This window comes from Sceloporus occidentalis, unplaced genomic scaffold (assembly GCF_023333645.1).
Source record: "Sceloporus occidentalis isolate IW3139 unplaced genomic scaffold, rSceOcc1.0.p SCAF_44, whole genome shotgun sequence".
In the NCBI taxonomy this organism is placed as follows: Eukaryota; Metazoa; Chordata; class Lepidosauria; order Squamata; family Phrynosomatidae; genus Sceloporus; species Sceloporus occidentalis.
In genome coordinates, this window is record NW_028317024.1 from 4,584,065 (window position 1) to 4,728,243 (window position 144,179).

Here is a 144,179-nt window from a genome sequence, read left to right on the forward strand (position 1 = left end):
ACTCCCAAACAAGAAGTGACTTGCATGTTAGAGAGACGTGGAGCTAAGAGATAAAATACTATACTGCAAATGTTAGTGGGTGGGATAACTTTTCTGCACCGCTGTGACTTATCATTTTAAAACTTGCTACTATGCAGGGGCTAAGGAGTGGATGAGAAACATGGATACACAGATAAGGGAAATACCATAGTTAACAAGCAGACCCTTATTCTTACCAGATATGTAGCAAGAGAAGGGTACTGTTGTTAGTGTAGGAAGGAACCGATACCATCACACAACCATTTTCACCCATTTTCAACCATCTCCCTGTAGAACTTAGAGTAACGTTAGCTCATCATATCTGGCAAAGTTGCTTTTCCTGGTAAATGTATTGTTTTATATACATGAGCAGAAGTGGTCATGCAGTTGTGAGTTACAAGTTACCTTTTCTTTTTCATGACTAATCATATAAACATTATAATGTTTGTAAAATGTCTAAGGTACAACGGTGTAGGCAGAAATATTTGCTACAGTATTGCATCACCATACATAATATCCCAGGTGTCCAGAACCTGCATTCCTTTTGGCTATAGTCACCAAAACTTATCAAGAAGTCCAAACTTTCACTTAAATTCTCCTTCTGTGTGTTACTTTTAAAGAGTATCTGTCACTTAACTTAACTGTTATCTGTTGATAACTAAGTGATTTTATTAAAGTAACCTATGACCACTAGGGGCTGCCTATAACTTGTATTTTTCATTTGTAATCACTGCATGTCTCCCGTTGTTGTGGGCAGTGGGGAGCATGGGCTGTTTCAGGAAATCCTCTGACCCTAATCCTTCTCTGACCAACCCAGGAAGGTAAAAAAATAAAATAATGTGCTATTGCAACTCCCACTGCCAATTTGGTGGCTATTTGGATAAGGTGGGTGACTTTGTAACTTATGGATAGGTATTTTAGTAGCTAAGACATTTTTTAAGAAGAAAAATCTATTTACACAATTTGTTTATTACTTTCTTGTGACTGTAGAATTTTTTTTACACATCCAGCAAAGGGACATTAGATGAGGAAAGAGGGACAGTCCCTCCTAAAAAGAGACACGTTTTGTTGTATATAAAGCTGATTTTCACATTTTAATGATCCGTCAATGTGTATGTTTGTTCCTCAAGGTCCTCACAACGGTTTTCATGCTACAAGAATGTTAAGATTTACAAACGATGTGTTAAATATTTACAGATAATAAACCTCTCTATACGTCACTTTCATAATGGTCTATGAGATGCAGGTAAACCATTTAAAGAATAAAGGGCACTATACCATAGGTCATCAGTAGTTTTGTTATGTATTTGTGTTATTTAATCTCTGTGTTTTAATCTTGATTCTAAGTTCCTGTGACGTGTTTGTGATTAATGCTGATTCATAGCCCTACAGTATTTGTCTGACTTTCAGGTATGTTTGATAGCCACACCTGTACTTTTTATTTAATTATTTTTTTTTATTATTTGAATGAGTAATATTCTTGCGCACATACATCAGATGAATGTAAACGAGACATTCTTTCTTGTTTCTTTCTCCAAACAAGTCAAAAAAGCGAGGTGTGGTCATGTGACTTATAGGTCTCGATAGTGTGCCCCAAATAAATATCCTATTCAATACATAAAGCAGGGTAGATGTTTTTCATATCATATTTTCTATGGTAATGGTCTGGCAGCTTGCCATTTAACTGGATTCATGAGGGAGACACACTTTCTAGCATGCGTGTACAAAGGAGTGGCCATTACTAAATCAACTAAATTCATTAGGCAGCGCATGTTGTTTTCTGAATTTCTACAGCTGTGTTAGTCGTGGCAGAGTTCATGCACTATGAGTGTTCCAAAGACCTCCTTTCTAAGTAAATAAAAGGTTTGTTAAAGATAACAAAAAAGAATTATCTAGTTTATGTCCAAACATACCATGCAAAGCCACCCAGAGTCAGCCCCCCATTATTGTACTTAATTGCAAATAATTTTGTATGTTACGAGGTGCTGTTAGCCTATTAGCTTGGAGAATAAAATGTTATAGTGGATAACAAAAGTTTGGCATGCGAATTCCACCGTATTAGGTGTGTTGCTTTATCCGGTGTTTTAGATAATCCTTAATTACCTTAATTTTGTCTGGAAGGCTATTGCATGTATCCAGGATTATTTTTATCAAACTACAGTTTGTTATATTAACATGACAATCTAGTTTTATTTATTATAACATGTTCTAGAACCTCCCCTGTACTTTCTAAGCCCTTTATGCATCTGTGTGTTTCTGACGAATGCCCTTTCTTTTGGTTTTCCTTCAAGCTCTACACTGTTGTGACGTGAGAGTCCTGATTTTTACTGTTACTTACTATATAGTTTAAACAATTTAAGCATATATTACTAAATGTTTGTTCAAGTTTCCAGATATGTTTTTCTACTAATCCTCTAGTGTCACTTTCCATCAATTTGTACACTACATATTCACTAGAGGGAGCACAAGTCTTGTTTGCTTTGCAGGGCACTTATTCTAAAGATTGCCGAAACCTTTATCGCCCACTAATAAAAGTGATTGTTATGGGATATCAATAACAAAAAGTTGTATGGTTTCCTTTATACAATTGAACTGAAAATGTAAAGATCCCTGTTCCGGACAAACCGGTCAATGTGTGGTTTCAATGAAGAGCCTCTGGCTGAAAGTGTGTTGGATGTGCACCATCCATTGTATATGACAGATATCAGCCATTGGGCTAATGAACAAGCAGCATTTATAGCAGAACAGTTTCATTTGCTTATCCCCCAGAAAAAAAGGATGTGTTATTGCCCCTTTTTATAGCAGGAACAAATAAATGGGTTAAATGTTCTTCTGTCCTTCAGAATCTGTGTTCTTTATGTGAGTCAACTATGTTTCCCATAGTAATTTGGTGTTATGCCTGTTCACATATAAAATGTCAAAAGGTTCACTTGTATACAGAACCTGCAGTGTTTAAATGGACATTTTTCCAGGAAAATACATACTAGTAGCTGTTGTTAGCATGTTAACTCATTTTTTTTTACGATCCCACAATTTAAGTACTATGTTGCATATTTACAAGTTGTGAATAGATTGTTGAATAGTGTAACTAGCATTGTGCCTTTTCATTTTGTACTTTTGGTAATTACTTGCATCTATGGTATGCTTTTACCAGGCATTTTTATGGTATTGAAAACAAGGTAATTTAAGGTAGATTGTATATATATATATATTTATATATATATATATATATATATATATATATATTCATAACTCTGGCAAACCTCATACAGAGACTGCTTAGCATCAGTGCTGTTTTTTTAAGCTTGAACATTCAATATCGACTTCAGCTTTCTAAAATTCAGTATTAAGTCCTCATTTTCAGTTTTGTATAGCCAGTCCTTGGAGAACACGATTATTATACTAATGTACAAAAGAAAATAGTTGAGGTGACTGAGGAACAGACTTACATACAAAAATGTATCTTAAAAATAATTATTCTATGTAGACCATGGGCAAAGCTGCAAAAAATATTTAAGCATAACTTTCAACATAAAAATGTATGTTTTACCTACCAAGCAGTAGAAAAGCCCCCCCCTTCACGTCTGTTTTCTCTGAAACCGAGCTTCCATATAATTCTGTCCGTCAAGTAGGACAGATCTCTTATGTTTCCCCAGGAAATGCAGTGCCAGGGGTTCAGGGACATTGGACCTCTCATTCCAACATTTAAAAGAATCATCTGCATTACATTTGTTAATAGAAACTATGCCATACTGCCATAGTCTAGAAGAGATGTAAAAATATAAAGAAGAGAACTTCATGTGGCATTGTACGTAGAAAGCATTACCTAGTCATCATAATATGTCTATGTCATAAAGTATGTCACGGAAGACTACTCATACTAGGAATATTAAATATATTAAATTATTAATGTATATCTATGATGTAGTAAATAGACTTCTGATGTAAACATCCAATGTGCATGTACTATCCATAGGAGAGATATACTAATGGTATATTTACCAAGAGGACCACATATGCTACGTTATGCATATATGTAGCATATGCTACGAGTATGCATTACTCGTGGTATATAGTATCAGAGCCAGAGTGTAAAATAGGAGTTTTGTGGCTTGTACTATATATATGCAGTGTGTCACCTTGTCCCTATTCATTTACCCTTACATTACAATATAATGCTAGGCACTGTGACTTTAATTTATCCAGAAGTTATTATTAACAACTCTGCAAACAAAAATGCTGTATGAAACCCTTGGGCATTAATGATTTACATAAGATTGATAGTCTTTCTAGCACACTTATGTGTTAATTTACCGATGCAATCAACAAAACCATATGTACGACCTTCTTTTAATTTTCATGATCCACTACTTTATACATTTCTGTAACTATGTCATTGCATTTTCAGAGCAAGTGAAAGTTTAATTTCACCTGTCTTCATTGTAAAATCTCCTCTTAACCATTCTCAATAAGCATACTTGAATCAGAAGGTTTCACTCCTCCATGTTCTTTTGACAGATGCTCTTTCTTTTTGAAGAATACAGGGAGATTTCCTCCAATTTCCAAAAAGCCTGATGAATAATTTCAGGATGATACTTAATGTAGATATGTCCTTTTTTCGAAAGTATGACCTATACATTCTAAGCCTTTCCATCTTTTTTCAAAGAGAATCACATAAGATACTTTTTTTTTCTGAAACATAACAGGGAGAAATATTTCATCTTTCCAGATATAAAGGTCTCCATCTAGTTCATTTTTTCACCTGTCACAAAGGACATTCAGCTTGCAGTGTACAGGTCAGGCACCAATGTATACGTATATACAAAGTTGTACGTTTCCTATAGTATTATGCCTTTCCACTTACATAAACAATCTTTTTTATGTATATGTATAACTTATACCCGGTTTATAATAAGGCTGTTAGGATATATCCCCTAAGCACACCATTGAAGAGGCACACCAGTCTAAAAGATAGAAACTCATTGATGGCCTTGTTCTCATGTGAGAAGATCCAGAGGGCAGGTTGAGAAACTGTAGCCTATAGATTCACACCAGACCTCTTCTCACACTTGCAGCTGCATATAGATTTGTAACCATACGCTTAATGGCCTAAAGTAACTGAACCATACATAGATAGTCTAAAAAAGAATGACAGGTTAGCTATAGCTTCTAAAACACATATATACAACATATTTATAATGGTTCCTTATTTCATTTGGATTAAAAAATAGAACAATATCTCTGTTGTCTGGTATCCTTACAGTTAGAAAACCTTCCTTGCCACTCCACAGACCCCAAAGAGATATAAACAATCTCTAGCACTAGAAGCTCATACCTAGTTCACTAAAAGAATGAGGATGAGCGCATGAATGGTGTGACAACGTCCTACAGGGGATAATGGAGTGATTACAAAGCAAAGTCTGCCTATAGATTGAGAGAAATAATGTGAACTGCCCTTAAAGTACATTTAGTGGTGGAATAATATGAAAAACTTGAAATAAGAACAAAAACTTGAATAAAACAAAAAAATAGATACATGGGTTTCAGTGTTTGATTAAATAATGATTCTTTAAAGCTCCTCTTCAAACTTACCATCTGGTATCCTTTTGGATGCTGGCTTAAAACAAGTATCGTTCTTTTTGTAATCTTTCCTTGAAACGATTAACCGCTTTTTGAACAGCACCGCTGTATCCCAACAACTCCAATGTATTAAAGACATGCCTAAAGCTTACAAAAAGCAGCAATCCTGTGGGTGGTGTGAAGCACTGAATACTTCACTGATTTTCCTGTTTTTAAAAGCTAACATCTTGATTGGAAGCTGGCAGTCAATCAAATGCTCAGTAGACTTTTACAAACAGGTCTGTTTTTGGATAGAGTTTTATATAACCCAGGGTTAAGCCCAAACGATTCTGAAACAACCGTTCAAACACAAATGTCCTCAATGTTTTTTGTTCATTTTATAGTTCCTCTGTAATTGATTTTAGATATAATTATTTATAATTTATTTTAAATATAATTATTTACATTTAAATATTTTGTTTGTTGAACTAATAAAGAAATTAAGTAAAAATACGTAAAGAAATGAACAGAGTAAATTGGCCAAATGGTTCTTATCTACCATCAAATTCTGTTTCTGAAAATTCATTATTGTCTCTTTCTCAATTCAGCCCACTCCTATATATATATATATATATATATATATATATATAAACATGTTTTTTGTATCGAATGAATCTGCCAATACATTTTAGTTTGGCAATGAAGGATATTTACTAAGAAGTCGAGTCCCTGCAACTTTAACTTTCACAAGTTACAGATGAGGGCATACAAATGCATATGGGTGTTTGAAGTCAAAACAGTCTACTATATTTTTGTATTGTTTGTTAAGGTCTTGAACAAACACAATTTCAGGACATGGAAAACATGCTTCGCAAGATCCTTAAATACATATCCTGCACCAATGCTTTGTTGATCATGTTAGTATTTTTTTTTGGCAATTGATTAAAATATTACATTAAGTACTGGAGATGAGCATACTAAACTTTTTTTGTAAATAAACAGAACTCATTTTAAACATTAAATATTGTAACAAAACAAAATGACAATGAAATCTAGATTGTTCAAAGTTAATTGAATAAATAGATCCTGGCTACTTTATTTAGGGAGAGTATGTGTATGCATATCCTAAAAAGATTATTTTACCCGTGGGCCTTTTACTTTAACTGTCATTCAAGCCTTAATTAAAGAAAGGCAGAGATGAATTCAGTAAAAATATGCAACTATATTTCATATGTAAAAATATTTAGCACATAAAATTTAATGGCAAATAAAAAAAAGCGTTCAGCCCATCTAGTCTGCCCGTTATTCTTCTCAGACCTTTGTTAGTCCTTGGTCTTTTCTTATATTTTTCTCACTGTCATAACCTCTACCACTTCTTCTGAGAGATTTTCCTACCTTATTATCACACTTAAAAAACTTCTTTACATTACATCTAAGCCTCTGACACTCTAGTTTTAGATTATGACCTCTTGTTCCAACATTTCTCCTCTCTTGAAATAATTTCCTCCTGTACTTTGTGAAATCACATGCCCTCTCTTCTCCCCTCCAAGCTATACATTGCTGCGCTTAGTCTTTCCTGATAATTTTTATCTTGGCGAAAGTTTCATTCACTTAGTAGACAGTAAACCACAATTGTAAAGCCTAATTAAAGTAAAACTAGGGCATTTATTTGTATGCAAAAAAACTAATCTATCATATTCATTTAGGTGCATACAATGGCTGGAGCGTGCCTTTATTTCCTACCGAGGCAGCAATATTTCATTCTTTAATCCCTAGATCCTACACATACCGCAGCATTCAATCCTTGGTTTCAAACTGGAACAAACCGATTTATAGTGTGTTAGGATTATCAAAAACAAATTATTGATTTGTATTTTATTATCCAACATAAGATAATGTTGAATTCTAAATCTATATATTTATATGTATACAGTATCATGTATTGCTTAACCATTTGTATGCTAGAGTGCTCTATCTAATGCACTCAGAAAGTTACTGACCCAGAGTTCACCACATATGCTGCATTAGTGAAATTGCTTATGGATGGTGATGTAGCTTGGAGCTGTCATTTTCTTGTCTATTGCTCTGAACCAAAATGTATCTATTTGTTCATTCACATTGATGCAGAAAAATATATGACATGTAGGCAATTTAAAATGGCTTTTATACATGGGGCAGGAGTGCTTTTTTTACTTCACCGGGTATCCAATGCTATTGGAAGAAGTAAGCTAATTCCAAGGAGTTTATTGTAGGTTCATACAGAGTGGGTTGAGTATTATACATGTACGGTAGTTAAACATTTGATAGGGCAGTGCAAAATTCACAATTACAAATGTGATCATAAATTAAAGAACAAAGGGGAGAAAAAATCGTATTTGTGATATAGCAAATCCCAGCAGTGAAAAAACTAGTATTTTCTGGATTACACTGTTGCTTGTTCAGAAGCATCCTGGTACCGACAAGACTGCTGGTTTTGCAATCCTTACAGCAGAGGCATAACAATGCTACCCATTATATCAGAGAACTGTTCAAACAGGATCAATCCGGCACTTTCTCTTGGTTATGTGCCCACCTACATCTTATCAGACCACAGTACAATGCCTGTGGTCAGGAGCAAAAGTACAAAAGGTCATGAACGCTCTTAGTTTTTAATACTATATCTGTAACCTTGCATGAGTACAACCAAGTGACTTCTCCCACATTGTTTCTTTTGCCAAATGTCTTTAATGAGCATGCCTCTAATTTTACAATCACGTTTTGATGTACTCACAAAAAAACACTGATTAATTTAATGTTGAGGCATGTGTTAAATATTTTATATTCAGGTTTTTGCATGACAATCCCTCTAGGAGCTCAGAATGTGTCACTGGTGTGAGTGTATTACTCGCCTGGGGTCTATTCGGTAAAAGCAGAGTTGTCAGGAGAGCTGTGGTTTGTAATCATTGCTTTTAGTATACTGTAAGAAGGTCCAACCCCATGGAACGTCTGCTGCATGTAGAGCTTAGCTGTCCCTGTATAATTTTTAGTTAAATCAGCAAGATTTCTTTAGACATTGGATGATGCATTATATAGGAGCAGCTTAGCCCTCCAGAAGATTGCCCATGTTAGTCCAAAATAATGAATAGTGAGGTGAGTTAAACGCACAATTTTCCATTCAACTGTCCCTTTAGTGAATAAACACAATAACATTTTTAAAAATAAAATACAAATTCCTTATCCAATTACATGAATAGCATGGTAAAGAGCTTACACACTTGTGTTGCTGGCCACGTAATATGACCCATGGTAGATGGTCCAGCTACTGCTATGTGGCTGGTGGCTATAGGTCAGTCTATTAGAAAGCTAATGTGTCTAGTGGATAATCTGCCACTAATAAGACCACTTTTTAAACTTTTGCATCAGAATCATAAACCCATAAACTGCTTGCCATATTGGGTCATAGGAATGGTTTTTTTCCCTAAAGAGAGAGAAAGAAGAGGAGGAATTCCAGGGCCTGCTTATGAATGCAGTGATTGTTTTTGAGGTTTCTTAAACCGATGATCTCTGTGGCTCAAGTTACCAAAACACCTTATTTAAAAAAAAATAGGTTGCAATCTATATAATTTCATTGAATGAACTGAAAGCCGTAATATGATTGCTAATTTTGCTGCACTTTATGACATTAGCATATCTTTAAATGTAAAATTGCCGCAACCTTTCATGCATTGTAGTGTTATTTGTGCAATTATCTGAGTATAGCAATCTCCAGTGTGAGTATAGTTTAGTGTGATAATCTGAGATATACACATCATTTAGGTTGCTAGATGGTGTTTTTACGTTCATCATCAGTCTGTACACTTTCTGCTTTTCCCAGAAAAAATTATATCGCTGTTCTATGACCTGTTATTACATTCCTAGAACAGGGTAATTATCAGCAAGGAGAAATGTCAGTGACACTCATGCTTGATACTTCCAGAGACCTGCCTAGGAAACTTTACAACCTTGTCTGAGTAATCTATGGCTCAGTTGCTAAGTAATAAAACTCTTTTCATTTGAAATAGCTTCTTTCCTGTACAATAAAGTACCGCAAAGGGCAACAATCTGTTAGTCTTTTTATCTTTTTAGCTATAAGTAATAATGTTAATATGCTAACTTAAATACGTACTAGCCTCTTTATTTGTATTAAGTATTTATAAGTAATGATATCCTAAAAAATAACATAAAAAAATAGCAAGAGACATGTGAACCAAGGATGCTTTCCTTGAACCTTCTAATGGAGATATTGTACACAAACTTAAGTGCCCCTTTGTCCTCACCGGATGTCCCTCTTTTATAGGAGCTTAGGATGCTTGCTGGGTATGAGTCTACTTCAGCCCTACAAATCACAGGATTGTGTACAAAGTCCATAAAATGTCTTGACAAAACAGATACCCATAATCACACCCTGAAACAGGAATACACCTAATACAACTATTTCAAAATGTTCCCTAAGCAGTTTTGCTTAAAACCGCTTCTCCAGTTCTTCAGGTCAACACTGGAATCCTCCAGGTTGCGGGGTCTTGACATGCACTAGTCCCCGCCCATTTCTCTCTTAAATGGGGAGGTGCCCTACGATGTCCGCAGGAACGCTCACTGACATCAGCGAGAACGCCCACTGACATCAGCAGGAACACCTTTAACATAAGTGGGAACGCCACCCAACGTCAACGGGACAGAAGGATACTCTCAAACCCACCAAATTACCAAACCAAGAAAAGTGGGCCATCGGGGAGGAATGAGGAATTTGTGTCCTAAAGAGGGATATTTATATCCTGAAGTCAGTTATTCAGGCCTATCATCCCTGTCTTCTGGTATAAGTTGTATGTGATAAGATGGATGTCTCATGTGCACTAAAGTATGATAGACACTAAAGGGCCCACACAGACCTTCAGTGCATGGTGACAAACAAACACACAAAATGTAGCCTCAGTCATTAATTGTCCACATTACGCATCTAAAGGCTACGACTAGTGACAGAGAAAAATAAAACAGCACCAAACTTTAAGGGTGTAGACCGTGCGGCCTATATTCAGGTGCGGCCTATATTCGAGCCAATACAGTACCTGAATTCACTTTTTCATCACATAAAATGCTTGAAGGTGAAGGCGTGCATGGTGTGACATATACATGACCAAGTGTCACACAGTATCTGCCACAACATAATGTTCTTTTTGTGGCAGATTGGACTACTGTGAAAATGTCATTGAAGATCATAGCAGAACATAATGTCGCATGACATTATGCAAAGTTTGTTGTATTTTGCAAATTTTGTTTATATCTAGATGTTTTTTGACATACAGGTCTAAATGATTTTCTGCCAGTGAATGAGTAGCATGTCTGTGCACACAGAGTGTATTATCACCAGCCCTAAAACACTAAAGGGATGTACAGCTAGAGAAGGAAACTTTTGATTGACAGTATATGTTTACTGGCAGCTTGGTTGACATTGAAGAAAAACATACTTTAGAAACTTACTTGAGGAATGTCCATTACTGTCCCTACTTCAACATTTTGCTATAGCGTGTTAAGTTTTATAATAGTGAACATTAATTATTTTTCTCTGTTGTGGTAGCAAACACTGGCTGGTACAACAGCTTGTCCTGCACAGAAGAATAGCTTTTCTGAAAAAGATATTGTGTAGAAACCCATCGATCACTGCTGCTTTTATATACAGTTTGTCACCATTGTTCCTCGTGTAGGATTGAACCACATTCACAGTGAAACATTGCAAGTATTCATGGAAAAGACAACGGCTTAAAGTAAACCATTGTTACATAAGAATGTACTTATATACTATGCTGATATCATTTGCTATTTGTTCAGCGTTGTATTCTTCAATTCAGAAGCTGCAGGCTTGGATGCTGTTACGCTGATGCCTGTTGGTTTCATTTTTGTGGCACCTGTTCATAGGTTCTTCTATCCAGTGGGCAATAAAGAGTGTTTGACCAATACTCCATTAGAGTAGAGAAATGGGTGGAGGCCATGGGCAACTATAAGTATTTTTTTTTATATAAGTAGGCCTTAATGAAGCCATAGAACTGTACTCCTGGAAAGATCTCAGGTAGATGTTTCATAGGTGTCTAATTTCTAATAAAATTTTATTTATCATTAGTGTTCCATATTTTTCTGGAAAGCTGATATATTTATATTAGTATGGTTCCACGTGTGCATTTTGCTGTTTGCAGATGAATTCTTCTCTGCAATATGTGTTCCGGAATACTTTAGTTTCTTGACACATCTCATTTAGGTTTCCGTTACTACGATATGTCCTTGTTCTCTGGTGTAAGGACAATTCATCAAAACATGCAAGTTACGTAAAATGCGCTCTAGTTAGTTAAGCTGGGACTCCTTGGGGTCATTTCTTACCAAGCCCCATATCATTCTATGATTTGAAAAGTGCAGTTTTATGTTTCGTACAATATTATGCTTTTAATGTGTTTGTGGTTCTATTAGCGATGAAACAAAAAGGCAGAATATGTTTTATGCTGTCACAATCACCCATTAAGCAGAATAATTATGTGCTAATCCACAATATCTGCTTTCATGCCTAATATACATAAGAGAGGCGTAAAAAGAAATGCATTACAGGTTGTGTATAAAAATAAAAGAGGTTAAAAGGGGTCTATTGATTAGAACATATATTGTTTTTGCTCGGCGACCCTGATTATAAGACAACCCCCCCAAAATCTGAATATTAATTTAGGAAAAAAGAAAAAGCCTGAATATAAGACGACCCTATAGGAAAAAAAGTTTTACTAGTAAATATTAATTCATGTAAACTATTTTTTCATTTTTTAATAAAAGCTATGATTGAGAAAAATAATCTTTGTGTTTTTATTTCCTTTTATTTGCCAACCTTCCCCCCCCCGTTATGCGCATCTGCCCCCAGACTTGCTACTCCCCAGAAATGCCTTATAGAAAACCCCCCTATATGCTGCTTTGCCTCCCTGATATGCCTTATACCTTGCTATATGCCACTCTGCCCCATGACATGCATTTTAACCCCCTATATGCCACTCTGTCTCCAGAAATCCCTTATACCCCTATGGGGGCTACTAATGTCAATGTTAGATCTTTAAGTAGTAAAATACTAAAACAGGTTCTGGATCTAAAAGCCATTTCAAGCAATGCATGCTTGTATGTTAAGGCTTTCTATTTTCTGGAAGTGCTAGTATTAAAACGAATGGGTTGAAAATAAGGTTAAGATCTTATTTATATTGCGTCCATTTCAGTTAAAAGAAGCACATTAGCACCTGTGTCCGCACAGACCATTCTAAGTGGTTGCCTTGATTGTGTGCCCTTATGTCACCTTTCACGGTCCAGGTACTTATTTAATTTAAACCCTCTATGGATGAACTCTAATAGAGGACAAACTCTGATCTGGTGCTTCTGGGAGTTGTTTTTTTTTTAAAGAAAAAAGTTTCTAGCTTTGCTGCCATGGTTTTTGAGTATGTTTTATGGGTCAGGTAATTCCAGCAATACATAACATTGACTTATATGTTCTTTGACTCTTTAAAGAGCAATAATACTTATATTGTAGCTAGAACAAGCTACATCCCTACAGGTGGACAAAGCAATTCTGGAAAATTATTTGTTTTGCCTGTAATTCATGCCACTCTGCTTTGGACAAAATGAAAGTCTATAGATCAAACATATGTCTAGTACAATCTACTTCATATTTCATGATTGTGTTCATATACAGAATTATGTCAATTATGTTCATATAGAGATTTTTCTATACATAGTATTCACTCCAAAGAATAACAATTACTTGCAAGCTGTTGTACATGCTTTCAGATGCAAATGTAGATAAATATATCTGATCGAAAAAGCTATTATCTGGTTCTAACACAAAATATTGTTATTGATGAAACCGAGATGGGGTATTGTGTATCTTGCATACAATATCAGCAAATAACTAGGACTGCAGGTTTATCTGGTATGCTTTTTATGTTTTGTGATTTTTTTCCTTAAAAATAAAGGTGTTTCAAGAATAGACGGGATGCAAAAATTACAGTTTTATTCATGGGGCAATTAATAATAATAATAATAATAATAATAATAATCAAGGGATCACACAACCAGGAAAAGGTGAATAAAAGGCCTCTCCTCCAAGGATCCCAGCTCCATTTACTAGTCAACTTTTGTAGGCTATGGTCATATTATATACCCGATTGAGATTTAGCCTACAGAGTTAGTGGTGCAATCAATTTGGAGCTAAATTAAGAATAGTTGGCAGATGTATTGGGTTCAATTCAACATTGGGTTTTATTCAATGAGAGAAAAATGGACAAATACTAAAACCATACAATAGTATGCTATTCAACTATCACGGCAAATAGCCATGTAACATGTTCTATGTGCTCAACCACAAATACAACCACACATACATAACACCTGACCATTACACCAACCGGGACTTTTATGACATTGCATTCTAAATACATAGACATGAATATGTAGTTATGCTTTGTCCATATATTGTACATATTTACTGCATGTAACTTTGAAACTATAAAATAATTCTATTTTTTAATTTAAAATCAAGTAGGCAAAGCAAACCTCTAGACAGTCAATTGAGATTAAAGTAGTGGAACAATTAGGTTCAATTAAGCTAAATCAGTCATAAAAAATGTCCAGGCCTCTTAGATACAAACTGAAGCTGATGCAAAAACAACCTTTATATATAAACATTTGTAACTTCTACATCATATTTATGTACCTACTGTTTTTGCATGCATGCATGAGTAGCAATTATATATATGTATGTAAATAATATGTACAGTTGAATGTAATAATATACATTTTATTATAATAATAATGACTGCAAAAAAGATAAAAAGATTGTCAGAATTCAGTTGATGTGTATCCCAGATGACATAACTGATTTCCTACTTGACTTTGCAACATTGTAATAAGTTGAGCCATAAAAGTATGTGGTTTTTACTGATACAAATTGACAGAATTCTGCTGGCATGAATCCCAGAAAACAATTACAAAAACTATTACAATGTTGGTGCAGAATTAAAAAGTATTGTATTAATAACTAGTGGTTTGCAGAGAAGGTAGGGAAACATTTAGAGAGTGTGAGAGAGTGATTGAGTGTCATGGGGAGTCTGGGCTCTCATTTGTGGCTTCGTAAGAATTGTAGAATTTAACAAAATTTGGTAAATGTGCTATTCATATGAATCTGAATGCACAAGTCTAATGTTGAGTATTACTTTTATCATTTAGCAGTGTGTTAAATTAGTTTAAACCTATCTACAATTTCTAGATTTTGTTTTGATCGGCTATTTGTTCTTTCATTTGTCTGGACAGCGTGAGATGATGTGTACCCTGCAGTCCTTCACTAATAGTTATTAATATAAAGCTTATATTCAAACTAAAAGCATTCCAGAGTATTCTAAATGGTTTGCTTTGTGCCTGGGGCAAAACACTTTCTGATTGGGAGAAATGCAGGTGTAGATTGCAGCAAAGAATCAGTCTCTTGTAATACACCATGGGCCATGTAGTCCAAATGTTGCTTAGTTAGATTGAACAAAGCAACTTTAGGCAACACTATAAGTACAGCTCCTTAAAGCCTACCACTGCCCTAACCAAATTCACCCAAGACCTTAAACGTCTGTTCCCTAGTTCCGATCCTAGGTGTTTATTTGGTGCAAATCGCCAAATAAATATGGTGCAAACTTGAGAAGAGGCACTAGAGCCCTGCGGTTGAGATACTGATCTTGAATGCACTACACTTTGAAACATGAGGACAAACTTCCAGAGTAAGGAGCTGCACATATCCAGTAAGCCAAAACATAACAAATTACGTGTGATTGGGTTCACAGTACAAGGTTATATATGGTCTGCAGTTCTTGTTGGTGTTTTGCATTCCGCATTGACACTAAATCCTCACTATTATTCTTACCTCAGCTCGTTTCCAATTGGTGGATGCCAGAGGAGCTCCCTGCCGGTGACCAATAGAGTCACTCGTACGGACCTTTAACTCCTGGAGAGAGGAGGCCAATGGTCTCCCCAGGCCAAGTTCCGCGTCAGGAGTTAAAGGTCTGTACGAGTGACCAATAGAGTTGCTCATACGGACCTTTAAAATCCTGGTGCCAAAGCTGCTGTGTAGTGCGTACCGTGTTAACTCCGTATTAACCCCTTCTAAAAAAAATTGGCAAAAAACAAAGAGGAAGTCTAGTAACAGAAGTCACCCTATCTTAGAAAACCAAAAACGTTGCTTTGAGAAAATGATTTAATAAAGATGAACATAAATTGTGTCTCAGTGTGAGACTGTAATGTCATTTAAAGGTCAAGAAATTCTCAAATTCCCAGGCGCAAAACTTCATGAAGTGGTATATGTTACAACAACAAGGTCATCAAAAATCTAAAGTGTGTTTTAGAATTACAACTTAGTACATCTTGCTTTTCTGGTGGTTTTCCATTTCTGACTGACCTCCCTGTGTATTATATTTTGTGTCTCGGGAAAAATATATGCTTTTGGAACACAAAAGAGACATTATGATTGTGGCTCGGTGGGCTGATAGAATCCATTAATTTAACAATTGGGAAAAGAAGATCTGCAGGCTGTTTTGGACAAAGGCCACATTCCTTTCATAGCTTTAGAATTTTTGTCATAGCAAATCCCACCAGTTGTAAACCATAGCCCTTTATGTTTTTCTGCTTAATTCTAGGCAGATCCAAACACAGCTAGAAGTGTACTAAAAAGTAAGGGCGATTTACTTCAGGTTTTGGACCCACGCTGTTTTCATGGGGAGCTATGTGGGCTGCACCCTTGGTAAATAGCGCTGACAGCCAACCCATCCAGTGCTGAAATTTAAGTGAGTTAAAATTCTGTCAAGATCCAGAACAGGTCACTGACATTATATTATAAATATTATAAATTATAGTATCCATACCCTAAACCAAAAAGTTTTAATTAGAGACACTTCTGAGTTTGCACTTATACCCAAGTTAAACAGACACTTAAACCTATTATATATTCTGCTTACACATGATATGATACTGTTTTGTTTTGATAGATGTTGTTTAATTGGATAATGTTATGATGACATCCATTTTAACCTGTGGATGACCTGTACTTTAATATGTATCCTTTAAAAATGAAAAAAATGAAAAGAATCACAAAGAGGTCTGATCACAGAGAGGTCTCTGCACTCTCTGTGATCAGTTGATTCTAACTATTGACTGGCTGCTTCAAGCAGCCAATCAGTGACAGGAAGGCACTCCAATGGAAATGAATTGGTGCATTTGAGCACTATCCTTGCATGCGGCAAAGGGAGCTCATTAGGCCCCCTGCGCACGATATTTGCATTTTTTTTGCCTAAATTAATATATATATATAGATATACATTTACTCACAAAGTTCATTGCACACCATTCCAAATGTTCAAAAAGCAAAGCAAAATCACTGATGGTTACCAGAGTAACATTCAATGTGTTGGTAAGCCCTCTGAAATCAAGGGGTTAATAGCACATGCTTCTTAAATATCCCGGGTGGCTTTTATGTTAGTCCTACTTTTTCAAAAAAAGCTGTGGAATACATTTTCAGTTGGTTTAGTTGTAAAAGTGTTTGGAGCCATCAAAAGAAAATCACACGAGCACCAGCACTAAAGGTGCCAAAACACTTTTATTTCTGTTTCCATAATAATGGGCTTTAAAATATAGCAACCTTTTAGCAAACACATTGACATTTATACTGGAAGCTGTGACCTCTTATGAGTGTCAGGAAAAAAATGGGGGGCTGAGATGATTCAAGCCTGTCAGTGACACTATAAAAATATTTGGTAGCTGCTAAATCAGTATAGATTGTCACGGATATATATATTGCTGTTGGTTACTTTTACATGACCAAGCCAAGCTGACAGCTTTGATGGCCAGGGATATAAATGGAGCAGGGAAGAACAGCAACTAGGCAAAAAGGCCAGGGAGCAGAGACCAGTTCCAAGTCTGTAGCAACATAGGACGAGTGAGGGTAGGGGAGAATCCTGAGCTTGATCTCGGGAAGGGCTCTCACTCTAACAGACACACCCAGACAATCACACTAACACACAAGCACAGACACTTACACTAACACACACACACAGGCACTCATACTAACATACACATCCAGACACTAACACAACTATTTACACTAACACAACCAGACACACACACACAGACTCTTAAACTAGCACACCCAGGTGCACTACATAAACGCTAGCACACATGCACATACACTAACATACACACACTGATGTACTCAGACACTCACACTAACATAATTAGACATTCAAAAGTAACCCAGGCACCCCCAGACACTTACACTATCAAGCCTAGATATTCACACTAACATACACATCCAGACTCTAACACACCCAGACACACTAGTACGCAGACATTTAACTCTAAGACACATGCTCATACACTAACATACACACTTGACAAAATTAACAGCCCAATAAAATACTGCCTACTTGGCAACCCTATATCTATATATATATATATATATATATATATATATATATATATATATATATATATATAAAAGATGAGTTACTTATTCCCTGACCGAAATGCTTTTTGTAAAAATGTTACTTCTCTTTATCTTATTAATATTATGTTCCCTGGGTATATAGTAACATTCAATACTTTGAACCATTTTGCCATGATCCCCTGTTGTGCCCCAGGGGTCACTGTAACATGAGGGGGCAATTAGGTTAAATTCATCTTTGGATTTACTAGACCTCAATATGTGATAAATATCTTATCATTAACTGGGAAGTAAAACTCACATTTAGGATGACACTAAGACAGTCATTAGTGGCTCATCGTGTTGCTTATTAAAGCTGTTGCAAGTAAGAATGCATCGAAAGGGCACAGTGTGAAAGAGGAATGTTAAGAGATTTCTTTCCCTATCCGTGGGGAGCGACTCAGTCCTTCAAAGGGTAGCTGAAGACAAATTACATTAATGTGAAGGGCTCCAGCTGAGAGAATGAAGTCATTCCATTTTTCATTATTACATAACTAAACTCTAAGATAGATTCATATAGAAGTTTGTTATAATAACAAAATATGAACCATTTTCCGGTATCAGCCACAGAAAAGAATAATGCCGTTTAGGACACAAAGGCACATCGCCATTAACTACTGCATTATTAACTAAATGTATAATAGCTATAACTTACATTAGATTGGATTTATCTTAGATTTAATACACATAATGTAATGCCTTGTTTTCTTAAAGGGGGCCTGTCACTTTTCCAAGTTCCTAACTTTTACAGTTCAGCACATCAAATTTACTGATGTTATACTGTTTGCCAATATAAACAATATGTAGGTATTAGAAGTGGCTCATATTGATATACCAAGTGTCTACTTGACATTTGAGTTGCATGATTATACACTTTTATTATACACATTTTTCTCTTTGTTCGTGAAAGCTGGGTGATTCAGCAAGCTTTAGAACAGGGGTAGAGAAGAAAGAGGAAAAGACGGGAAACCCCAGCAAAGGAAAATGTTAAAGTTAGACCTGTAACCCAAAACATGTTTACACTTTGAGAAGATATTTAACCCCTTAATGACAAAGCCCGTACATGCTCAAAATGCATTGTCTTCAATGGGTTTAGGGACCGTCCATTGTCCTTAAAGGGGTTAATAGTTGAACTTAGATTTCATACTATAATAGCTTAGTTATGGAGTTGCCACCACGCTGCAATGTTATGATGCCTGGGAACTCTCTGGTTATCACCAGCAGTCCCCGGGTCTCTGAGTCACTTTTCTCTTTCTCCCTGCCCATTCCCCTTCCTAATCATTTAAAGCTGTCTGACAATAGCCTGGTTAGCCCCACGAATCGCAAAGCCAGTACCCTGGAAGCAGAACTCCAGGTAGCCTAACCTGGGAAGTTCCTAGATATGAATATTATCATATAACCTTGCTTTGGTAATGGTGTATAATGTTTATGTTTTATTATTATGTCATCACGATGTCTCATCTGCTCTGCTTGAATGCTGAAAAGACATTACTTGGACATATCAATAAACTGGAATTTACCAGAACACTGCTCAAGTTAACCAGGCACGTTGCAGGAGTGAGATAGGTAAAGGGCTTATTTATCATTATTGCTTTGCAGATCCATTTCCTGCCCACATTTACCCGTGCATATTAAATTATGCAGTTTTGTCTTGACACATCCAAACCGATTTCCTCTTATTAATTCTACATAAAAATGTTTTTCTACGGGTAGTATCATTAGAAAGGAAATGGAGTATGTCTTTTGGGTTGCCGGAAACCCTAAATTAGATCAATAACATCCTGTTAGCTGCAGTAACACCATGGGCATGTGCCTTTTACAATACTTATAAACATGCACAGAATAAAATTATCCACTTTAAATATTCAGTGTTAATGTTGGGGTCTATTTAGAGTTTGCAGGAGAGTTGCAGATTCAATTTACTAAGCTACCTAATTTTTAAGAGGCAATCCCCAATGAAGTTGCCATATAAAAAGGACTGACCTGGTCCTATCTATAGTCAAATTCGTGAACCTTCAGACATAACCTCACAGATTAGACTATAAATGGCCAGCTCACTCCATCCTGCACTAAACACATACTAACCTTTAAAACTGGCATTAAACTGAGTCTGTTAACGTACCAATAGCGTTAAATGGACATACTTCATTGAAATAAATTGGCATAGCAGAGATATGTCTTTTGGAAAAGAATCAGGGTTCGGATTTAAGCTTAATGATCTATCATTGTTCTAGGCTTCCATGAGAAAACAATACTGGAATGATCGTGCGCCACTGTCAAAACTCAAACTACAGCAAAGTTATAGAAAGATTTTAGGGCTATATCATTTTAATGTGATCGTGTTGAGACCAAGCGCTTTGTAAGAAATATTTCAGTGTGAAAGACTATCCCTTTACAGATATCAAATAAACATCTGTTGTGACATAAATATTCTTTGTGTGATAACACAAATCTATTTTTGTCCAACAAAGAAGAACTGTTGTGATATATTAGTATGCAAGATGCCACATTATGCCTAATGCAGGCAAGAAAAATACAATCCTCTAATTGTCTGTTCTGGCCAAATGTTTCTTATGGTTGTTAGTGTGAAACAGAATGCCACTACTCTGCATTACCCTTTGTGTACCAGGACATTACCATCAGTTACTAAGGGGTTAAGTAGTTAATAATGTATGTTTTGAAACCAAATCGCCAGAATTCAGACCTAACATCCTGATTGAACATGTAAATCTGATAAATACAGAAATATTTGGGATATCAAAGTATATCTCAAAATTACACGGTTTTAAGAGGTCACTTGAGAAACATTCTTTTTGTAGGGTTATTATCTGCTTTCACAAGGAAAGTTCTTTTCCAGCCAATTATCGCTTCTAATAGGATAATTGGCAACAGCCAATTTGCTTCTTGTTTCATCAGTTGTACATCATTTTGGCTGATGGATGCTGTTCCCAGTGAGCTCTTTACTAAATCGTGATGCAGCGTGTCCTTGTGTGCTCGTGCTCTCAGTTTATGTGTTTCCTCGCAGATGCCATAATGTCTACAAACTCAGTAGCAACGTATATTCTTCTTTTTACATGTTAGTTTGTTTATTTCAGTTCAAGTTTCAATTACGAATTAAGAATAAAAAAACAGCCATGGAAAAAAAAAAGAGCACCAGTCGCAAATGTCAATGCCATTGTTGTGTGGCATATATTTGTGGCATATGCTTTTTTTTTTTATGTTCAGCCCCCTCCCCTTAATAAATATCTCACCACTATCACCATGCCCCTACCACCTGAAATGCGTTGCTATTCAACATGCTTATCCCTCTATCAGTTAGCATTTTAAGGGCTCGTACCCCTTCCCAACTAGACACTTACAAATTAGATAATGGCCCTAGGAGCCTGTAATCTATTCTCTATACACACTCTGCAACAGCTGCTGTATAGCCCCCTACTTAATACATGTGGTAAAAGTTTCATAGATACTGTCAATTACTAATTTATGGGTAATTTAAGTTTTTTGTAAAGGGGTTAAATAATCACACACATGCACACCCCCTCATCTTAAAACACCTTCTCCACTCCCGCCTTCCATCCAGGGGGAGTAAAGCAGTGGTACCACAGGGCTTCCTGCTACTTCGATAGACCCCTGGAAAGTTGCTGTAATGCTCTACTTTTCAGCTTTGACCAGATCTTAGTGGTTGGAGCTACAGCTACAACCCATGAAATTATTTTCACAGAAATTATTTTTCAGGACTGTATGGATATTTGTGCCTCTGATCTCTCTTCCACTACCTCCTCTTGGTCTGTGGGTTGCCGTGACATAACCTGATGTTCCTAGACCGTACATCATGCACAGAATGGCAGATTAACACGAGAAGAGCCAGTGCAGACCTGCTCCTGTGCTACACCACCAGTGTCACCCGCATCATGCTCACACACACACACACATACAAGAAAGAAATTGATAATGGGGGATTGGATCTTTGGGACATCTTTCCCCATGCACCTTAGATACACCATTGTACTAAATCATTTTTTGTAAAAGAGGTGAACTCCACAAGTGAATACAGCCTTTTTACATCTTCTAGAAATTGTAACTGTGTTATGAATCCCAGTTTCACGTCTCTTGACTCTGTTCTGTCTAAGTTGTCAACAATAAAATCAAGATATATATTTTGCATTCTGTTTTGATGACAATAACAAGAACAATTTATCTGTTTTTATTCTCCCGGTTCCTGCAGACTTATTTGTTCTTTGTTCCCATGGTTTGTGCTCCGGTGAGACTATATTGCATACATTATTGCTTTTGTAAGAAATTTCTCATTCTATAATACATTTCCGTACAATGTTTTTCAGAACATGCAGATTATTCCCCAGGCCATGTACAAAGAGACTGCTTAATTTCTCAGTAATTTAAATTGTAATTGCCTTTATACTAGTGATGATTCAGACACCTACAGACCTTTGCCCTACAAGGAGTCTGTATTTTGTTTTACGGTTAATCTTACCAGTTTGAGGAACATGAGGTGCTTTCCAGATAGAATGTATATCAACAATAGTGGTAGTAACTTTATGATATGCGGAAAGGAATTCATGTACATAATCAAACTGTTGGAACATAACATTCATTATCTTATTATACGAATATTTTCCTTAACTGGATACCTTAATTACACATAAAAATTTTACTAAATTCACTTATATAGGAATAAAACAAATATTTTCCTAAACCTATGCTTTCCATAGAACCTCTGCTGAAATGAGCATATTCCGCACACTCTGCATAAAGTGGCTAACTGAAGATAGGGAGATGAAGGCATCATTGTTTTCTTTTCACAGCCCTGCATTCACATCTCACACTTATTATTTGCAGCAGATGTGAACCAGAACAATGGCACGTCCTCGAAGGGCACAGCGGTGACTGACTCCACAAGCACAGCAGAGCCCGAGAATGATTGGAAGAAAGCCAACCCAGCTGACTCTGCCTCTCGCCCTCACTTGGTCCGCCTTTTTTCCCGAGATGCACCAGGAAGGGAGGACAACACCTTCAAAGATCGGCCAAGTGAGTCAGATGAGCTTCAAACCATCCAGGAGGACAGTGGAACAGCTTCGGAAGACTCGGATTTGATGGCATCACAGAAACTGTCTCGTGGGCACGGATCAAAGCAAATGGCTTCAGCTAGCACCTCAGACCACTATAAGCATGGCCATGGAAGACACAGGGACTCAGGTCTTCTTGATTCACTGGGCAGGTTCTTTGGAGGTGACAGAGATGTCCGTAGAAAGGGATCAGGAAAGGTGAGCTCTGAGGAATAGGAAAGAAACTAACCACAGTGAAATGTAAAGGGGAAGCTGACAAAATATGTATATTAGGTGGTGTATCTCTGAGATGTGTTAAAACCGCAGTTGTTAAGTCTTAAGGCCTCATACATTAAACACTGGTCTCATGTCCACCATTTGAATCATTGATCAAAAAAGCAACTGCTGTTTCGTGAATAAGGCTCAGAATGTTTTGTCTTGCAGAATTAATTAGCAATGTACAGTTAGTATGTATTGTTTTAATGCAATATAAGTACAGTTAGGCCGTCTCCGCTAGATGTGGCTATGGCAATATTCGTCCTAAACTGGCATAATTATGAAAAATACGAATGTGATTTTTACTGACATGCTTTCTGCATTGTATGTTATATAAAGCATTTGACATTGCTTAATCAGAATGCTTTGATATATATATATATATATATATATATATATATATATATATATATATATAAATATATAAAAACTTTCTGTTAGTCCAGAGTCGTGCAGTGCCTTATATTATGAGGAATTACTAATTTGTGTTTAACAGGTTTGAGTCAAACAGTTCTTGTATCAAAAATATGTCTTTATATGTATAAATCGGTGAGCAAGAGAATGGCAACATTTTAACCCAAACTGGTAACCAAATTGTACTTTGAATACTTTTTTACGAACAATTGCAAGGTTTGCTATATTGTTTTACATTTTCGGTTATTTTTATATTGCCAAAAACCATAAAAAGATGGCAAAATATTAGTAACTACAGTGAATAGTACTTTCAAAGTAGGTTTGCTGTAATCTCTTCCACTGGCAAAAATGACAGAAGTGAAAATGTATTTCTCATCTAAATAAACTGTAGCAATATACTATATAGTGAACTTATAATGTGCTATATTTACAAACCTAATAAATCAGTTAACCTTTTCTGGAATACATATAACAAGAAATACTAAATACTTGAGTTTTCCAGCAGGGAGGTGGAATCAGTACATTTTGGTTTTAACCAGTTTAGTGAACAAAGTTGAACTGATATCATAATGTGTAGGTGCACAATAGGTGCATCAAAGATGGGGTAATGGATGGTCAACATTGGGAAGACTAATGCTTTTAAGAGCTTGGTTACGATAACTATGCTTATTCTACATCTCCAGCGGTTAGTACACTTTATGAAATGGTGCTGTCCATTTTTTTTAGAATTACGTGGGTATTCACGGTTTTGCAGAACTTTTTTTTTCATCTGTATATCTTTTGTAGTCTATAGACATTAAAATGTAATCTGACCTGTAACTGGACCTGTTGAGTGGACATATGGTATAAATAGGTTATGTCAATGTGTTTACATAGTACTGTAGCCAATATTAGAACCTTAGTTTGCCAAATCTGTTTTGGAGCCAGGATGAGATGTATCCGTAGACAACTGTATATGGTGGCAAAGAGTTAGGAGCCATGGCAAATCTGTCTCTGGTTATATTTCCCTAATATTGGTCACCGGCCCTACTATATTGTGGCATGTGGACCTTAATGATTCAATATTTCCAGGTTACCCAGAATTCCTATTTCCTAACTCTAGCACTTGTTCACCATACGCCTGTGTAATGCTCTCCTCAGGGCCGGCCGAAGACTTAACGCCGCCTGGGGCGAAGTTTAAAATGCCACCCCTCGCCGACGCCGGGGGGGGGCCGGCATTATTACCCCACCGGTACTTACCCTTAAACAGTCCTGCGGCGAGTCTCCCTGTGCTGCCACGGTGCCGGCTTGTAATGCTGAGCGCCGGAAATTCACGTCACTTCCGGCGCTCTGCATTACAAGCTGGCACCGAGACCGAACAGGTAAACTCGCCGCAGAGGAGAGAGAGAGGGGCGCCGAGCGGGTAAGCGAAAACCACTCGGTGCCCCTCTCTCTCTCCTCCGCTTAAAAAAAAAACGCTTGGGGCGGCAAAGTGCCGCCCCTTCTGAAGTGCCGCCTGGGGCAATTGCCCCAGTCAGCTCCATTGTAGGGCCGGCCCTGGCTCTCCTTGTCCTACAACCACCTAGTCTCCATATTACCAGTGGAGCCCTAAACATTCCAAGAGATATAATAGATTCTACTTTATATAATCCACACACCCACAGCAAAAAAAAAAAGTAAATCAAAAGCATTATGTGAACAGAGGCTTTGGGATGAATACATTGCTTATTACAAATTAGAATTGACATTCACTTACATGAATAGGTATTTATAACTCTTAAAGCTTTTTTAGTAGCTTTATCCTCAAGTGATCATCAGAGTTACACTGTGTTCTTTTTGTGTAGGAAAGAATACCATATGAGTAGTGCCTGAGAGCTTTTATATACCTAGATAATAGTATAGTTATTTCATAAAAGACAGCTCAACTTTTCTGCCCTTGACATAGTCATTAATGTAGTTGAAAAGTTTGGACCAGGAATCAAGTACTATTCAATAAAATTTCATTACATTAAAATGTTGTTTAATCGCTTAAAGCGAAAAAGATACATAGTTAGTTTTATTTTATTTCACTAAAGTGCTAAATATACAAGTGGTCAACCTTTAGGTCTATCCAATCCCCAGCATTCTCCTAATCTGAGACAAGATTGACAGAGTTTCCAATATAATTAGGTGAATGGGACTCCATTTATTCAATAATTACTGCAGGAAAACTCTTAATGGTTGTTCTATTAAATGTTTAGATAAAATCTGTTACACGGCTATCAAATGTTATTTTCATTAGACCTTTAGTATTCCAATCTGTTTTAATGAAATAAAAATACATTTTCTTTTTTCAATTAAAATTACTGCTGGATGCAACATACATATATACGGGTGCTTGTCTCGGCTAAACTCTCTGCTTTGCTAAGGACTAGATAACTGTATCTTTTGCAACTTTATTACAGTTCCTCCTGAACTATAACTTACTAAATTTAGCAGTCATATTACAGTGTTACTTTTTTATTTGTTAAATTCTACTTTAATACTTGTAAGATAAATGTCTAATGTTTTGTAGAGACAAAAAATATGGAACGTGTTTATTCTTACAGATTTATAATCTTGATGGTTCCTGTATGAATATATTAATTTACAGTGCAACACCATTTCATAACTATGATTTGCGTACATTCTATTAAAGCTAGACCTTGTATTTGTTTCATATAATTTACATGGCACGAATCTAATACACAAATATATATAGTGCTGAATATGGTTTTTTTTTCTCTTAAACATTGTCCATCTATAAAATAATAGTTTCACAGAAATAATATAGAAATCTACTCACCCAATGCCAACATGGTGTTATACATTTTTGATGTTAGGCCAATCAAGGGCCGAGTAGCTTTGCCTTTATTTTTATTTTTAAATCCACTACTAGTTAATTTTTGAATATGCTTCTCCTATACTCCACTGTAATAACTGTTCATGTTATCTTTAAGATGACTATTTGGTACAAACATGGTAAAACTTTTTTTTAAAACATAGAAAGTTATTAATAGTTAATGGGGTCGATTCACGAAAGGGATAGTTGACATCAGAGTTTGGGCAAGAGTTGTGGTTGCAACTCCCTCACTTCACTATTCATGATGAAGGTCCAATCCCAGTGAACTTCTGCTGCAGAAAGAGGTTGACTTACCCCGTATAATGCATAGTTAATTTAGTGAGATTGTTTCAATGTCTACTCACTTATTAAATTGTGTATTAAACAAGGCCTTCTTAGCCTTTCTAGCTGGAGGAACCTGCCAGAATGCTGGCCCTTCAGAATGAATAGTGATGTGAGTGACTTGAAACCACCATTCTCCTGCAAACTCTCCCCTTAGCTAATTGATCTCAGTGTCTGTCAATGCCTTCTGCTTTGTGTATGTCAAGCTGAAATGTATGAGTGATTTACTGTCACCTATTAATAACAACCTATATTTCTTAACTGGTACTTTTTAAAGTCAAATACGGTACTTTTTTAATCCTACATAAATGTCCGTGTTCCAGATGTAGTTTTTCATCAAGCATTGTTATTATTTTATTTAAGTAAATTTATAAAAGTGTGTTAATATTTTTTATCTGTAAGCCCATCATAGCCTATACTTAGTATAAGATGTATCTGAGAACAGCTGAACACAAACTGACAGTATTTACTCAGGAAATTGAAGCCTGTTTGTGATTATCTTAAAGCAATTTCTGTATTTATGTCTGATCTCAGGGCACTTAACTAAATTAATGCATGAATTTAAACAAAAGTACACTATACTGTACACATGCATAGACGAAAGAATTTACACAAGTGCCTGATGGAAAAAATATCCACAATGCCTTTTTTGTGTAGATTCTCTAGAGTCACTGTTGCATTGCTGGACTCTTTTATATGCTTGGTACCATATGTTACACTGCTATAGAATAATTGCTTATCCTTGCACAGATATATTTAGTCGTTTTTTCTCAGCAAGGGTTAATAGGTTGTTCTGTGGTGTTGCATGGTAAATACAGCTTCTTGCTTTAACAAGATGTCCAATAGTTATTTCTTTCCATTTATATCACAGTTGGAACACTCTTAAAACGTATCTTAAAATCATTAATAGGACCTTCTCATGGGGGTAGTGTATAAACTATTGTTTTTTGTAACACTTCTAAACTACCCGTTAAATATTTTTACTGTCCCATTCACATTTTGCAAGAAAGTGAATGAATGAATAAAACTCTGCATTTGTCTTCGGAATAGTATGTTCATGTTTTATTTTTCATTTGATCCCACTGGCTGTTTTACTTACCCTTAGATGGAATTTACTATTGCTAACCTAACATTATATACATTAAAATAATGACTTTATGCTAACTGCCACTCCTATATGCTTAATGTGTATAGAAATGTATGTATAAGATATGTGGTATTGTATGATTTAACAAGATTGTTTGTGTTTTATTTTTGGCTTTGTATGTATTACTACAATAAACTTTAACTGTTTAACGCTGCAAAAATATGTGTACTAATTGGATCATACCATTTCAATTAATTATACTTTTTATAATTTGAAACCCTCACTCAGCTCCGTGTGTTTGCTGTCTTTAACGAAAACTGATATTTAAAACCAAATTCTCAGTTTTTATACTATGAAAGTATGAAAAACCTCTCCATAAAAGAAAAAAAGAAATAACTGTGGGTGTATATCAAACCGAAATAGAGAATAAACATCATCCATCATGGTGCTGTCAGCGAAAATAAAGCAAAAACTTTCATGGGTGATAAAAGCATAATGCCTCTTAAAAGAAATGAATATGTTCTATATAGATAGCATTAATGTGTTCGGTGTATGACAGATTAGTTTGGGGGCTGACGAACAAATATACAAATAAATCAAAATGTCTTTGTACTTTAAATGTTGCTCACTGCGCTGTAAAGAGTAAAAGTAATCTGATTATCTATATTCCCACTGCCAGTTTGAGTTAGAAGGATTTTTTGTTTATTTTTCTTTTAACTATTCTTATAGAATACAAAATAGCCTTGATGTTCATAGATTAGCCCTGGTTTTTTTTGGGGGGGGGGCTTTTTTTTCATTTCAAAGTGTTACTAATTCTAATTTTATATTGATTGAAACAGGATTCTACCGTATTCATAAGTATGCAGATTCACAGAATTTTCTTTACTTTTGGTGCCCGCAACAGTTTATTATATACAAAGCCATATATTCGTTGCAGTTATTGATACCATGGTTACAAAGTAATTGCACTGAATTAGAACAGGTAGGGTCTGCCAAGAAAGGCATCTTGAAACAGACGTTACTCTAAAAAGAATGAGTTTACCTACATTACACTTTGTATATGGCAAAATGTGTGCAGTACTTGGATCCAGTTAATGTTGCTTATTCTTTATATCTTTGAATAATGAAATCTACAAATCTAATGTGTACAATTTTTCTGTGTTTATACTGATATACCCTAAGCTGAACAGAAAATGGTTGAATACTGTGGGGGTGAAGTCTAAGAAGATGAGTAGGTCAGTTAACCTACTAATCTACCATCCTTCGTATATACTTAATATTATACTTCAGATCATTAATATATGCCCTTCAGCTTTAAGAATTGTATTAGTACATTAGAAAAATCCTACTGCACAGCACTACTTAAGACCTTGACACAATCTAAATAAATCATAATAAGCAAGAACTTGTGACTCAGAATCACTTAGAAATACATTACATTAATAGGTTTCACCATCAATATTACTATTGCCTCCTTTATCCAAATCTTGTCCACCAACAAGTTGTATAGTTTTCAAAAAAGCCATAAAACAACTTTACTTTAAACACTTAATCATGTTTAAATATAATTTTTTTATGTTTTATGGCTCAAACTACCTTGTACTGTGAAGTAACAGATAAGAAAATGCATTTTGGCTGCTCAGTTTTTTCATCATCTTTATGGACTTCAGAAAACTGCAATTTCCTATCCCTTCCCACCCATAGAGCCATCACGGAGGCTAGTTTACAACCTACAGTCCTGTCTCAAACAGATGTTGGCAAAAGATTAATTATGTTTTTATTGGTGGATAACCAGGCCTCTCCAGTATATGAAACTCTGGCATACTTCTAAAAAAAATAGTAATTGTAGTAGTTTTATTGAGTCTTAACATCTCTTGGTAGCCATTGTGATATTTTTTATTATGTCCAGTGGTGCCGTGTCCATTCTCCATGGAGCTATGTCTTTTTTTTATATGGTGAATGGAATTCTATTTTGATGACCTGCTGCATGTTACGTCTCTTGGGTTCTAGGACTTGCCAACCCGAGTTTGTCTGAAATGTGATTGATTACTCTCGCCTTATTCTCTGATCTCCCTTGGATACTCTGTTTTTTTACTATTAGCTATTTACATCTGTTGTTTACTTTGTTAGTTGAAAAACTTTTAAAAAAATAATGAATTAATACAAAACTGCAATTTGCATTAAACCTGAACTGCTCATTTCCAAGTTCCAGATCAAAGAAGATAAATTACGGTAAGAAACTCAAAGCAAGCTTGAAGGAAATCATAGATGTCTTCTTGCATCTGAGATCCTGAAAGTGTATGTGAATATACATTTTTTTTTCTATGTTAGCCCAATAAAAGGTATCAACGTCAATAAAAAGATTATTCAGCTTATTTGTCTTGACATGACTGAAAGGGCTGATCAAGGTGTGTCAAGTAGCACTTATACCACTAAGCCTATTTGCATTCATAGTTCTGCAGTACAAGTGAGGGCATCAAGATGTGATGCATTATTATGTCATCAGACGTCTAGGAGATGTGTGCTGAATTACCGTGGCCCTTTGCAATCACTGCCTTCATGCCACCACATGCTAAACAATATTTATTTCTATGGGTCTAACTTTTTATCTTCCTTCAAGTAATGCTTGCTGCATTAAGGCAATATAACATGGTTCTTTTTTCTGGTAAATATGGTGTTTTTTTATAATGCTGCTTCCTACATTTGCAGATAGCGTAGCTTGTAGGATTTATTAATTAATATTCAGGGAAGGTAATGGCCCTTTGTGACCTTCACATTGATACGGAGACTCTATGCAATTAAGTAGAGAGCCTTTTTAACCTTTCTCACATTGTACAAGTAAATTAGAGCATAATTATTTTATTATCTTGATAAAGGCTAAATTGGTCATATACTGCACATAATAAAGCTAAATTAAAGCTTTAAACAGCTCATCTTGGAAAGAGAGATGTTATCTCACTTAATCACAGAATTATATTGTGATTATACCTTCCTGTGCCTACTGAATAGACAGTTTCAGGAGTTATTTGCACTGTTCATTTGAGCTATATTTAAATCTGAATACAAAGGTGAGTTTCCTTTCAGCAATATAGGAAAGAACTTCCACGAATATATCTGATCCCCTTCCAAAATCTGGATGCCAACATTTAAAGCATTTGCTCCAGTGGCTCATCTAAATTTGAATTTCTGCAAATGGGGGTTGAAAATCCATGGTTGCCATTTCCTTCCCTGACAAAACCCAAGATTGTAATTCTGGATCTCCGAAAACAACTAGAATACATTAGCACATATTATCGTCAACATGGTTTGACTTAATACATTTTTCTATGTACAATACAGGCCACAGAAGAGCTTTGACAAGAATTCTTATGATATGTCTATAGAAATTTAACAATGGTAGAAAGCAGAAAAAAACATGTACAGATGGTAAATAAAAAGTATACGAGTGACAGTGCCAACATATAAACAAGAAACAACTAATCTACTGATTTCTTAAGTGATATGCCACTGACTGATTAGTTACCTAGACTACTGTGTTTATTACTACACAGGTAAAATGTTCTCAAAGGAAAAATCATCATCAAACTATTTGCTACACCACATTGCTGTAATGAGCTTCTGTTGTGGCAACATAACATAGTCTCTTATGAAACTATGAGTTATATATATGTATAACATGTCATATGCAGTTTCAACAAAAGTCTAGATTTCAGACTGCTCAGTGAATTTCTTATTATTATTTCTTGCATTGGTAAAAAGCATTTATTTTATTTTTTGTCTCTTAAGCAACGTGTGAGGTTTATCCACCTAGTCCAGCCGGTCTGGAGTATAAACTACTAAAATATGATATGGCTACTACTAAGATGAACATATGTGTAGATGTAGATTAACTGGGTTTGTTGACTAGGAGGTTCTTTGCTTGTGCCATTAAATGATGAGGAATTACATAACTAAATTCATTTTAACCACTTGCACAATTCCTTGCAGGGAACAGAAAGTTTAGAGTCTCGGATGACACATATGTCTCTTCTTCCTCTCCCTGCCTGTCCAGTTTATGGTGATTCACCAGTAAGGGGCTACAGTATTTGTGCCAATAAAGGAACTTACTTGTACATCCAGTAGACCACCATGGGCTTCTGCTCCTGCATACAACCCTGAAATCCTTTTGAGATGAGATGTTCAAACTGCAGACGCACTAATTATAATTGTGTCACAATGTGTGGCAAAGCTAGGTAACATTGGCCTAGATTCGGTTTATTAAACCCACCATTAATGTTTGGGGGCAGAATACACTGACAAGAGAACAATCAGAATAATAAAAAGACATTTGTGCAATGAAAGCGCCAGTCATGTTTTTTCTTAGAATGCCATACAAAGAACATTTCCAGAATGTTTTCTTTAAATCAGTATTTAATTGGTATAGTATATCAGACCCACACATATTCATGTTAAATGGGGTACAAATTATATACTGCATCCATTAATTGAGTTTAGACACATCTACAGATTTCTAGATGTATTTTGTATTGACTGTCCAGAAAAGTGCGTTTCATTGTAGTTTTTTATTATCACTCCTTACCACAACTGAGATTTTGATTTTAGACGGGTCTTTGAATTGCATTGCATTTTTAACCTCTGTTAAAAAAAACCAATTATGGTTTACATGACAATGTATGGTACAAAAATAATTCCTTCTATTTCCAACAGAGCAATATGCCATTTTTTAAACAAATAAAATCTCAAGAAAACTTCAGCAGAATGTACATTCAGGAAACAATATGCTACTGACGGTAAAATATTCGATTTAAAAAGCAAGGAAATATGATTTATTCTTTGTTCCAGTTATATGAGCTAAGGATATTCACCTCCAGGGTGGCCTTTAAAGTAGGTGATGATAATTCTTATTAACATAGGTCTTGCTCTCTTTGAACCAGTCCAAGCCTTTTATCTCTGTAACTCACATCTCAGTTACAAAAGGTGACATTATAACAGCATTCAAAGGGCAGATCTGGCTCAGATACTTCATTCTGCCACTGCAATTTTAATGTTATATGACAATTATGTAAATGTCAGAAATCGGATGCCTTGGTTGAGTTGAAACAGAACATATTACGATACGTCTGAATTGAATTATAATCATTTTGAAATCTACATAACTTTAAACTACATAATGAAACCACATTTATTAGAAGAAAGGAACACTTGGCATACTGTGCTCCACAACCGGTTTTAGTTTCCATCTTTTTCAGCCTTAGGCTTATTTGAGTGGACACTTAATGGCCTAATAATCAGGGTTATTCACTAAAGGAGGGAGTTGTAATAAGAGTTTGCAGTTTCATCTCAATGACTTCCCTTAAGGTTGTGAAGGACCACCCTCAGTGAGCTGCTCCAAGAAAAACTTTGATGGTCCTGTATAAATCATAATTTAATTAGTGAACTCTCTCAAAGGTTACATCACTAATTGAACTATGCCTTATACAGGGTCGGCAAAGCCATTTTTGTGTAGACATTTGCAAGGGATGGCTCTTTAAAAACCATAGAGAATTCAGGGAGTTGAAACCACAGTTCTCCTGCAAACTCACAGTTTAGGCAATACATCCCAGAAAGTTACCCGACTGCATTGTTGCTAATTATTAATAATAGTAATCATCACATCCATTAAAGATATCCAGGTATTAACATCTGCTAATGTACAGCCCTAGTGGGATCAACATTCCAAACCTTGCTGGATCCCTTAAAATCCCTGGCCTTACAAAGTTTATAGGGAAGCTAACAACATTTTTGTAATTACAAGTATCAGATAAAATAAAGTACCGTTTCCTTACAGTTTTAGCTTTAAAATACATATGTTTTTAGAAAGTTGCACATTAGTCATTTCTGTGTGACTATCATTGCTGCCTGTGGTAAACAATAGAATGACTCAGTATTAATCATCCAACCTAATACTCTGACTAATCAAAGTATTTTATTGTACAATCAAGACTTCATTAGCATTGCCATAAAGCATTAGTGAGATGTTTGAGCAGGGAAACTGTTCCAAAATATCAAAGAACAGCTAACAATGACAGCATCTAGGTGTGCAGATAAAAGAAGTTTATTGAAGCAAAATTACATAAAACCACGTATTTGTAAGTGAGTTTTCAGGAAAACACCAGTTTACACACATAGAAATGAACAATTTGAAGACAGATATGATGTCTAAATAGTCTGCCCTAAAGATTCAAACTCTTGTCACTCCAATGGCTTCCTATATGCCTATCCCATGCATGTTTGAATTCCCTCACTTATTTAATAAACTCTAATCTGCATAATCACTTTCGATACTAAATTCAGGAACTACTTCCTTTTCCAATATTTTTTACATTTATTTCATGGAACAGGGCAAGAAATTTGTGATGATAAAATCTAAACTGATATCTTAAATTATAGATGTTACGACATAGTTGTTAATAATTATTCAGATATCAGACCCCATGCACTGGCTGTACAGGTGATGGATAAACATTTTCCCATTTAGTCTTTAAGAGGGTTTTTTTATTGCCAGTGGGTATCTCACAAGTATCAACAAACAACGTAGGAGTTCACCCCTTCCATAACCATAAATATATTAGCAAGTTAGCTACATGTCCCCCCCCCCAGTGAAAGCTGCACTTAACATTATTTGATCTTATTCCAGAGATATTTCAAAAAACACCAAGAACTTTTGTTCTGATTAATGCTGCTTTATGCTGCATTGAAAGAACACCTGATTGAAAGCAGATATACCAACATCACCGGGTCATAGTGATGAGCCCATTTTCAGGTGAAGCTACAATGATTTATTGAGTTATGTTACATTAAGTAACTTGCTTTACTATGTCCTTATTTGATCTTTAAGACACATTAATTCTATGAACAGTCCCACTTGTCATGCATGGAGCTTTTCTGACAGCCCCATGATTATGAATTCACAGCAAAACCATCTGGAATCAGCTTTTGTCGTGAACACAGCGCTGTAAATGTATATTGATGGCTTATAATAAAGCAAAGTGAACTGATGAATTTCTTTAAAAAAAAAAAAAAGAAAAAGAAAGGACAAAGCAGTAAAAATCATCTAGCACATTAATCTCAATGGACTACAGGGCCTACACAAGAGCATTCTGGGACTGTAGTGTAAAGCAACAGATGCATTAGACATTTTAGACTACTGACTATACTGTGATGCTGCGCAAAAACTGAGAACAAATTAATTTTACTTGAATTACTTCTTGCAGATTTGTATTTTATGTTTACAGAAATATAGTTTCACATTCACTTTTTTTCCAAAAAAATGCAAGGTAAGGTGAGGTTATGATAATTGTGCAAAAAATGCATTTAATGGAAATTTACACCTATATGATACAGATAATGTGATAATCTCTAATATGGTAATTTAAGGGTTGATGATCTGCCAATGGAGGACCACAATGACCTGAGACCATCCTCATTATTCTTGGTTCATTAATTCAACCTGGATATCATTTTTATTTAAAGCAGTCTCCAATAAGGTCCCTCAGGGAGTGGGACTATACCTACTGCAGTTAAAGATACATAGAATGTTGCCTTCAGCAACTTAATTTAGGAGAAACTCTTGGCATACTTAGCTGCAGGATGCCCACCAAGTCCAGTCTTCGTTTTGGATTCAATAGACAATATGGATTATGTTGCTGAGCAAATGCTTGCTTGCAAATCCTACTGTTTTCAGTTAATACTCACTTGTTAAACTCTTATAATGAAATATTTAGAGACAAAAACAAAAAAACAAAAGGCTATCTAGAGCAAGGAATTATATTCAACCTAAACAAGGAAAACAAGAACAACTTAACCCTGCTAAAACTTAAATTGCATCAATATATTTTAAAATGCTAACAATTGTCAGTGTCAAAAGCCTCTCAACACTATGGTGAATAAAAATAACAAAGTAGAGAGGGAAAAGCACAAATAAGTTCTACAATGACTAAAACCACATCGAGTTCAGTTGACATCATTAGCAAGCTGATAGGTGGCCTCTTACAGTATTGTCATCTGGTACCATTCCCCTTTGATTTTTGTGTTCACATGAACCTCTAAGTTCCTTCATCAGCTTATTAATATAATTTCATTATATGGTACCAATGATCAGTGTCGGACTGGCGATGGTTATGTGGCCCTGGTATTTTAATGTAGTGGCCATCTGATGACTTCAGTGCATCCGACAGCTGGACATGTGCTGACACATGCTAATTTTTTTCTACTAAAGTAGCGGGGGACAGGCATTTTCAGCTGCTGACAGCATGTTGTAGCACACGGTCTGCTGTTGGAGTGGCCGATCTGGTGAGTATTTGGTGGTGTTGGCCAGCAGCCCATCTGGCAATCGCCTACTGTGCCAAATAACCAGTTTGAGCTAGCCTAGCACACATACAATTCTTTACATCGTGGGCAAGAGCAACAATAAATGAGGTAACGTTTTTTTATAGCCTTCTACATGCAATTTTTCATTGATTTCTCTTTTCCTAGTATTCCCTAGACTTCTACTTTTTGTCGAAAAAACAGATTTTTGTCTTTTTTTTATAGGAGGTGCATGTTTCCAGAGCAGGATACTTATCATCCTCTCCTCAGAGGTCTCCCCAGCGGTCTTCTTCTTACCATGGCCATCATGGCAGATATACTGATGACAACCCAGTTGTCCACTTCTTCAAGAATATAGTAAGTTTTTAGATAAAGTGGGACCCATGGATAGGTTAACTGCCTATACCCAAACACCAATATATGTGACAAGCCCTGTAAAACTCATCAATGCAGTAAAACATATTAATGCCCACTCCTGGTGTGGCATCAATTAATATATTGCTAAATTCTTTATAGTTCATAAAATATTTTTACTTTATTTTAGGTGTCACCCAGGACACCACCTCCAGCTCAACCAAAGGTAAATATTTGTAAACAAAAACATTGATTGTGATTTTTGATGCCTGTAGATTTACACAAACACACATATACCTAGGAACTGTCCAGGGCTGGCATCCATGAGCTATCCCTCCCTTCCAGTAGGCATAGAGGAGATATGTCCTAATTAAGAAGACAGAACCAAATATCACTCTCCTACAGAAATTAGACAATTTTATGTGGAAGCTTGGTAATCAGCTTTGACTTCTAGAGCCAGAGGTTCCCAGGTATGTGTGTATGGCTAGGCAGACAGATGGACAGATATAGATGTGTCTAAATTTTTACTTTTATATGTATGTATTGTATTTTGTTAAACTACTACTGTCTGGTACACATTTCATTGCATTATAATTTCAGAATGACTCCTGTATTGATAATCATCTAATATATCATAAAGAATGAATTAAGGATCAAAGGTTGTAAACTTACCCTAGAGGGTTTAAGGGATCAAATGTGTTAATGAGACATGGCCCTCCTGGTTCATGTTTATACTGCACCTAGAAAGATTTTTCTAATTAGAATTGTATTAGAGAGTATGTGTATTTTTTGTTTTAAAGCTTGGTGCATTTGAATGGTAAGTCCAGTTCTGTAGGTTGATCAAATTAAAATGTGACCTCCTCCACCCATATCAGTGTGTTAATATTTCTGTCTTTTCCATGTGCAGAGAGGATTATCCCTCGCCAGATTTAGCTGGGTAGGTCACCTGAACTGCACCACTGTCAGTCTCTTCTGAGCTGCTGCTGATTTTTATATTCTTTATATTTTCTTCTGCATTCAACCTTTTTTTCCCCGTTTCCTTTTCTTCCTCACAGTAATTTAGTTTGCAGATGTAATTTGGATTGCTATAAAAGCTCTCACACCATTTGCTTTTTAGACTTACAGTCATTAAAGTACCTTCACTTATGCAAATAAATAATGGATAAAACAGTTACTTCTTTAGTATTTGATAATTGTCTTAAAATATATTGTTTAACATTTTGCATGGTAGGCTCTGTTTCTTCTAGGACTCAAAGGGGCCCAGAACAGAAATATATTGTGATTCCCTCTGCATGGCTTTTCTATCACTAAGCAGATGTACTTTGCATGGCTAAATCTATCCTTTAAGTTCTCGTAAAGGTTCAGCTTTTTTTCTCCTGATTTTCTTCGGCTTAAATATTGACTCTGATAATTACTAGCGTGCAGAAAATGAATTTCTTTAAATCTTGTATAGTTTTTTCTTTGCACTTGAAAAGGGAGAGTAATTATACTTTGTTTAGCAGAATAATATGCTACGGGAATATCTGCTGAGAGTTAAAGGTGATTAAGTAAAATTTCCAAACATAGATTTCATATTTTACAGCATTACTTTTGTGAAACTTGTCTATAGCTTATATACGTTTATCTGGGGTTGTATATGGCTAATGTATACCACCATCATTCATAATCACTTCTGCCCTTCCTTATGAATTGTGTCTAAACAACTATTTATGTTGTGTGCAAATGGGACCAACTGAATTGAAAATGGCACAAAATATAACAGATGCTGAATGGCAACTTCCCATTGGAGTCTTAATCTTTTTTACCCTTCTGTGTTCATCACAAAGCTAAAATCATCCCTTAACGCTTAGACTTTTCCATGGGACAAGCTATACATTTTTGAGGGTTCCAGTGAAGATGGTTTTAGATATTTTGGCAGTTTAGTGAATTATTAGGGGCTCTCCTGTAGTGTTGGAACACAAAGTTATAATTTAAGCATGACATTCTAATTGCACCTGTTGGAGAATTTCCGAGTACTTCTATACCTTAGGGTTCCAAAATATCTTTATCGAGCTGCTTGAGAGAAATCAGACACACAGACAGGCGTGTATGTATAATAGGATCGCTGATTTTATTGCATACAAGCACATATATTTATACCCACCTAAAAAGGGGTTGAGGCATAGCAAACATTCCTTAACATTCAGCAGTTTTTATGATTATATGGGCGTATTTGGCATATCCCTTACTTAAGCATAATCAGGTTAAATCATGAGTTCTGTCTTAGATCATGGGTTCCTGTTTTGCTACTTGAAACTCACACATAGACATTCATTTTTAACCCTCTGTACCCGGTGGAAGCTGTAAGGACCTAAGGTCAATAACATATGACTCATATGTAGAATACCAGTATTCTTCCACACACCTTACTCTTAAGACCCATGGAGACTGAAAGGTATTCTAGGGTTGTGGATTCTCTAGTGCTGAGGAACTTGGCCAATGTTTTTATAACTGTGCCTATGCTCTGATTTCCTGAGCTGCCCCTATGGCCAATGCAAGACTTTATTGTGTGTCTGCCTGGTACACGTCTACAAAATGTAGCAAGTGTATTTAGCAAATACATCCCTGTGATTTATCGTCACTGGCCTTAGAATGCCAAAGCTAATTTACTCATAGTCCAGTCCTAATGTTAGAACAAAAATGAAATTAACAAAGAGAATACAGCAAGTAAATGCACCGAGACCGGTCTCACCCATGCCATTCTTATAACATTTTCAGTGGCAGCATTTCACCATTGGCTTCACGCTGCGTACATATGCTGTGTCTGTTCACAGATTAATCAAGAGGAAGATGATGAAATATTTGAACAGCTTGTGCTCAATATGCTGATTATTTGCATAAACATACACGTTTCTTGTAAATATGGGTTGTTTGAAAGCATAACATTTGGAATAAGTACAGGTTTTAGTCTTCGCGCTCCCCTAAATTCAGGAGCCTGATTATCAGTGAGAAAGCAGTGTAATGCTTAACTTTTTAAAATCCATCATACATTTCTATAGAAACATAGAATTCAACCATTCAGCCCATCCAGTCTGCCATTTTTTTCCTATAGCACTAAAGAAAGCTTTCCCATCCCCTGTCATTTAGAAATTATTTTTTAAAGGTAACACTTTTTATTGTGCCAACATTGTGAAATATGTAGCCAGCTAAGCTTTAGGCACCTGTCTTTTCTTCCATTCTTCCTGAAATCTTATTTGATTTTCTACATATTTTTCTATGTTAGGCAAATAAAGGGTATCAACTTCACTTTATTCAAGACACCTTTTCTTGGACCAGTTCAGTTATATACATTTTTCTTAGCTATATGGGCTTGAATGACAAATGAGCCAAAAGAACATAATATCTGTGCAGCCCATTTTAGCCACTCTTTCTGCGAGAGGCCAAGAAACTACTTTAACCTTCACCCTCTTGAGAGGACAAATTGTAGTACATAAAACTTTGATTTTCTGCCCTTTACACATTTATATCGCAGCAATAACCCAAATCATGTTAAGTGCAACAGCGTTTTCTTGTATCACTCTTATAGCTATCCTGGTTTTATTTCCATTTCTTTTTTAGATTTTATAAATTGCAGATATAGCATTATTGAAGAGAGGGAGCCTACTACATATAAATATTTCAGGCTCCGCAGGAACTGGCTGATGCTACTAATTCTAAAATTTTTATCTTAGAGGTTTGCAGTCCTTTATTCTCTTGGTTTTATTGTTAATTTGTTTACAGGGTGCTATTATAAAATACAGATTTTTTCCCCCTTTTGGTCAGGTTTGGTAAGGCCTTTTTTGATTGCATTGATGACAATTATAACATATCTACTTAATCCCATGCAGGGAGGTGAAGGGCAGAAGCCATGTTATGGATCCGGTGCCAGGTATTTCGAGCACCACAAATCATCCTACAAGGGATACAAGGATGCTCATAGAGATGGCCAAGGAACGCTGTCCAGGATCTTTAAACTGGTAATAATATACTGCAATATAATGATTAACTCCACAACTATATACGTTATAAATAATTGAAAACAGTACAGAACAAACTCTTTGATGGTACTTATTTAGTAGACTTCAATGATATCAACAGCAGAACAAAGGCCTGGCAAGAGAAAGTGGTTAGCTTTTACTGAAAGGTCTCAGATATTGGATACATGTTTTATAGACTGAGAAGTTGTGTTGTATGTATGTTACTCTGGACATAAAAGTCTACAGTCATCAAACAAGAGAGTTTGATTAACTCCACAGCACATGGGAATGGGAAATTACCCACTACCATCTTGTACTTGTATTCTTAATTCACAGTAAAGCAAGCTGCAGTGAGAATACATGGTGCTTACTGGGAAACATAGAATTGTTTCCCTCTTGCTTCTAGTACTAGGTAATAATAAAATGACAGAGTATAAATAGTTAAATGAATGACTAATGTTTAAAACATTGACTTAACAATTAAATGTAGATTTAGTATTTATTATCACATTATCAACAAAACCACATTCCACAATGCAGACATTTAAAAAAATTACGGATTCGTCTGATAAACCCAAACAGAAAGAAACTATCTGAAACAGCAAACTGAATCTTACATTTGTTGAAATGTGTCTACATTATAGCATATAAGTAAACAAACTAAAAAACGTTACTTTACTAGTGAAACAAGCAATTGTGATTACAATTAAGTGATACTAAAATAATAAACCTCTGTTACTCTGTTACAATATAATGTTGGCTAATCAGCTATGAATTTAGCAATCTGGAAAGTGTATAAATATAATGCAGATTAAAGAGTACCATTTGGCATTTCTCTGAGCCAATTGCAATTTATTTAGTTACAATTAAAAAAATCAAATATGAGTAAAAAAGCTCCGTAGGATAGCCCTTCAATCTTTTTTTTTTTGTCCCTTGTGCTCCAAGGGGCTGGCAACTATAAATGAGTGTCTAGCATTAGGGATTAAGAGTGGATCAGCAGGGTACTTAATCTAACTCTTTCCCTAAAACTAGCCTCATCTGTGGATAATTCAGTTGCTCAGCTAGATATGCAAATCTTCAACAAAGTTCAACTTGTTCATTTTTTTTCCAAGTAATCTTCAAAGTCTAAACAGCATAGCCGAGGCAGAAGATCACCTTGTTTTTTTCTATTATTCATATTGTACTCTTCCTTGCTCTTCAGAATTTTTTTTTGTTCCTTTTAATCTTTTTTGTGCTAGCTTTTGGATGCATGCAGGGATGATGGTGGCTTTTATCCATTCTATATTGTTATCCCACATGGCTATAGGTTTGTTCTTGTACCTGTTGTTATTCTGTACAGTTGCATGTTACTCCATACAATCGGAAACAAAAAAGGGGTGTCACTAGCTTATAAACCTAAACAATATAAAAGCACAAACCTGTAACAAATACATTTGTTTATAAACCAGTTAGTGACATGCAGAATCAAATGTGTTTTTCATTGGATAACAATGCTTTAAATTCATTGTCCATGGGTGGTGATCTGGCTTCTGCACCCCTGGCCCAGGCTTTGTTTAAAAGCTGTCTAACACAGGAGATATGAGCTACAAGGGATCCATGTATAAGGTGAATTTAGAGGCAAAAATATGTGGTTTTTTTACAATGATTTGCATATACCTACACAGAATTCCTTTCACTGTCTAATCCCATGACATCAGTGCATGTGTGCTATCACACACAGCGCTATAATACACAGCCAGTAGTGTGGCATCAATGGGCATTTCTCACAGTCAAGATAAGAGCCCCTATATATGAGAGCTACAATGAAATTCTAGTGCATATTTTTTAAAGTTATATTTATTGATCATTATATTAATAATATACCGGTAATATGATCTGATGTTGTAATGTATTGTCTAGAAAGCTAGGAAACAATCCTTATCAACAGTATTGATGATAATCCCAGAAAACCTCCTTCTTTTAAGAAACACATCTCTCCTCTCCATGAGATTAGCATGTATTAGAAATACCGCTAGCTCCTAGATTTTGAAAATTGATTTACCAAGACCAATTATGTAACACTAAGGTAGGTAAAAAACCAACAATGTCTTACCAATAAGGTGTTTTTTAAGGAAACATACTTTGACATTGCTTTTGATTGACACCAAATTAATATCAGTTGGATCTTTCAGGGACAATTTACATTTGAAATGTGAAAACTAGAAATTTACTATTGTTAAGTAACTAAATATTGTTTTAAATATTTTATCAGAGTACACAGATTATGTTTTCAATATGTAACAAGTACAGACGGATATGCCATGGTCTGTTCTTGGCAGGGTCTTTAAAGTCTGTCTGTCCAAAGGAATCAGGTGGTGGTAAATCCTCTGTTTGCAGAATTTGGAACATAATAAACCAGAAAGAGGATACTTGGAAAGCAGATGTGAGAACAGCTGTAAACATCTGGAGTTAGCCAACACCAAATGGAAATGCAAATCTAAAATTAATGTAAATGTGAAATAAGCACGGTACACAAATACAATGTGGCAGTAAAAAAAACCTTTGTTTATGTAAATGTAATTTCAATTTAATTTGTAAAAAAAATTGCTTTCTCAGACATTTTTTTAAAATGTTTATTTTAATTAGCAAAATGTCCATTTATTTTTCTTTAATTTGTGTATAACTTAACACCCATACTAATTATGGTATTTTATATTACAATCACTAACAGGGTTTTTTCCCGACAAAATGAAACCTCTACCTGCAAAAACATAAATCATATTGACATTAAAGCTTTTCTGAATCTTTAGAAAAACACATTATAAAGTAGGCTATTTGTATAAACTTTTCTAGAGAGCTTCAGTCAAAACATCATCAATGGATTGAAAAAAACGTACTCTTTCCTAAGCAAATTGTGGAGCTGTGTATCTAAATGTGACATTGCTTCAAAATCGGGCAGAGGTCACTGTCGGCTGTTACAATGATAATTGTACAATTCTGCAGATAATTGATTTTCTTCTGCATCAAAGTTTAATGATGTATATTAAATTCAGGTTAAATGTATTGGAAATCTTACAAATGGGTCCAATGACCTAAAATTTGAATGCAAATTTTTTTTTTTAAATGATTACTGGAATGCATTTTTTTCCTTTATTAAATTAGATCTTACCGTATTCATGTTGATTTCATTATATTCTCCAAAAAAAAAAAAATACAGATGGATACTCTTTTTTATATATTTATATATAACTGCCCTAATAATTTAAATGGTAATATAACATTATACTGTATGTTCTTTTGAGCGCCTTATGTCTTCTGGGGTTCTCATTTTTTTTTTGTTTCTTTCTAATTAACCTTTCAATTTCTCTTGAAATCTCCATTGGCAAATTACTAGAGAGTACCGATTACCACAGTTTTCTGTATTTTATGTTTCTCTGCAACTAATGGTATATTAAAACGCTGCAACAAATAAGCTCCCCACTTGTAGCTTTCCTCTTGATGCAGACAGCCTAAGCATTGTTTTAATGTTAGTGTTTTTGTTAATTTCACACCTGCTTTTAGTATTACTTTTAGTTAACTAAAATGTTATATGTTATTTTTTAAATAATCCCTTGCAGACTCGTTATGCTCTGTGCAGTGTTTCTCGGTAATACCAAGTCTTCCCATGTGCTAGTTGGTTCCATTCCATCTTTTAAAGACATGTGTTCAGTGTAGAACCACCAACTGTGTAATGAAGGGAATACTATTGGTAGCATGTGTATTGGTAGCATGTGTATTGGTAGCATGTGTAACTATGCTTCTACTGTCTGCACACATCACCTAAAAAACTCAGCTCCTAATCATGCAAGGTGATTCAAAGAAAACCTTAACATGTTTGGACCTCAGAGGCTTCTTGAAAAACCTTGAAGACAGAATTTAACCCACATGCTAGATAATGGAGAGCTTACTTTAAAAGTTACATGTACATAAGTACATGACTTATCCTGCAATTTTCTGCAGTGCAGAAGAATGTTGATTTAATCAGCTGTGTTAATAAATGAGTGAAAAAACAAACATGAATGCAAGTAATTTTCTTGCCATTGTTCTTCATAGAGCCAAACAGCTGCCTGTATTATGAAGTTGTTTAGAACATTATTTAATACAGAAAATGCGTTATGGAAATAATTAAGCTATCTCACGCCAAACTTGATTCGTGTCCGGAAATCCTTTAGAACTTGCGATTGCCAGTAGTTCCATCTGGGATAATGTATCTTTTAATATCTGGGGGTTTTGAGAGCATAAATTACTTTCTTGGCAGCCTGAAAAGTGGCTGAATTAATTCCCACTGAGTTCGCCTCTGACATCTCACACATTTCAAGAAAAAAGTTTTGGCAGCCATCTCTGGATGAATGCAAAAGCTAGGAGTGCCACCAGAACGTAATTTAGGCCACCCAGGCAAATGGTCACTGACCACAGGGTCTGTGATACAAATTAATATACTGTATTTTATAAATCAAAGAATAATAAAAAAAACACCATTCACATTAGCTTCGACTTCCAGTACGTGAACAAAACTGTTACAGAAATGTCTGTTTCACTCTTTATCTTGAAAAGACAGACATGTCATGTAAAAATGGCAGTATCCAATGGTTTGCTGCAGTTGGTTTTTGAACATTATTAATTCCATTTGTACTGGACTTGCCCCTTTTTAGGGATGGTACACTTTATACTAAAGCAGGGGTTCACAAGGCTAGTCCTCGAGGGCCACAAACAGGAAAGACATTTTGCCTCTGCTCAAGTTGAGATATCCAAAATTTGTGGTCTGTGTGTGCACCCCCTGGACTAAAGGTAGTTTACTCAGTTCTAATTGTGGATATCTGTCATATTACTTTGTTTCTTTGTGATATTCACCAAAGCTCAATGACAAAAACTATAGTAGCCTGTAAGGGACATTCCTTTTAATGTGACATTGCATACACTTTAACTTGGAAGGCACCAAAACCATAACTGGTTGTGGTTATAGTAACTGTATATTGCAGGGCTCCAATACGAGAGCTTCCATGCAGGATATGTTCTTTTACACATCCCAATTTAAAGGAGTCATCTGATCGCCATAACTAAAGAGTTATGTTTTAGTGGGATATTAGGACTAATGACCAGTTTTTTTTTCTGTTAAAGGGTCTAATGCTTTTCTACTTTTCCCTCTGTATTAAGCATGTGCAACTCATTCTTTATTATGAAAATGTATACAAAAAGGGTCTCAGGTGTACTATGCTATTTCTGTGTAATTCTCACTTCTTGATCTTTTCCTTGCAGGGAGGAAGGGACAGCAGATCATCTTCCCCCATGGCTAGACGCTGAAGTCCTAAAGATGTCTTTACATTTGAAGGAACCCACTCTGTAACCTGAAGTGCCATTACAAATAATACTACTAGTATTTATAACAATGACCTAGATAGAAACACAATCTACTTATCTGTGCATGAGCTGTGCGTGAAAATAGGTTGTAGCAAATCCTATTGGCAGTACCAAATATAAGACTGATAAAAGGGAAGAAAGGACATGGTGGTTTAGCCTGCTGTCTATATTAAATAAAAACAATTAATCAAGATTAAACATGTTGCCATCCTCAATGTTTACTTATTCAAATATTAGCACCACTGTATTCTACAATGCATTACTATCTTATAGCATATGCAATATGTAGGATATTGAGAGCTGTAGCCAGAAAACAGCTGGTAGGCTTTTTTTTTAGCCACTCACACTGATTTTTTTATTCCCGTGGCTTTGGGTTTTATATGTTAAGCTTTTTGCAGTTTAGTTTTGATAACATCCACTCTCTCTCACATGCATGTTTTTCTTTCATATTAGTTAGAGACAGCTTTTGAATAGAGGCTTTGGGCTTTTAAGTATGTGAAAAGGGGTTCCATGTAACTATAGTCATTCTAATGCCGGACTATTGGGCACAAAGGGTTTACACACCAGAGTATATAGCACGGTCCTAACCAGACTATGGGAGGAGAGAAATAGTGAGAGAGACTGGGTATTTGAGGAAGTCTATAACCTGAATAGGTTGCACACATGCACTCCTGGGTACTCTGCACAGAGAACACGCTAACTGCATAGCTTTATACACGGGCTAGGGAGTTTGCCCATTATCCATGTCTTATTCACATTACTGAAACACATAAAAAAAAGACCAAGTGATAGATAAACGTACGATGATTAAACCATAGTAGTATTATTTAGATTTGTATTAACTTTTAACTATTATTTACAAATTGAAAAACATTAAGGTCACTGAAAAATACAGGTGCACCAAAAGGCTCCTCTGAATTGCACTGCTTATTTCTTTTCATTACCAAAAAATGTATATTATAATTCCCATTATTTAATTTTTTCCGCTCTTTATTTTTGTGATTTTAAAAGCGTTCTTCTTTGGGTGCAAGCATAGCCATGTTTCCAAATAAAGAAGATGCTATTAATAAAGCATATACTTTTTAATGTCATTTAAAATATGTATTTTATATTTAAACACTAATAACATGCAGTGAGCTTCAAAGTACATCTGAGTGCAGAACTTATATAAAATGTAGAAGCTACATTACCACATGATTAGTGGGGCAAGATATTTTCTCTGCTTAAGTCTATGCAACAGAAATAGTGAACAATATTCATTCTTTGGTGTTATTAAATGTATTCAAATAAAATAATCGAATAAATGAATGTAGTTGTTTGGTTCTTTTTTTTCTTCTAAATTGTACACACACAAATTGTGATCACTATATACAAATATAAATCAAGATGTTCCTGGATGGGAATTCTCAATGGCAGGGATGGATTGGAGATGACTAGGACAGCTGCATGGTACATTTTTATATTCTCATAGTGTGCACATGCATATATCCAGCTGCCAAAAGCCTACAGGATCCAATATGCTGCTAGAAAGGCACCATCGGTAAGTATGTAGCCCTACCAGCCCATCGGGCATCTGCCTGGGGTTGCGAGACGGCCAGTCCAGTCCTCCCCAGTGCATTTCTTCAAAACTACAAGGCAGACATTTAGTATGCATCCTATACTTCCTGCTTTTAAAACGACTATTAAAAAAAGCATGGAATACGAGTTGTATGAAGTACATTTAATGATTTATGGTGCGTAGGACCACATAAAAATGGTTTCTCCTTCAGCAGAGGAATGGTTACATTCTGTGTGGTGAAGCAATGGTCAAATATTGGGGTACATAGCTTATTTCCTAGGCTTCCCTTTATTTTTTCTGGAACAGTACTTCTGAAGAGGTCAGGTTATTCCATTAAAAATTATGGGATTTGACGGGTTCTAAACATAAAATCCAGATAAGCGAAAATACATTAATAATATACACTCAACAGCTGCTTAAGCAATGGTAAAATATACACAGGTTTATTATTCACTGATATAAAGCTGTTTTCAGATGGCGGAAACCAAAGGGAATTCCTCTTATCCCATATGTGGCAAAACTAATGTACTGGAGACCTAATCTCCATAATGCTATAAAGATTCTAGAGAGAGTTCAGATGACGGCGAGTGGTTTGCAGGATAAAAGGTATCAGGGGAGAAAGGGATTTCAACATATAAAGCTTGGAGGAGAGGAGAGAGTGGGATGTGACAGAAACATTTAAATACTCAAAATAATTTAACAAAGTACAGGAAGGAAGTTTATTTCAAAAGAAGAAAAGTTAGAATAAGAGGTCATTATCTAAAACTAGAGGATCAGAGGCTGAGATGTAATGTAAGGAAGTTTTACACTTTAAAGTGAAGGGCTGATTAAAGATTAACTCTTTATAGCAAGAATAATTGGCAGAGTAGATGGGCCCAATAGTTCTTATCTGCCTTCGAGTTCTAGATTTCTGTGTTAATTGGGTGCTTTCAGCTGACCTTTCTGGGTTAACATCATTTGCATTTGAAATGTATATAACTAAAACATATTCAGCCTTAATATGTAACCATGTTTTCTTTTCCCTGTGGAGACAAAGGCAGAAAACCAGGGATGTATAGAGTTAGTTTACTTTTTGGATCTACATGTATGTAAATGTCTTCCTTTTTACTTTGTTATTGCATAATGTCATGAAATAAAACAAAACTACCCCAAGTATGGTATTTCCCCAAGTATAAGACGCTCCCATGTATAAGACGCACCTTAATTTTGGGGGCCGAAATGTAAAAAAAAATATATTACATAAAGTTATTGTACTGGCTGCCTGGGCATGATATGAGTGTGATTGATGCTAGCTGCTAGCAAGTGTTAGCAATCGCACTCCTATCATGCTCAGGCAGCCAGTACATGCACATCACTTTCAGCCTCCCTATGCCCCCTACACATGGATCCATGCTATCACACACACAGGTAAGCAGCAGGTCCCCTTTCCAGTAAAAAAAAAATTAATTTAAAAAATTACATTTTATGTTTTATGTGCAAGTAACAAATGCAAGAAAATCAACCCCTCATTTGAATTCATTTTGTCCTTGACATAAAACAGTATTAGAAACAATTTTGTTTAATATTTATTCACATTCAGAGTTCATGCACATTCAAAATTTATAAATTGTGTCCATTTGTCAAAGTTTATTTTGTTCTAGTAACCCCAGATTATATATATTCCACTGCTTATCCATTTAGTTAAGCATTGCGTAAAGTGTGGGTGCTATATAAATAAAAGATACTAATAATTTTCTTTTTAATCTGTTATATTTGTATCATCTATTGTTTAGAGCATGTTTAGGTAGACAATTAGGTACAGCTGCCTTATTATTATTATTATTATGCATTTCTGTGTAGGGAATAGAAGCATCATCTTTGACACCCAGACAAAGCTTGACACCAGACAGGAACAGGAAAAGCCAATTATTTTCATAATGGAACAGTTTAGATGGAGCAAGCTCGATGACTGGTAATCAGGGATTCTCATACAGTGAATATAAAAAGTCTACACACCCCTGTTAAAATGGCAGGTTCTTGTGATGTTAAAGAATAAGACAAAGATAAATCATGTCAGAACTTTTTACACCTTTAATGTGACCTATAATGTGAACAATTCAATTTCAAAACAAGCTGAAATGTTGGAGGGGGAATTTGTTTAAAAAACCCCCCAAAACTCTCAATAACCTGGTTGCATAAGTGTGCACACCCTTAAACTAATATTTTGTTGAAGCACCTTTTGATTTTAGAACAACAATCAGTCTTTTTGGGTAGGAGACTATTAGCGTGGCAATATATGCCCATTCTTCTTTGCAAAAGCTCTCAAAATCTGTCAGATTGCGAGGACATCTCCTGTGCACAGCCCTCTTCAGATCACCCCACAGATGTTCAATTGGATTTAGGTCTGGGCTCTGGCTGGGCCATTCCAAAACGTTAAACTTCTTCTGGTGAAGCCATGCTTTTGTGGATTTGTATGTGTGCTTTGGGTCATTGTCGCTCTGAAAGGTGAACTTCCTCTTCATCTTCCTAACGGACATCTGAAGGTTTTGTGCCAAAATTGCCTTGTATTTGGAACTGTTCATAATTCCTTCCACCCTTACTAAGGCCGCGGTTCCAGCTGAAGAAAAACAGCCACAAAGCATGATGCTGCCACCACCATGCTTCACTGTGGGTATGGTGTTCTTTAGGTGATGGGCAGTGTTGTTTTTTCACCAAACATACCTTCTGGAATTATGGCCAAAAAGTTCAACCTTAGTTTCATCAGACCATAACACATTTTCCCACGTGCTTTTGGGGGACTTGATGTTTGTTTTTGCAAACTTCAGCCGGGCTTGGATGTTTTTCTTTGTTAGAAAAGGTTTCCGTCTTGCCACCCTACCCCATAGCCCATTCATATGAAGAACACGGGAGATTGTTGTCAGGTAAATTCTACTAGAACAGCTGAACTTTATTTGTGATTAATCAGAGTCGCTTTAAATGATGGCAGGTGTGTTATGACTTCTATTTAACATGACTTTGAATATGATTGGTTCACTCTGAACACATTCCCAGTTATAAGAGGGTGTGCACACTTATGCAACCAGGTGATTGTGAGTTTTCTTTTCCCGCTCAAAGATTTCTGCTTGTTTTGCAATTGAATTGTTCATGTTATAGGTCACATTAACAGTGGAAAAAGTTCTGACATGATTTATCTTTGACTAATTCTTTTAACAGGGGTGCGTATCCACTGTAGCTGCACAGCAACTATGTCACTGACCTAAGTTCCCTAAGTACCCGAAGGTGAATCCCATCTGGTCAGGAGCTTTATTGACCTTCAGAGCATGTAATCGCTCTTGTATTATGGCCTGTGTCAGCCATAAATATGAGGTAGGAGACACTATGGGCTTCCTTTATTTGTGCAATCCCTGACACTGATTACTCGGGGGAATAAAATGAAGAGAAAATGGAATTGAGGGCCTCTGCTTTCATCTTATCTTCCGTAGCCTATGTGCTTCCTTTGGTTTTCAGTTTTCCTACATTTTATTTCATGCTTTTGCTGTTAATACACTTGAAAAATCATTTTTTCAGTCCCCATTTTAGCTGACTTGATTGCTTTTTAAAAATTCTGACATTTTCTTTGTATTTTAGAAATGATTCCTCTTTCTTAAAGACTTTGCTTTGTTTTTACATTGTTTCTTACCGCTCTGTTAAACCACATTGGTTTATTAATTTTGTACTTATCTGTTGCCTCTTGCAATAATGTTTTAAGGATGGTCCATTTTTCTTCTGTACTTTTATCTGAAAAAACCTGATCCCGGTTATTTGAGTGGAGACCCACAGAGACTAAAATTAGCCTTATTGAAATTAAAAAATGTTCTTCCCCTAGAACACTTTAACCAAGTGCATTTCAAAACATTTGATCATGTTGTTGTGGTCGCTGTTCCTCTCACTGGACATCATTTCTACACGGTTTGTGATCACCAATGATTCATTTCTGGTAGGCTCTTCCACTAATTGAGTCAATCTGTTATCTTTCTTTATACCCAAAACTCCCTTCCCCTTGGAGGAACTACTGGTTCCATTTTTTCAACTTGTTTCTGGATAAACTCTCTCATAAGTATAGTTCTTCCTAGTTGAGAAGCATTTTGTATTTGCATTAACAACTTAATTATGTTATAACACATACAACATATACAATTAAAGTAGTTAATGTTATTATTACATATTACACATAAAAACAACTATACGTAGAAAGATATTATTCTGGTACAATATCCCCTGTTTGTGTATGTACAAGAAATGGCAGTTGCCTGGTCTTGCAGCGTGAGCCAAAAGTTAAGTGACCTAGTAATAAAGGACAAACTGAAACAGATTTGGAAGTTAGTGTAACCTCAATTATCTAAATAATCAGCAATAATTGTTATGCTTTCTGTTCCTGATTGTAAGTCTTAAAGTATAGATTATTTTGCACATTTTATAAAATGGTTGGTGAACGCAAAGTACACAGTGTCAGCCAAGCAATAAATTCTGCTATTTTTAAGCATAGTTATGTGTTAGTAATACCACTTCAGCAATAATCCATGGTCACTAGGGCTTTTAAAGCATTTGCCTCCGCTTAAGTTTTAGTAAAACCTAGAGCTGTCGGACTAAGTCGAATGTACTACTTTCTTTATATGGGATAGCTAATTAGCGGTATGTTGGCTGCAGGTATAATCTAGCAGTTAAATCCTTAGTTAATTCCACCTTGGCTATGCCCTACGGATAGTGAAGTATGTTTGATGTAATCTGAAAGAATCTCATAGCCAGCATCCTAAAACCATACTGCTTTTTCTCAACAGATTATGAAAAGAAATGAGTCTCCTCCATGCTGTCTATTTTCCCAGTAGTTTTGCACATATCCCTTCTGCCCCATAGTTTTAGTTCCAATTTTTTAAAAAAATTCTATATTCCATTATACCATTTATCTATTACCTTCTTATTCACGTTGCTCAGATCTACAGGCTGTAGCTAACAATGCAGCCAACATGGCATCTAAAAAATAAATGCTATTTTGATATGCTATCAAAAGTGGGGGGAAAAAACTAAATTAGAGAGAAGTAGCAAAATAAAAGGAATATATTTTTTACTTGAAAACATTTTTTGTTTAAAACAAACAAACAAACTTGCATTTGGTAACAGTAAGCTATGGCATTATTGATGTTTAAGCGATGTGGAGTGTGTTATGCTATATAAATCAATACATAACAATACTGAATAAAACAATATCTTAACTACCTTTTATCCTCTTGATTATGTTTTATTTTTCAGTACTGACATTAGTGTCAAGAAATAAGCTAAATGATCATCAGTTTTTATGCAAGTGGAAGAGATGAATTTAAACATCATTTATAAGAATATGAAGTTATCAAATTCTCTGATTCACTTTTGTGTAGCTTTGTCCTCAGAACAGGGTTTAAATGGAAACCTGAGATTACAGTTCTACTCTGAGCTGGAGTAACTGATATCTTACCGCCAAACTCCATCTATAGGTCTCTTTTTAATGCATTGTAATAGAATCATTGGATCTTCTATGTTTAAAACCCTTTTTGCATTTTATAAACATGACCTATGATGACTTTTAAGATGATGTTCCTTCTGGCTCCAGTGAGCTATATATTTTAAACTTTAAAGTGTTGACTATCTATTACAACATATTTAAAGACAATGTACAAAACCCAAAATCATGTAAACATACCCAAATTACTAAATCTAGAAAGTGTGAGTCCCTAGGAAAGAAACTTAAGACCCAAGACACAAAGTCATCTCATAAGGGTGGAAAGCACACAATTTTAGCACATGAAATATATTATTTCCCAAGATGGCAAAAAAGATATTGAAGAGCGAAGAAAATCGTCAGAAGCGGCAAGCTTAAAAAAGGAAGAAATATCACATAGATTGTTTTTTTAACCCTTTCATGAGACAAAGACAGTATAACATGTCTTCTCTGGGACATGGCAGTATAGGCAGTGCATGCGTTTATTGCTTACCTTAACCACGATGACTTAGGAAATTGTATAGATCAAGGCAGTTATTCATACGCAGTTTCTGCAGGACAACTGTGGATTGTCATACACTCATCATAGTGCAACTTATTTCGATCAGCCACCGCCAAGGTAGTCTTAAGAGTTATTTTGTTTTGAAATACATCTTATTTATTTGTGACCTCAACTCTTTTCAATTTCTATTTATTTCAAAAACGAAAATGCTGCCCACAGTAGGAAAATTACTAGACTTGGGAGCCAGCAAAGTCTTTGTGTTTGTCTTCTGGGGAAAAAAATCTTCGAAGTCTACGAATATTGGCCCATTCCTGTGTTCATTTTGGCCAAATATACATATACGTTCTTCGTATTTGTTTGTTCTCTGACGGTTTTCTAGCAGGGTTAATACGGGGTAAACACTGTAACAGTTAGCAGCAGCTTTGGCGCAAGGATTTAAAAGATCCTTAAGAGTGACTCTTTTGGTCGCTGGCAGGTCCTGGTGCGATCCTACAGATACTCAATAACCCCTGCTATACTACAAAGAATTAAGGCTAGAGACTTGGGGGGGGGGCAGGGAGATTAGCTAGGAGATATTTACTAAGACGAACATGAAGAAACAAAGATTCTTTTATTCGCCATATTCGTTTATTCGCTATTCGGTTTGAACAATGAAAACACAACATTCGTGTTTATTTTAATGTTTTTCTGAATACGAATACCCAAGTCTAAAAATTACTGAGGTTTCAGAAAAACTGTCACCGGGAGAAATAATTTATTAAACATGGATGTCCTATGAGTAATATATAAATGTTCTACACAGCCTATTTGACATTTGGGTTTCTGCTTCAAAGACTACTTTTATTTGATGCTCTAATTTAGAGTGTTCCAGCATTAAGTAATGAACTGTCAATAATAATAATCTTCTACTGTAAACCTGCAGCTCTTTCAATAGGATCATTGCAAAGCTATTGCCTTTTATTATTAAAAGAGCTAATTAAATACTACCACCTTCTTTGCAAAGCATCTGCAATCTAGTATTGCTTGTTTTTAATTGACATATGCTCCTGAGTGAATGTTCCCTTGAACATGTTAATGTATCAACCTTAGTTGATTTCTCTCTTCATTTAATCCTACAAAGTTTTAGGACTTCTTATTCTTCTTTATGTTGAAAACAGTTCTTAATTACCTTGACTATATGTTTGGGGTCGTTTTAACTGCATATATATATGCACCAGAATGCAGAAATCGAAGCCCCACCTCGCAACTTACAGGACTTAAAGGATCTGCTGCTAACATATTGGTGCTAGATACCACAGCACACCTTCAGAGGTCTAGTGGAGTCCATGCCTCAACAGGTCAGGGCTGTTTTGGTGGCAAACGGGGCACATATGCAATATTAGGCAGGCGGTCATAATGTTATCACTATGGCTATTTCACTAATAAAATAAATGACAAAATATATCAAATAGAAAATTACTTGATTTCTGAACCAGTTTTTGCTAAAAGTACACCTAGCCTTTTTATAGAGGTAAAGACAAATACACCTTCTTTGTGCAAACACCCAACAATTATTTTTTAAAACTGCTTAAATCCCCATGTCTAGTTGAAGGTAAAAAAAGACAGCCTTAGGTGAATATGCATGTACTGTATATCCAGTAATCACTTCATACGCATGCTTGAATACCCAAATCCCCTGCTAGTAAAGCCAGGAGGACGCAGATCAAAGATATTGTTATTACTTTGAATATGAGACTTGGTAGCATGTAATTTAATGAGGAACTGTCACCCCTGAGATTAAACCACATACAACTTGTGGTTTGCACCCAAATTAAATTCATTGGAGTACGAAGTAGCAAGCTCTGTCCAGCCTGCCAAAGATGCACATCAAATCGGACAGTGACATAGAAAGTGCCCAACCTCTGAATACTTTAGTTAGTCTCTGGCCTTATCTTGTATCTAGCTTAGCCTTATGCCTATACCATGCTTGCATAAACGCCTTGACTCTATGAACACTTCTGTTGGAAGGCTATTTAATGCATAAGTAATATTCCATGATATATATAGAATATATTCTCATGATGCGGTATTATTTCTTTATTAAAATGAGCTCCCCTTCCTTCATCAGGTTGATTCCCTTTAAGTATTTAAAAATTTCTATCATATCCCCCTGTCACGTCATCCAGTAGGGAGGAGTCTGGCAACTAAGGTATGTCTTTTTGCTGATGACACAAAGATTAGCAACAGGGTTGATGTTCCTGGAGGGATGGCAAAATGATTTCGTTAAACGGGAAAAACCGGTCAGGGCTGTGTTGCTAATCTTTGTGTCATCAGCAAAAAGACATACCTTTCCATCAAGACTTTCTGCAATTTCACTAATAAAAATATTAATGAGAATGGGTCCAAGTACAGATCCCTGAGGTACTCCACTGGTAACAAGACCTTGCTCTGAATATAATCCATTGACTACAACCCCCTGTTGTCTGTCACTCAGCCTCGGTCTAATCCATTTAACAATATTGGGATCCAAACTCAAAGATGGCAGTTTAAGTCTTCTATGTGAGTTGCAAACGCCTTACTGAAATCTAGATACGCAATGTCTACTGCACCACCTCGATCAATTATTTGAGTCACCCAATTAAAAATAATCAGTAAGATTGATGTTTTTGATCTTGATTTGATGTTCAACAATCCTATCATATAAGGCTCACAGGCCCGTAGTTGTCTCCCTACTACCCATCAACAATGATTTGTTACATAAATCCATTAACGGTTTTGCTGGTACACCATTGAGCTCTTAATAACTTGGGGTGTATAAGGCCGCATCATTAGACAGCTGAAGTAGAACATATTCCTCCATTAACTTACATGTATCAAATGACTCCCCCCCCAACTGTGGTTCCTTTCCTTCATTTTCATCTGTAAAAACAAAAAATATTAATTGAGGCAATCTGCTAGATCTTTATCCTCTTCTTCATACCTTCCTTTTTTTAATGACTGGGCACTTTTCTCTGTGTGTGATTTGGCAACTCTTATAACTTGCTTTGCATCTTTCTGCCTAATTTTATAGATCTGTCTCTCTTTCTCACTTTGGGTTTTTCTGTTTTACTAAATGCTAACGTTTTGCCAGAATAGTAAAAAACTACAGTGATTTCTTTAATTTTCTGTTGCCTTCGATAATTCCACTTTTAAATAACCCCATTTCTCTTGGACTCCATTTAAATGGCCCAGTCTTATAATGACTCCTTTACACATATTTAACATATTTTTTTATGTGGTATGACTCACTGTTTGTATATTAAACCACACAGACTAATGATCACTATATCCCAAACTTTCACAATTATATCAAATATCAAATCTCCATTTGTGAAGGCTAAATCTAATATGGCCTCCTTACAAGTTGGCTCCTCAACTACTTTAGAATATATGTACTCCTGGCACAACTAGCTACCTTGGTTTTTCCAGTTCACATCAGGAAGATTAAAGTTGCCCATGAGTATAACTTCCTGTCATTCAATGTCATTTTAGCTATTTCCTCAATTAATAGATTATGTATCTCTTTTACTTGTCCACGCTTCACTATGTAACTCTTCTACTTGTTTTTTCAGGATCTAAAAACTCAGTACTGGCTTCCCTCTTCCCTTCTCCCCTGCAACCACGTCTTACTGTCACACAACTATGCACCCCTTAGACTGATCTCCTCCCTCACTGCTAGGAGCCCCATCCAAACTCTGCTCAGTGTTTTTTCTTCTTCCATTATTTTCCACTTTATTTTCCTGACCTGATCAAATACAGGATAAAAAATCCTTGCAGACCAAAAGGGAATTCATATAAATTTTTAACAATAAAACCAAAAAACCCCAAAAACTTACCTTAGGGAGAAGCTTACACCCCGTAGGGGGTGGGAAGCTACAGAATTAGTTGCAAGGATTTGCTCCCCAATGCTGTTTGCCGAGCCAGGGCTGGAGCTGACTAGTGGTATTTCATGTGCCGGGGAATATGTTCTGCTGAACATTTCTCCTGCTGAACATTTCTCCTGCACAGAAAACAACATTTGCAAGCGGGATACCATGCAACTTCTCTCAGGAATCTCTCAGCTATCATATGCATTAAAGTGCATATGATGGTTGGAGTGTCCCTTCAATTGAACAATACTGAAACAGTGCTTGTCAAAAGGTATCACAAGACCCGTAGAGAGAAATTTCACGCTATTACAGAAATCGGTTATAGTATACAAGAAATTCTGGGTTTCCACACTCCACAGCCATGCTACAAATGGATGAGATCTTTACCACTTTGTTTTAAATAATAATGGCCTAGGTTCCATATTATTTACCTTCTTTTCCTGCATTCTTACCTACATCATAATATTCAAGTGGTTGTTTGCTGATATTTAAGTCTCACTTTAAATCCTTCCATCTGCTTCATGTATTTAAAGTTTACAAAATCAATGACTAAAACTATCAGCCTCTAGAAATACAAACTATTATTTCGGACAAATAAAGCCACTTACAGAGATCCAAAACAGTTTAGATAGTTTAGAGAAATGCTTCTAAAAATAAACAAAACACACATATATATATATATATATATGTAACTGTAGAGATTTGTTATTTACAAGAAGCCAAAAAAAAAAAATAGCTTATTTGCTGATTCTGACCATGAGTGAAAAATAATTGACAGGCTCTCTAGCATTCACACATTCACACTATATACATTCAGTAAGTTTTTATAATTTTGTCTCATTTGTGCAATCAATACAGTCATTTAGTACACTCAAAAAAGTAAAAAAAGAGACAAATAAGTAAACCACTGAATGTTTTTATATATGTTTAATAAAATAAAGACTGTTCTCCGCAATGCTGCTTACATTTACAAATGTTGCTGGTTTGTACTGTGAAAGAACAATGGATTCACATTTTGTAAACAATATATATTTACAGGATATTAGTAATCTGTTTCAAAAATTGTTGTTGTACAAGCTACTTCATATTATAACCAGGCATTATGAAAAACAATCATATAATAAAAATATCACTAGAGCTCAAGAGGAAATGTTCAATGGAAAGTACTAATTTTATTAAAATTATAGAATTGTACGACGTCTCAGACATCTATAAAGGAACTCTATGAACTTTTCACTCTACTAATTAACATAGGAAGATGGCCCAGCCACCTCTCTCCCAGCTAAGTAACATTAAGTCCTCACACCCTACCATACATTGCTCAAAACGAAAGTCAGCAGTGTTCATGTGACACCAAGTATCCCTCTATTTTTCCATTTTTGGTTTAAGACACTGTTTTCACTTTATTACATTTACAAAAAAAAAATGTTAAAAATAATCAGTCTAACAGATATAGCCTAGTTTATTGCATTAAAATAAATATTTCACTCACCACTGGAACAGGAAACAAAATTCTCGTGATTGTGTGATTAACACATTTGAGATCACTCTTCTTGACATCTTTGACACACATTCAAATGATTTGCTTTCATGATAGGTTTATCTACCCATAACTTTATAATTTAGTATGCTACAAACCTACTGCATGCTGGCACACACATCCAGCGTCATGATCCCCTATCAGCACCACTGTTCATTTGTGTGTTATGCTGAGAAGAGAAGGATGGAAAGAGAAGGTCATTAAGTAGAAATATACTTAGATCAAAATACTCAGCTGTCGTCTATGTTTTTTTGCTTTAGGAAATGGATCCAAAACATTTTGTGATGAGTTCAGTTGTCAGATTGGTGACTCCTCGGTTAGTATTTTCATTACTTTTTTTAATCAAATGCAGTAAACCTTGCTATATCTGTGACACATAAAATGCCATGAATGGTATAGTTAGGACAGCGTGCTGCACAGATTTCAAAACGTTAACAAGCTGTGAGTGGCAAATTACATTTGTCAGTGGTACCTGAGTATCTGCAGGAAAACGCAATACCGCGCTCATAAGAATTCAGTTACTGCCACTCCACTATTTTCAGATTAAATGGAATCAGAACTAGTTTCATCCAATAGCAAAAGTTGGATGAAACTTTTATATTTTAATTTTGTGCAGGTTATCAGGAATTAAGATTCTGCGTAAACTATCGGAAAACATTTGTTATTCCACATTGCCAATCTCCAGACGACTCCTGGACAACTTCTTCTAAATCTAATGCTTGGCTGATGTCTTCACCTTCACCTTCATCTGGCTGCATGGAGACTTCTTCTATAAGATCTAGAAGAGGAAACAACGCACTCAACTTTGTTTTACTAATGAAAATGTTCAACCCAGAAATCAAACACCATAATGCTTGGAGAGTTTTAAGACTCAACTAAGGAAACAGACAACTTTGGCAGTTTGTGAAAAGTTAATTATTTTTTAAAAACAAGATCACCACTGGCCCTTACGAGCTGGATTTGGATAACATTGTACTAAGAAAAAAGCAGTACCTTACTGTGAAGATGCTAAGAATAAGATTTAAGTTTTTTGAGTTGCTTTTTTATATGTATTACATATAAAGATACAGATAATTTAGTAAGTATTAGGTGACTGTATTGTGATGTTTGTGGCACTTGCTGCTAAAGACATAAACAACATTAATGAAGATTACATTGTATAACACACTAGAATCATTTAGCATTTGTTTTTCTGAAGGATTGAACAGATGTCTTTGCCTTTCTGAATTAACCAGGCAGTATTACACTGATCCATTACAATCTCTCCTGATAATTACGCTTCCAGTAGTTAAAATAAATTATCCTTAGTAATCCCCAGCACAGCTACATACGTACCAGGGTAGGCATGGGTGCGCTTCATGTGAAGCTTCATATTACATTTCTGTGAGAAGGTCATTGAGCAGTAATCACATTTGTAAGGCTTCTCCCCCGTGTGCTTCTTCATATGCACCTGTAGTGCACTCTTTTGGTTGAAAGCTTTCTCACAAAGTGTGCACTGAAATGGACGCTCTCCTGTAAGCACATCATGTACTTGCATTACAGTAACATACAAAAAACATCATATGCAGTTTTCATAGAAATATAAATTCTAAGTGATATAAAACATTTGTACTTATAACCTGTCGTAACAAAACTCAGATATTTGCAATTGCTTATTCACTTCCCGAGACGTTACTTGTTGGGAGCATATGTGAGACAGATGGTCAGTAGTTTATTTAATATGCAGAATACAATAGCAGGGTAAGGATAAGGGCACTAACAGTACCTATTTAACCATCTCACAGGAGACCGGAATGAGAGTAGTCAGAAACAAATAGAGGCCAAAAATGAGGCCAAATTCAGGAAATGGTGGTGTTAGGACCAAGCTAAAGTGGAACCAGGTAATCAAATAGCAGTCGAAAGAAACCAGAATGAAGTAGAATGAAACAATGAAAGAGAATGAACAAAGTAAAAGTTAATGGTTTCTTGATGCACATCACCAATGAACATTAGTAGATCAGTTGCCTCTGTCATCACAGGTCCAGATTTGATGGAACACCATCTACCAGTTTAAGGGTAGGGAGTAAGTCTTCGGTCTAGTAGGTATATGCAGGGTACTGCTAAACAGTACCGTATTTCCCCATGTATAAGACGCACCTTTTTTCCAAAAATTTGGAGCGTAAAAGCAGGGTACGTCTTATACAGTGGTTGTAGATTTTTTTTCCCGCTTACCTCTGTGTTGCTCAGCAGCGTCTCTTGTTCCGTCGAGGAGACACAGAAATCCAGTGGCGTCACGTGAATGTACATCACATTACATGACTCTGCTTCATTCCTGCTCCCCTGGGCAGGACAAGAGAAGTTCACTCAGAGTTTGAGCAACGCAGAGGGAAACAAAGTCTGCGAGCGGCACCGGAAGATCTGCAGTTCAGGTAAGGGTGGGGGAGGGTGTATGAGTCTGCGTTAATGAGGGAATGAATGAATGAATATGTGTGTGTTATAGCATGATGTGTAAGTAGGGGGGACAGGGCACAGGGAGGCTGAAAGTGATGTGCATGTGTTGGCTGCTTGTGCATGATAGGAGTGTGATTGCTAAGGGCAATCACATTCCTATCATGCCCAGGTATAACCAGATTCCAGCACAGCTAACATCACACTCATCCTGGAACCTGTAATTTTCGGGCCCCAAAATTACGGTGCGTCTTATACATGGGACCGTCTTATACATGGGGAATTACGGTACTTGCTGAAGAAACCAATGATAAATGGAATATACACTTATCAGCCATACCATTATAACCACTGAGAGGTGAAGTGAATAACACTGATAATCTTGTTATCATGGCACCTGTCAGTAGGTGGGATATATTAGCCAGCAAGTGAACATTTCATCCTCAAAGTTGATGTGTTAGAAGCACAAAAAGTGGGCAAGAGTAAGAATCTGAGGGACCAAGTGGTCCAAGGAAGGAAAAGCAGTGAACCAGCGACAGAGTCACTGGCGGCCAAGGCTCGATGATGCATGTGCGGGCAAAAGCTGGCTCATATGGTCAAATCCAATAGATGAGCTACTGTAGCTCAAATTGCTGAAACAGTTTATTCTGAGGCCACTGGGAGAGGTTTTTATGCTTAAACCATGTAAGTACTGACACAGGAGATTGAAAGCCTGTCAATTTCCAACTCCTGAGCATTGTTTAAAGTTTGGCCGCATGTGCCTGATGCACCCATGACCAACCACGGACTCTCCCACCTAGGTGTCATTGCAAGGTCTCCACAGAAAACTAGGGGTGACGTCCATGGTGCGTAATTCGCTTTCCAGGTACATGACACAGGTTTTAAACAATATTTTTTTGCTCAAACACAACTATCCCATGGGACATTTTGCTTTTATAAAGCTTGGCAGGTGTTTTGAAAGTTACAATGATACTAAGTTAACTACATCCAACCTAACATAGATAATGTAATAAAGAGCATCTACAATGTAAAACATGACTGAAATGAAAACAGCTGATACAGCTTTAGTTACATGGAAGAAATATTATTTCATGTTGAACTTTACTACTGAATGATATTTAATCAGCAGAAATGTTCTTAGAAGAAATAATCTTTTAGGCTACAGTATATCATTTCAATTTAAAACGAGGTCAGGTGCTAATTAATCATGAAGGCATAACTACATAGTGAGGATCTTTTTGAAGATGCTGTTCTGAAGCTTATGAACAGTGTTAACAGTTCTGCTAATTGATCTTAAACAGTATCAGAGGCAAAATCAACTAGCAATTTCCACTCACTTGTTGTAGTGCCAAGATGTAAGGTTGTGTGCACTTTTAGGAGGTCCGTGACCAAAATATCTTTTTTTATTTTTAATTAATATATTTTATCTGTGTTTTGCTGGTATTTAAGAAATGTCTGTTTGTAGGAGTTTTTCAAACACTTTTACTTTTGGGGAAAACTTATGGTTTCAGCTGTATCATTTTTAGAAAAATGAGTAAAGCAGGAGCATTGTGAACCATTTTACTTGAAAGTAGTTAACTCAGGAGCTCTGAAAACTTTACAAGAAAAATAAAAGTGGTCAAATTGTAATGTTTTTTGCTACGCATCTGCAGGAGAGTGAGAATTTTAGAAATGCCAATTCATTTTATTTGTTATTCACCTTATGCTTTTTGGTCATTGCGTAATAATACCTAATGTAATACTGTCCCAATATGGCAGTATCTCAGATTAATTGAATTTCATATACAGCTAGGCATACAGCTAAATCACTTGCTTATTTTTAAGTACGGGAGATTTCTTCTTTGGCTTCTCATATTATGTGGCAATTATGTGAGAATTATCTACATCTAACATAATACAGCATACATAAACTAGCTCTCACAGAATGCTGAAAACATTTTTGTTTTTCAGTTTAATTATATTTATTAAGAAGATGAAAGCTTGTGGGAATTGATATGATATAAAGCGTGCAGATGTACTCATATAATTAAATTATAATCAACGTTTCTTAGATGTTCTTCAAGAACAGTAGAATGCAATTCGTGTGCACTCTGGAAAATTCTCCTTTAATGAAGAAGGGAAGGTAATTTCTCCTGATTGCACAGCAAAATGGATACTTGAATTTTCCCTGAATAGCCTTTTTGTCATAAGGCCTTCTGAAATAATTGGCACATTCAGCATAATCCTGCGATGCTTTAAAAATTTTAAGACAACAGACTTTTTAAACAGGGTTTCCACGCTAGAGTCAAAGAAGACGAGCATTGATTGATATTTATACAAAACACTCTTATTAGCTAAGCACTTCAGGATCTTGCTTAAAAATGCGGCATACATATCAAGATGTAAAAGTACACGCGATCAACCAGCAGGATTCATAAACAATATGTGCACAAAAGGATGCATTGATAAACCACATTAAACAAAGCTGGTACTTTGTAACTCCACTTCTCAATCACAATGTGCGGTTAAGTGAATTGGAAACTAACAGAACCAGCACAGTCTTTGTGTCTGGGACTCAGCGGACATTACCTGTATGAATACGACTGTGTCTTTCCAGCTGGCTTGGCTTGGCAAACGCTTTATCGCATGTGTCACATTTAAATAATTTCGGCATTTGGGAACTTCGTGAAGGACCGGGCTGGTGTGTCTGCATATGCTCCTGTTGGAATTATAGACACCACATATTAATATACAATAGTTACAGTGGTTATGTTAGGCAGTGTTGAAACATAGAGGAACGTGATTCGAGCCTAATCATAGAATTGCCCCCCTCCTTGTTAAAAAAAGGGTATATGGACAGAGGTGAGTCCAAAATAGTCCTACTGAAAGACTATAAAGAACCTTTCTCTCCTACCTCTATTGCAGAATAAGTTAAAGAGCTCTTGGTATTACTCTTAATATGCATTTGGTACAATAATGTGTCTAGAGACACACCACGATAAGAAAAGTCTCTCTATTCAAACCGGATCTCCAGTAATGGGTGGGCCAGCAGGGGGTGTAGAGCTTCTCCTCGTGACACTGTCTCTTATTGCAACTATTCCCTGTAATTCCTATTTTTCATTATACTAACATAAGGCAGGCATATGGCTTGATGGTGGAAAGGCATTAAAGGTCAAGTCATTTTTCATTATTACTTTTAAGTGAGACGCTCTCTTGAACGCTTTATTGCACAGGTGGCAGACATGAATTCTTTCTTTGCCGTGAGCTTCTTTGTTGTGTTCTGCCAATATGGAGGCTGAAGGAAAGTAATGATTGCATTCAAAACACTGATGTAGTCTGCCATCTTTCTCAGCCTGACTGTTCTTTTCCATGTGGGCATCATCAGAAACCTATTATCAGAAGTAACATATCAGAAACATGTTCAACAGAGATAAAGCTCATAGGCCTAGTACTTTTTTATTTCTTATTTACTGCACTCCATGCTTTATAAAAATTATCACAATCCCGATAATGTAATAGTACTGGACATGACATCGAGCCAGAAGAGTTTTAGGTACTTTGTAGTCAACGGGCTTGATTCAATTCCCAGGGATAAATCAAAGCCATTCAATAACCATTCTCACATAGGTTTGAAACATTAGAAAAATAACAGTAATATCTTTAATTTCTATTAAAAGTAAGGTCCAATATATCTCTATTTTTATACTAAAGCTTTCCAGTGTACTCTCAGAAAAGGCTGCCATTCAAAGCGGAATCTAGCCCAATAAGGGCTTGCATTATTTAAAAGGGGTGAAAAAAGGGAGAAAGAAAACTGTTTTGTATGGAATTTCTATACTTAAATAAAATAAAAGGCTCTATCATGCTGCAAATTCTGCAACAATTGGCTACACCGTCTCTGAAAAAGAAAAAGGTAGTGATCCAAGGCATGTGTTTTGCCTCGCGCACTGTTTAATAGTAAACATTAAACACTGGATATTGGTGATAAGAAGAAAAGAAGATCATTTAAGGGCTCCATTTCTCAACAATTCACAAATAATAATAAAGACGTTTTACTTTTCTAAAATGTGGGTATATATATTATATATATATATATATATATATATATATATATATATATATATATATATATATATATATATATATATACACACACACATATATACATAGTCACTTTTCCAATATGGAAACTTCCGTTGGCCGCTATGATGCCTGTCTAACTGGAAGTGGTAACACAAAACATACAAACAATAAGTTTAACCCCTTCGTGACAAAGGCTGATTTTACTTTTTGTACCCTTCGTGACAATGGCTGTTTTATCGTTTCTGCGGTGTTTGTGTTTAGCTGTAATTTTCTCTTAACCCATTTACTAAACCCACACAAGTTATATATTGTTTTTTTCAGGACAAGAAGGGCTTTCTTCAGACACCAAAATTTTTTTCATATGATGTAATTTCCTATAATAAAAATAATAAAATATGACGAAAAATTGAAAAAAAAACACATTTTCTCACTTTTATTTGAAAAATCTTTTATTCATCATAAAAAACTACTGAAAAAACCTGCTAAATAGATTCTACTATTTGTCCCGAGTTTAGAAATACCCAATGTTTTTATGTTTTTTTGCTTTCTTCTACACGTTATGGGGCAATAAGTACAAGTAGCGTTTTGCTAATTCAAAACCATTTTTCTCTGAATCTGGTAATTCTGTCTCTATGTGGTATTTGGGGCATCTTTGAAGCCAGCAAATTAAATTTACCCCACCAAACCATATATTTTTGAAAACTAGACACCCCAGGGTATTTTAGATGCTGATAGTTTAACCCTTTCCATGCACTAATCCTACCACCAACCCTTGTCAAAGTTTGGGATAGTAATTGTTTTTGGTGTTTTTTTCACATACTTTGTACTTCAGGTGTGAAATTACAGCTCCTGGTATATGTTGCTGTCACACAACACCCAGATATGTGTCCAGCAACATCTCCTGAGTACATTGATACCCCACATGCATGGGTTTGTCAGATTGTTTGGGGGCAAAAGGGCCACATTTGGAACATGAGCAATTCAAATTCAGTAGGAATTTTACATCTGGGTAAAGAAAAATGCTTGTACCCAACTATCAGTAGGGACAGGTTACAAGAAAGCCTGGCCTATCTCCAAGAAGGGATTTGATCTAGCACCTTAAGTGGTCCCTCATGCCACGGAATGGACACAGGGGTCACTTGACAGTGCAAATAAAAACGCTTAAAAATGGTGGAGCAAATAAAAGCTAAAAAACAGTAAATGTAACAAAAAATTAAAAAAAAATACAAAAATGGAGCAGGAACAAAAAAAAAATTAAAAATGGGAAACTGTGTGATACAGCTTGAAGCAGTCACCGACACAGAGTGCAGGTTTTCCAGGGCAATCTGGACAGTAAAATGTGGTGTCCTTTCTTTGCCCCCTGCTGTAGCATACCCTGCATCTCTTTTGGGGATTCTGCTTCTTTGCTGTAGGGGGGATTTTAAAAATAAAATGGGTAGCCCCAATTCTGTTGGTTCCCATCACTACTTCGGGACCAGGTGCATCACGGTACAAGATACCTGTAATTACTTCGAGCTGAAACTGCAAAAAAGACAGCTTCAGCCCAGTGTCTGCTTTTTTGTGCAGCAAAAAAGCGTTATAGGTTGCAATTTGCATTAGATAAATTGCAACCTTCTTGTACCAGGCCTTTGTCTTCCTCATAATGAGGTAGGGCTGTAGGAGTTGATCTGACAGATCAACTCCACCCATGTGCTTGTTATAGGCCCTGATGCACACTGGCTTTGTAGTGACCCCAGCTCTGCCACGGACAGAAACCTCCACGGTTCTCTCATCGTGGATGGTGCTCAGCATGCACACCTCTTTTCTGTCCTTGAACTTCAATGCCAAAAGCTCCTCTTGGCGTAGAGCTGAGGTCTCCCCCTTTCCTAGCCGGGTTCGTACCAGGCGTTGTGGGAAACCCAAGCGGTTCTTTTTTACAGAACCGCAAGCTACCGTATCGAAACAATACAGCAGCTTGAACAAAGGGACGCTTGTATAGAAGTTATCTACATACAAGTGGTAGCCTTTGTTCATAAGGGGGAATATTAGGTCCCAAACAATCTTGGCACTGGTGCCCAGATGATCTGGGCAACCTGGAGGGTCAAGGTAGCTATCCTTACCCTCGTATACCCGGAAGGCATGAGTATATCCTGTCTCGCTCTCGCAGAGCTTATACACCTTCACTCCATACCTGGAGCGCTTGGAAGGAATATACTGCTTGAATCCCAACCTTCCTTTATATTTCATTAGGGATTCATCCACGCAGATATTTTTTCCAGGTGTATAAACCTCTGGAAACCTGGCAGCGAGATGGGTAATCAGGGGGCGGATTTTGTACAGCCTATCAAACTGGGGGTCCTCCTTAGGGGGGCACAGGCTGTTGTCGCTAAAATGCATGAAACGAAGAATCATTTCATACCTTTGCCTAGTTATAGTTTGGGCAAAAATGGGGGTACTAAAGATGGGGCTGGTGCTCCAGTAGGAGCGGATGGAGGGCTTTTTTATAATGCCCATTAACATTGTGAGTGCCCAGAATTTAAGAAATTCTGGCACGTCAATGGGAGTCCATGGCTGTTTTGCCCAAAAAGAATTAGGGCTAGCAGCACGGTGCTGCTGGGCATAAATGTTTGTTTGTGTGACAATGTCTCCCAAGACATCGTCTCCCAAAAAAACCTGCACAAATTGCAGTGGAGTGAATCCTGTAACATCAATATTGATGCCAGGAATTCCAGAAAAAGGAGGGATAGCTGGCTTGTACCTATTAGGCGCTACCCATGCCTCTGGTGCACTGCCACGACTACGTGTGGTAGGCGTCCTAACAGCCACAGATACATCACTAGATGTATCTGTGAACTGACCAACGTCAAAATCTGACGCTGTATCAGTGGCCTCAGAATCTGTGGCCAAAAAGGCATACGCCTCCTCAGCCGTATACCGCTGCATGGTAAGAATTGCAGCAAAAATAGTGGGGAAGGAAAGGGTTAATGGCTATAATAAAAAATAAAAAAAAAAACCTAAAAAAAGTAAAAAAAACTAAAAAAAGTAAAAAAACATGTAAAAAAAAAAAAAACCCAAAAACAATTGCCACTATGCAAGATCACTGTTTATGCAGTGATCAATGGCAATGAAGGGGTTAATATTATATGGGTGGCTCTTATAAGAGCCTTTGGATCAATATATATATATTTTTATTAGGGAATACCTGAAATACCAGAACACACTGATCTGTCTCTCTCCCTCACTAGAAGCAAGTGAAGGAGGGAGGCAGATCCAATACTGATCAAAGGCAATGTTTAGAAAACATTGCCTTTGATTTATCAAATCATGATCACTCTTATGAGTGATCTGACCACTAGGGGTGTTATTCACTGGATGTCCATGACATCCAGCAACACCCCCCCGATGATGTCAGCAGGCTCCGCCCCCCGGCTTGATGGGCGCCGCCATCTTGAAACACCGCGTGTGTTTCGAAGACACCGGCACCGGGAAGGTAAGTTGAGCATTTAGGAAGCGATCGCGAGTCGCTTCCTTTGCTAAACAGGTGTTGCAAAGATGCCTCGATACTGAGGCATCTTAGCAACACCAGCTAAGCAAAGGAAGCGACTCGCGATCGCTTCCTAAACCCGTTTTTCGGCGGCGGGCGCCGCCATGTTTGAAAGACGTGCAGTCTTTCAAACATGTTTTTTTTTTGCTCCTAGGAGCGATCGGGGGGGGGGGCGGGAATGTTTTTTTTGGTGTTGCTCAATGCCTCGATGTCGAGGCATTAGAGCAACACCGTTTGAGTGAAAAAATCGATCACGGATCGATTTTTTCACCCGTTTAAAGACGTGCCGGTCCTGGCACGTCAATTGTCATAATCGTCACGATTTTCAGTGACGTGCCCGGACCGGCGATTGTCACGAAGGGGTTAAAGGCACATTCAGCTTGACATTGTAAGTTGATATTCTAATTCACATGAGATGGAACCTTCATATTTTTATCCGTACGGCTCCAGTTACGCACAAGAGCACAAATCAGGAGCCAGACTAATGCTTTGTCCCTTAAAAAGAAAATTATTGGAAATTGTACTTTTTAGTTATGTAACTTTATTTCTTCCTAATACATAAGGTAGAATTTCATGGCAACCATTCGACCCATCTAGTCTGACCGTTTTTCCTGAAGTAAAGACTCAGACCTTAATTGGTCATTGGTCTCATTTTAGACTCAGGATAGCCATATGCCTATCCCATAAAATTTTTGCTGGGAGCATATTCCACTTATCCACCAGCCTCTCAGTAAAGTAAAACTTCCTTACATTACAGGTAAGCGTCTGACCCTCTAGTTTTAGATCATGACCTCTTGTGCTAACATTTCTCTTCCTTTGAAATAAGTTTCCATTGTGTAGCTTGCTAAATCCATTTACGTATTTAAATGCCACATATCTCTCCTTTTCTGCAAGCTATACATATTGAGATCCTTTAGTGTCATCTAATAATAAAATCAAAACGTTAATATCCTTCTGGAGATGGGATCTCCAGAACTTGAGAAATATGGGTTTACTAGAAAAAGTCAAAAGGTATACGTTAGCTGCACTTCTTCCTTGAGACACACACACACATACATACACACACTATAAACTGGTGTTGTACCTGGTAGCTGAGCTCACTGGTGTTGGTGGTGGGCTGAGATGCATGGCTCACCAGAATGACCTGTTGGGAACCAGTGCCATTTTGTCCAGATAAACTGCTATCTGAAAGGATGCCAGGGAACTGCTGACTCTAATTGGAAACAAACATGGCTTTAATACAGGTTATGAATAGCTAAATGACAGATAGACTACTTGTTCTATAGCCTTTCCTGAAAACAAGACTATAACATACTATTCTTTCATTTAGGTATTCTGAATAAAGCCAACTATCTAGAGTGAAATACACCATGGGTTAGCAATGTTCCAACCAGATGAAAGGGATTCAACAGCAAAAAAAAAAATACTATGTAATATTATTAGTGTTTATTTCATGTGTGGATACCAGGTGCCATTCGGTGCCTTTCTGGTATTGTGTTCTGCAGCCTCGAATTATATTTCCTAGATACAAGGCAAAATGACAGCCTGATGAAACTCTTACACCCAGAAGCCTCTTTCAATTAGAGTTAATGTCTTCAGCAGTTCAGAGACTCAGTTTTCACTTCAGTTGGGCTTCTAGAAATGAAACCTTACAAGCAGTGCCAAATAACAGCTCCTTGCTACTGTTATTTCCCGTGACACACGTAACAATTCATTTATGTCCAGTCACTCTTTTGCAAGAACATCACTTATTAGTTTAAGCCTATGCCAACAACATCCCAGCTATCACATGCACAGCAATGTCTGCATAACACGCTAAAAAAGTGTTATAACACAAGCACATTAGTCTTGTGTAGACCGTGTTTATAGTCAGCATTATGCCGGCATCTAACGATGTGTATTTTGTTTTATCCATACCTGCGAAGTGATATTTAAGGTGACGGTGTCAAGGCCTCCAGACAGCATGCTCTGAGTGTCAGCCAGGGTTAGCGTTACAGTCCCATCCCCACCTACTCCAGATGACATTACCAAATTCTGAGTGGATACAGGGGCTTGAGCTATTGAAGTGGTACAAGGAAGGCTGCCAGCAGATGTTGTCAACTCTACATAAATAAGCATATCAAAATAATGTGTTACCATCTATTGAGCCCAAGTAAGTAATCAGCGAAGATTCCCTGTCCTCTACCTGCAAGATTTTAACAAACCGATCTCCTAAGATAAAAAAATAATAATCTTCATGGTTCCTCTATATAGATTGTTTTTTTTTTTATTTGCACATAAAAATAATTAAAAAAAACTATGATTAGTAAGCTCTTTTATGTATCAGTTTGTCTTAGTCTATAAATTCTAGTTTTGCCATATCCCTTGAATATATGTAATGTAAGAAGCGCTGCATAAATAGTTGGCACTACCATATTTCCCCATGTATAAGACATCTTTTTTCGAAAAATTTGGGGTCTAAAAACTGAGTGCGTCTTATACAGTGGTTGTAGATTATAGAGGGGCGGCACATTTCAAACGCCCCCACAGCATTTACTACTTCCCAGTCCCTCCCTGCAGTCACACTGATGATTGGCCCCGCCCCTTTCGGCATCCCAGTCCCTCCCTGCAGTCACACTGATGATTGGCCCCACCCCTTTCCTTACAGCATCCACACTGCTCAGCAACTCATCTAACTAAGTATAAACTTAATATTTTCGGCTGCTGAAAGTTAGGGGAGGTGGGGGTTAATGGGGTGTTTAGGGTTAATTTAGGGGCAGTTATGGTTGATGGGGTCTTTAGGGTTAATTTTGGGGCAGTTAATGGGAGTGATGAGGATGATGAGTATGAATTTTATGATGAATAAAGCTTGAGTTCCATAACTTTATGTAATCGAAAAAAACTTTTTTTTTTTTTAATTTCGGGTGTCTTATACATGGGGAAATATGGTATATATACAAACAATAATAATAATAATTCAGCTTCTCTACGGATGTGTTCTGGTTATCATTTTGCGCTTGGTTTTAAACTGTTTTACTACAAAATATTGTGGCTATATCACATGCAACCCCCATAACAAATTTACCCATCCAGCTGAACCCATCTCCTGCCACATGATCTAGAGACCCCTGGGTGCATGAGCTGAAAATGCTCCTATTGATTTTTGCTGGTTTAATGAATGACTAATGAAGTACTTACAATGTGCTTTCTTTTTTGGTAAAAAAAAAAAAACCTAATATGAAAAAGGAAAAATAAATGGAAAGCAATGAAGAATATCCCAACCCTTTAATTCTATGCACTCTATGCCTATGAACTTAATTTGAAGCGTTTAATTAGAGAGCTTTAGTGAGCCCTTACCCTTACAAAAAAGTTTTGAAGTTACTGAAAATGTTACTAAGAATTAAAGTGCCCAGCGCATGCAGCAGTACCTGAAGTGGTAGTTAATGCCGTGCTTTGTGATAAAATGTGATCACTGCTAAGCGACAGGGTACTCTCAGTTGACTGGGTGCTAATTGTAGGTGTGTTAAGTCTCAAGTTCCCATTTAGATCGCTGCTTCCTGAAGAGCCAAGCCCCACAATATCTTGACCTAATAAAAACACAAAGAACCATAAAAGCCTAAGAGACTAAGAGAAAACAGCAGAAAACAAGCAAAAAAACAAATATCGTTTTGGAATCAGGGCAGGGAGGAGAGAACTCAAACAGGGCTATTTTTCCCCTATTATATTCTGCAAGTATTTTTTTTCTGATTTGCAGTCAAAATGCTGTGTGAAACTATTTTTGGAATTTAAAATGTGTATTAATGTAAGATATGCGAGAATGGGAAAAGTATTCACAAGGTGTTTTTGGACATCTTTTTCTCCAAGAATGGTACAGAAATAACAGTACTTAAAATTCTGCCTACTATGTTCAGAACAGATGGATAGATAGAAAGCGATCTAGACAAACAGCTAGACAGACTGAACGACAACAGGCCACGTTATTAATATAAAAGATAAAAGACAAAAGGCAATTAATTCAACTAACCAGATATGGTGAGCGTTATCTCCTGTGGTGAGCCAGTTTCTGAGGTCGGTGTGGTGCCAGTAGCATGAGCCAAGACATGGCTGAGACTAGAGTTATTAATGGTCAGTGTAATCTCATGCTGTCCGTTAGAGGACGAGACCAAACCTTGGGACGTCATCACCTGAGAAAGTTCCTGGCCAGCTAAGTAGGAAGAAATATTACTTATTTAGCACAACGGGCAAACCAAGAGATGAATGGAGAGTAATCCAAGCACTGGCATATCAACAGAAGTGGTAGAGGCTAATACAGTGATGGAATTTTAACATGAAAAAAATACTATGTCAAAAGACCATGTTCAATCTGATATTATGGCACTGTGCTATGCACTACTATAACAACAGATAAATCAAATGACAATGGCATGTGATGAAAATTCAAGGGCAAAATATTGCCCAAAAGCAAACTCTGAACAAAACGAATTAGAAAAAAAACAAGGGAGACACCAGACAGATAAGTAGCGACCCAAAATGACATTTATGGCACCTCTCTCTGTTACGTATGACTGAAACGTACATGTTGTAGTGGAGGTTAGTACGCCGTCTTGCTCGGCCATAGACCCAATGGTGAGATTAGAGGTGGATGTGGTGGTGGGCTGCAGAGACAGGCTTGCTATGGGCTGAATGACTACATTAGCGGCTACTGGACCGTCGCTTGTCTGCAGGCTGCCAGCTGTCTGGGCAGAGGTGTGATCTCCAGGGAGCTGCTGAGGGATAATGCTGCTGTGCTGCAGAGTCTGCTGCAGAAGGCTGGGATCAATCTAACAAAACAGAGGGGTTGGGAAAAAAAAATTGAAAAGTGTGCTTTTCGTCTAATCTGGTCCATCTCATTACACTTTTCGTTACCTGTAGTGTTATGTTGTTTATACTTGTAGCATCTATTCCAGAAATTTGGACATTCTGGCCAACAAGATTGGCAGCAAGCTGTAATTGGATTCCTTCCAGGGTGGCCAAGCTGCCATCAGAGAGTGAAACTGTTAAATCCCCGCCGGCTGCAAATTAGAGAGGAAAAAAATCAAAGTAAAATAAAAAGTGTACTGAGCTGTAAACATACTGAAAATATAGTAATAGAGAGCTGAAATAAGTATAACTATTTTAACTAGTTTTGAGTAAACTTTGAGCTGTCCCTTGTGGTCAGCAACAGCCCTGTCTGATTAAAAAAAAAAACATCCTACCATATCAACACGATTGTTCTCTTTGGATAGAATTCTCTTTCATATAGAACACTTTGTATTTTTGGCTCAGAAACAAAAGTAATCTGATTTGCAGACTAAGTCACAGGTTTTCAAGTCTGATGACTTTTACCTGATTTACTCACATAAACATAGGTTTTGCTTTCAGCTGTATCAGCCAAATTAGCAGAGACTCCATATCACATGTGATTACGAGGGCAGATAGTAACAGCTGCCAAAGAAGGAAGCTTGTTGCTAAAGTTTACATTAAAAAAAACAAAACTCTGCTGCCATCAGATCTGCCAGTTCCATAAAATGTTGCAAATCGGTGGTTGTTCAGATGTGTTCCCAAAATACCTAAACTTAATTTCCCAACAATCATATAAAAATGTGTGGTATTAAAAATATTAAAGCAACGTGTTCACAATTTGTCTTGTCCATTCTGCCTGATTAGCAAAAAAAAATGTCCTCGTTAAAAGTCACCTTTAAAGGGAGTAAAAAACCAAACCGCTCACCTGATACAGAAGCTGGCAGAATGGCTTGTCCCACCAGTCCCTGCGGAAGTAAGCTTTGATCAAACTGACTGGAAAGTACAGAACTGTTGGCGATGTAGACGCTTGGGTCTGTTGCAGTAGTGTTAAGCAGGTTGATTGACTGAAGCGGCTCAGCAGTGGTGGAAGTGGCACTGGAGACTGAAGCGGCAGCTTGGGAAAGATGTCTGCGTGCCACGGGTTTCCTGATCTTTTTGGAATCTGCTTTGTAATGACATTGTATGTGAGTCTTCCTGCGTCCAGATGTGCGGAAGCGCATATCGCAATGTGGGCACTTGAAGGGCTTTGCTCCCGTGTGGAGGCGCATATGTACTTTAAGGCTCCCTTTGGTTGAAAATGAATTGGTGCAAACATGACAATTAAAGAGCTTCTGACCTGCAAATAAATAAAAAGTATTTCAGTAAAAGAGGACAACAATTTCTAAACACATGTAGGTATATACTGTAGATGTCTCAGGCCAATGGTGCAGGTGGGACACTCAGGTTCAAGGAATTCCAACCTCGGACTCTGCTCATATCAATGCCTCAAAAGACATGTAGAAGAAAAAGGGGCAAAGCTGGGAAAGGGGTAAATACATATTCTGCAGATTCTTGCATGTCACTCCATCGGTCACTGGCTCTTACATAAGTTGGCAAATTCAGAATGATGTAAAATGGTTATCAACTAAGAAGAAGATAATCAGCTCTATTCCTAAATGTTATTCAGAGTTATACGACATTATAGGTCTCCAGGGAAAATTGCGCTGTTCATTTCAATATGAGAGGAAATATAATCAGCTAATGAAAACGAACCGACACACAAAATCACCAGTTCTCGGTAACACTGGTATACTTTGCATCCACAGCAATGTTCTTCTACATGGAAAATAGCCATTTGCTAGTGGTCTAGCGTTAATTATAAACAATGCGGACTTACGTGTATCGAATGTGATGACCAATTGCAAGAAGTGTAAAAAAAACAACAATACAGACAGATAAAAAAACAGCCCAGACTGCGTTGGCATATTTGTGTGTTTCAGAGCAAAAAGGCTAATGTCATTAAGTAGCAAGGAGAGTTGAAGGATGGACAATAACAGAGAGACAAGCCAACTTACTAATAGAAAGACAAGGCTTGTATAAAATAAATAAAACATTGTCTCTTTAAAAAAAAAATTATACCTTCTAAACCCAAAAAGATAGGTATGGCAATAGTTTTTTTATATTTAATTAATAATTTGATATTAAAGAAAAAATTATCTTGAAATATACCTAACATATATGTTGCTTGTCTTTTTATTATTTCTTTATATTTAAATGTGTTTAATTAATCAATAAATACATATATTTTTCCTAATTCAGTGTTTGTATTTTTTACTTTATATTATTGTTTCTTCACACATATATGTATGATATATGTATATTTATTTAGCGCTGTCCATTTTTGCTGGAATAATTTGATATTATTCCAGAATTTTCTAGGACAGTCATTAATTCTAAGACTAAGAGTGTTTTGGATTACTTAAAGCGATTAAGATATCATGTGCATACATGTGAAGTTTATATTCCATGTCTTTTTCTTCTCTCTCTAGCTAGTGGTTCAATTGTTAATACATAAAGTGGAGATACGGGACATCCCTGTCTTGTTCCATTTGAGGATTTAAACCACTCTGAGGTTACACCTGGGCCGATTCTTCGAGCCGTAGGTGAAGAATAAAGGTGTTTTTTTAATATATATATAATTATTGCCCATTACAGCACACACATATACGTGAACATACATTTTTGTTTAAAGAATGGGGTCAATTTATACGTTTCTGGATGTGTTTTTAGAAGGATTAAATAAATCGACTGAATGACGCAAAGTGCTCAAAGTGCTGATTTTAATGTACTAAATGTCATTAAAAGTATCAAGGACAGTACCCCAAGGCTCTGGTTGTTAGAATTCAGTAAACATTATGAGCTTCCCCTTTGTTCCTACGCGACAAGAAATTTGTATTGTGTAAAGTCAACAGTGGCAGACTTTTTTTATTCAAAGCTTCGCATCCTTTCAACATACGTACTGATCTTTTGAATGATTAATATTTTGGAAACAACCTGACCATGGAAGGAGAATTGAACCAAACATGATTCCTGCATTTTGAAACAGAATGATACACTTGTTCAGTAAATACAGTGTCAAGAAAAAGAAAAGGAACCGTTTGGAATTATTTGGTTTTCTGCAATAAGTGTTCATTAAATGTGATCTGATCTACATCTAAGTCATAAGTAACTATTACCGTATTTGCTCGATTATAAGATGACCCTGATTATAAGACGACCCCAAAAATCTGAATATTAATTTAGGAAAAAAGAAAAAAGCCTGAACATTAGACGACCCTATAGGAAAGAAGTTTTACCTAGTAAATATTAATTCATGTAACCTATTTTTTCATATATAACCCCTTAAGGACAATGGGCGGTCCCTAAACCCATTGAAAACAATGCATTTTGAGCCTGTACATGTACGGGCTTTGTCATTAAGGGGTTAATAAAAACTAATGATTGAGAAAAATATTTGTTTGTTTTTATTTCCTTTTATTTGCCAACCTGCCCCCCAGTTATGCACATCTGCCCACAGCTTGCCACTCTACCTCCCTGATATGCCACTCTGCCTCCAGAAATGCCTGATACCCCTATATGCCACTCTGGCTACTGATTCCACTCTAGATCAGACTCTAGGCACTTTGTGTTGCACAGAGATTCCATAAAGTTAACTTTGCTAAAACCCAGAACTGACATAGCATGTTCTTCAAGTGAATAACCCTATCATGTATGTGAGTATAATTAAACACCAGAGAGGTGAGAAGGGCATGTGTTCTTTGCTATTATTGTCTGTGACACCAGCTGTCAGAAGTACACATTGGTTTTGCAGTAGAAACCTACAAAACCCATAATCCATCTCTCTCTTTCCCATCCAAACCCACCTGCATGTGTTTTCACATGAGAATCAACGTTGACTTAACAGTAAAAGTCTTTCCGCATTCATCGCACCTTATATGGTTTCTCTCCAGTGTGGATACGTATGTGCCTAAAACAAACCGAAAGTGTATCGTTAAAAAAATTGTAAAATGGCAAAATAAAATTATAAAAAGGACAGATCATAGTTAGTTAAACCATAGCTGCAATTACATTTTAAGGTCAACATTCAAAAAAACAAACCCAAACAAACGAAAAAAAAACACTTTTTCCCTTTATTTTTAGACAGTTACCCCTGTTAAGCATATACTATTTTTCATTTTTGTCTGCTATATAACTAGTATAACTTTCAACCCAGATTTTGTGAATATAATAATGAAATTATCTTATTTTCACTCTGCTAGCAACCAAATCACACATTTCTAATACATATAACTTCAGCTAAACTAAACACAACATAAAGTGTGCACATCCCCAGCAATCATTACAACACAAAGCATGTTTTGCAGCTGCAGTATGAAGACGCCAATTTCAATTACAAAGCAAATAAAAAATTGCCAGCGTTATCCATTTAATTTATTGTTTCTTTCCAACGCATTTAGTCGATTTAATGTGTCGTATTGATCTGAGCCAGCCAGTAGGGATCATGCAAAGTTTTCAACGTCTCGTAAAAAAAAAAAAAACCCAAACTTTTTATTTATACTCTAATTTAAACCTTAATAATTTACCTGCTGCTCAACAGAAAAAAAGGAAAAATGTATCAGCGATAACCACATAATTTGCAATTAAAGCCTCATCATTCCGGAGCAAATCGTATCATCAAGAGAAGCGGTAGAGCGAGTGTTATTTGCACGGTGGCAGTAATCACATAATGTGAAGATGCAATCAGAAATTGTCAGCTACAAAATAGCTCAGCAAATTATTTTACATAAATACCCTTCAATAATATGCAATGTTTGTATGAAATGTTTTCGTAAATATTGACAGTTTGTCACCTCTAAATAAAACCCCCCTTCTTTCTGTAACTCATGAACTCAGTGATATATATTCTGAAATTAGACGTCCATGTAGCTAGAAAATAAAATATAAATTCCCACCTTGATGTAACGTTTGGCGCATAAAATATGCTTGATGTTAGAATAGTGTTGAGTAACAAGGTGCACCTACCCTGGACCCTTCAAGGCTGGACGTAATAACCACAATCATTCCAATCCACTGAACGTATTTGTCATTACAAATTTACAATGCCTCCGAGCTTCTCCTGCCTCCTAATGCTAATTAAGTCCTTTAACGCGGTCATCTGTCAGTGTCCCTGACCCTCCACGGTACAAGGCAGCGGGGGATAACTAGCATGCAAACTTGCTTGAACACCCACACTGTACTCTTACACATACACACTCCTCTCCCTCTCCCAGGCCGACCACTAACCTTTGGGTCACCCCCTGACACTTCAACACCATACACTGAACACACACACACTCAAATATCCAATAATGCTAACACAACACTCACCTTAATGCCATAAAGTAACAAACAACGCCATATGCTCATGCATACCCAGCACCGCACTCTAATACACATGCGCACACACACCCACGGACTCTAATGCATTTTATATACATGGACAAACACACATAATACACCGATCAGCCATAACATTATGACCACCTGCCTAATAGGTGTAGGTCCCCCTTTTTGCCGCCAAAAGAGCCCTGACCCGGGTTGCGAGGTGGGGCCTGCATGGATCCATCCTGATGCCATGTTTTCTCCAAGTAAGCAACACACCCAGGGGCATCCACATCATGTAAAAGAAAAAGTGATTTATCCGACAAGGCCACCTTTTTTTTCCATTGCGCTTCCGTTCACCCGATTTTTCTTCATTAGACCACTGCAGACCAGGAACACCCCATAAGAGCTGCAGTTTTGGAAATGTTCACTCAGTCTAGTGATCATAATTTGGCCTTTGTATATCCGTATACAAATATCCGTATGCTTGCCCATTTTTCCTGCTTCTAACACATCAACTTTGGATGAAATGTTTACATGCTGCCTCATATATTCCACCCACTGACACGATAACAAGATTATCAGTGTTATGCACTGCACCTGTCATGGGTCATAATGTTCTGGCTGATTGGTGTGTATATATATATATATATATATATATATATATATATATATATATATATATATTATATATATATATATATATATATATATATATATAGTATTTCTTCAGAGGAGGCTGAATATTTTTGTCCTCTATCAGCAGTCTAACAGATTGAATCAAGACCTGGATGCATTCCCAAAATAATTTCATGATCCCATCTTCTTCCTGAATAACCACTACACAATTGAGTTGTGAAGAAATAAAATGTCCCTGACAAGGATATAAATTGAGACCCAATAAAATGTTAATTTCTCCTGTAACTGCTTTCTCCACATTATTGGTTTTAAGAAACTGTAGATACTACCTGTACTAGGCACTATTTCAGACAGTGACACAATTTCTAAACCTGGCCCATAAACTTTTCAAATTGCAGAGTATTTTACTAGTGCACTAGACATAAGCTCAATTTATATTGTGGTTAAGTGGAAAGGCATCTCTAATGGCAATTCTGCAACAGCAGAACGCTGCATTGGTTACTAGATCGTACATTTTTGCCATTTTCATACAAGAAACACTGCTTATTCGTAACGCCAACAAATGATTAATTGGAGAGGGAGTGACTTTGCTATGCTAGTGATAGCGACAACACATTGATGCCTCTCTGGAGCTATGACCGCAATTCAAAGTTCTTAACCAAGCACACAGCCTCGCTACATTAAAAACACACACAACTAGATGAATAAGTTCCTAATAGGACCTTCAATACAATCAAATTATCATCATCCAAGCAGTCCCCACACTTTTAGTCTCATTTCATTTCAACCTCAGCTCAAAAGGACAGAGCTCTCTTCTCTTAACATGTGTTCTTCTCATTCATTTTGTATATTGTTAGTTTTACTGTCACTGTTAATTTCGGTCACTCTCCAATATTGTAATAATTCTAAGGAATCTGCTGGCACGGTATTAAATATAATGGAATGATGTATCCCTTCCTACATGGTCAGAGACACAGAAAAACAAAAGGAGACTATTCACTGATGGGAGGAATGACAGGATAGTTGCCTTCTTGTCTTCACTGTACAATTATACAGGTTCAACCCTCTGCTGCAGGAGGAGCTTGCCGGCCCTGTATAATGCATAAAATCTGTTCATCCTTTGAATGTTATATTATACAGGGCCAGATCAGTCATTTCCACTGTCCAACAGTATCCATTGCTCCAGCAGCAGACCAGGTGCTGCCGTAAGTATCTGCCAGCTGAATTTGTGGAGAAATGTATACTGACCATCCGATACTTCTAGATTGGATGCACCAATGTGCGGCTGCCAGCTGAATATGCCGGTTGCAAGCCGAGGCCATCTCATCATACCCAGTCTGGCCCTGTTTGGTGGTCATTGGCCTTACAGTGCCAAGTCCGGCCTTGGAGTTGGTCCCTTCATAATGAATATTCATGTAAGGGCGTTGAAACCACAACTCTCCTTTTAGTGAGTTGGTCCCAAAAATTGGGACAGTATATAGAGACACAAACATACTCCCCCCAAACATACATACATCGGAGACACGCACTGCAAGTAAAGTCAAGTATGGTAAGTGCGAAGAACACATAAGCAACGTGAAGGTCTCCCAAACACTATTTATCAGCCAGAAACTCAAATGCAAGGTGAAGGGAACCGCACTATATGCAGATACTCATGAGTCTGGTTTGCTTTATAAAATACAATAAAAAAAAAAAAAAAAAGCAACATGTACCTGATTAGGTTCACTGGGCTTTTGAAGCTTTTGGGGCAGTATGTACAACAGTTGGCAAACTTGGGCTCGGTTTCCATCTCCCGCCTGTTTGTCCTTGATCTCACTAATGCGGTCTTTTCTCTGCTGCTGACTGAACCAGGACCTTTTCAGAAATGGTGGCCCCCTCAGGAGGGTGAATCTTCGCGAGCTCCGCCGTTTCCTCTTCGGTGAAGGTTATGACTCCATGTCGGGATTTCCTGCAAGCTGATCTGTCTGCGTTTTCATCCTCTTCGTCAAGACAAACATCTCCTGCCAATCGAAGAAACAATGTTAAAGAAGTTGGTCAGAGTGTTCGTGTGTGTGTGTTCGTGTGTGTGTGGTTCGTGTGTGTGTTCGTGTGTGTGTTCGTGTGTGTGTGTGTGTGTGTGTGTGTGTGTCATACATGTTTAAATGAAGAACTCCCTGTAAATCCATTGTCACGCTTGTTTCTTAAGCATTCAAAGCAGGAATGACTATTTCTTCACATATGCGTAGAATAGTATTTTTTCTATTCTAACATGAGTGTTAATTATTCCTATTTACACCTGCTTTAAGTTTCATGAGCAATAGGTTAGATCAAATTAGTGTTTTTTCCTCTTGTGTACATGAAATCAGCTCTCCATATACTGGATAGATTTTTATTAACTTCAAGTCCTTTATACCCCCTCCATTGTTCATAACATAACTATTATAAATGTGTTACAATTTCCTCAGCAGGAAGGGCTGAGCTGGCCACCATTATACATATTTAAATAGTTGAGGAGACTTTGAAGAATCTCACAGACTTAACTATAAATTAGGGAAAATAAAAAATGTCGGTGCGCTAAGCAAGTCTCAGGCTCAAATAATACAAATGTATAATATGAGGCCTACCAAACAGTGTGAGCATGCTGCAAATACAGTGTGTTGGCTGTACAATGTATACAAAAAACAAAATACTGTCTGCGCTCCTCACCCTAATAAAGTAGGCAACAAATATATAAACATAATATAAATGAGAGGTTTTGGTTATATGAATTGGCCGAAGCATAATTAAGCTCACCCGCCACGTCAAGGCACACTCTCAACTTTATTAGGGTGAGAAGCGCAGAAAGTATTTTGTTTTTTAACTATAAATTATACAGGACTATACAAACTCTCCCTGTAGCAGAAGTCTATCGGGGGTGGCTTTTTAAAGCTAGTGAAGTAAGGGAGTTGAAACCAAAACTCTCAGGAAAAACTCTCCCTCTAGTGAATAGACCCCCAACTCTTGGGCGTATTATCTTCTTGTCTCAAAAACTGAACAGCATTTCAAGGTAGCGCTTATGAGTAAACGCCATTTAAGCTTTGTGCCTTCCTCTCCCACCTATACTGGGAAGCCTGAATATTTATCTGTTTGAGTTGGGGGCGCTTTGTGGAGCCGCCGTGGGTCTTCTTGGTACCCTTGGCGGATCTATTGGTGTGCGGCTGTCGTCAGGAAACACTGGAGGATTGTTGGTGTTGAGCCCGTTGAAACGCTATTGGCATTTCAAGGTAGCCTCAAAGAAGTATAAAGATCTGTCCCTAACTATATGAGAACAAATAAGTGAAAAAAAACAGATGTTGGCAAGACTTTTCCAGTCTGTCACACCACCTGCATGTGTTGTTTATCTTGAATGACTTCAGGGTGCCCATATTCCAAATTAACCACGACAAAGACTAGAAGCTTACAGCTCAGCTAGCAACACACGATTGCATGGCACTCATATCACAGTACTGTAATTCACTAGATTTACCATTAGAGATTGTACAAAGCATAGCGCAACGGGGTTGCTGAGCTACTTTCGTACCTTCTTCCCTTGTTGTTCCTTCGCTATCAGAAACAAGAGCAGCAGGAATATTTTGATGCTTTTTCATGTGTTTTTTACAGTGCACCATGGTCCTGAAGGTTTCTTCACAAAATGGGCATTTATAAGGTTTCATGCTTATATGCGTTGACATATGGCGGGTTAGGCTCCCATTAGTAGTGAATGCTGCATTACATATGGTACAGCTGTATGCTTTAACTCCTTCAACAGAAGAGACAGACAACAGCATACTTAGAAAGGCAGAACTGTTGCAATCATCACATTTATACAGACATGAAACTTTATGTATATTTTTATAATTAGTCTGTATCACCTGTTTACAGATACACATAGACTTTAAAATTAAGCAGGGTTTTGTTACATTAGCCTAAATATCCTATTTTAGATATTTTAGGAAACCTTCAATATATATGATCCAGATTTCTCATTTTTTTTTAAAATGGGCAAAGTTTGTGGTAAGCAAATAAGATAAATGGATATTTTCTTTTTCGAGTGGCTTACCTGTATGTGTCTTCTCGTGTGACTTAAGGACGCCTGATGAAACAAAGCCCCGGCCGCACATTGTGCATTTATAGGGCTTTTCTCCCGTATGAGAACGAACGTGTTGCTTTAAATGGCTGGACTTCTTAAACCCTTTATTGCAATATTCACACCTGTAGCAAACATAGCCATACATCAAAGAAATGACTAACTTTCACGGCAAACTTCCCTGCATTTGAACATTTCTAGTATGTCTCTCTTTGCTTTTAGTCCTCGCAAGATTGTTATGCCTTTTGGAACAGTTACTAACCTGTAGGCACGTCTGCTTTGATCATCCGTGGATTCTAAAAATTGCGTGCGCTGGTTCTGCAGTTCAATTCCTTCATGAGTGTCCTCTTGTATTAGCTGTGCAGCCTAATAACAAAGACATATTATGCTGTTAAGTGTATATTGAATTTACACATTGCATATAAACGTTAACCTTGGAGAACAAATGCATCAACGCACAAAAAAAATTAAATAATTAAAAAGGAGTTACAATAGGCTTTTAGCCTCATGTCTACATGCAACTATCTCAGGGAACCCCATCAATGAATAGCCATGTAACCATAATTTGGCTGACAAGACATCCAATGCTTAGAACACAATTAGAGCCGGTTAACTGACGTTGGCAAAATACTTGCACATGTTTCTCAAATTTGCACGATGGATCCATATTCAGGAGCAAAACTTACTTTTTAGGTTCCAGGGAAAAGGCACATCCATTGAGCGTTATATCAAAAATACTAACAAAAAAAAAGTTACAAAATATTTTAGGAGCTCAAGATTCCTGGCAGCCAGGTTTTCCTAGCCCTGTATTTTCACATCTCACACTAACATGGTCTCTGGGGGTAGGAAGGTCACAATCTTACTTACCATGCCACAGGGGCGTACCTAGAGTATTTGGCACCCGTGGTGGATCCTGTAAGTGGCACCCCCCCCCCACCAAATGTAAAGACATCTACAAAATTATGTTAAGAATATTTATTGCACCAATTTGTAAACTGTATGTCAACTGTAAACAACAAGAAATCTGAAAAAATAAATTAATAACTTATAAGTAAAATAAATACGTTTAAATAACATTTACTGAACATATAATAGTGCTTTCTTTAATAACCCTCCAAAAAAAACAGCGTCCACATTGCCCACATAGAACCTGACCAGCACCCAAATTACACACACATAGGACGTGCCATCTTTGCCCCCAAACAGCCGAGTGTACGCCATCTTTGTCCCATAAACACGCTACCTGTGCCATCTTTGTCCCATAAACACCCTGCCTGTGCCATTTTTGTCCCATAAACACCCTGCTTATACCATCTTTGCCTTTTTGACAAATCAACTATACACCTATGATTAACACAAACACTTTTACAGTCACTCACTAATTCACTTTCATTCACACAATTCATTCACACAATCATTTATTCTTTCACACAAATTATTTACACATATTCATTGATGCATTCTCACAAATTCATTAATTCTCTCACTCATTCAAACAATTCATCCACACGTTAATCCATTCATTTTCACTCTTTCATTCTGACTCTTTATTTCAATATTCTTGCTACCCTCCTTTCTCCCTATCTACCCATTCTCACCCCCTTCTGCCCTATCTACCCCTTCTCACTCCCTTCTCCCTATCTACCCCCTATCCCCCCGTCTCACTCCCTTCTCCCTATCTACCCTCTCCCCCCCTTTGAAGTTCACTTACCTTTCAGGAGTCCTGCGGTGGGGGTGCAAGGCCTCTGTCTCCCAGCTCTGCCACTGTATGGAACAGTATAGAGTGGTGGGAGTTATGATGTACTTTAGAGCATAATTATATAATGAAAAAGACATTGGAAATGGTACAGCATAACACCCATCACTCTCACACATTTACCAATCCACATTTACCAATCCACACTTACCAATCCACAGATTCCACACATACCAATCCACACATACCAATCCACAGATTCCACACATACCAATCCACAGATTCCACATTTACCAATCCACACTTACCAATCCACAGATTCCACGCATACCAATCCACACATACCAATCCACAGATTCCACGCATACCAATCCACACATAACAATCCACAGATTCCACACATACCAATCCACAGATTCCACACATACCAATCCACACATACCAATCCACAGATTCCACACATACCAATCCACAGATTCCACACATACCAATCCACAGATTCCACACATACCAATACACAGATTCCACACATTCCACGCATACCAATCCACAGATTCCACGCATACCAATCCACACATACCAATCCACAGATTCCACACATACCAATCCACAGATTCCACACATACCAATCCACACATACCAATCCACAGATTCCACACATACCAATCCACAGATTCCACACATACCAATCCACAGAGTCCAACCATTCCACGCATACCAATCCACAGATTCCCCGCATACCAATCCACAGATTCCACGCATACCAATCCACACATACCAATCCACAGATTCCACACATACCAATCCACAGATTCCACACATACCAATCCACAGATTCCACACATACCAATCCACTCTCACTGAATGATTTCCTACCTTTCCTCTTTTCTTCTAACAGCAGTAAGCTCATTTTCTTCCTCTTCTTCTGTCTTCTTCTGTCTTCTTCGCTCCTCTTCTTCTGTCTTCTTCCGGGTCAGAGGGCACGGACGGCGGTGGGCGCGGCTTCAGTGTTGTGCGCCGGGATCTGACAACAAACCCCGGCGCACAACAGCAGTTGCCGCATGGATCGCGAGGGAGCGGTATCGGAGGTCTTTAACAGACCTCCGGCTCCCTTGAGTGATTTTAAGCCGGTTCCCTTGAACCGGCTTAAAATCACTCAAGGGAGCCGGAGGTCTGTTAAAGACCTCCGATACCGCTCCCTTGCGAGCCTTGTCCTCCAGCGGCGGACATTGCTGTCCGTCTCTGGAGGGGTGCCGGCAAGTTGGCACCCGTCTGATGAGCGGCACCCGGTGCGGACCGCCCCCCCCCGCCCCCCGCTAGGTACGCTACTGCCATGCCAGGTTATTTAGAAAATGCACTAACTGCTTGGATTACAAACTCAAATATCCGCCCCAATACTCATGTCATGGAATTAATGGGTGTTAATTAAAGCTAGCATGTAAAAAGGTATCACCTTTGACTAAGGACTCTGATACGGCTATATCCAAAGAAGAAGCAAACACACTATGTAAAAAAATTAAAAAAAGGAAAAGAAAAGAGGAAAGGGGGATAAGGAGGAAAATGTAAAATATCACTTACTACATTAATGGTGTCGGAGGTAGGGACTTCCAGAAGAGCTGGCTGTTGGTAGCTGGTTGACAATGCTTGAGACTCCAATGTGCTCGAGTCCTGCAACTGCTGCACAGCTGGGAACTGGGCTTGGTGACTAAACCCGTCGGTTACAGAAAAGCCTACTGAGAATTGGGTTGGAAGCTTATAGGTTACCAAAGTATAGGTTACCAGACATCACCCATATTGGTGAAAACATCTATTGTCTTAATAATGCAATAAAAGGATTGATAATAATATTATAACCTCCTACCTGCCTAAGTATCATACACTATAGCTTATCATTCATACCAATAACGGGCTAACATGTATTGTATCCATTCATTCGCTTATTATCATGTATATAGGATATTTACAAGCCATACATCTAGAATTTAACAAAAAGCAGAAACTATAATTTTTAGAGTACGCGATGTGCTCTTTTTATTTTGTGTAACTGACATACACATTGGGAGGCACTCTTAGGAAAAGAAAAGGAATATTTCTATGCCTGGATCTCTTCATGGGTTACGTAATGATCTCCATTACACTAATATATGAACACTCTATTCCACAGGATAAGATATGAAAGAAGCTCAATGAATAGACTGCTAAAGACATTTCAGTGGGTCCTCTCGCTAATTGGCATTTTAGTTTTTGGAGAGGGGGTGAAATATTCGCTGTTCTATTGTTCCACCACAATTTTCCTCTTAATATTAACAAGAGGAAAAAGTTTTCATTTTTCAAGGATGTTAACCCAGCATGACAATCTTTGGAAAGGTTATAACGGTTATCTGGAGATTAACCATGAAAACAAATGTATAATATATATATTATACATTTGTTTTCATGGTTAATCTCCAGATAACCGTTATAACCTTTCCAAAGATTCCAAGAAAATGCATTATATATACCGTATTGGCTCGAATATAGGCCGCACTTTTTCCCCCACTTTAAGTCTTTAAAGTGGGGGTGCGGCCTATATTCGGGGTCTAGCGCCCGACGCCCGGTGACCTGCATCCTACTCCCCGATACGCTTAGACAGCCTCCCCTGCCAGCACTTTCCACGGGGGGGCGTTGTGCCGGCACGGGAGGTTGTCTAAGCGCATCGTGTGGATGGTTACCGGCTGCGGAGGTTGTTTAACCGCATCGCCGCAGCCGATGACAGTCCGCACGATGCGTTTTACCTCTGCCCCCAAGACTTACCAGAACAGACTCCCGGGTGTCTTGCGGGGCTGGCGGGGGACATCTACGCAATACGGGTATACAACTTCCGGTGCCGGCACATCCGCTGAGTGCCGGCACCTGAAGTTGTATACGCGTATTGCGTAGATGTCCCCCGCCGGCCCCGCAAGACACCCGGGAGTCTCCTCTGGTAAGTCGGGGGGGGGCAGAGTGGCAGCATATCTCGGGGGGGAGGACAGTGGCAGCATATCTCGAGGGGGGAGGAAGACAGTGGCAGCATATCTCGGGGGGGGAGGAGGACAGTGGCAGCATATCTCGGGGGGGAGGACAGTGGCAGCATATCTCGGGGGGGAGGACAGTGGCAGCATATCTCGGGGGGGGGAGACAGAGTGGCAGCATATCTCGGGGGGGAGGACAGTGGCAGCATATCTCGGGGGGGAGGACAGTGGCTGGCAGCATATCTCGGAGGGAGGGGAGACAGAGTGGCAGCATGTTTTTTTGGTGCTTTTTTAAAGAAAAACTTTTTCTTTAAAAAAGCACCAAACTTTTAGGGTGCGGCCTATATACGGGGGCGGCCTATATCCGAGGCAATACGGTATATATATATATATATATATATATATATATATAATGCAATTTCTCCCATTATTTCTAAGCATTTTAGGACAAACACTATATCAAGCTGTGACATCACTATGATGATGTCAGTACCCTAGCTAGTCTAAGGCTTCCAAGCTGAAGCCAGGAAGGAGAAATGTCTCAGCCTGTGACATCAGACCATGGCTGCTGGATAAATAGCTGAGTTTTTACACTGAAATGCTGCTTGCATTTGCTCCAATTATCCCCAAAAATGTTATTCTGCTAAAAATAACTTAAATATCTGACAAAATAAAACGTAGCTGGAGAGGTTGACAGAGTCTAATTAGAAAAATATACCTTGAGGAAGACCCTGCTGGTCAAAAGACTGAGGCTGTAATCCCTGGGAGTCATATTGGGTGATGTTTTCCTGCAGAGCATGTTGGGAAGTAACATACCTGTCTAAAACATAAAACATTTTTTACTAGGGAACCAGACTGAAAATGTTCAGTGTGTTCAATGATGTCGGCATGCATACACGGAATTCAATACATCGAGAAGATATTGCAAAAAGTTTTGACTACTTTACTGTTTGAAAACATTATGCTTTAAAGTACAAGATGTTCCTCAGTGCAGTGTTTTTAGTGTAAACTGCATTTTCAATAAAATAGACAATAGACATACAGCCATGAAGGCAGAATGAGAGTTTGATTGTACATTTATTTATTTAACTTCAGATGTAAGACTTTTACATGTAGAGTTATACATGCAAGACATCTGTGTTGTAAGTCCCATTACCCACAGAAAAGGAAGACAGAGTGCCACCATGTATGGAGTATGTAGATGACCATGTAGTAGTAGCAGCCTTAGCTGGTATTCTACTAGCATACATCAGATTGGCTGTCGCTACTCATATTGACTTCAATGACCTAGAGCATGTACAAGAAGCGTACTTAAGCATGCTTACTGGGAATACTTTGTGATTTCAATAGAGGAAGATAAGGGAGGAGAAAAGGAGAGAAGTAGAATTTCCTCGCTCCAATAGCTGAATAATATCTGCACTAGTTTCCATGCAATATAATGCATTGGGGTTCATGCAAAAAATGTCCCCTTAAATACATAGTCATCCTATGCTCAGTGTCAAATATTACAAATTAATCCAAGGATCTCATGGCATTCAATTTCGTTTACCTTCATCAGTTTCCAGAGGCTGGTCAGACAGAGTCTGGCCTAATGCAGGTGAAACAGTATCCAGAACTGGTTGAGGACTTAGCTGCAAAATGGCTTCCTGTTGTGAGACAACATTGCTTGACTGATGGAGTCCATCACCCTCAATCTCCACCTGTATCTGATTAGATACGTGGATCTGGTCTACTGTTGTTTCTTCTGATGCTGCGGGCTGATGCTGTTGGAGTTGGTGGGCCACTTCATACCTGAAATAAGGAAAGGTAATCCATAAAATGTACTGTACAATTTGCATGTTTTCTATACATCTAGTACAAATAAATATACAGTATATATATATATATATATATATATATATATATATATATATATATATATATATATATATAAAACATCAGGAAATCACATAGTAAAGGGTTTAAATAATAAAACATTAGGACATATATTTGGAATAAGTCATGGTCTACATGGGTTTGATGGAACAATTAGATGAGGACAACAATGTACAAAGTAGTAGGTCCGAACTGAGAAATCTACACCCACACATTTTGCTTTCTGAGTAAATGGGGTATATATAGCAGTTTATAAGTAGTTTTAAATGGGGATTATGGGCCTTGCAGTTCCAGCTAAATCAATATGTTTTTAGATATGTAGGTCTCCCTCATCTATATCCCACAGACACATCTGGACAAAAACACTTATTATGTTTTATCTTTCCTATTAATAATAATGAAACAAACTCCTTAACTGTCCATGAGGAGCACACAGAATGTAAGTTGAGAGCAATGGCACCTTTGTTTGCCTTGAGTAATGAACATGACTTTAATTTACAGCAACTACATTGATGACGAAAAAAAGACATGTAACAGCAACAACCAATGCTTAGAAATCAGGGCATTCCAGCCACGTCAATGCAAGAGGATCAGATTATTTTTTTCTTGTATAAATAAAGATAATGATAAGCCCTGGTCTGATTCTTTTTCTATCCTTCAGTAAGTCTTGGAATTACGTAAGAATGAGTAACAGAGCTTCTGAGATTGCTCTGTGATAAGAGCTGTATGTGACCTTCTGTACGTTAAAATCATCCTCGCCCAAGCAGTCACTCATGTTCTGTCTCATTCCCAGCAACTTCCTAATAGACTTTTGCTATATCTTTGTCCCTCGCATTCAATAGTCGGAGTTCACGAGAATATTGCCGTTTCTAAACCTTATTGCCCTTGGTGACTGTGCTTTAAATTCAAAAAGTAACTTGGTGACCCTCCACTAACAGGGTTTTGTCACATATGGTGGAGAGTGAGGTTGAAGGCTCAGAAACAGCAATATTATCATGAACTATGTCTTTTACTGGCAAGTGAAAATAAGAAACACCCAAAAAAACAAAATCATATAAAGCCTAGCTCCCAATTAGAGCCCGCTCTGGCTACATTTTGCTGACCCTGACTGGCCAGCCCAACTATCCACTAACTATACCTGTTGGCCAGACCCAGCTAAGCCAGGCTCTGGAAACTCTCCCCAGACAACACACACAGGTCCAAGCAGGTAATGCCACACTTGGCTCAGGGATCGTCTTTTCAAGGCCTCTTCTTGCCCTGGGAGCACCAAGGAACTTCCTCTCCCCTCAACAGTCTCTCTGAGTCTGTGGTCTGAGGGAGCTTAAATGTCCATTTCCTCCACCTGTTGCAGGCTTCCTTTAGAATCCTGGACTGGATCATCCAGTCTCTTGCAAAAACCTAGCATTGGCCCTTCTGGCTCTCCAAATGCTGCACCCAGCGACCCATACACAAGGGCTGCACATTATCTGTGTACATAACATCCAGGGCTTTAAAGTGTCACAATGTGTATACAGAAACATACTATAAACGAATACGGTTATATATATACTTGCCTGTGAGTTTTCATGTGCTTTTTGCAATTTAGAGAGGTTTTAAATGTTTTCTGACAATAAGGGCACATATACGGTCGCAAATCATTATGGATACCCATATGACGCCGGAGACTTCCCCCTGTAGTAAAAGCTCCGTTACATATAAGACACTTGTAAGCTCTTAGACCAGTATGTGTCCGAACATGTGCTTTGAGTACTCCGGAGGATGCAAAGCCTCTTCCACACTGCATACATTTAAAGGGCTTTTCTCCAGTATGGGACCTTTAGAAAAAGAAAATAAATAGCAAGTGAACATTTTATATCCAAGAACATATCGTTTAGATTATACAGATTGTTTATTTTTTATTACAATTTGCAGTATAAAATAATAGGGTGGCTGTTTGATAGAGATGTAGAGAATCCAGGAATACGGAAACAAGGAAATTGTTAGAAATATTAGTGGACAGGACACAACCAAGTGAGGTGACCTTCTCGGTTTCTCTTTGCGATGTAATGGTTTTGTCACCTCTCCCCAGTAACTCATCGGGAAGTATGTGAATGGAATTGTGGTCAACACCTTTTTTGATGTGATCTCTACATTGCTAATTACTTTACTGTCTTCATTAAAAAGTTGGCAATACGCTACAATTTAAAAAAATTAATAGTGGAGGCCTAAGTATAGTATGTCTGTTACTGTATTGTGTTAGCATGAGTTGATGTCCGCATAAGTGGGTGTTGGCATAAGCGAGTTGCACGGTTGCAACATGAGTATGTGTGTCAGTGTATGGTGTTAGTGTTGGAATGTGCCCCTAAGAGAGTGTTTGTATGTGTAACTGTATGGTGTTAGTGTATGGCGTTAGTGTGAGCAGTGTTAGGACAAGTTTGCGTGTTAGTATGTGTGTTACTTACTGGGTTGGGGAAATACTGCACTCTTGCACTACCAGACCTAAGCTCACCCTTAGCACACCCTGGCATGTTACGTTCAAACATTTGTTCTGTGCGCAGCCAAGTGTTTTCCTTGACTTACAACACATCTCATCAGCTCTCTGTATTATTCTTTTGCACTGAAGGGTTGTCATTTAATTTTTGAATAGATTTTAATAACATAACTCTACATCGTGACTGCTTCCATTTAATACCTGATATGCTGTTTAAGGTGGCAGGATTTCTTATACGCTCGGTGACAATAATAACACTTGTACGGTCTGTCAACTTCATGTCCGTAACTGTTTATAAAATAGCTTTGGAAAAATTGACTATTCCGAGGAATCGGCTGGATTAGACCTGTGTTTCAAAAACAAAACCAGCACAAAAGGTTAATGCATGACACTGTCACATAAAAAAAAAAAAAACAGTACTTCCTATAAACAAACAATACAAGCTTTAAAAACGTTAGTTTCATTATCTTTAAAACAAGACACCAATCTTGAATCCACATGTGATGCATCTGACAACTCAGGGATGGGCAACCCCCATTTAATTGTGCCATTATCAGTGTTTAGCGTGGTTTTTAATACATTTTAGGTGGTTTTATATACTTTTCGCAATTTATCTGACACTTTAAAATGTGTTAATATTGGTAATTAGGATTACTCAAAATATACCTTTCATGAGACAAGGACCATGTGCCACCTGAGGAATGAGAATTCTGACATATACAACTGGAACAAACTTCATGTGGGAACAATTTTTCTAGACCAAAGATTATAGATACTACGAGTAGGTTACTGACATACAGATATGAATTATACGTATGCATATTACAGGGCTGCCTTTAGTGCATAGGATCATGACTGTGTGTGTAGGCTTCCCACTGGCGAAAAAAACTATGTAACGTAACTACACTAGGTTTGTGCCTCGACAAGCTGGGTATATCAATAACATTGTGTTTTACACATCAAGCTCAACATGTCAGTAAACTCAGTTGCACATTAAGTCACAAGTAGGCCCACTGACATTATTTTACAGTCCGTCACAATCTCATATGGGGTGCTGTCCACGGAACTCAGTCTCGGTTTCATTTTCACATGAAAGGTGCCCAATCTGGGAGTCTTCTACGCAAAAATTGCCTTGAGTCCCAAAAAGTGTACCATTTGGCAGTGCAACTGTCTTGGGATATTCTGCACCGCTTTCACCTATGTACCTATACAGAACTCGACTTCAGTAACTGTCAAGATCCAAAAACGCCTTCCTGGATTTTATAGTAGTACATATCATATCTTAACGCATACAATAATAATTCAATATTGCATGTTTTCTGGTCTTAAAAGTTGTAGAACATAGCATACAATCGCCAAAGTTTTCATATCACTATCTTCTACACTCATGCACACTTGGCAAGTTCTCCTATTATTTTTATAAAGTTGGCTCACGTCTCGCTTTCATCTCTTGTTCCAGTAAGCCTTTCCTTGGTCATTATCCTTCTATCTTATAAGGTTTATCACACATTCAGTCCCCTACCGTAACATATCCCAATTTTAAATTGTTTCATCTTATTCTCCCTGCTACTTCTCGTGTCGCTTTCCCGGCACCTCTAGTTGCCTGGCAGCAAAGTTCTTCTTACGCGCTGGCTTCTTCTTTTTTTTTTTAACATTTGCAGTCTTTATGACCGGTCGTATGAGGATTACATGAACCAAATGTTTTTTTGTGAACATCATAACACAAATACTTCCTATTTCACCCTGTTGCGCCATCTGACGACTGCACATCTATACACCGTTCTGTGTCGTGTTATTCAGAACGACTCAACATACCCTCCAAAGGACACTTGAGCCTTGATGGCTCAAAGGGTACAGATTATAAAAAAGAAGGTGTTATCACTTTTACGTTCAGGAACAGCTAGTTTTATCAGATGGTTTTGCAAAAATAAAAGAGGATTTGATGTTAATACTGTGAAATCACCTTACTTCAGTTTGGTGGATGTGTAACACTTATCTCTACACACAATCAATAGCCGTTTCAAAACACACATTCTATGGTCATATCATTCATTTGAACATGTGGGCTAAACTTACTAAAGCTAAGCAACAAAGCCATGAATGTACTTGTATGCTCCCACAGAAGTTATTCATACGTGCCAGCAGTCCTGAATTTGCCAACTTGGATCACGTTCCAGCTGTTGGCTCCATCATTTAGGTGGCTTGTTTATGCCTGGCATGGAATAAACTTAATAAAACCTGTCCTGGAAACTCACTGGTCTCTTTTCCGTAATCCCATCCATATGCCTGCCCACCAGGTCCAAAGCCCACTCTTTTTCCAACCCCTATAATGAATTAGACATCCAGGGGCAAAGGACACATTTACTCATTTTCCTTTAAGTCAAACCCTTCATGCCAGCAGTTAGCAGAGAAAACACCTAGGCGCAATCATGTATATTTGAAAACCCCCAAAATTAAATGTTTAAAGGGGGTCTAATGAGACCCCCTTCCCCAAACACTCATGCACAAAGGGCTGCCGTTGAATTGAACAGCGTTGCTTTTAAGCAGCCAGTAGTGGCCAAAAAGGGGGCTTCATAGCTGAGGTTTCTCCTAAAGGCAAGCAGCAAACATGAAGCAAGGAAATACATTTGTGCTGCAGTCAAATCCCTAACTACATTTCTTGTCATCTTGATAAATTAGATGTCTATAGCGGTTACATAGCAAGAGAAACAAGGGATTCTGTTGTGCATAAACATTAAGTCTTCAGTTCCATTGGACAACACAAAATAAAGAAAATGATGAATAAACAGCAGTTTGACATATTTCTATGACACATTTTGTCTCAGAGTGCAAGGTCTTTTCTTTATTAAAGTCAACATTAGAAAATCGCACGGCTCTGTGACACTGTCCTTTATCTATAAGGACCAAAGCCGCTGATTCCAAATCCCCTTTAATGTTCCCAGTAAGCTCGATTGTGAAGATAAAGCAGGGAGCTATTTATCAAAGGCAAGATTAAAGAAATTCTAAGGCAATCTGCATCTGAAACGCAAATGTGTCTTGCAAGGTTTTGGGAGGAATAATCAATCGTTTATGTCAAAAAAGGAAGCTCAATACTTTAGGCAAAATAACACAAACTAAGCCTGGGTACACCTTAAACGGTGATATTTCTTCAATGATGAACACCTAATTTTTCTACCTTATCCAAGTATTTCCTCAATACTCTTTGGGCTAACAAACTTTCTAAAATACCTTTGTAAATGCCTTACCCGTAGATAGCTAAAGAACCTTCAAACTCAAGCAGAGACCTAAGATGCCTTACCTTCCCATAGCATGATCTATTTCCCAATCATTTTCAAGGTTAGAATGTCTCAAGAGCTTGAAGTTCTTTATACTATGATTTAGCGGGAAGAAGTATTACTACCTTTCTAAACAGGAAAATATCATGAAATGACAAAAAAAGAAGCAAGAGGCTCCGAGTGTACAGAACGCTTCTGAAGTACATCTTGCTTGACGTTACTTATTAAAAGCAGTGGCTGGTCTAGGTGGACAGGTTCAAGGGGCAACAGGGAACCCAACTGACCCGGCTCCTTACAGGGCCTCTGCTCAATGGCTCTCTTAAACGGAGATCACTGATCTCCCTGACCGACCGATTAAAACTACGGAGAACCGTGCCGAGGCAAGGCTTTCATGGTTTTCTTCTGCCTGGTGCTGCGTGTCCTTAAAAGATGGAGTTCCACCATGCCCAGACGCTCAGAAGGATGGCAGCACAGAGCGAGAGGCTGGTTGCTCTACCACGGCTCGGCCCAGGGCAGCACCAAACACTGATATGGCACAGATTACAAAGAGTTGTTCCACTTAAACAAAACATTATTTGCACTCTCTATTATGGTTAATGACAAGAAAAGGACACAGAACCATTAAGAAGAGTTTTCCGTTCATATGGCAACAACTTATCAGTGCCTGCTTCTGATGCACATGACAATTAAGTGTTCCCAGCGCAAAATATGAGCGAGACAAAATTCTACATGATTAAAGCATTATTTCTGGGAAGTGCTTGTTCAGCCATGGCTTTCATTACCATTTAATCCAAAAGCTGGCGCTCTGTGCAGACAATCGATTCCAGTAATCGGGAAAACAAACACAGAGACACATTTCAAGTAAACTAGTTTATAACATACTATAAGAGTTATTTTCAATGATCCCAGAACAAAGAACAGTAGCATTGTGAATAAAGCGGAAAACCCTTTAAGTATTAATATTCGAAAAATAATATATCAGGAAATGCCGTCACTGTAAAGGCAGGCCTCTATGATATTTAAAGTATATACTTATATCCACTTTGCACCAGAGACTGTCCTGCTTACCAAGATCTGTGATGAGAATAGGTTCTTGTAATGGGATCTCCGATACCGGAAGATTTGTTTTCCCAGTACGAGCTTTGCCGGGTTTACGCTGCTGACGCAATTTTCTCAGCTCGCACTGTTTAAAGTGTGACGCAATGTGAGTCTTTCTGTGTCCAGAAGTGCGGAACTTTTTGTCACAATGTGGACAAGCAAAAGGTCTAACACCTACAATAAGAAAAGAAGAAAAAAAAAAACACTTAAAAAGATGATTCTCTGCTACCCTATAACTTTATCCAAGGTTATAAAATGGCCCTTAACATTAGAAACTATATTCTTTCTGCGAGGAAGTCTGCATGATCATGGAACTACTACTGTAGCTTAATATAGGAGTTGTCACTTATTTGACACTTATTTACATTGGAGTTGCCTCTGTTGCCACTGACAATTAGTTACAAACCTAAAATCCAATGTATGTTATTAAAATCATGTAATAATTCCTTTATTAGGGATCGTAGTCCCATAATTAAAATATATAGTATCGAGTTTCACACTAATTATTACATGATTTTAATAATATATCGCTTGGCCGTCTCATCTTTAAGGAGTGCCAGCGTTCTATTTTTGTATAGCCATAAGAAGCACTGTCCGTGCTTTTCAACACTTAATGGTAAATATATCGTACGTTTATGCTATACAATACAGAGCCAATGTCTATTTAGCGTATGGATGCTCCCTGCAAGAAGCGATAAAAACAATGAACACCCTGATATAATCCAGAGCGCTGATTGAGGTGACAGAAAGCAATGATTGATGGACGTCGCGTACATTTGGCACTTTGCGAAAGATAATAAAGCACCTTGATCTCCACCAGTTGGGAGGTGTTACTGACCCAGACAGCAATAATAGGATCTATTATCGTGTCAAGTTTAAACAAAGCCGGTGGCAATATTCTAAAGTAACCCGCAGGAAAACAAAATGACTTTTTTGGGATCGTATGCAATTTCCTGACTTTTAGAGCTTTCAGGCTCAGTACACACCATTGCAGCTATTTTGTACTTTGTGCGGAAAAAGGGTAAAGATTAAAGCAGTGATGTACTTTCCAATTAGTTAAAGGTAGAGTAGACTATGTACTCTAGAAATGTATTAAATCCAAGAAAAAATACTTCTGTTCAAATGGACAGAAAGCAACGTAAAGCTGGCATAAGTGGCAATGCAAGAAAAATTCTAATTCTTATTCAACACCATTGTATCCCGGGGACATGAGATACAAGGTATTTAAAGTAACCAAATGCGGAGATCGGAATTTGTAAATCGGCTGATCAGGTTAAGCCTTTGAGGACTTTTTACTTTGGATAATATTTGTCTGCCTATTATAAGAAAGTAACAATAATAGGATATATAAGAATAGTTAACAATAGTGATCAGGGTCACAATGACTCAATGGACACACAGAACGTGAATTAAGCAATCCTACCCTACTGGACTGATCTTCCTGGCCATTGAAATAATGGAAGATTTTAGACTAGCGATCTAGATCAAACTAGTAAACACATGAATTCCAGAAATATTGTGACTCCAAATGATGCCGGTTTCAATCTATTGTTTCTCAAAATGTTGCTAGTAGACCACCAATTGGTTTTGACTGGTTTTGTTACCATTTGCATGCTTGTGTGCATCTGTGTGCTGTAAACATTAACGTGAGGAGTGCACTGGTCACAAAATAGTACTTTCTAAAGAAATCCAAATGAATCTTGGTGATCATAATTACGTGTATTTTGACAATAGGAGAGAACCAACTCATCTAGTATGTTCTCTCTCTACCTTAAAAGAATAAATATCATTCTTGGTACTGTCACCTGTACTAAGCTTATCTGAGACATTCTTAAGCCCCCCCCCTAAATTATCCCCAGCAAATTCTACTTCAAAGCTAGTCCATATGTACATGAATAAATGGATACCATTTCTACCAGCACTGTATCTCCCATCTATACCTATTCCATTTGCTTGGGCGTAAGGCAACCCCATTCAAAAGGAAACAAACCTAAAGTTTGATCTTAATAAAAGAAAAGGCCGGAATCCAGAGTCAAGGCTTTGGAATTCCGGTGTCTAATGGCCTGTAGATCATTTTCTGGCCCTATATTTGGCCAAACTTGGTACTTAATTCAGGGATCGCCGTCTCCTAAAAAGAAAAAAACGTAAATGATAAGGTTGGCGTACTTACCTGTGTGTAGGCGAATGTGAACCTTCAGACTGCCGGAGGTGGAAAAGCATTTCATACAGAAATCGCACTTGAATGCCTTAATGCCGGTGTGTGTCTTTATGTGAGCGGTGAGGGTGCTTTTCACAGCAAAAGCCCGAAAGCACTGCATACACTTGAACGGCTTCTCATGCGTGTGAATTCGAATGTGCCGGACCAAGTCACTCGGTTTCTTAAACTCTTTCGTGCAGTACGTACAGACGTGCCACCGCACTCCGCTCTCTTCACGGACAGAACCTGAAAGCAATCAGGCCTTTGGTTAAGGAATTGCTGAGAGATTTCAGTTTTGTATAGATAGCTTAACATACTCATTGTTGCTCTGCCACCAGAATCAAAGCCTGTGTACAGCGCAGAGTACCGAAGACAAGGCTATTTGTAGGCAAAATTTAGACGAGCCACGAGACGAGTGAAAAATACAGTATCTGGGGTGATATTTGGAAAAAAAAAAACAGAAGCCTTGTTTGGGGTGTTTTAGTTGAGTTATTGAATTAAACAAGGTAACACTATTTGGCCCATCTAATCTGAATTCTGAATCATATCCCCCCTGTCACGTCTTTCTTCCAGACTATATATGTTAAGATCTTTTCATGTTCCCTGGTAAATTTTATCCTGCAATCCATGAACCAGTTTAATTCCTGCCTGCCATCAAATTCTATAGGGGTCATCTATACGTTTCGGTGCAGAGTGGTAATAGCGGAGCAATGAGCAGAGAAATTCCATTGGATACCATAGTTATTTCCCCCCTTTACCAATTTGCATCAGATTCCTCTTGGGTTTTAACTTACCGTATCTACATAACTGCAAGGTTTGAATCCTGCTATTCAAGTTAACAATACCTTAGAGAGAATATTCAGAAAAGGAATAAGCGTAACTTTGCTTTTAGAAGAAACGTACTGCTTCAAATAACTGTTTTATGCAACGCAGAATAACCATGAGCTATAAGTCTGTATTATGCTGTAATATTTTAATATGGCTCACAGGTTTTAAAGTTACTCTTAATTATCTTTTACCGATTGCGGTTTCATGAAACTACTGACCCTTTTCGACAATTAACAATCTGCATTACACAACACCAACACTTCCAAACCAACCTGACTCTTTACTCATTATTTTTTCTATTATTCAAATCCTGATCCTGCTTTAGAAGAATAAAAGGAGACAAACTGTACTTTTGGGTTAAGAACAGTTAATTGGGAGTGCATCATCTATGCCGAAGGTAGCTCAGAATATCTGATTTATAAGAAACATGGGATTTGACAACATGTTTCCTGATGTAAAGACTCACACCTAAATCAATCATGGGTCTCATCTTAGATTCAGTACAGCGTTGTGCCAGTCTCATGCATTTTTCATTTCCCTACTGTTTTAGCCTCTACCACTTATGCTGGGAGCCGGTCCGTTTATCTACCACCCTCTCAGTAAAGTAAAACTTTCATTACGCAAGGCCAACTCAGCCCTTCCTGTAGGGGAAACATACTGAGGTTTTACCCATCATAACACACATGGATGTTAGAGAGCTTTTTTTATGATTAAAAAGAGAATTGGTTCCAACTCCTTGACTTAACTCTTCATCATGAAGGGCCAATTCCGCTGCAATTCTGTGCAGGGAGACCTTGGGTGGCCCTGTATAAAGTATAGTTAATTAAGTGAGATTTCTTCAATGTCTCCTCATCCATTGAATTATGCATTATACGGGGCCAGCTCAGGTCTTCTTGCTGTAGAAGCCTGTCAGTGTTAGCCCTTCATAATGAATATTGAAGTGAGGGAGTTAAAACTATGACTGGCAACTCTCCCTTTAATGAATAAGCCCCAGAAATATTAGGTAAAGTGATTATTTTCTCCCCTGTGGGAAACACGTACGAGTTTAGAACTTAGAAGATAGAGTTGGAGGGATAGGGGAGGAACGCAGACCACAGCTTGGCATTTCTCAATTACTAAAGATGTTCAGACAAAGTTGCTTTATGTAGCCAAAAATACACTAAATATACATTGGCATTGTTGCGTCATAGAAAGCAGAACAATAAACTACACTGACCACAAACCTGATCTGCTGGAAATGCTAATATGTGTTAGTGTTTCAATAATAACGAGGACGGTTTTACTGCACTCTTCTCCATATCTAGGGCTCCCCATTTATAGACTATGCTCATAAATCTGAGTGCCTTCCAGTTTACACATATACACATATATAATATAATATAATATAATATCCCAGTCTGGGTTTCCCCTTTGGCATGGAATCCACAAACAATTAAAAAGCATTAATCTGCCAAAACATTAGGAATCTCCCTTAAAATGAATGGCACTCAGTGGCTGCCAGTAGCATCTGTACCTGCAGTAAAAGTTGACTTCTTCTTTATTATCCTCTTCTCAGTCTTGTCTCCTTTGTCCTGATCGTCTTGGTCTAACCCATGCTCCTGATCATTGCAGTCCAGTTGCGGATTTGAAAGACATTCTAGTTCTTGCAGAGCTGGCTTGGTCTGGCTGGTGTCACTGGGAAGTGTGGCAACGGGTATCGATGAGAGCCCACTATTTTCCAGTGCTTGCTAGGATGGCAGCGACAAAATGGGTCAATATCCAACTTGCACTAGCGTTTAATAATACAATTAAAATTACTTTATATATATATATATATATATATATATATATATATATATATATATATATATATATAAAATTATATAGTTTATTATATATTATTATTATTATATTTTTTATTACAATATAGAGACCTCATTTTATCTCATTTTGTTCCAATAAACTTCCTTTATCTGGCAACCTGAAGGCTGACGGCAAACACCACACTGAGCTGATTCTTTACAGCAGTGCTAATGAAGTCCGTTCCGCCATAGACATTAATTAGTCAGTGTGTCCAGTTGGGTGATCGACACTGAGCAATTCTATTGTTTACTACAGGAATATGATAAGGAGTCTGAGTGTTTGCCGATTGGGCGAAAACACACACACATGGCTAATATGCAGGTGAATACATTATATTACGCAAACAAGTGGAACTGTTTTAAATACATTTTTGAAAACTTATTTTTAATAAAAAACGGGAGTGTTCTCATTTAAACATTCATCATCGCCTTCCTGGGCTGGCCTACTTTGATGGGCTAAGGCCAGCATTCATGCATTCCTGCAGTTAAAAAGGTATGCAGGGCGCATACTCACCTGCAAAATATCTCTATTAATCCCCATTGCAATGTTAAGTTGCTGCCCTGATTGTTGATTCTGATGGCTTTCTACAGACACCGGCTCAGACAGCTCTAGGAGCTGCTGGATGACATCTGTCACAGCCGGCTGCTGTCCTTGCTGCCCAGAAGCTGTAGAGCCGGTGACGTCCGTCGGAGCTGGCACAGATCGGAAAACTACCGTCTGGTGGAAGACACACACACATACAAATAAGTAAAAGACATTGCTGACTTTGCACACATTAAGAACACCGCTTTTGGAATTGTCCTTCAAACCGTTAATCAAATACAAAGCTTATAAAAACTGGGGGGGGGGGAATTAAAGGGTACAAAAAAAGAGTGAAAATTAGGTTAACTAAAAGCTGACGTGTACACGTGCAAAAGAGCAGAAATTGGGTTCAGCTGCCATTCGGGTCACACATGCTGCCCATTTCCCTTGAACATTAGTTCCAATTGATCTCTGTGTGATTCTTCCCCCTCCTTTTATGTCTACCAAATTACATTTAATCCTTTTAGTCGGGCTGCAGGAAGACTTCTGTGTGTCTACTAACTGTGCTATAAAGAATATAAAGAAGTAATTTATTCCCAATTCCCTTTGCTTTACTAACGGCATAAACCAAGACAAATGCAAGAAACAAGGAATAACACTGTATTATAACTGTAAAATTAAAAAATGTGATATAAACGTAGGAAGTAGTAAAAAAAAAAAAAAAAAAAAAGAAGAATCAAAGTTGAATACAGATTAATACAGTTGCTGTATTTTAAGAATTTTAACAGATGAATCGTTATGAAATATTGTTTTTTTGGGGTTTTTTTTTAAAGTAAATAAGATCAGATAATTTAAAGATATTTTAATTCTGCAAAGAATTTCTTTTTACTAGAGAAGAAATTGTAGTAAGTACATTATTGATAATAGATTTACTATCTAACTGCCACAGAAATACTTTAATGCTTATAGCCCATGACCTTTATATAATACTATAATATAATAATATTACTATAATATATACTATATAATAATACTATAATATATAATAATTTATACATATATAAAGATTGATATATATAGATATATATATATATAGAAAACAAAACTCTTTCAATTAAAATTTCCCCTTCACTTGCAAAACACGTAAGGCTAATAGCTCAATAACTGGATAAGTTACCATTTATAGCAAACCATTGTATGTTATAACACTTAATAAATTATGATTTTACATGGTACTTTGGAATTAAAAAGTTTAGAACAAAATGAACAAAATGTATAAGACATCTATTCTCTACAAATGATGCCATATTAAAAATGAGATATCAGATACAATTAAATGGGCAGACAAAGAGAACACTTGACAAAGAGTATGATCACAGCTTAATGCCCCCAGAAAGAACAAAATATGCTAGTGATTGATTGTAATAGCAGCAAATGTTTAATCACATTGAAATCTTTTTTATTTTTAAACTGAACAATTTAGCAATCCAAGCATTTGTGACAAAAGTTTTGTACTGCTCTGTCCTTGCAAATATGAATCAGATTCAAACTTTTCTAACATAAGGCATAAGAAGGCAAATTAAAGAACTCATCATCATGGGCCTTGACTACTTGAAAAAGTCCAATCCTCCAGTCTACAATTTTCCCCAAATAGTCTACAAGCATCCAAGTACGGATGAAATGTGCTAATTATCATTAACCTCAATAAAGTAAACCTCTTACCCCAAAACACCTCTGGCTGTCAAACTTTCTCATGCTCAACAATATCACTGGGTCAATTCCCTTTGATATGTCCAGTATCCATCACCCATTTAGAGCGTATCGTTTTAAGGAGGGCTGCCCCCAACATTTGACTCACTATGTCACTTTTTCATATACCCCCTATCATTGCACCACAACTTCTTTCCATTTATGGGGGGGGAAATTGTAGCGTGTTTTTATCCCAATAAGGCAAAGAAGTCTGTATAGCGGCTGAGTTCCTAAATTCTCATCTTGCTTAGTCGTGACAAATGTATGAACTGGAGAGGTGTTAAAAGACAAAACCACAAACACAAGGTTAAAAAAAATGCACATACAGGTATTTGTATTATAGGGTTTACTAAAATCCGGACACGTTTCTTACATTCATCCACTCTTCATCACGTACCTGCTGTTCAAGGGTTGTATCGGAAACAGGAAGTGCCTGTGGGACATCCTAGCAAATAAAAACGAAGAAAAGGAAATTTAGCCATTATTTTCACTGTATACGTAGGTAAAGATTTTGTCTGTTAGACTTTAAAAGCTACTGCAAACCTAACCTAGTATATGTGAAATTGCACTTTACAAAACAAAGGCCTTCGTCTCACATGTGAGAAAACTGATCCAGTGAAGAATTTCTTCTGTAATTTGTCAATATTGTTAATTTTCTATTGTATGTAGCACAACTTTACAGGAACCCCACCATATGTATTTTAATGCAAACAATACCTTACAGGTAAAGAATGAATATTAAAGTACCCACAAAGTACCTTAACGTGCATTCTTTATTGGTGGCACTGTATGTTTCATTTAGATAGAATTGATTGCATTACTCATATAATTGTTTGCAAATAATGAGGAAAGATAGACCCCCACCACCACTCACTCATTCATTATTATCTGTATAAAGCACATGAGAAAAATGTTGTGCAAGCAGAATCCACCGATAGAGCTCAATCCATTGTCTCCTGTTCTGCGCAAAAAATGAATGATGGGTTCCTTATATTTTAATTGTAATAATTTTATTTTATATTATTGTGGTACCTAAGATGCTGGCACATATATAAAATAAAATACAGCTACCTGTATTTTCTCCCCTGTCTGCCAGACATAACTGTGGGTTCCCATAAGGCTCTTCGATCCATCGCATAACGGAGTGTGTGCGCATTGCATTGTGGGAATGTACAGAAGGATGTTGGCCATATTTTAAACTTCATGAAGTCAGGGGACACTTTTTATTACAACACTGGCCAAAATAATCCAAACTTTTAGTTTGGTTACAAAGGGGAAGAGTAGCTCTACCCCACTCATACTGAAAAATATTACAGGACCCATAATCCTAGGGATTACATCAACCTATTATCCTTTGGAATATGGACGTCAAAAATTGGGCAAACCATTGAAAATAAATGATGGCAGATATAAATATAAATATGCACTATATCAGCAACAAACTGATATCCTTCAATGAACAAATACTGAAACTGAAGAATATATGTTCAGGCAACAAGATCCTTTGCTTGAAAGGAATTTGATGGCCTTTTATACATTACTCGACACTATAACAACTACTTTTCAGATATTGAGACATTTGTTGTCTTCTGTGCATGAATTCTAGATATATGTAAATCTTTCTCAGTTTAAAAACAAGCTACTGAAACCAGAGATTGTAAAACTCAATGTTCCACCTCACAAGTAATTCCCCTATGCTACATGTCCTTTCATACTTGGGGACACAACTTTGTTTCAAACTGGATTCTGTTTTATATACCACCCACAAAATACCCTGAACCAAAAATATAACTACAATGCTTTTTTCACACTATTCAAGCCATAAACATTTTACATGCAAAAACAACTCACTATAGTCTGAGCCCTCTTGGGCAATTAAGGAACTGGATGTTGCTTAACCGCTTCTCTGAACAGTTCAACAAATACTTTCTTTCCAACTTACTAAAAACGGGTAAAAATAAACTTGTCAGCACTCGTAACAGCAGCCCTGTGCTTCTCCAAAAGCTTACCGAGACTTGAGGACATGTATGTAGGCAGGATTTACCCTTCTCCATGCTCATTATAAACCCATTGTACTTTAATTAAGGTGGATTGAAAAGGGTCCGGTGTGCAAATTTACCCTTCCACCTTACCTTTCTGTTGCTACATCGCATATGCACATATATCGTAGAAGAACACTACAACTACCACCGACGCCAACCTGAAACAAACTATATCTTCATCCAAATCCTTCTCGCATTAAAAAGGTTCACGATAGACGCTAGCTTCATTGGTTGCAATTTCTTGACAGACAACCAATGGGGCTAATATAATATGCTTGTTTAATTTACACAAGGGTAGTTAATAAAACCCTTTCCACAACACTACATTTCACCCACCCACATTAATGCGTTCATTCATTTCTCCGCACATTCATTGACCCTCAATCACTAGCACAACAACATATTATTTCATAGCTGTTGTCTTTTTTGGTATCTCCTACCTAACATCTGTACATGCCATTTAAAATTAAAATCTTAGTTTTATTTTTAGTGTTTTAGCTATATCAGTATTTTTAAGAGAAATGTTTTAAAAACGTTTGTCTCTCCTTTCATCGCCCTCCTGTTACTGATGACAACATCGGGGTGTTGGTTTGATTCTGTGCTCAACTTGTAACTAGAGTTGTCCAAAAATGGGTTAAAAAAAAATAGCACTTTACACCCCGCAGGAACTCTAATAGGAATAAAAACCTAGTTGAACATAAGATAATCCATCAACATCATGAGCACTGTGATGATGTATACATTACATGATTGTTTGTGAAATCATGTTTGAAACGTTTCAGGAAAAGTTGTATGTGGACTCAAGTCAGACAACAGAAACTAGTGTTTTTTGTACTTGTGTGCATTTATATTATTATTTATTTTGTGCTCACAGATGTACTTAACCTAATCAAGGAGTGCAGAGGCACGGTGCAACGTAACACTACCTGCTGCTTTGCTTACGTCTGGGGAAAGACATTGCTGCCCCTTAAATTATGAAGCCTCATCTTCCTTATACTGTTATGGACGACCCTGTATTTTTCTATTTATTTCTACTAGGCTACCGCGATTCTTTGTAATGCCATGGATTGGACTGTGTGTTTGTAATTATATTATATATGAGAAACACGTTTCTAGGCACAGCTGAACACTTAAGTTGTACGTTTTTTGTATAGGATTTCTAACATATCTGTACAAATCTAAATAAAATTAGCGTATATCAAATACGGTATATTATAAACACATATATACACGGACACACTACACTTATATATGTTTCTACATTTTGAAGGTGCAGTTCCAATTACACAAATATTAACTAAAATATATACTTTTTTCAACAACTTTAACACACAAATTTAAAAAAATGTGTAAATGAAACAAAATTCGATGTGATTAAAAGTATGGAAATTTAAAACAATATGGATCACGTTCAAAAAGTCATTTTTACTTATGAAAGGGACAGCAGGGAGAACCACTATTTTTAAGATTCTAACTATGGCTTATCCCATTTGACTGGTTTTTAAATGCGGAGTTTAAATTTGCAGGACATGTTTTACCAGGCACTGTTTAAAAAAAAAAAAATATATATATATATAAATAAGAAAAAGGTGTGATGAAAGTAAGTTCCTCTGTGCTTGAAGCAAAGTGTTCTCGTCAGCAAAGGAAGCTACACCACCAGCAAATAAGTGTTCACAATGTAAACAGTGTATTTAGCTACATCAAAGTTTTCTCACTATAAAACAATTTTTAACTTTGATGTCCTGCAGCAGGAACAGAATACAACGCAAGCAGAAAGCTGCTTGATTTACCGTGGCCATAAGAGACGGTCGCAGTGACGGTGCTGACGTAGCTTGGGATCCTACCACATGCATCTTGCTAATATGAGTATTGAGACTGCCAAGGCTTTTAAACACACAGCTGCAGTCAGTGCAGTGATATGTAACACCATTCTTCACCTTCAGAGAGAGAAATGTGATTAATATCATCCAGCCAACATCGTAAACTACCAGCAACTAAGATCAAGTGTTAGTATTAACTCTCATCTCTCTCCTACGTGTAGTCTAATCATTGGTAAGCATATACAGTTATCCTGAAGAAGGCATAGAAATTCAAAATTACTTACAGAAGAGAATTGTGGACACTGGGTATATTTACATTTGAATACAAACTTAGGTAGCTTGGCTCAACAAGGTAGTTTCAAAATGGTAGTTTTTTGTACTACAGCCAAGGAACACTATAGTCTCCAAGACTCCACTCATCAATCCATTAATCAACCATATGAAATATATAGAAAATGAGCTCGGAAGAGCAGAAGGTATGGTTAAATATTAAGGATGGTGTTGTAAACTATCATGATTTTTAAAGCACACTTTTGCCCTAAGAATATGAAGTCTATTTATTAAAGTGTAAGCTTTTTTTTTTACTTTGTTACTTATGCATTATGCAGCACTCACCTTAACCCTTCAAAATGGGCCATGAAGTCAGTACTTTGAAATATTTCAGCTCTCCTAAACTTATGGCTTGGTGAATAGACACCATAGTTTCCACTGCCAAATAAATGATGCGTAATAAAGGTATATTGATATAGGGATTCAGATTTCAACATTGTCTGCTTTGTACATTTCCAGCCAATAACTATCCAGCTGTACATTAAGCGGAATAACATTGAGGTGTATATAATATAAATATACATATATATATATATATATATATACACATACATATATATATATATATATATATATATATATATATATATATATACATAATACTAGACTTGGGCACCAGGGGGCTCTTCGTCTTCACGCTCGTCTTCGTCAAAAAAAAATATCTTCGGATTCCGCGAATATTCGCCCGTTCCTGTCTTCTCTTCGGGCGAATATTCGTTTTTTCTTCGTTTTTTCCGGTTAAGGGGTTAATACGGGGTTAACGCGTACCGCAGCAGCTCTGGCGCCAGTAGTTTAAATGTGCGTATCAGCAACTCTATTGGTCGCCAGCAGGGGGCCTCCTGCTGGTGACCAATGAGCTCACTACCATATCTATAGCTAATATATTCTCGGGCAGAATATTATGCTGGTGTAAAACCAACAGAGGGCAGCATTCTGTCCGAAGATATATTAGCCATATGTGGCAGTGTGTTCATTTTCATTTATTAATTATTTAAATAAAATATATCCCCATGATCCGCTGGTCTCCCCGCTGCAACAGTTAAATGTCCGCACTCGCTTGAAATCCAGTTATTTATTATGCTACTTAATGTAAAACCAACACAGGGCAGCATTCTGTCCGAACATAGATGGCTAATATATGTTTGGACAGAATGCTGCCCTCTGTTGGTTTTACATTAAGTAGCATAATAACTGGATTTCTTTCAAGCATATGGAACAATTCTACTTAATGTAAAACCAACAGAGGGCAGCATTCTGTCCGAACATATATTAGCCATATGTGGCAGTGTGCTCATTTGCATTTATTCAAATAAAATACATTCCCATGATCCTTTCGTCTAACAGTTTAATACAAAAAAAACCCCAAAATAAATAGAAAAAAAGAGTTTGCAAGTTCGACAGAATTAATGTCCGCTAGTGCGGACATTTAACTCTTGCAGCGGGGAGACCAGCGGATCATGGGGATATATTTTATTTAAACAATTCATAGATGAAAATGAATACACTACCACATATGGCTAATATATCTTCGGACAGAATGCTGCCCTCTGTTGGTTTTACATTGAGTAGCATAACAACTTTGGATTTCAAGCATATGCTACTTAATGTAAAACCAACAGAGGGCAGCATTGTGTCCGAAGTTATAGTAAGTTATTTATGCTAAGTTAAATGTCCGTACCGGCGACTTTGTTGGTCGCTGGCACTGACATTTAACGGACACAGCGGGGAGACCACTGGTGTCCCTGCTGTGTCAGTTAAATGTCCGTACCAGCGACTTTGTTGGTCGCTGGCACGGACTTTTAACTGTTGCAGCAGGGTCCCAGGTTGCTTTATTTTTTTTTCTGCCTAGCAACTAGTGGTAAGGGGCCGTGCAAGTGAGCCTATTGGTCGCTTGCACAGCCCTTTACCCTATGGATTTCTGCTCCCGTTATCCAACGCAGCATCGCAGGGGTTAACGGGAGCGGAAATCAGGAGTTAAAAAGGCCGTGCGAGTGAGCCCTATTGGTCACCTGCAGGGTCTTCCTCTGGCATCAACCAATTGGTTGATGCCAGAGGAAGACCCTGCAGGTGACCAATAGGCTCACTCGCTCTGCCCTGTAACCCCTGACGACGAACCTGCGGATTTCCACTTCAGTCAACTCCCGCGATGCTGTGAAGATAAGGTAAGTTAGATGGGGAAGGGAACGGGGAGAATAGTAGACGAAGGCGAAGATTCTTCGTGTGTGAGTCTTCGTCTTCGCCTACGTTTTACCGGCACTGCCTTCTCTTCTTCATGTCTTCGGAACGAACACGAAAACGCACTCTTCGTGTTCGTTTTCATGTTCGCCCGAAGACGAATGCACAAGTCTACATAATACAGACATACATATACACAGACACGCACACAGAGGCGTAACTAAATCTGCGTGTTTAATATGGTGGAACAGAGTAAACAAAGAACGTACTATGATGGATTTTACAGACAATGTAATAAAAATGCCCTGTAAGTGGTTGATTATTTACCTCCGAATGAACACGCTGTATATGGGACTGCAGATTGCCTTTCTGAGAAAAGGCTGCTGGACAAAACGAACAAGCATAGGGCTTTTCCCCTGTGTGTTTCACCAGATGAGTTGCCAGTGCCCCCTTCTGGTTAAAAGCTTTTCCACATTGGTTGCATTTGAAGGGTCTTTCACCTAAAACAAGAAAATCAAAATTATTATATAAAAAAAACCCCTAAATGTTAGATATAGATATAGAAGTATATTTGTCATTGGCATATTTTGTCAGGAACCCATAACAAGTCCCTATATCTGGGGGAAAAAATATTTATGGAAATTATTTTTTATATCTGATTAGAATTTTTGTCTCCCGATTACATTTGAGGTTTAATTCTGTCCAAAATTCAAGATTTGCAGGACCCTAATCCATAGTTCCATTGGCATGAACATAATCATATTACATACGAAAAAATGCCCGCACTTCAAATTATATAGTTTTCGGTTTTAGCTGCTATAATTTTTTTTAACGTCTGAGAATTCCACAAACACAAATCGTAAAAAAGTGTACAGAAATCTAGATGGTGGCTACATGTCCTAGTGGGTTTGCTAAACTCATCTTGCGATCAACATCTGTGGAGGATCCCTGAAGGGCCAACAAAAGCAATATTGATCATCCCCGCTGCTCGCTACAGTGCATTTCATATATAAGCTTCCAAAACAAAATGTAAAATCAAGACACAAATCAATCATTTAGGAGTGGCATGTACCGAAACGCGGTTTGAATTCCCATATAAAAATAAAAGTCTTGATGAAAACCTGATTATTTATTTTGATTTCTAATCTGTCCAGATACATTGAGTGGTATCGTGGGGATTTCACACTTAACGATTTTTCTCAGCACTTTCTTTAACTTTCCATGAATTTCATAATGCATTAATGAAATACATTTCATGTGCGATACGCAAATCTCACAGGGGTTTATTCAGCAAGCCCAGAGCTTAGAATTTACTAAAAATACTCAAAATATGTTTGCATTTTCCACAAAGTAGACACCTTGTGAAAACTCTGGTTTGAGTTCTTCTGGGACTTCCCTATTTAGCAGACACCCTAGAATTGCCCTCAACACATACAGACTAATATCTTAGTCAATGAGATTATGTATAGATATATAACAATCGGCAAAAACATTATACTGGTTTCTACAGTAACACTCATCTTTTATAGAAATACGGCCCATTGGAGGTATAAAAAGGATTTGTGATGCAAGAAGTGATCTTGTTGCCATAGTAACCAATGGATTAGGCCATCAAGCAGGAATCTTAAATTGGTTTTAATGGTGACAAGACCAATTTTCGAACTTTGCATTGGAATCCCTGTCTTCATTCGGTTGGGTAAAAGAAGGTGGAAGTCTAATTTGGTGCCCAAGGCAAAGTTTTTATCCCGCGTTTACTCATTGAACCCATCATTTGAAGTAATAACTCTTACAGCCTAGAACCCAAAGTGGATTTGACATCGAGTACAAATTTGTCCACAACATTAATTCCCCAAAGGTGTCCCAAAACATCATTGCAAATACCTTTGTGCCTTAATAGTTTTTTTTCCTTTTATTCTTGGAGTAAAAGTCAGCAAAAACTTATAGCCATGGGTTATGTTTCAAGGCTATACCAGAGAGTGTGACGGGTCATCAAAGATCACTGTGAGATCTTTTAACATCAATGGCAGGAGTGCACTTTGGTGAAATGTGATGTGACTTTAAAATTAACAAGTATACTACTTGCTGAAACTACTGAATAAAAACAAGACTGTGATCGCATTTTATCTTGGGAGAAGGGTGACATCTAGTGTGCTTTGCTTATAACTTCAGTGGGTATACTTGCCATTTCCTGACAGCCTGACCACTATTCTGATACGCAAGCTTGCGCTAGAGACAATTCTGTAACAAAAGTGAATTCCTGTGATTCTGGATCCAACCAAAGAGACCAAACTCAAAGAGCACTTAGCCGTTACAAAAGTACGATCTTGCTAAATACGCTCCAATTGGCCCGGCATCAAATATTGGATGATACCATTTCATGACATCTCTAATTATGTCATACCTTAACATTACATGAATGAAAAGAAAAAAAAAGGTATCCATCATTGTGAAGATATTCACGTTGTTTTCCAAACCAGCAGTGTCTAGCTTAAAAAAAAAAACATTTTCCTTTCATGCCAAGGAAAACAAAATAGGGAATTACAGTTCCAGAATTTGAGTGAACCAATGCCACAATAATTGATTTTCTCACTTAAAATATCCTCTCTGCACACTTTCAGTGTAAAGAAAGGGCACATGCTGCTTCAGCTGCTGCGGCGATAATAAAAAAATTCTGCCAATCATTACAGCGATAAAAGGTTTTAAAGAACATACTGTGAGGATAGATTGGGTACCAGGTAGACGGCTACCGGATTTATCAGCTCATGGCATTTTTGGACTTAGTCCACCATCCATACCACAGCACTAAAATCTAGGATGCTACAGCACAAACATAGGTAAAAGTGAAATTATAGCCTTTATTAATATTTGTTTTGGAAGTGCGCTACCACCACTTACGATGTGGAGGAGGAATCCTGTTATGATTGTGTTGGGCAATAGTCTTCTTACACATACTCTTTTTGACATGCCTTTCTACAAATTGTCACGCGGTATCATACAAGTAATGAAAATTGACGCAAATTGTCACTATATACACATTGGAACAATCACAAACCTCCTGTGTTTATTGCAGTTTCTTGGTTTGGAAACATTTGACATAAAAGCACATTTTTGTCTTTATGCTAGTTGACATGACAGTGGTGACAGTAGGGTAAATAATAGGGTAAATGATATAATTATTGGAACCTCAAAAAAATTATAGGTGTACAGCAATTAAAAACGACATACGTTCATAGTTCGGGGTAAGCAACATCACAAATATTTTTGTTATAATTTTCCTTAGCTCTTGTGACCACCAAGATTAATGTCGAGTTGTTCAGCACAGGATTTACCACTTACCTATTGCAACTACCTTTAGCTTGTTTTCATGTTAACTAGAATAACTCTCTAGAAATACGCGGTTTAAAAGTAAAGGATAAGTTTGCCTTATTGGAGCTTATATCTGCGGCTAGAGGTGGCGGAATTAGCATATCAATTCATTTCAGTTTTAGTCTTCTCTGCAATTTGACAAGACAGTCAGAAACTGACACCAAATGGATACCCAGAAATAACTTAACAGAAGGAATAATCATCCAAATTCTGTCGAGGGCAAGTCAGGAGAGTTTCTAATAAATGTATTAAATACTGTATTTAACTGTATTTCATAAATGTATTAAATACAGTTAAACTAGTTGATTTAGTGTACTGAACCGCAAAATAGATTGGGCTTCTATTCAGTTATATCATCAAATATCCTTGACCTACTAATTCAAGTAGTCTGACTGCTTGTACCCAGCACAGGCACTGGAAGTCTCTGATGTTTTGTCTTAGTAGGTTAGTTTACAAATGCTTCACTAAAAGACTTATCCAAGAACACGCTTACCTGTGTGTATTCGTATGTGACGAGTTAACTGACTTGGCTTTTGAAATGTTTTACCGCAATGTGGACAAGAATAGGAAAAACCACTTCTATCAATGTTTCGATTATAAGACCTAGTGCTTGCAACTCTGGGGAAAAAAAAACAGAAAGGATGCGAGCTGTTACCAAGAGACCACTATTTATCACTTCAAAAACCAAGGTTAATTTACAAAGCTGGGACATTGCAGAGGAGTTAACACTGCAAATCACATAGTTCACCGTGAATAATTAAGGGCAGCAACATTTGCATAAGCCTGAATTATACCAATGGTTAGAGAAAGTGGAAAAAAAAATATTTGTGCAAGTTAGCTAGTTTTTGTAATTTTATCATATATGTAGAGGAAGTCACTATGCTATGGGCATGTTGCCATTGACCCATTCATTGACCGTATTCTGCACAAGCTACAAAAGTGATTGTTAGCTTGCAAGAGCAGGGCCATCTTCTTCCCTTTCTGTATCAGTGTGTCTTAATCATCACGTTTAATGTTACTGGCAATTTTGTATATTGTCATTGTTAAAGTTATTGTAATAGAGGTACAATATTTACTAGAGTTCTATAAATAAACGCAACTACTTCAGATATATGGTGTGTTCTTGTCTAATGATGTCCTTGTGGAACAGGATGGACCAACCTGAGTGTGTTTATTCAACTAGACAGACATAACAGGTCATGCATAATGCACACACAGAGTTTGCCACTATTGCTTCTGATCGCATACTCCATGAATCAATACCATTTTATATTATATCAACTTCTTGGGGACAGGTGTAGTTTTAACATATTTTTGGGAGTTCTAATAAAATTTGGCCATCAATTAATAACGATAAAAGCAGAAAATTTTTCCCTACTAAAATTATTAGTAGAAAAAAAAATAATGAATTTTTAGTTGTTCCTACCTAATTTTAAAGTGCGTTTTCATGTGATCCTTGAGTTGTGGTGCTGTGTCAAATGTCTTTTTGCATGACTTGCAACTGAAGGTCTTGCTCCCGGAAAGCTCCTGGCGATGTTCTTCCATATGCAGAGACAGGTGGCTTTGTAGTGTGAACTCATCTCCACATTCTGAACAGATAAGGGTCTGCGAAAAGAAATAAATGCCGGCTTTATACCTTTATGAAAATGTGATTCTTAGCAGGGTCATTCATTTTGATCTGCTGTTGTGATTGGTATACCCTAGCAAGTATTAGTTAACAGACAAAAACAGCAAATGAATACACTCTCCTATAAAGGTGAACTCCGCAAGGACTCCTCAGTGTCAATAATCGCAGTATAAAACATCCACTGGATCACAGGACTTCGAATTAAGTGTCTCTTCCAAGACTTAGGTATACATGTGAGAGGGGAAAGAAATAAAACATAGCATTGCTGTGTGTGAAAGTTAAAATATAATCTCAATTTATTAAAATAAACTCACACATATAATGCTTATCCCTTGAGGAAGTCAGGAGTACTCAGATGAAATGCATAGGGTGCAGGTGGCATAGATTACTTTATTTTATGTTAGTGGGGATGCTGGTCCCGGGATTTGGTTTGCTTTTGAAGCTATTACTTTGTGGCTTTCCTGGCCAGAGGTTGCTGTGTCTTATTATATCAACCTGGACGAAGCTGACCCACTATATCCGTGTAACATCGCCAGTGACTGGCAACCCACATCCATAGCGTTTATTGCACATGAGCTGGTTCTCGGTGCACCTTTTACTTAATTATTATTATTTATTTAAATAAACCGCGATCATATTTTTAACCATCACACAGAGTTACACTATATTTGTTCCTTTCCCCTCGCATGTATACCCGAGTCTGGGAGGAGACGCCTCGTTCTAAGTCCATATGCTGTGATCCAGTGGATGGTGACATTTTCTGTTTCTGTTGTAGTTAACTGAGAACTCGTACAGTAAGAGAAAAGTTAGTACCATAACTCTGGAGACATTCTCCATCAAGGCACTCAAATAGATTTCTTGTAACATTGAAAAGAAAAATCTGCATCCATATATATACCTTGCTACTAAGGTGTAAAAATGTAATTGGGGACAAACTGAACTCCTATGTCACTATGTGCTTCCCTGTTTCACAGCTGGACTGGTCGTGGCACAACATTTATCCCAGTTGAAACAAAGCAGCTTGATTTTTGCTAGGGGTAACCAGCGGTTCTCTCTGGTCCCTGTACTGTTTAACATCTGTAGTGGAAGAACCACTGTCCAGACCTTGAACCACATACAATCATAACATTATTGAGAGAAGTATATTAGCTCCTTTCTTAGTTTCACTGTAAGCTCGTTTGAGCAGGGCCCTCCTCACCTGTTGTCTCTGTTAGTCAATTTGTTATGTTACATACTACTTGTTATGTCCTGTCTACCCATTGTACAGCACTACGGAATTTGATGGCGCTATATAAAACAATAAATAATAATAATAACTGATGCCACCAAACAGCTACAACAGAGATGTTGGATAGTGGATAACACCATCTACCTAGGTGTCCACATGAGACTGATATCTGCTCACCAGTTGAGAAGAGGTAAGGTATGTAATCAAGATGGCACGGGAATCACAAAAGAAAACAAGAACGTTCACTTTAATTACCTCCTCTTTTTCGTGCAGCATAATATGAGCTTTAAGACTGGCCACACGCGAGAATTTCTTGTTGCATGCAGGACACGTGGGGTCAGTCACATTATGTGTAGATTTATGAAGTGTCAGGTTGAAGTCAATATTAAATGACATTGGACACTGGTCACACCTATGAGGCTGAAAAGCAGAAAAAAACTCATTAGACAAGCTCCTTCTCTCAAAAAAAAAACAAACCACAAAAAAACAAACACAAATAAGAATATGAAATATATTTTATATTATTAATAGTATCCACAAACATATAACGTATAATTTCCTCACCTTATCATTTTTCTCATGATCACGCATATGCCTCTGGTACTGAGACTCTTTCGGGAAGGTAAGTAAGCAGATGCCACACTTGTTAGTTGTTCCATGATATACATTATTATTCTCAGCATTTAATGTCTCTGCACCTTCTGAAAAATCTACAGAAAGAGGAAAAAATAGATATGTTTAGTTTTTATTTTTGTTTTAAAATGAAGAATCATGTTCTCATCTATTAATCAACTGAAGTATTAGAATCTGTATTTTTGTTGTAATGAGTAGAGAAACTGTCACCACGCCTTTTTGACAAATTTCATCGACAATAATTTGACCATTTCTACTGTGTTTCAAAAGCCCTCTTCATTATTTAATGCACACATTCAAATTATACCCAGTCTCCTCAGGACAGAAATGGCGTTCTTCAGATACCATATATATTTATTTGATCCATCATTTAGTATGAAAACAAAGAAATCTAACCTGAGAATTTATTTTTCCTTGCCCATTCCCTGGTAGCACCTGGAGGTATATCAAGGTAGGTTAGAAATAGTAGAAGAGCTTAAGACCTCTCTCTAGTTTCCCGGCGTAATCTAAAAGGGCTACACTGAATATAAAAGGAAAGACATTCTAATAATAAAATATATATTAACTGGGATAGTCAAAAAAGTGCTATCAAGGAATTTAAAAGGTAAAGAGATTCTCAGGTAAGAAGAAGGTGTTTCTGTCGCACATGGAGGTGTACAAAAGAAGAGAGCGCCTACCCTTTTTTTTTTATCTCCAAGCATGAGATCCCTTATTATTATTTATTGTTTTATATAGCACCATCAAATTCCATAGCGCTGTACAATGGGTGGACAGGACAAAACAAGTAGTATGTAACATAACAATTCGACTCACAGAGACAACAGGTGAGGAGGGCCCTTCTCTGTAGCCATGGAAAAATACCACTAGTCCTGAGCCCTTGCCTTGCCTTGCCTTGCCTCTGCGTCTCCTTTACCACGTTTTAAACATTTTTATCACAACTACCTTTTGTTTGAGTTTGTGTGTTCATAAGCCGTCACACAAGCTTCTTTGTATTGCGTTGGTTCAATAGGGTTTTGTCACTCCAATTTTTTTTAAAAAAAAACACTATTGCAATATTATTTCTCATATACTTACCCTAGAAAAAAAGTGTAATCCATAACTATTTAGTGGTGCATGTCGATTTTAAAATTAAACGCGTACAGAAAACCTCAATATGTCTCCTGGCTTGAGGTCCTTAGCTTGTATGCTGTTGGAGCCTCATTTAATTTTTTTATTTATATTTTTTAACAACATCTTGGAAGCAGTATACAGAGTTGAGGTTGTCATGTACAGCGTAAAGCAAGACGTGAATTGTTGGCGCTATTCCAATAAATAATAAATGTATTATATCTTTGAAAAGAATACCATACACAAACATTATTTAGTTTTTGCAATGATGTTAGATACTCTAGAGATACTAAAACCTATTCCCTCTCATATTTTTAATAAATGTTTGGGGAAAAAGCAAAGGCTTTTGCCAGCTTTGATGTAAATTTGTAGTTTTAGTCCATCCCAAACTCAGTTTGCAAAAATACCAACAATTCTACCATTAGTATATACACCGATCAGCCATAACATTATGACCACTGACAGGTGAAGTGAATAACATTGATAATCTTGTAATCATGGCACCTGTCAGTGGATGGTATAGATTAGGAAGCAAGTGAAAACTTCATCCTCAAAGTTGATGTGTAAGAAAGCAGGAAAAATGGGCAAACATGGGGATCTGAGCAACTTTGACAGGGACCAAATTGAAATGGCTAGATGACATCTCCAAAACTGCAGCTGTTCTGGGGTGTCCCCAATGGTCAGTACCTTTTAAAAGTGGTCAAAGAAAAAGCAGTGAACCGGCAACAAGGTCATTAATGCACATGGGGGAAGGCTAGCCCATGTGGTCAAATCCAACAAACAAGCTACTGGAGCTCAAATTGCTGAAAAAGTAAGTGCTGGTTTGGATAGAAAGGAGTCCGAACACACAGTGCATCTCAGTTTGTTGCGTACGGGGCTGCGTGGCCACACTCCAGTCAGGATGCTCATGCTGACCCCTGCCCACTGCCGAGAGTACCTACAATGGGCACATGAGCATAAGAACTGGACCACGGAGCAATGGAAGAAGGTGGCCTGGTCTGATGAATCACATTTTCTTTTACATCACGTAGGTGGCCGGGTGCGTTGATTACCTGGACAACACATAGCACCAGGATGCATCCACGGAGGCCCCACCTCGCATCTTACAGGACTTAAAGGATCCGCTGCTAAAGTCTTGGTGCCAGATACCACAGCACACCTTCAGAGGTCTAGTGGAGTCCATGCTTTGTTGGGTTAGGGCAGTTTTGGTAGCAAAAAGGGGACATACACAATATTACGCAGGGGTCACAATGTTACGGGTGATCGGTATTGTCACGAACGCACTCTACTCCAAGCGTGCGCGTGACTTGCTTCTAGTGGTAAAAGGGTTAAAATTCACTATCTGTCTGCACTAGACCGGAAATAGTGATAAAAATACAAATATCCACCCTTAATACCACCCGCAATTAACTATAATGATATAACAAGTATCAAAATAACGCTGCCACCACCAAGACAGTTTAGAAATGGGGTGTCTTGGTACCCCAAGTGAATCAGACTATAAAAACCCACACAGTATATTTTAACACAAAAATTATGTGATTTAAAATTACCAATAAAACAGTCTCTTCAGGTAACGTGAGTCTTTACCAGACAAAGGCAGAACTTAATAAAGGAATATTTATTATGAACAAAAAAATCACAGTGCATACACAAAAAGATGACAACAGATTATTTACACCAAACAGATAAAATAAAAAGGAGAAAATTTACAGAAAACCTAACTACTCACTGAATGGTCAAGTAACAGTTTTTCTGTCCGTAGGGCTCCGGCAAGGAAAGATGGCGACTTACTCAAAATTAGATCTTGGCCCCTAGTAAGCACCCTGACCAATCTTCTTTCACTAACTTTATACTCTTTCCCAGTTCATCTCGAGTTTCCAAGCCGGCCCAGAGGTGGTATAAGCAGAGGGAAGGTGTACCATAAGTGACCTCCCCCTTGAGTAGTGGAAACATATCCGTCAAAATAACTTATTTTCATTTTATCGTCCCTCCTGTGCTCGCCACAGCCATAATTCATGCATTTATGAATTTCCTGTAAATTGTGAAGTCCATAGATATGTCACACTTGCTACATATGACTGACCATCATAGACTTCACAATTCCTTCCAAACCGTTTACGTTGCGCTGTCATGTTTGTACTCTTTTTGTAGGCTGCGCTTTCCCCGTTCTAGGTATGCACACAAGGAGGTATGATAATGAATATATGAGTTATTATTGATATGTGTTGGATATGACCTGGATACGAGATGGTTTTCCTGACTGCTAGTGGTCACTTAGCATATCAAAGAATCCAGTATTATGAGGGGGAAACAGGCATATGGTCGTCTACATTTGAACCTAGACAAAACGGCAGCTCCACTGCAGGACCTAACACCCTGTAGAAGGCCCCGGTTGGAGTCCGAGCTTCAAAGGACACATTTATCTCACAAGACCTTTTGGCACCACATGACTGTACAACCAAATTAACCCCTCTCATACTGAAATTGGCCATACCATCTCTACCAAGTAGCAAGTCCATGTATGCACTACACAAGTTGGTGTGACACCTCCCCCAAATAAGATGGTGGCCCAGAGATTAAGCCACAAGCTTATCTCTGCGCCTACCTACTCTTTCCCTGGGTAACAGTTTCCGGCTAAGATAAAGTATTTCTTTGGGAAAACCCACCCTACAGAAGGTACTTTTCAAAGCATCGGCTACGTTGTCTGCTCTGTTACAGGAAAAGGCCATGGTCTCAGGGTACCCAGGGGCATAGTCCATCCCCTTAGTAACAGATTGGTTCTCCATGCGGCTCGGTATAGCTACAAGCCCCAACAAATCTACTTGATGGGTAGCTAGGGTGTCTCGCCCTGGCTTCCCAAACCATGTAGGCCCTTCGTAAGGGATAACAGAATGGTCACCAGTTTCACCCTCTCCCTTGTGTCCTGACTTCGTAGTCCCACAACAGATGTCGTTGGGGCCCCCAAGTCTCCTTCCCATCCCTCGCGAATCAGAGCTAGGGGACCGCGCACTCTACGTCCATAGAGGAGCTCAAATGGGGAAAAGCCTGTGGATTCCTGCGGCACCTCCCTATAAGCAAATAGGAGATGCGGCAGGTATCGCTCCCAATCCCTCCCCTGTGACTCTACAAATGTCCTCAGCATCTGTTTTAGGGTCCCATTAAACCTTTCACACAGGCCATTTGTCTGGGGGTGGTAGGGGCTGGTCATTAAATGCTCTACTTGCACCCTCTTACAGAGAGACTGCATCAGATCAGAGGTGAACTGGGGGCCCTGATCGGTCAGCATTTCTCTGGGAAATCCCACACGGGAGAATATGCCTAACAGAGCATCGGCCACCTTGTCAGCCCTGATAGACGACAGCGCTACAGCCTCGGGGTAGCGAGTGGCATAATCTACTACGGTTAGAATATACTGCTTGCCTGAACTACTGGGAATAGCAAGGGGTCCCACAATATCAACAGCTATCCTCTCAAAGGGTTCCCCAACTATGGGAAGAGGAATTAAGGGAGCCTTACCCACCTCCCCAGGCTTTCCTACCCTCTGACACTCAGGGCAGGAGCGGCAGTAATTTGCCACATCCGTGCCCATACCAGGCCAATAAAAATGATGAGACAAGCGGGACTTAGTCCGCAGCACACCCAGGTGCCCAGCCATGGGGATGGCATGAGCCACCTTCAGCAGCTGGTCCCTATACCTCTGGGGCACCACCAGCTGTCTTTCTGTTTCCAAGGGCTCTTGCCCTTCTGCGGGAATAGTTTCCCTATATAACCTCCCTTTATCCCAGTACACCCGCTCCTTTTCAAGGTCTGTGGGCGGCTGCATAGCACGGTCCCTCAGTTTCTCTAATGTGGGATCTGTCTGCTGGGCCTGCTGGAATTCCAGGGTCTGTCCCTCAGAGCCAATAATGGGCTCCGATTCAGACTCCGGCTCCAGAGCTACTAGGGAGGAGTGTAAAGAGGGGTGAGGCGCCCCTGCGGACATCCCTTCTGGTTCCGCAGGCTGAGTCAGCTCCTCTCCTTTATTTTGGGCAGACTGTTGACGGGTTACCACGGCTACAGTTACTCCATCTGTCACACTCCCACTCTTTGCCCACAAACATGCTGGGTTCTGGGACCTGGTTTCTGACACAGACAGACATTCACTCGCTCTCTGCCCTTCTTCACTGCCAGGTGGCCCTCTCACATTTTCACACAGCACCTCAGACATTCCGGGTTCTAGCACAGACGGACACGCACAACCCTTCTGCCCACTCTCCCCATGAGGTTGCCCTGCTACATTGTTACACACTGCCCTTTCTATGGTAGGGCTCCTAGAAGATCTGGATAAATCACAAGTATCATCCTCCGGCATATATTTTGACAACAGCCTACCCAAATCAGTACCCAGTAACACATTAGTAGGAATGTTATCTGATACCCCCACATCCCTTACACCCTTCCCTGCTCCCCAATCCAAAAATACTCGTGCCATTGGCACCGCAGGACGTACTCCCCCAATTCCACGCACTGTTAAGGTCTTGCCAGGAATAAAGTCCTCGGAGCTCACTAGCTCTGGACGCACAAGAGTCACCTCTGCCCCCGTGTCTCTGAGCCCCACAGTTACCTTGTTTCCCACAGTGACAGGTTGCAGATTCACATTGGAGATGTTCTCAGTGCTGGAGACGAACAACACCGAAGGTGGTGACCCCGAGGGGCGACTCCCTCCAGATGGGGGTGCAGGCTTCCTCTTATCAGGACACGTATTACTAAGGTGCCCCACTTTGTTACAAATGAAACATCTGCGGATATCCCCACGCGTAGAAGTGACATTAGCTCCCCCTCTCCCTGAGGTAGAAGCCGGCGCAGAAGAGGGTATTGTAGACTGGGTGGTGGGAAGCCGTGGTGTAGTGGTCTTCCAGCTGGATGCTCCCGTAGTAAAACCTCTGCTCCGTTCCGATTGTGCTCGGTTGGCGGTGTGGAAATCAGCCAGCTCACCCGCTTCCAATGCTGTTTTGGGCTCCCGGTCCAGCAGCCATTCTTGCACATTGGCTGGGCACAGCTGCAAAAACTGTTCCTTGATGATCAGATCTTCCAAGCTTTCTAAGGTTGTAATCTCCAGCCCTCTAGTCCACTGCCGGAATGCCGTCGTCAGGTGTCCCACAACTGCAGTGTAGCTCTCTGTGGAACGCTTTTGCAAAGTCCGGAATTTCTTTCGGTACACCTCAGGGGTAAGGTTGTACCGTCTCTGCAGTGCAGCCTTAATTGCCTCATAGTCCTGGTCAGATTCGGCTGGTAGCTCTGCAAATGCTTCCAGTGCAGGACCTCTGAGACCAGGGGTGAGGTACTTTGCCCACTGGTCCTTTGGCAATTGGTACTGCCTGCAAACCTTTTCAAAACTGCGCAGAAAAACATCCAGATCCCCATCTTTGTCCAAAGTGGGAAAATTCTCTGCACGTGGTTTGGGTGCAGAAGAGTCTCTTGAAACCACACTGATAGGTGAGGCACTTAACCTCTCCAACTCTGCCAGTTTTAGTTCATGCTCTCTTGCCGCCTGGCGCCCTGCAGTCTCTCTCTCAGCCTGGCGCTCTGCAGCTTCCCTCTCTCTCTCAGCCTGGCGCTCTGCAGCTTCCCTCTCTTGATATTTAAGGATAAGCTGCAGCCTGAGGTTTGCATCTGTTGAGTCCACGTATTTGAAAACAGTTTGTAGATAAGAGTCCAAGGGATCTCCAGATCTTGGCACGTCACCGACATCAGCTGCAGGTATCTCCCGCGTGACCATGCCTCCCTCAGAAGTGTTTGCAGCATCACTTTGCGCTGCTTGTTGCATATCATAGTCCACAAGCGCTTGAATAAGTTCATCCTTTGATTTTCCCCGGATGGGAATACATTGTTCACGGCAACGTTGCTCCAGAGCACTCTTGGATTGTGTTTGGTATTCCATTTATCACGCCGGCCCAAACGAATGATAGCAAAAGAAAAGAAAACAAAGAGGGGGGGGGGACTGTTGAGGTGTAAATATACTAAGTATGCACTGAGTTCAGCCTTTGGAAATTGAGAAACAATTTCTTTTTAGTGTCTGGATTAGCAAATCCAGCAACACTGAAATCTGGTACCGAAAAAGATGGAAAAAATCTTTAACTATCCCACCGCTATGCCACCAATTTGTCACGAACGCACTCTACTCCAAGCGTGCGCGTGACTTGCTTCTAGTGGTAAAAGGGTTAAAATTCACTATCTGTCTGCACTAGACCGGAAATAGTGATAAAAATACAAATATCCACCCTTAATACCACCCGCAATTAACTATAATGATATAACAAGTATCAAAATAACGCTGCCACCACCAAGACAGTTTAGAAATGGGGTGTCTTGGTACCCCAAGTGAATCAGACTATAAAAACCCACACAGTATATTTTAACACAAAAATTATGTGATTTAAAATTACCAATAAAACAGTCTCTTCAGGTAACGTGAGTCTTTACCAGACAAAGGCAGAACTTAATAAAGGAATATTTATTATGAACAAAAAAAATCACAGTGCATACACAAAAAGATGATAACAGATTATTTACACCAAACAGATAAAATAAAAAGGAGAAAATTACAGAAAACCTAACTACTCACTGAATGGTCAAGTAACAGTTTTTCTGTCCGTAGGGCTCCGGCAAGGAAAGATGGCGACTTACTCAAAATTAGATCTTGGCCCCTAGTAAGCACCCTGACCAATCTTCTTTCACTAACTTTATACTCTTTCCCAGTTCATCTCGAGTTTCCAAGCCGGCCCAGAGGTGGTATAAGCAGAGGGAAGGTGTACCATAAGTGACCTCCCCCTTGAGTAGTGGAAACATATCCGTCAAAATAACTTATTTTCATTTTATCGTCCCTCCTGTGCTCGCCACAGCCATAATTCATGCATTTATGAATTTCCTGTAAATTGTGAAGTCCATAGATATGTCACACTTGCTACATATGACTGACCATCATAGACTTCACAATTCCTTCCAAACCGTTTACGTTGCGCTGTCATGTTTGTACTCTTTTTGTAGGCTGCGCTTTCCCCGTTCTAGGTATGCACACAAGGAGGTACGATAATGAATATATGAGTTATTATTGATATGTGTTGGATATGACCTGGATATGAGATGGTTTTCCTGACTGCTAGTGGTCACTTAGCATATCAAAGAATCCAGTATTACGAGGGGGAAACAGGCATATGGTCGTCTACACTTGAACCTAGACAAAACGGCAGCTCCACTGCAGGACCTAACACCCTGTAGAAGGCCCCGGTTGGAGTCCGAGCTTCAAAGGACACATTTATCTCACAAGACCTTTTGGCACCACATGACTGTACAACCAAATTAACCCCTCTCATACTGAAATTGGCCATACCATCTCTACCAAGTAGCAAGTCCATGTATGCACTACACAAGTTGGTGTGACAGGTATATATGTCTGAACGTTTAATTTGACTGAAAAAATCCTTACTTTTCAACAAACCAAATAAGTAAAACCAGACATTGAGAGCGTGTTCCTTTTATTATGCTGCATCAGTGTGTTTGTGTGTGAATATATATTATATATTTTATTGTAAAGCTTAAGTGACACAGCAACCAGGCTCAAGCTATAGCAGAGGAATAAAATACAGCTAAATAAGGTATCCACCAAGGTTTTCCTCGTTTTCAAGGTCTTTTCACTCATTTTTTTCAGTAAATATGCGGATTAGCGATTTGATGTAAATAGGCGCCCATCTGCTGACATTACAATTCTAATGGTAGACTGAATAACAATGCCTAATTAGAAGGCCAGGTGCACAATACTCTGGACACGGACGTTTACATTGCAGGCAACACATATAACACACATGTGTATAAAAGGCGCCATTATCTTTTGACTAACTTTTAACCCTGTGAGTGCCAATCCACGCATACAGTGAAAGGGTTACATGTCATTGGCAAGTCGCTTCGCTGAGCCAAATTATACTTTACAGAGTTTAGAGTCTGGCGCTGTGTTATACAACATAGACATGGAATAAATCCGTAACGATGCTCCCTTTAATCAGACACCATTCTTTACTTTGCCCCCGATACCAGCTCAACCAAGCCTGCTCTCATCTTCCCCTATTGTAGCCTCTAGTCCGGGTGCTACGTCCCCCCCACCCGTATCATTCCGCCCTATCTCCGGGCAAGTCTAAATCACACTCAAAGCGCGGCCTCTCCACCACATCCGGGGACTATATGATCTTAACGACAACAAAACTATCCACACACGCCCGCCCCTTGCGCCCTCTTTTTCCCCAGTTACACTCTCCCAGTGCCCAAAGATGCTTTTTCACCTGGATGTGGTGCGTTCACACCGCGCGATTTCGGAGGTCGGCCCCGAGGCATTGGGCTCGGATTATTTTTTCTTTCGGGTTAATATTGCTTCTTCCTCTATTTTCCGCAACGGCGGCGGAAGCAGCAGCATTGGCTTGAAAGGAGGAGGGGGGGAGGAAGACGCGTCCGCGGCGGAGGGAGAGATAGGGGCGGGACTCAGACAGTGACGTCACGTATGGATTTGTACAGTTCGGTGTGCCGGTAACGATTTAATATTTCCAACCTGTACACCGCTCGGTTGATGGTCGTTATTCCAGATTTGCTACATCGCAAAACAGCAATAGATGTATGCAATTCGAGAATCGTTTGTGTATTAGCGATGACGCTCGCGGCGGCCATGCTAATTCCTGGCAGTACCAACTCCAGAGTACTGGCAAATAACGGAATCCGTGGCTTGTTAAAATAAGTGGGTTTGTTAATTTCTGCCTTACGTAAGCTTTGATTCTTGATCTGACCATGAAGTAGACACCAGGTGTGCCCTGGCCATCTATGAGTTGCCGTTATATGGTTCAGGCGGTATGGTTTATAATGGAGATGTGGTGGGTTGTTTTATGATTCTGTTATTTTGAATTTAGTCTCAAAATGCAATAAAAATAAACATAATACCAATAAATGGATTTGTGTCGTTCTCATTGGTACAATAAAGCATCCTATTGATTTTTATTGTACCCTCATAAATGCGTTCGAATGGAGTGTGCCTAAAATATAGCATACATGGGTTTATTCACTAAAGCATATTTCCTGCAAATTTTTACTCTAAACCCCCCCAAACCCGCGCACAGTTGAGAATCAAGGTAAATATGTAATACAAGATTGTAAACTTGCAAGCAGGGCTCTCTCCACCTAATGTAATGGTTTGTCTTAGTCTGCCAGTTCTCGGCTTCTCATACCCCTTGAATATATGTATTGTATTAAGCGCTGCGTAAACTGTTGATGCTATATAAATAAAAGATAACAATACTTAATTGTGTCTATTCACTAAAAGGAGAGTTGGGAAGTGAGGGAGTTGAAACCACAACTCTCCCTTTAGTGAATACGCCAGGGATGTTGGGGGACCACTTCCATCTTTCTTTTTCAGCAGTTCCACTTCTCTTGCCTCTTCTTTTTCAATATTTTTGTCTGCTTCTCCCGAGTATCCACTCCTTTGACCAGGCTTTCCTGAGTGCTTCCTCAAAGGGGTTGAAGGAACGGGAGAGAGGCTCTTTATGTGGTGCGCGCTGTGCTTCTTTGTTTTGAGGAACTCCAAGGAGCCAGAATAATTAGGACAGATTCATAGAGACAGGTTTCTACACCTCTCTTTCTACGCAAAAATGTCTGCCGCTTGAAGTACTTCCACAAAAGGACAGAGCCATGCCGCTGTTTCTTCAAATGATGGAGAGGGTGTGCATGGAAGCTGTGCCTTTTTGAGGAATTGCTTCAGAAGGCCTGTCAACAGAGATGATACCCAGGAGAAGTGAACAAAGACAGAAGGGAGATGAAGGAAACGAGACAGGAACATGGAAGTGTTTGGCTGAGAAGGTACGGAGGCATTGAGAGTGAAAAAAATGTGCCATACCAGTCCTCTGAAACCCCCCCCCCCAAAAAAAAGCTTGTCTAGCTTTAAAACTTTTCTGTGTTGACCCATTAAAATGCATCAATTAAAGAATCCATGTTCTCTTGGTGTGATATAGCAATGTCCATTTTTATTGTTAGAGAAAAGGGTGGCCATCCAGTTCTTTCATGTTGCTTGCTTATATAGGGTTTATTCACTAAACTGGAACCGTGCAGGAGAATTAAAACATTAAATTCACCTTCATTTTAAAAGAGCAGCCCCTGTGAAATTCCCTACATCCCAAGTGTCCCTTTTTGGAACCTTAATCTATCTGTTCTTCTTTGCTCACCTGATGTCCCTCAGAAAGCTCAGAATATTTATTGGGGTACGCATCTCACAATGTTCTAAAGCCCTAAAATTACAGCAAAACTTCCAATACAGCAATAATTCCAATACAAGGTCTCAAGTAAAGCCCTACCTTCTAGCCGTGCCTCTAACCACACCACCTAAAACTGTCTTTAGCTGTTTCAAATGAAATTCGAAGGGTCAATGCGTCCCCTGTGTAATTAAATCACCAAGATTACTTGAATAGGGAGCCTTCTCAATGTTAAAACTTAGGGGAAGCCTTCACATTTGTAGTTCAGGTAATAGATGGTAGATTTGTCAATGTATTTTGCAGAGCCAAAAAGATGAGGGATCAGGTCTGTTTTAGCTGTTGCGGTTGTATATACATTACCAAATTAACTACTCATCTTAATTCACACCTTAGTAAATAAACTCGTAATCTATGGAAAAATATACAAGATTTATTCGAAGGTAGCGCCAGTCAGACATGTTCTGCTACAGCTTTTCCTAAGGTACGTGATTTACTTATTTGATTTGCCTCTTAAATAATTTATATTCTTTGGTGAGACTGTCCAGTTAATCAGTATAGGAAAAAGTGGTCTACGTGATGTGTTAACATTTTAGAACTGGCCAGCATTTTTTTTTTCTACTTTTTAAAAATAACTTTTTATTATTAGAGAAGGTACTGATTGGTCTGTTGGGTAAACCTACCTGCTTTTGAACATATAGGGGATCAAATGTCTAATTACACTAGTAAATTGTCTTTGCTACCCCACTGATTGATTGGTACATTATACAGGGCTTCCTGTGTTGTCAGAGGAGGGTTAGCACATTTTGGCCCATTGAGCAGGTATAGCTTAGTGGCCCTCTGGCCCCTTGACCCCCAAGTAATCTATGTACATATTAGCACATACATTCACTATAACACACACACACACTAAAACATACTCCATCATACCCGCTCTTTCAATCACACCACAAACCTTGTCTGCAGCTTTTCCTTATAGCTGATGGCACACTGTGCGACTAGCCACATTTTTAACATCGTGTTATGTGACCCCATTGTACTCCCACCAGGACCACCAATGTGTGTACAGTATATCTTAAAAACATTGCCTGGCTGCCTAAAAAAGACAACCTCTGGTTCTGCAGGTATGGAAGGATTCTTGCCGTACATAATACATAGTTTAAAATTAAATGTCAAGTTTTACTTTGTGTAGTTGGTGTTAAATAAGCTAAATACATTAAAGGAATTGAAACATAGGGTTATAGGTGTAAGCTGTGCAGCGTTTTGAATTAGGGCAGCAGATTTAGGGCAGTGATAGCCTGTATGCCGTATACCCAAGCACAATTCACGCTTTAAGGTGAGCAAACTCTTCGGCATGCCGCTACTCCATGGGCTGCGTGGGAAGATCTTCCATGTAAACCACCTAGTTAGAGTGCGTCAAGCTTGCAGAGTGTCCATAGCAACACCACCAAGTGCCATATGTGAGAGTGCTTGGTTATGAAGTCATATCCTGGGGCTCATCATAGAGGACACCGTCTGCAGCTGGAAATGCAGGGACAGCTGATGCTGTGATCCATTTACACCATGGTTTGACCTATACAGGGACTGTAAGGCTATCCAGAACTTAAGACGAGACCAAGGGGTAAATGAGGACTAAGAATCGCAGACTTGATGAGCCGAATAGTTCTTACCTTTCTATAGTAAAACTGGCAAGACAAGCATTGGGCAGGGCTAAGGCCCGCACTTCTTGCAGAGGTAACTCACTGGTGTTTGCCCTGCACTATAATAGTAAAATCGGTACTTTTAAATGTGTCACCTCATCTGCAAACTTTAAACAGAATTTTTATTTTCGTTTTAGTCTTTCCTTCTCTGTTTCTCTCCCACTCTCATGTAATGTAAATGTTTATCTTTATTATTCTAACCAAATATAGCCATGCTACAAGTTTTAAAAATGGATCCACATCCATTTTCCATTTCTCTCCTGATCTGTACAGTGTCGCATTATTAACTGCAAGGGGGCATCAGCAAATCAAATAATACTAACTTAAAAAACATAGCAACTTTACAGTCTTTGTCTTAAAAAACTGCCTAAACAGTATGCATTTTTAATAAATGCACTTTAGTTTAAATGCACATAGTTTGACAGTTTTATTATGTCACCTTAGGGATCGATAAAGGGGATTTATATCCTGTTTGTCAAAGTAGGACATTAATGATGCATATTATGCAGCTGCATGACAACAATATTGCCAAGACTTTAGTTCTCATTTTAGCTGAAAAATAGCTTCTGCTATGATATAATAATGATTTCAATGCATGAGGCCCACAAGAGGTCACCATAATACACAGTTTTCCACACACAGTTAGTATCAAAGGTCTGGACATTATTCCTGTTGAATGTGACATATTCTTGGCTAAAAACAGCTCTGCAGGAAAATTAAGTGTATTTAAAGAACACTTTCATACTCCTAGATATGCCAGGAACTTGACTGCCATATTGACATTTTTACTTGATGACCTCTGACATTTGATGCATAAATGGCAAATGCCCATGGATGGATTCTGTTGCTTTAAGCATAATTGGTAACTCTCTGGGTTTCACCTGGAGACTCCAGGTGAAGCACTGCTCCAGGTTTCTGTGTGATGGCCCAAAATGCAGGGGTCCCGGGAATACCATTTAGACATGCCCCACACCTTCCCATGGCCATTTCCCCCTTCCCACCCCATACGGATATAAAGTGGCCTGGTACATAACGTCATCTTCCACCCTACAGGCGTTATTGAAGTGGGAGGGCTCCGGGGAACCGGAGCCTGTAAGTTCCCGGGAATGCTTATAGGTAATGTGTGCTTTAACAGCTGAGACGGTGGGGTATTCTGGACTAAGCCCAATGTGCCTTTAGGGTGGTAAATCTGGGAGGCAGCAGTCATTTTGACACAAAAATGTAGGATGATTCCCCTACTGGGCAATCAGACTCCTTGGTGCACCACTTAACTAAGGAACCTGTTGAGGAGATCAAATGTTTCCCTTGTAACTAAACATTTAAACACCATAGCATTGAATGCGGTATCAGTGCCGGGTGTCCTTAAATGACAGAGCTCTGGGATATGACATCACATCCCAGCGCTCAGTGGTGAGTGGTGGAGGCTTCTGAATCAAGCCTAAAATGGCCCTCAGCTTAAATACACCACACCTTGCATTATCAAGTAAATAAACACTGATTGGGTTTACACCTCTTGGTTTTGCCCTCAAAATTTTCTGTATATATACAGATCTAGTAATCAGTTATTATTGATACATCAGTATAATACACCAAATCAACATGAAAATAGCCTAGAAACAGCATGATAAACAGGTTTGTAACCGTATTGTACTATTTGTCATTGTGCACATATTCCTTTCTGTCAATTCCCATGTTATTCTGTTGTTTGAACGCCACACAGTGCTATTTGACCAGGTAATTTCACCCTAAATAGCTGGAAGGCAAACTGTACACAATACAGAGCATTAAGCATTCACGGGTTTTACATGTAACTTGGTTTTAGGTGATATCAGAAACAAAAAAGCTAATCATATTTCCTGCTTTTAAATGTCAAGGCTAACTGATATAATTACACATTTTTCAATAGAATTTAATATATTTTATTTCAAATGAAATTAATACATTTTTTTTTTGTTATTTACTGCAGTTATGTTCTATAAAGTTGCAGTGAATACTGACTGACCAGAATACTCCTAGGGGAAATATAGGGTCAGGTTTCTGAGTGCCTCTGGTCTCAATTTTTTGTCAGCTGATCAATATATAACCATGTATTTATGTGTGTTGCTATTTAAAGACACCTTATTTAATATATATAATCTTACAATTAATATTTAATTATATGCACATACAGTAAACACATACTAACACACACTAATATACAGTACAATACAGACACACACACTAACCTCTGATTTTGTGTGCATGTGAAGGTGAAGTCCCTAGCTCTCCTGCACCCTCTCTGCCCTCACATGATGATTGCGTCTGAACACCAGAAATTACATCAAATCTCCACGCTCAGACTCACCGTGAGGAGAGAAAGTGAGCACAGCCTGCTGGTATGTGGCCCAGGGGAAAGGGGCTTGGTGGCACTGATTTCAAGGCTATGGGGGCCTCTGTTACATTAGCGGTTTCAGCTGGTGATGTGCATGCACTGCTGTATATGTCTGCAAATGGCTATGATTGCATCCTGAGTAGTGATTTTGCTGAGTTAACAAATAATGAAAATTTACGGTACCTGTTGCTCATCTTTATAAGGATCTTACTTCTAGGCATGGTTTTCAGTGCAGACTCCGCACCTAATAACTATTCGCCATGTTTGAAATGTTTGAAAAGTCTAGCCTCTCGTTTTTGTGACGGTGTGGGTCCATACCATCTCTTCCAGGGCTCCTTGTCCATCTTAACGCTGTAGTTCTTATCGACTTAGGCCAGGAGCGTCCAACATTTGGCCCGCGGGACCTCGAGGTGTGGCCCACGTGAGATTGGCAACCAGGGCAATGTACGTGACATCACATGACTCTGCTCCATTCCTGCTTCCTCTGTGCAGCACAAGAGAACGCAGAGGGAGGCCGCGGCCCCTGTTGAAGTCTGTGAGCGGCATTGAGAGAGCTGCAGTGCAGGTAAGGGGAGGGAGTTTGAATGAGTATGCATGATTGAGGGAATGAATCTGTAAATTAATGAGCATATGTATGAATGAGTGTGTGTGTGTGATAGCATGGATGTGTAAGTTGGGGGGGCATGGTACAGGGTGTGTCAGGAACTGGGTCCATACAGACGACTGTAAAGACCCAGAGCGCCCAAATATTGTGTGCAGGAGTTACGGTGCAGTAGCGGAGTCTCAGGACAGGGCCTGGTGCAGGGCGACAGCACTCTACTGGTGGGCATCAAGGGTTGTGCAGCCACATACCAGCACCCTGACATATGGCCGCAGGCAAAAGGCCGGGAGTTCGCGGAGTGGAGTCTGCAGCACATGCAGCTAGTCCATTGTGTTTCTGTTTTCCTGCCCCTGTTATGTAGAGGACCTGCACCTTGACCAGGGAATCCGTACGTGGTGACTCCAGCCAGCAAAGCGGTAGTGCTGGTCGCCAGCGGTCGCTCTTTAAGGTGACTACGTGTCAGGAACTGGGTCCATACAGACGACTGTAATGACCCAGTGTGCCCAAAGATCAAGTTCAGGAGTAGGGCTGCAACTAACGATTATTTTAATAATCGATTAGTTGGCCGATTATTTTTTCGATTAATCGATTAATCGGATAAAAAAAAACAATATGCAAATTTTTCGTTTATTTAAAATAATTTAATGAACTGGATGTTAAAAAACAACTTAAAATTTACATTAACATTCTTATTTTGTTATGATGTAATAAAAAACAATATTTTCAAAGTACAAGAACCCAAACACAATATTTATGAAACAAAATAACCCCAAACATTCTGAAAAGAGGTGGACTATTACTGTTTAAGAAACTTTGCCCCAGCCCTGGCACTTTGCACCCAGCACTTTGCACCCAGCCCTGGCACTTTGCACCCAGCACTTTGCACCCAGAACTTTGCGCCCAGCCCTGGCACTTTGCGCCCAGCCCTGGCACTTTGCGTCCAGCACTTTGCACCCAGCACTCAGTACTTTGCCTCAGCCCTGGCACTTTGCACCCAGCCCTGGCACTTTGCACTGTGCCCCTGCACCCAGTCTCCAACTCTGCCCTGCACCCAGCCCTGCCCCCACATTCTGCCCTGCCCCCACACTCACACCCTGCCCCCACACTCACACCCTGCCCCCACACTCACACCCTGCACCCACTCTGCCCTGCACCCACTCTCACACTCTGCACCCACACTCACACCCTGCACCCACACTCACACCCTGCACCCAGTCTCCCACTCTGCCCTGCACCCACACTCACACCCTGCATCCCCACCCCCACTCTGCCCTGCACCCAGTCTCCTGCCCTGCCCCCACACTCACACCCTGCCCTGCATCCCCACCCCCACTCTGCCCTGCACCCCCACCCCCACTCTGCCCTGCACCCACACTCACACCCTGCCCTGCATCCCCTGAAACCCCACCCCCGCAAATCGCTCTGTGCGAATGGAGCCACTCGCACAGAGCGAACCGCTCTGTGAGAATGGAGCCACTCGCACAGAGGGAACCACTCTGTGAGAATGGAGCCACTCGCACAGAGCGAATCGCTCTGTGCGAATGGAGCCACTCGCACAGAGCGATTCGCACAGACATGAAGAATACTTACCTCCGGAACGCGTCACGTAACTAAAAGAAGGCGGAGACTGCAGAAGCGGGGAACGCTCGCGGAGGTAAGTAAACAACGAATCGATCACTCGATTAATCGATAACGGAAATCGTCGACAACGATTTCCGTTATCGATTATTATCGATTTTATCGATTCGTTGTTTCAGCCCTATTCAGGAGTTCGGTATGCAGTAGCGGAGTCACAGGGCCTGGTGCAGGGCGACTGCACTCAACCGCGTGATGAGAATCTAGGGTTGTGCAGCCACATACCAGCGTCCTGATATAGGAGCGGATGTTGTCCGGAACGAAGATAAACCCTGGAACAAACAGGCTGGGAGTATGGAAGCTAAGCAAAGTAATAGCTGAAACATAGCGAGCAAGGGATAGGGAGACCAGGCAAGAAACATAACAGACAGGATATACATGATACATGGCATTACATGGAACAAGACAAGGAATACTCAAGATCAAACATGAACAAGACAGGACACCCCTCTACCGGGGATACAAGACAGGACAGGTCAGGACACCCCACAGGTTACATCACAGACTGACACATAAATACAGGAACTAGCCTAGGACTATATGATAACTATTGGAGATTCCGTCACATCTTATGGCCATAGTATGCTTAGCCCACCACTACGCCAAAGTACTCTAATGACAGTGGGTCCTAACGCTAAAGCCTGCTTACAGAGGTACAACACAAACCAAACATGAAATCCAAACACATAGCAATGAGACATACCTTTAGACTGCAGACTGAGACAAACATAACGGGTGGGGCACACCTATGAAAGAAACAGAACTGAAGCAAAGAGCAGAACTAGAAGCAAGGAATGGAAGATCAGAACAGAGCATAAGGAAATCCAGGAATGGATTGAAGCAAAACAGAGAAACTATAGCAAGATTGAGACATGCAGCTCCACAGCCTGGGTAGAATGTGACACTACAAGAAGTTACCCAGGCAATGACACAGTTCCATCGCTATAGATTACTGCAACCAGCCAAGTGGGCTTATCTGCCTTGCCTTCGCATGGACCCAGTGGCGACTCTAGAAACAATATATAGGGGGGGCACACAAGATACCACAGTCAAACTGGGGGGGCATTAATAATTTCCAAAAGTAATGTGCTATGGAATTATACTTTTGTTATTGGGCTAAAATAATACTTGATCATTCAACATGGGAAGCCTGAAGCCACAATTGCGTGCGACTAATCCTTGAAATAAATATTATAACACAATAAATAACTTTTCCACTAAATGATTTCAGGGCCTTGAACGTTTTGTCCCCTGAAGTCACTACAACTTCAGGAGGGCATTTTATCTCTGGATAAATATAAATTAAATAATTCCTACTGTAAGTTAAGTGCCAGGAAACAGATGACCAAACACACCAACACAGGCTCTGTCACACCGACACCCAGACACACACACCAGGACAGGCTCTGCCACACCGACAACCAAACACACACACCAGGACAGGCTCTGCCACACTGACAACTGAACACACACACCAGGACAGGCTCTGCCACACAGACACACACACACCAGGACAGGCTCTGTCACACCGACACCCAGACACACACACCAGGACAGGCTCTGCCACACTGACACCCAGACACACACACCAGGACAGGCTCTGTCACACCGACACCCAGACACACACACCAGGACAGGCTCTGTGACAGACACACACACCAGGACAGGCTCTGCCACACTGACAACCAAACACACACACCAGGACAGGCTCTGTGACAGACACACACCAGGACAGGCTCTGCCACACCGACAACCAAACACACACACACACACCAGGACAGGCTCTGTCACACCGACACCCAGACACACACCAGGACAGGCTCTGCCACACTGACAACTGAACACACACACCAGGACAGGCTCTGTGACACCGACACCCAGACACACACACCAGGACAGGCTCTGTCACACCGACACCCAGACACACACACCAGGACAGGCTCTGCCACACCAACAACAATTAAACACACACACACACACCAGGACAGGCTCTGTCACACAGACACCCACACACATCAGGACAGGCTCTGCCACACCCACATCCAAACACACACACACCAGGACAGGCTCTGACACACTGACAACCGAACACACACACCAGGACAGGCTCTGCCACACCAACACCCAAACACACACCAGGACAGGCTCTGCCACACCAACACCTATACATACACACCGAGGACAGGCTCTGCTACACTGATAACCAAAAACACACAAACAGCAGGACACAATCTACGTCACAGACGTCTACATCAGGATGGATTTTTCACACTGCATTGTCGTTTATACCCCCCTTAGTGTTTTTGCCCCTTGTGTATTGATGCCCCTGCTGCCCATATATATTAACATTAGCCCCAGTTGCCGATAGCAGGTATAGATCAACACATTAACACACAAACCAAGCTTTGCATGTATAGATCAACTGAAATTCACTTGTGATCTCAAATAATCAGAATCAGACATACAAATCCTGTATTTGCAGGTATACAATAATAATATATGAAACGTAGCATTGCAGGTATAGATCAAATAAATACATGGAAACAGCATTGCAGGTATTAATCAACTGAATAAGACATATTAACCCTGTATTTGCAGGTATACATAAATAATGTATGGAAACATAGCATAGCAGATATGGATCTACAGAATAACACACAACCCCAGCTTTGCAGGTATAGATCAATTGGAATTCACCAAAAAACACATAATTAAAAGGTATATTTAAAACCCCCTAAATTACACGCATAGATCACAGGTTGCATACCCCAAAGCCAGCCCTGGCGTCCACACTGCAATCACACTCCTATCATACCCAGGTAACCAGTAAATGCTAGTACCTAGGCATGATGGGACTGTGCTTGCTGTGGTTTCTGTTAGCAATCACACTCCTATCATGCCAAGTCAGCCAGTACATGCTGGTACAGGGTGGCTGTAAGTGATGTGTAGACCCCATACTGCTGGCAGCATCAATACACAAGGGGGGCAACTAGCTAGGTTTCAGCATGTACTGGCTGACTTGGCATGATAGGAGTGTGATTGCTAACAGCAATCAAAGTCCCATCATGCCTAGGTTCCAGCACTTACACATCCAACCAGTAAATGCTGGAACCTAGGCATGATGGGACTGTGATTGCTGTTAGCAATCACACTCCTATCATGCCAAGTCAGCCAGTACATGCTGGTACAGGGTGGCTGTAAGTGATGTGCAGACCCCATACTGCTGGCAGCATCAATACACAAGGGGGGCAGCTAGCTAGGTTTCAGCATGTACTGGCTGACTTGGCATGATAGGAGTGTGATTGCTAACAGCAATCACAGTCCCATCATGCCTAGGTTCCAGCATTTACTGGTCGGATGTGTAAGTGCTGGAACCTAGGCATGATGGGACTTTGATTGTTGTTAGCAATCACACTCCTATCATGCCAAGTCAGCCAGTACATGCTCGAGGTGCGGCCCGCGGGCCCATGTTGGACGCCCCTGCCTTATTACTTTCTAACCCCCTCTCCCTCCCTTATCACTTTCTAACCCCCTCCCTTATCACTTTCTAACCCCTCTCCCTACTCACTATCTACCCTCCCCCTTTGTAGTTCTCTCACCTTTAGGTCCAGCGACGGGAGCACGAGGCTTCTGTCTTCGTTCTCTGCTGCGGTGGCGCTCAGGATGAAATGCCGGCACTGCGACGGAGGTAGAGGCCTCGTGGAGGAGAATGGGGGGCAGCGAGCGGTTGCTAGGCGCCCCTCTCCTCCGCATTAAAAAAATTAAAAAAAAAGACGGGATTTAAAGTTGCATTGCAATTTTTTTGCAAATTCGGCAGGGGGGCAACAGGGGGGGCAAGGATTAACCTAGGGGGGGGCAATTGCCCCCCTGTAGCGACGCCACTGCATGAACCTAAAAGTCTGCTACAGGCAGCTTCCTCATTCCCATTCAGATATACTGACTTCTGTCTTGGAGGAGAGTTTGCAAGAGTCACTGTATGTCTGCCTCTGGCCCTGTATTGTTCCTCTGCCTTGGACTTTCTGCCTGTACACTCCGTGCTGTAAATAAGTTTCTGCATAGTGGGTGCATTACCTGTGTTGTCCAGATCCCGCCGTAACAGGGTGGCTGTAACTGATGTGCAGACCCCGTACTTCTGGCAGCATCAATACACAAGGGGGGCAGCAAGCCAGGTTTCAGCATGTACTGGCTGACTTGGCATGATAGGGGTGTGATTGCTAACAGCATGCCTAGATTCCAGCATTTACTGGTTGCCTGGGCAATTATGGTGCTTCAACCTACATATTAACCCCTTAAGGATAGAGCGTTTATTATTTTTGTATCCTTCATGACAATGAGTGTTTTTACATTTTTGCAGTGTTGCTGTTTAGCTGTAATTTTCTTCTCTCTCATGTAGTGTATCCAGATACCATTATTTTTATCATATCATCTTAATCACTATAAAAAAAAAATTTATTTTACTCATCTACAAAAGCTAATGAAAAAACTAAATAGAGTCTAATATTTGTCCTGAAAATCCAGTGTTCTTTTGTTTTTAAGTTTTTTTTAAGAGTTATAGTGCAATATGTACAAGACGCATATTGCTATTTCCAAACTACTTTTTTCAAATCTGGTCATACTTTGCCAATGTCCTATTTGGGACTTCTTTGTAGCTGGTCAGTTCAATTTACCCCATCAAAACATATATGTGTGAAAACTGGCACCCAGGGTATTTCAAATGCTAGTATTTTAACTCTTTCCTTGCGCTTATTGTACCACCAGCCTTTGTCAAACTTTGTGGTAGTAGTTTCTTTTGTGTTTTCTTTTCACATGCATTGTGCACAATACATCATTAGCACCTGTTTGGTATAACTGTTTAATCATACATCTAACTATATGCCTGACTTACTGTGCAAGTGTACCTAGAAGAATTGAGAATCAACAAAGGGTGGTCACACCAAATATTGGTGTGATTTAGATGTTCCTTCTGTTCACTTCACTCATTTTGTTAAATGATAAATACAATGTTTTACTGTTTTTGAAAGCATTCTTGCTTTACAGTGTTTTTTCACACCTTCCTATAACCTTTGCACAGTACTGCACTGCCCTTTTTATTTTTAAAGAAAAGCAAAACTTGTCCACTAAAGTAACATCAAATGGATCAGAAACACAGAGTAGATATTTTTCATGTTGTAAATGACTATTATAGCTGGAAACAGCTGATTCTTTATGTAATACATTTATAAACATACAGAGGCCCTTCATCAGAAATCATCACTCCTGTGTTCCAATGGCACGTTGTGTTGGCCAATCCAAGTTTAAGTTTAAAAGCCTAACTGATCATTAGAAAACCCTTTTGCAATTATGTCAGCACAGCTACAAATTTCCTTGTTTTTCATGAACAGCTAAGCAACTCCAAAAGATAGTGTGTGTTATAGCAAACAGTGCATCACATCTAAGTGTAAGTAATTGAACTAGTTAGAAAAACCTCAGAAATAAAACATTGCCCATACAAATGTTGTCATCATTTGGTGTAATTTTTGTAAAAGTGTCCATTTAAATTGAGCATTTCACTTTACACACATACTAGGTGTCATTGCTTTTTATCTTCCCAAGAAGTGTAGTTGTTGTAAGGGTTTTTGTTTTCAAGGTTTGGCTATTTTAACTCACCAGAGCAGAGCTTACTTGCACATGATGTAAAACCTGCAAATAGTTGTTGCCCTTTGTTGAACTCATATATTTTTCCTCTTTCTTCATTGAAGGGACCATGACACATACCGTGTCCCGGTGTCCCCATCTTGCGAAATGGAGGCATAGGAAGAATAGGACGGCTCTCTGAGAATTTCTCCCGCATATGGAAGCCCTTCGACACGTGAAGGAATATTGATTATAGTGGTTAAATTAATTACACCTATTACACCTATATAGTAAAGATGGCTGCTCTTAATGGCCCTTTTTTTTAAAACAGACATTGTGTGTGTGTGTGTGTGTGTGTGTGTGACATCACTAGGGTATCCATCTTTTTAAGAGAAACACTGTTGCTGTTCAGAGCTTGCCTACCCCTTAATAATATAACACAGACCTTTTTCACTTTCTTATGAGTACACACCAGCTAATGATTTTGTAATAACTGCCAGTAGATGCAGTTGTTTGCACTAGCTGCTTTGACATAATGGAATTTACAGGATGATGTTTACTATAGAAAGAAATAAGCAAAGGTGTCAGTATCTTTTTTTCCAACAATAGTTGCCATGGAAACAAAGTCGCTGACCTATTTCCTTTTATATCTTAAAGTAAATAACAAAGTCTACATTTTTTCATACGCACATTTTTAGTATGTTCAATTTACTTTGCAGGATTTGTGTATACTGTGGTTTGTCAGGGCCTGTGTGACCCTACAGGCAAATGTATGCAAATTCATTATTTCAGTGGTTCACATAGTCAATACTATTTTTAAAATATGCATAATAAACATACGAAGAAACACAGATATGATTCTTATCCTTATAGTCTTAACTTTTGATTAGTAATAAAAAAATATAAAACTAAAAAAATAAAATCAAACCATTTCATATACAAAATAGCAGGTTTATATACTGACATATTTGAGAGAAGCAATGGATTCTTGCTGAAGGCAAAAAGAACAATTCCTATTTATATATTCTGCCCTGTCTCAAATCAACAAGATCTCAATCAGTTTTGAATTCTTTATGGTTGCAAGTATTTAACACCTTCATAATTAAATACTGCATTAGAAACTTTAGGAGGTTAGGTGTGTAAACTTGACAACTTGAAAAATAGTGTTATTACAGTAATTACCCCCTCTGACTGGTCTATTTAATTGTAGTTGTTTATGAGGCCACTTCATCAGAATCACTTTCCCCTATGTTGTGAAATCTTGCCACCTTCATATTTTTTCAATAAAGGTGTAATTGTGTATATGACCACGTGACATGTGAGATACAGATGGGGCTACCAACCTTGGGGCCATTGCTAAACAGTTATGTTGTTGCTCCTATTCCAGCTGTTTCCAAGGTTATATCTGGTCTGTAGTTTTATGTTTACTTGCCAACTGTCCCAATTTTGCCAGAACAGTCCTGATTTTTGAGGCACTGTCCTGGCAAAATGTTGTCCCTGCAGGTGTCCTGGCATATGTTTCTCTCACACCTATTTACTGAGCCGCAGAGGCTCAGTACAGCTTGTGGGAAAACCAGCACTGCTGAAGAGATTGAGGGTGGCCATCTGACAAACTTTAGAGTGAGAGTGTTATAATGTAGAAAAGCATGATTGTACTGTACCACCATCTGTGTCTGGCTCAGTATATAGTAAAGGGAGTAATGGTGTACTACCATCAGTGCCTGGCTCACTATATAGTGATGGGAGTTATGCTATACAACTCTGGTTACTTTACTGTCCCATTGTCCCTAATATACAATTAAGCACATCCAAAACACTTGCTCAGACCCTGACCAGCACAAAAAGTGAATAAATCACTGGGTATGACGTAATTTGTTTTACTATATTTTTTCTAATTCTCTGTAGCACCAATATACAGATGCATTGGTGGGAACTCGGTGATATAATCTGTTCCATAAGAGCTAAATTGTGCTGATGATATTGGTTGAGCAAAGAGGGAAGAGCTTTGGGGCAGGAAGTATGGCAAATATTCACCCTGTGCTGCAAAGTGTCCCAGGAATTTTTTTTCTTCAAATGATGGCAACTATGTTTTATGTATAAGCATTGACTGTTTTCCTTGGCATATTCATTAGCTTTTATGTGGGGTGGTTAGGATTGGGGAGCTGGTTACTAAATGCACAGATGAATAAAGTGGTATTGGGCTGCAGACGTGCTGCTGGAAAGGGATGCCCTTAACATTCTTATTTGGAGGGCCAAACCGTTCAGGAGGACAGATTCCATATCTTCCTACCATACTAGGGGGTTTGGGGTATCACATTCAGGTATGACTGGGCTAAAGGGGGCCACATATGAGAAGCTTGCCCCTAGCCCCATTAGGTGCAAAGAGGGCCCTTATGTTAAGGGTTTCGGACGGCCTAGTGCATTGTTGCAGGATGAATCGTACCAGCTCTCCGTGTGTGGTGTCACTTGGCAGCCTTTGTTAATTTATGCATTTTGATAATCTTGTAGATATAGATATGTGTATAGATGAACTCTAACGCCAATGGAGATTGCGTTGGTAGCATTGCACCTCTAGACTGTAAGCTTGTTTGAGCAGGGCCCTCCTCACCTGTCAACTTGTTATGTCCTGTCTACCGATTGTACAGCGCTACGGAATTTATTGGTGCTATATAAAACAATAAATAATAATTAGGTGCTCCAAATACCTATGCATGCCGATATTTTGAGTAGACACAGCAGTGCTGTCAGCCAGGATGCAGACACCAGTAGCAGGGGAAAGTGGAACAGCAGCAGGGGAGGGCTGGCAGCCTAAGGCCTGGGGGGCAAGTCTAGTCAAGTGGCCCGTTGTGCCACCGAATCAGCACACCATCCATGCCCATCTTTTCCTGATTTTCTAACGCATATTGATGTAATGTGATGGGACTGGGAGTAAAAAAAATGATGTTTAATACATTAAAAAACAGCTAATCTTTGTAACAAAAAAGATAAGCATCAAGATAACATTACAGTCCAG

General features: G+C 38.4%; 1 protein-coding gene, 1 non-coding gene and 1 pseudogene across 2 annotated transcripts; 1 reads left to right on the plus strand and 2 right to left on the minus strand.

Annotated features, from left to right (window-relative positions):
- The first annotated feature begins 23,226 nt into the window (after window positions 1–23,226).
- LOC149289607 (myelin basic protein-like) lies at window positions 23,227–46,150 on the plus strand. Its single transcript, XM_089490449.1, has 6 exons — window positions 23,227–23,397; window positions 36,708–36,839; window positions 37,027–37,062; window positions 37,744–37,773; window positions 40,703–40,831; window positions 46,106–46,150. The coding sequence occupies exons 1-6, from the start codon at window positions 23,227–23,229 to the stop codon at window positions 46,148–46,150; spliced, it is 543 nt and encodes a 180-aa protein (XP_089346575.1).
- A 13,679-nt stretch (window positions 46,151–59,829) lies between these two features.
- Window positions 59,830–117,886, minus strand: LOC149289608 (zinc finger protein 236-like; annotated as a pseudogene).
- Window positions 66,693–66,822, minus strand: LOC149289609 (small nucleolar RNA SNORA35). Its single transcript, XR_016277333.1, has one exon. It is a non-coding gene; the product is annotated as a small nucleolar RNA SNORA35 (small nucleolar RNA).
- Window positions 117,887–144,179: the final 26,293 nt, after the last annotated feature.

What these genes read in the sequence shown, in the direction of transcription:
- LOC149289607 (XM_089490449.1), top strand. Translation starts at nt 23,227, where the DNA reads ATGGCATCACAGAAACTGTCTCGTGGGCACGGATCAAAGCAAATGGCT. An exon ending in CACCTCCAGCTCAACCAAAG is followed by an intron (nt 37,063 to 37,743) that starts GTAAATATTTGT and finishes TTCCATGTGCAG; the next exon opens with AGAGGATTATCCCTCGCCAG. An exon ending in CCCTCGCCAGATTTAGCTGG is followed by an intron (nt 37,774 to 40,702) that starts GTAGGTCACCTG and finishes AATCCCATGCAG; the next exon opens with GGAGGTGAAGGGCAGAAGCC.